General features: G+C 42.6%; 1 protein-coding gene across 1 annotated transcript; it reads right to left on the bottom strand.

The window, feature by feature from the left end:
* Positions 1-625: 625 nt before the first annotated feature.
* LOC129862146 (polypeptide N-acetylgalactosaminyltransferase 18-like) lies at positions 626-77698 on the bottom strand. Its single transcript, XM_055933526.1, has 11 exons — positions 77095-77698; positions 36242-36440; positions 35968-36134; positions 32123-32306; positions 29478-29675; positions 28940-29054; positions 23412-23597; positions 22933-23070; positions 20895-20990; positions 13462-13626; positions 626-1693 (listed from the first exon to the last, which is right to left on the bottom strand). Exons 1-11 carry the CDS (start codon positions 77333-77335, stop codon positions 1544-1546), a joined length of 1839 nt encoding a protein of 612 aa, XP_055789501.1. The 5' UTR covers positions 77336-77698; the 3' UTR covers positions 626-1543.
* Between the last annotated feature and the right edge of the window lie 44198 nt (positions 77699-121896).

Raw genomic sequence — 121896 nt, 5'->3', positions numbered from 1 at the left:
CGTGGGTTCAATGTAATTTTATTGAAACATTGAATCAACCAGTGTGTTCCCAGGGATTTTCAAAATACATAAAGTCCTCTTATTTTACAGCATTTCCCGCACTGAAACAAAAAACGTGCAAAAGTTGCCCCATTAGCCCAAGTTCAGAACGGCTGTTAGTCATAACCCATACAGTGCTGTGAAGCGCAGAGCCAGAGCTCGGACTTCATGTAAAGCATGTTACTTGTCAGCCAGTGTGTTCCAATTAAGGCGTTTATCAGTTCCTAAATCTGCCATTTTCAACCTGTATACAAGTATGAGTGTAAAGGGCTGTGCTGTCCCATAGAAGCACAGTTGTTTTCAGAAATTCCGGTGGTGTATGTGGATGCTGTGCTTCCTACACTGCTTCAACAATTAGTGTAAATTTCCTATGTGACAGATACAAGCATGAACATGATCGGAGTGATGCGTTTTGAGTGCCATCACGTGCATCTTTCATGACCTTTAACTCAATTTCTAGAAGCTAATGAGGACTGACATGTTAAATCGATGAAAACATCTCTCCTGCACTCCTCTTCAGGAACCAAGTCATAATTTAAGAATATATTTCTCTGTAGGACACGCAAGCAGTGTAGTGAAACGGGAGTTAGTTCTACAAAGTACTTTTAATTAGCAACATATGAAAACCAACATGAAAGCATTCATTTCTCACTTGAAATATACAGGACATTAAGTAAATTAAATGAGTGTCCTTATAATGGTAATAACAGTGATAACATAATATGAGGACATTTGTTTCATCATACAGAGGATATTATTACTGGACGTTTCAATCATGCTCCATTATTACCCAGCTGCTACTGTAAACAAGTCCTGTATTTCTCAGGATATGGGGAAAATAATGATTGCATTCCTTGCAAAAGCCAACATTTTTATGCGTTGTGAAAAATAATTATCGTATCAAATAGACTATTAAGGTGTCTTCACAAAAACAAAACTGAGATGGACCATCTTGATTGACTTTCACAAGAGCATAAGGAATGACTCAGGATGGAAAATCAGTCACAGAATATATATTTTTCTCATCAGTATTTTTACTGAAGTTTTTAAAATAAATATCCAGCATATACACTTATAAAAAAAGTGTGTATATTCGCTCAAAATATATTGGCGACAGTTCCTCGAACCCGACCACGTGATCTTATAATAAAATCTGTCTACAAACAAACCTGAGACACAAAAGAAACCAGAATAAGAAAGGTTTTTCAAACACATGCTACACAGTAGCAGAAATTACATCATGTATATTAGAGCCAATGCCAGCCTAAATTCAGCATAACAAAAGACAATCTGACACTTAAATCCCACATACTGTATGAATCCAGGAAATGTTTAATATTGATCAAATTATTATGTCTGAGTCGAAGAGATTGCATACTTATAATTCAATTTTTGCCTTCCTCAATAAATATATATTTTTAAGAAGCAAAGCTTCCGTGTCTGTCAGTCACAGGTCCAGTGTTCACCATGGGCAACTCTTTCCCCTGCAGGACTCAGGATCCCCTCATTGGCGAGTGTAGGTTGACAGTAGGTTGGTGATTGTCCATTTCTGACCAGAGCACTTCTGTATGGCCAGCTGGTAGCCAAACTCAATTTCACTGCTCTCGACTAGCTCCAGGCAATGCTTGGACTTCCTGTTCTCTATGGAGCCTCCCTATAGGACACAGAGCATATTACAATGTTAAATCATGCAGTCATTTCACTGTGCTGAAATGCATTGTGTCCATCGGGGAGCTCCGACTTCCACCGTAATGGCAGGCCTTTGAGGCCATTTCAAATCCATAGGATAGTTAGTTGTACATCTGTAATCATATATCAGTAAAATTAATGCAGATGATGGATCTTCTAATAATGTCAATCTATAGACAGGTTGGTTGTTTAGCAACATAACTGACTAGTGTGCAACTATGGGGCAAAACAGACAGGGTTGCCTTGGACTTAACATGTAAACTATATGTCATGACGTTGGCCTGGGGGTAGGTTTATGACAGTCATAAATACCTCTCCCCCCTTTTTCCTCTCTCTACCCTACTGATGTGACATTTGAAAATCCTTTGGTTAACATAGAGATTCTGGGAACATCAGAAGGTGGGAGGAAATGAACCATATTTTGGTAATCCGACCAGTTGAACATATGCGTTGGTACTTAATGAATATGATGTCAGTTCGGTTGTCATCTGAGACATTCTCATCAATGATAGGATGACATAAACTCTACAGTGGAAAGTCTACACATTAGAGTTATCAGATTCACATGGAATTGTTGGGCAATTTAAATGTTTGAATATAAAATTATTGGTGAAAAGATGAAATGTAATTGTAGCTTCCAAATGAGAGATTTGGGTTTTCATAAGGTCAGGGCTCTGCTCAATCAGTGCCCCGCCCCTGTGAAGAGACATGGGTAATAAAACTATGAAAACACACCCTTCTCCCTCCACTATATAAAGCCTTGACGAAAATGTAACCAACTGTTCCGGGTACATTAGGATGATGATCCGATGTCAGAATGGTTCAGATAATAACTACAGAACGAAGCCAACCTCAGCGTGAGCTTTGGTTGCGAATGCTATGAACTTTGAACTCTTATTCACTACAGAAGTGATACTTCCTAGCCGTTGAGTTAGCAACAGCAGCTGCAAACGTGGGCTAGGAAAGAACAGACAGAGTATCCTGTCTACCACACAACAACGTTACTACAACGTATCCAATTTACCAGCAGAGACATTCTTCAAAGGACAAAGGACTCTGTTGGGCAACACGGCCTTCCATCTACCACCAACCTACCGAAGCGCAGCTCAGAGTACATATTAATTGCATTTTCCTTTTCCAAATGGGCGGTAATTTAGAATGCGTAAGATACTGTATTTACAATAGCATGGCTTCTCCCTTTGTTCCTCAAGTCTTCCCGCTCTTTCACTCAAACCCAGCCCCCTTTTCTTTTGTGTAACCAGCTGTCATATCTGTTCCGTCCGCTAGGGACGTTTTCCTTTATGACGTAATTTGTAATCAAGGTATGATTTATTCTGTGTATATGTAATTCTGTGTGATTAGTTAGGTATTTAGTAAATAAATAATTAAACCCAATTTTGTATTGCTGATTCAACTTGTTAGCCAGGGTTCGTGAAGATAACCAAGAATTTACAACTTTCAGATGAGACTGAAATAAGGTGACGATTAATATTGACTCCTATTGATGTAAAATATTACTAGGTCTTTAAGAGTTTATTCGGAAGATAACAGCTCTATACATATTATTTTGTGGTGCCCCGACTTTCTAGTTAATTACATTTACATGATTTGCTCAATACGGTAATATTAATTACGGAGAAAGGATTTTATAGAATAGCATGTAATATCACTTAACTCTTGATGCTAGGGGGCAGAATTTTTGTTCGGAAAAATAACTTTGATTTCATGAAAATAAATATATATATTATTTTTTTGGCGCTCTGCAATTCAGCGGTTGTTTACGAAAATGATCCCAAGGGATCTGTGCGTCAAGAAGTTAATCTGGCATAGCCAAAGACACAACATATAATTAGTCTCCAATGTTTATTGAAAACAAATGCATTTGCACATTGAGCACTTGTCTCTCAAATACATTGTTACAGTTGTTGGTTAGCTAGCTGACTGGTCCATCCACTTATTCTATTCTACTGAGCCATATACTTTGTTTGTATATTCTTATCTTTTTATTTCTTATTGTTGCATTATCAAGAAGGAACCTGCAAGTAAGCATTTTGTTGTAGTATGTATAACATGTGTATCCCATACATAGACTAATAAAATTTAACTGATCACCAACGAAAATTATATAAAAGCACTAACACCCAGGTTGATGTCTCTGTTGGGTTCTGCTGTTCCTTTGCCACGAACGAACCATCCTGATCTCGAGAGCTTACATTCTGTTTCGCTAGCTGTTCCTCACTCTCGTACATTACTGTAACCAAGTTAGACTCTGCAGGTCACAGTGGATGTGGAGGACAATTTGTCTAAAGTCAATATTGGCTTCATTGTCTCTGCAGGGAAACTGAAGATCTATTATCCTGCCTGGTTGGCCCTGTCCGGGGGTATCATCGGACGGGGCCACAGTGTCTCCCGACCCCTCCTGTCTCAGCCTCCAGTATTTATGCTGCAGTAGTTTGTGTCGGGGGGCTAGGGTCAGTCTGTTATATCTGGAGTATTTCTCCTGTCTTATCCGGTGTCCTGTGTGAATTTAAGAACGCTCTCTCTAATTTTTTCTTTCTTTCTCTCTCTTGGAGGACCTGAGCCCTAGGACCATGCCTCAGGACTACCTGGCCTGATGACTCCTTGCTGTCCCCAGTCCACCTGGCCGTGCTGCTGCTCCAGTTTCAACTGTTCTGCCTGCGGCTATGGAACCCTGACCTGTTCACCGGACGTGCTTCCTGTTCCAGACCTGCTGTTTTCAACTCTCTAGAGACCGCAGGAGCGGTAGAGATACTCTTAATGATCGGCTATGAAAAGCCAACTGACATTTACTCCTGAGGTGCTGACCTGTTGCACCCTCGACAACCACTGGGATTATTATTATTTAACCCTGCTGGTCGTCTATGAACATTTTGAACATCTTGGCCATGTTCTGTTATAATCACCACACGGTACAGCCAGAAGAGGACTGGCCACCCCTCATAGCCTGGTTCTGGCCTTTCTAGGGAGTTTTTCCTAGCCATCGTGCTTCTACACCTTCATTGCTTGCTGTTTGGGGTTTTAGGCTGGGTTTCTGTACAGCACTTTGAGATATCAGCTGATGTAAGAAGGGCTTTATAAATAAATATGAAATTATTCGCTAGGGCGCTATTATTCCTGACATCGTTTGTCCTCTGATGTCTAAGCTTGATCTGCACAGCTGGTTATACACTCGTGTCCCACCACCACCAGCTCGTACATATAACATCCTCCATTTAGGCTGCAAAGGCGTTGGTTTTCTCCTTAACTATATTTAAAAAAATAAAATGTTAAGACACTACGCATATTTTCAATTTTTTTAGGGGGGCCAGTACACCAATAATTCTAGTTAAGGAGAAAACATACTTCTACAAAGGAAATACTTTGTAGAAGCACCTTAGGAGTGATTACAGTCTTTCTGAGTAAGTCTCAAGGAGCTTTCCGCACCTGGATTGTGTAACATTTGCCCATTATTCTTAAAACATTCTTCAAGCTGTGTCAAATTGCTTGACAACCATTTTCAGATCTTGCCATAGATTATCAAGTAGATTTAAATCAAAACTGTAACTCGGCCAAATCGGGAACATTCACCATCTTCTTGGTAAGCAACTCCAGTGTAGATATGGCCTTGAGTTTTAGGTTATTGTCTTGCTGAAAGGTGAATTAATCTCCAAGTGTCTGGTGGAAAGCAGACTAAACCAGGTTTGCCTCTGCTTAGCTCCATTCCTTTTCTTTTTTATCCTGAAAAACACCCCAGTCCTTAACGATTACAAGCATACCAATAACATGATGCAGCCACCACTCTGCTTGAAAATATAAAGAATGGTACTCAGTAATGTGTTGCATTGGATTTTCCCCAAACATAACACTTTGTATTCAGGACAAAAAGTTAATTTCTTTGCCAATTTTTTTGCAGTATTACTTAAGTGCATTGTTGCAAACAGGATGCATGTTTTTGAATATTTTTATTCTGTACAGCAGTGATCACCAGCCACCAGATCAACCAGCCAATCATTACATAAATACTTCCTGCAGGACCTGTTATACATCTGGGGGGGCTCTGAAACTAGAAGTCAGAGAGTTCCATTTTCTCATGTCTGATAATGGTTGTGAGTGACCTTCCTTCATTGCCAGCAGCATACCACCCTGCATACCACTGCTGGCTTGCTTCTGAAGCTAAGCAGGGTTGGTCCTGGTCAGTCCCTGGATGGGAGACCAGATGCTGCTGGAAGTGGTGTTGGAGGGCCAGTAGGAGGCACTCTTTCCTCTGGTCTAAAAAAAAAAAATATCCCAATGCCCCAGGGCAGTGATTGGGGACACTGCCCTGTGTAGGGTGCCGTCTTTCGGATGGGACGTTAAACGGGTGTCCTGACTCTCTGAGGTCATTAAAGATCCCATGGCACTTATCGTAAGAGTAGGGGTGTTAACCCCGGTGTCCTGGCTAAATTCCCAATCTGGCCCTCAAACCATCATGGTCACCTAATAATCCCCAGTTTACAATTGTCTCATTCATCCCCCTCCTCTCCCCTGTAACTATTCCCCAGGTCGTTGCTGCAAATGAGAATGTGTTCTCAGTCAACTTACCTGGTAAAATAAAAATAAAATAAAATAGAGAAAGATAAACAAAAAGGAAAACTATACGGACATCAGCTAGTCATGCGATTTTGTACTGGAACATAGAGGAGTTCAACATGAATTAGCATGTTTGTATAAATAGGTTATAAGAAAAATGTTTTGCAAGTTTTTCTTCTAATGATGATAACGTCAGTTTACGGAAGAACAGAGCAATTAAATGTCTTGTCAAACAAGTTTCTCTTCACTTATTTGTCCTGACAAGTCATTATCCCTTCAAAATAGAGGTTCACCCTTTTAACTTAATTATATTAATGTATTATCTATTCATTCATATATTAATAGCTATGAATTAATCTACTAACGCCTGGATAAGGTGATATTTTTACATTTCTACTTTAGATTTAAGATTTAAAGCTAGTCAAAACAATTATTGTGTTTACTGACTTATTAGTGAACTACTGTTACTGTAAATTGTTATCTAATTTATATCCTAGTTACCTATTTAACGATTGGTAATCTGAACATTGTAGACTATATCATTTCTGAAGAGGTGTCATTTCAGAATGAGGGGAGATGCAGTACTGCTGGTGTTGCTATTCGTCCAAAAATGTTTGTGAACTAACACTCACACTCTAGATCACCTGTACTCCACACACAGAGACACGTACAAAGCGCTCCCTCACCCTCCATTTGGTAAATCCGACCACAACTCTATCTTACAAGCAAAAAAAAAAACTCTCTCCTGCTTACAAGCAAAAATTAAAGCAGGAAGCACCAGTGACTCGGTCTATAAAAAAAATGGTCAGATGAAGCAGATGCTAAACTACAGGACTGTTTTGCTAGCACAGACTGGAATATGTTCCGAGATTCTTCCGATGACATTGAGGAGTAGACCACATCGGTCACTGGCTTTATCAATAAGAGCATTGAGGACGTCGTCCCCACAGTGACTGTATGTACATACCTCAACCAGAAGCCATGGATTACACGCAACAATCGCACTGAGCTAAAGGGTAGACGTCCTCCTGACGCTTTCAAGGTGCGGGACTCTAACCCAGAAGCTTACAAGAAATCCCGCTATGCCCTGCGACGAACCATCAAACAGGCAAAGCGTCAATACAGGGCTAAGATTGAATCATACTACACCGGCTCCGACGCTCGTCGGATGTGGCAGGGCTTGCAAACTATTACAGACTACAAAGGGCAGCACAGCCGCAAGCTTCCCAGTGACACGAGCCTACCAGACGAGCTAAATCACTTCTATGCTCGCTTCGAGGCAAGCAACACTGAGGCATGCATGAGAGCATCAACTGTTCCGGACGACTGTGTGATCACGCTCTCCGTAGCCGACGTGAGTAAGACCTTTAAACAGGTCAACATACACAAGGCTGCGGGGCCAGACGGATTACCAGGACATGTGCTCCGGGCATGTGCTGACCAACTGGCAGGTGTCTTCACTGACATTTTCAACATGTCCCTGATTGAGTCTGTTATACCAACATGCCTCGGGCAGACCACCATAGTCCCTGTGCCCAAGAACACAAAGGCAACCTGCCTAAATGACATTCCGTAGCCATGAAGTGCTTTGAAAGGCTGGTAATGGCTCACATCTACACCATTATCCAAGAAACCCTAGACCCACTCCAATTTGCATACAACCCAAACAGATCCACAGATGATGCCATCTCTATTGCACTCCACACTGCCCTTTCCCACCTGGACAAAAGGAACACCTATGTGAGAATGCTGTTCATTGACTACAGCTCACAGTACCCTCACACACCACAATACCCTCAAAGCTCATCATTAAGCTAAGGAACCTGGGACTAAACACCTCCCTCTGCAACTGGATCCTGGACTTCCTGACAGGCCGCCCCAGGTGGTGAGAGTAGGTAGCAACACATCTGCTACGCTGATCCTCAACACTGGAGCTCCCCAGGGGTGCGTGCTCAGTCCCCTCCTGTACTCCCTGTTCACCCACAACCGCATGGCCAGGCACGACTCCAACACCATCATTAAGTTTGCTGACGACCCAACAGTGGTAGGCCTGATCACTGACAACGACGAGCCAGCCTATAGGGAGGAGGTCAGAGACCTGGCCGGGTGGTGCCAGAATAACAACCTATCCCTCAACGCAACCAAGACCAAGGAGATGATTGTGGACTACAGGAAAAGGAGCACCGAGCACGTCCCCATTCTCATCAACGGGGCTGTAGTGGAGCAGGTTGAGAACTTCAACAACAACAAAACTAGATTGGTCCAAACACACCAAGACAGTCGTGAAGAGGGCACGACAAAGCCTATTCCCCCCCCAGGAAACTTAAACGATTTGAGGATCTCAGGACCCATGCCAAAAGGTTCTACAGCTGCAACATCGAGAGCATCCTGACCGGTTGCATCACTGCCTGGTACGGCAAGGCACTTCAGAGGGTAGTGCGTACAGCCCAGTACATCACTGGGGCAAAGTTGCCTGCCATCCAGGACCTCTAGACAAGGCGGTGTCAGAGGAAGGCCCTAAAAACTGTCAAAGACCCCAGCCATCCCAGTCATAGACTGTTCTCTCTACTACCGCATGGCAAGCGGTACCAGAGTGTCAAGTCTAGGACAAAAAGGCTTCTCAACAGTTTTTACCCCTAATCCATAAGACTCCTGAACAGGTAACCAAATGGTTACCCGGACTATTTGCATTGTGCGCCCCCCCCCCCCAACCCCTCTTTTACGCTGCTACTACTCTCTGTTTATCTTATATGCATAGTCACTTTAACTATACATTCATGTACATACTACCTAAATTGGCCCGACCGACCAGTGTGCTCCCGCACTTTGGCTAACTGGGCTATCTGCATTGTGTCCCACCCACCACCCGCCAACCCCTCTTTTTACGCTTCTGCAACTCTCTGTTCATCATATATGCAGTCACTTTAACCATACCTACATGTACATACTACCTCAATAAGCCTGACTAACAGGTGTCTGTATATAGCCTTGCTACTCTTTTTTCAAATGTCTTTTTACTGTTGTTTTATTTCTTTACTTACCTACACACACACACATATACTTTTTTTCCCGCACCATTGGTTAGAGCCTGTAAGTAAGCATTTCACTGTAAGGTCTACACCTGTTGTATTCAGCGCACGTGACAAATAAACTTTGATTTGATTTGAGTCTTTTTCCCCTTACTAGCCGACTTTGCTGATAGATACTTTATTGAGTAAAAATGTACTTCCTATGACTGATATGTGGTTGTCCCACCTGGCCATCTTAAGATGAAGGCACTAACTTTAACTTTTTAGGGATAGGGCGCAGCATTTTTACTTTGGATGAATAGCATGCCCAAAGTGAACTGCCTCCTACTCTGTCCCAGATGCTAATATATGCATATTATTATTACTATTGGATAGATGTCTTGGCTCCTACAACATGTTCCCTGTGTGTCTCTGGCTGGTCAGGGGCAGGATTTATTTCCTCTACTTCTCCCAGGACCAGCCTCTGGTCATGCTACGGAACAGCACCAGCCCTAAGATGGTCATGGTGAGCCCCAAACCTGCTGTCTGCCATCAGGCTCATCAAAACAGCGAGGAGCCGTGGACATGGAGAGCAGATCATTCAGGTGTCCGTTTCATGGCTCATGTTGCCACTGTAGGCATCTCATAAAAAGGCTGTATTGTCTTTCAGGTGTACCTCATGGCAGAGGTCCCACAGGTGAAAGTTGGTTTTAGCCTAAATTGAGGGGGGATTGGATATATTGGGATTGGGTGTAATCCCTTACAGCAGAGTTCCCACCATGTTGTGGCTGTTGCGTTTAATTTTTATCTTTCAACTTGAATGAGAAAAGACTGATCCGCTGAAGTTCCTTACTGGCATACCAAATAAAGCATATTTTAGCATTGAAAGTAGATTGCTTTGTTGTGATCATTTTAATAGTATACTGTATGTTTTAACTGTCTTTTTTCAATGTGTTATTAGAAGGGTTTCTAAAAATATTACATTGATGATAACGCTGTCATCTGCAAAACATAATGGTTAACAAATGCAAAACAGTTCAATGATTGCATATTGCTGTTATGTCTGAAACAAATGACATTTGATTTATCTCAGCAGTGCAGCTAGTAATTTATGCTGCTACAGACTGCTGTGCCCAGACTAACTATTGAACTCCAATACCAGAAGGCCCTAAATCTAAATTCCTTAGATAATGAATTTAATTTGATTCCTAATTAATCTGTTCACTCTGATATGAATGAATTATTGCAGAGACTGTTTATCCTGCACATGTCAACTCCTCCACATGATTGGGTATTCGTTTTGTGTGTGCATAAGATCTGTGTTTGCTCCTCCACAGTGTGCTCAGGAGTGTGCTCTTTCCTTGGTCCCAGGGGAGAGGGTCTGAGATGGACTTTACCTCTGGCAACAAACCAACTCTGCTCTCCTCTCCATACAACACTCTCCTTCAATCTCCTGAGTGGGCCAAACCCAAATATTGATTTGCTATCCTAAGTAGAAACTGAAATTCATCTGGCTTTGAAGGTTGTGAGGTCTATGTGACCTGCGCTCCGATTCAGGAACCAGGGAGCCTATGAACTTGGAATTGTCACACTGTGTACCATCTACTGCTAGTCTGAAAGTAGAATCATAAATTACAGGCACCAATACTGTCTACATACTGTTTTTCATTAAATAGCTATTTATTTTAAGGTACAATAGAAGGTGGGATTTGTTTTTCTTCAATGTATCATTCGCAATTCCTTCCACTGGCTCTGTCACAGTAGGTAGCCAATGTTCACAAATGGAAAATATAGGAAACTTAATGCATCTTTAGATGGCAGTATTATAAATCAGTATGAGCTCTCAGCAGAGAGCATTTGATATGAAGATAAAAACAACACATTCTTCTGAAAACATTGTTTTTTGAACCGTCTGTGTAGGGTAGACGGAGGCTGGAGTAGCTGTGGTAGTAAATTATGTATTTTTCTGATAAGGCTGTCAAAGTTAATGCGTTAATTACAGTTAACTATAAAAAAATGTAACGGAGTCAATTTAGTATCGCATTTATTACATCCATTTTTCACCCACAAATCAGGGTTTCCTCACAGACACTTTAAGTGCAACACAACGCGCTCTGCTGTTGGTCGGCAAGTCATTTTGTTTACCCTGTTTATCCTGTTCCCAGAAACAGCCCAAATCTACAAAGAGTCTGGTAGACTGAAAAGTCTAACTTTGTTAGCCAATACAGAAAGAACAGGATAAACACCCAGCACATAGGCATTGCCTTAATCGACTTAATATATTTATGTGTGTATGTATGTGTATAGATATGTATATATTTATGTGTGTATGCATGTATATATGTGTATATATGTATATATTTATGTGTGTATGTATATATGTGTATATATACACATATGTGTGTATATATTTCCCTCATTAAAATGCAAATCAATTTATAACATTTTTGACATTAGTTTTTCAGGATTTTTTGTTGTTATTCTGTCTCTCACTGTTCAAATAAACCTACCATTAAAATTATAGACTGATCATTTCTTCGTCAGTGGGCAAACATACAAAATCAGCAGGGGATCAAATACTTTTCCCCCCTCACTGTATGTATGTATGTATGTATGTATGTATGTATGTATGTATGTATGTATGTATGTATGTATGTATGTATGTATGTATGTATGTATGTATACACACACACACATTGCTCGTCCTAATGTTTCTATACATCTTAATGCCATTATTTTACTTTTAGATGTTTTTATAGTTTTGTATTACTGCACTGTTGGAGCTAGGAACACAAGCATTTCGCTACACCCGCAATAACATAAGCGACCAATACAATTTGAATTGTTTGATTTAGCATGTGAGACCTGGTTTAGCTCACCCTGACAAAACAGCTCACATATTCCCTGCTGCCTGTCCCACCTCCCTAGGGGCACCTTCCCGGTAATATTCACTCCACCCTCTCTCCTGAATTAAGCATGTGTTTACAGCAAGCACTTTTCTTTGCTTGGTTATACGCTGTGATGAGTATTTGCAAGAGGTGATTGTGTTTAACATTTTTGTAATTCACTTTTTATTGGGGATTTCAAGTGGTGTCTGTGAAGGGGAAAATAAAAATTTACCAATAAAATAAGAAGCTTATAAAAATCGATGTGGGATCTCAGATTTATACTGCATTGTCCCTCCTAAACTCTTCCCTCAGGGTCAAACAGAGTTCAATATTTCAAAAGATCACTTATCAATAATTCAAAGCCCCTTATTGGCCGCTTCAGAGACCTCCCCTCTTCACATGGAGGCAGAAAGGACCTCTGGCTTCAAACACAGCTAAAGTTTCTGCTGGATTTTAAAGCAGGAGTCCTTGTGCCCTCCCAAGAGGCAGCCCCACAGCTTTTGATCAAACAGCCACCGACTGTAATTACTTTAGAATGGTAGTCCACTACGGTGACATAGGTATTTCATGGAATGATAGGTTGAATACTAACCAACCACTTTCCATTCTTCAGTAACTATTACTTAAGATTTCTAAATTTGAAGTTTAATGACACACCCATTTATCCAGATTTTAATTCCACCATCACTCATTCTTAATTTCTTCATTTTTAGTCTTTGACTAAACTTTCCTTTTCAACTATTAAAAATGAAGAAGCCCTTATTTGAACCTTGAGAAACACCTAATGGTGATGCTCTCAAAAATATAAAAAGGACAAAGAAGTACGTTTCACATGTACTTTTTTGACAGCAGGGTGACATTAGGCCTAATTAGGGTGAGATTTAATGCCATCGTCTGCAGTGAGAAGACGCAAAATCATTAGGCGATGTTCATTGTTCTCCACGGAGAGGATCTAACGTCTTTAATGAGACAGGGTCCAATGTTCCACTATGGCTTTTCATATGGTGCGGATGCTTTTTTTGTGACACTCCGTAATGTGAAACAAGGCCACTTGAGTGCGGGCTGGTGAACCACACTCTCAACCCACTAACAGAACCACTCTTCACATCTGCTCCTCTTCTTCAAATGATCAACAGCCCAGTGCAGTGCCTTATTAGCCTGGTTCATCTACCACATTTGTGACTTTGTTTGTGACTAACTCATTACCCATCTGAACTACTGTACAGTGAATCTACATTCTCATGAGAGAAGACAGGAGTAGCCTTTACCTGAGTAAACTGCCAGGCGAGTTTCATGCGCTTGGCTGTGGCGTAGCTGCACTCCAGGAGCCGCGGCCGACTGTTCACATCCACCAGGCACTTGTTGTCGTCGTCGTCGATGGTGGGGCTCAGGACCCCCAGGTGTAGCTGCTGCGTGTTCGTGTAGTACACGTTCTAGAGAAGTACCAGATGAGTGTCAAGCAAAAAGAACGATTAGTAACAAGGAACAGAAATGCCATGCATCTGACTGGAGGCACTGAATGCAAGCATCAGGGAGGTAATTGGGTGGAATGATGTTTGTCTTTCGCAAACAAGACATTTAGAAAATCAATTATCCAAACGTAAAGCAATATTGAGCCTTTAAGCTGTGATCCTGTACCCTGCAGACGGGGGACACAGTGATAATAGTGGTTATTAAACATGAGTTTGTCTATTGATTGACATTCCATTCCAACTGAACTCTTAATGGTGTTGCCTCTCCATTCAGAGATGGTGACAGAATCTCATTAGTCTCAATCCCTGTGAAGAGAGGACTCTGTCCTTCATTACCTGCCAGGTCCTTTGACAGGTCCTAATTGTAGGTATTGCAATAAAGACACAGCTTGAAGTGTTTACACACCTTAAAAAAACATTGTCAAAACAGCAAATATAAGAAGGGAATTCGTAACAAGAATACATGCATTAAATGGACATTTTTCCATTACAAATAGTTCTTCCACTTTGGTATTTATTAGGATCCCCAATGGTCTCTGCAGCAGCTACTCTTCCTGGGGTCCACATGAAACATTTTATTTTATTGCTAGCTTGAATTACCTGGGGTGGCAGAGAGTTCCATATAGTCAAATAAAATCAAATTGTATTGGTCACATGCACATGGTTAGCAGATGTTATTGCGAGTGTAGCGAAATTCTTGTGCTTCTAGTTCCGACAGTGCAGCAATATCTAACATGTAGTCATGGCTCCATTTAATACTGTGCATTTCCCAGCTTCTGTTCTGGACCTGGGGACTGTGAAGAGACCTCTGGTTGCATGTCTTGTGTTGTACCAAAGAGTGTTCGAACTGTGTGCCAAATGCTTGAACAGACACTTTGGTACCCTCAACACCTCACACAAAGACTCAACTCAACTTTGAGCCAGGATAGATTGACATGCATGTTACTGACACTGCCCACCATGTACATACAGTGGGGAGAACAAGTATTTGATAACCTGCAAAATCGGCAGTGTTTCCTACTTACAAAGCATGTAGAGGTCTGTAATTTTTATCATAGGTACACTTCAACTGTGAGAGACGGGGGGAAAAAAATCCAGAAAATCACATTGTATGATTTTTAAGTAATTCATTAGCATTTTATTGCATGACATTAGTATTTGATACATCAGAAAAGCAGAACTTAATATTTGGTACAGAAACCTTTGTTTGCAATTACAGAGATCATATGTTTCCTGTAGTTCTTGACCAGGTTTGCAGCAGGGATTTTGGCCCACTCCTCCATACAGACCTTCAGGTTTCGGGGCTGTCGCTGGGCAATACGGACTTTCAGCTCCCTCCAAAGATTTTCTATTGGGTTCAGGTCTGGAGACTGGCTAGGCCACTCCAGGACCTTGAGATGCTTCTTACGGAGCCACTCCTTAATTGCCCTGGCTGTGTGTTTCGGGTCGTTGTCATGCTGGAAGACCCAGCCACGACCCATCTTCAATGCTCTTACTGAGGGAAGGAGGTTGTTGGCCAAGATCTCGCGATACATGGCCCCATCCATCCTCCCCTCAATACGGTGCAGTCGTCTTGTCCCTTTTGCAGAAAAGCATCCCCAAAGAATGATGTTTCCACCTCCATGCTTCACGGTTGGGATGGTGTTCTTGGGGTTGTACTCATCCGTCTTCTTCCTCCAAACACGGCGAGTAGAGTTTAGACCAAAAAGTTATTTTTTATCTCATCAGATCACATGACCTTCTCCCATTCCTCCTCTGGATCATCCAGATGGTCATTGGCAAACTTTAGACGGGTCTGGACATACGCTGGCTTGAGCAGGGGGACCTTGCATGCGCTGCAGGATTTTAATCCATGACGGCGTAGTGTGTTACTAATGGTTTTCTTTGAGACTGTGGTCCCAGCTCTCTTCAGGTCATTGACCAGGTCCTGCCATGTAGTTCTGGGCTGATCCCTCACCTTCCTCATGATCATTGATGCCCCACGAGGTGAGATCTTGCATGGCGCCCCAGACCGAGGGTGATTGACCGTCATCTTGAACTTCTTCCATTTTCTAATAATTGCGCCAACAGTTGTTGCCTTCTCACCAAGCTGCTTGCCTATTGTCCTGTAGCCCATCCCAACCTTGTGCAGGTCTACAATTTTATCCCTGATGTCCTTACACAGCTCTCTGTTCTTGGCCATTGTGGAGAGGTTGGAGTCTGTTTGATTGAGTGTGTGGACAGGTGTCTATTATACAGGTAACGAGTTCAAACAGGTGCAGTTAATACAGGTAATGAGTGGAGAACAGGAGGGCTTCTTAAAGAAAAACTAACAGGTCTGTGAGAGCCGGAATTCTTACTGGTTGGTAGGCGATCAAATACTTATGTCATGCAATAAAATGCAAATGAATTACTTAAAAATCATACAATGTGATTTTCTGGATTTTTGTTTTAGATTCCGTCTCTCACAGTTGAAGTGTACCTATGATAAAAATTACAGACCTCTCATGCTTTGTAAGTAGGAAAACCTGCAAAATCGGCAGTGTATCAAATACTTGTTCTCCCCACTGTACATGTGTGATATGTGCTGCTTTGTTCTGGACCAACTGCAATTTACCTATGTCCCTCTTTCTCGCACATGACCACACAGCTGAACAGTAGTCCAGGTGCAACAAAACTAGGGTCTGTAGGACCTGTCTGGTCGAATGAGATGTCAAGAAGGCAGAGCAACGCCCTATCACAAAAATACCTTTTCCCATTTTAGCAACCATTAAGTGTATATGTTTTGACCATGACAGCTTGCTATCTAGGGTTACACCCAGCAGTTTAGTCTCCTCAACTTGCTCAATCGCCCCGTTACACAGACACATAGGCTTTATTCAAGGTCGGTGGAAGGTCATTAGTAAAAACAGAAAACAATAATGGCCTTAGCCGGCTGCCCTGCTGTACACCACACAACTGAATTTGCATGATAGGCTTCCATTAATGAAAACCCTCTGTTCTATTAGATAGGTAACTCTAAATCCATAGTATGGCAGATGATGCAAATACATAACTGAAGTTTTCAGCAATAGGTTATGATCAAGGACATCAAAAGCAGAACTGAAGTCTAACAGAACAGCTCCCACAATCTTCCTACTATCAATTTCTTTCAGCCAATCATCAGTCATTTGTGTCAGTACCAGGCCAGTTAAAAACAAATTCTTATTTTCAATGATGGCCTAGGAACAGAGGGTTAACTGCCATGTTCAGAACGACAGATTTTTACTTTGTCAGCTCAGGGATTCGATCTTGCAATTTTTCAGTTACTAGTCCAACGCTCTAACCACTAGGCTACCTGCCGCCCCATGTTTAGTGCCCTTCCTTATAAGCATGCTGAAGGTCTGGTAATTTGTTTTCTGTTAAATAACTTTGCATTTCATCAAACACCATTCCAAATTTTTTTTTGCTAAGCACTTGTAACAGGATGATTGTTCGGCTGTTTGAACCATTAAAGGGTACTCTGCTTTTCTTGGGCAGTGGAATGACCTTTGCCTCCCTCCATGTATGAAGGGCACATGGTCTTCCAGGCTTAAATTGAAGATGTGGCACAATTTATTCCTCTACCAGACTCATCAATTTATCATCCAGGTTGTCGATACCAGGTGGTTTGTCCTTGTTTATGGATTGCAAAACATTTTTATAATCACCTCTTCCCCACCAACTTTGTGGTACTCAAAACCAAAGTGATTGTCTTTCATTATTTGGTCCATTATACATGAATATGAACGCTCAGCATGATGTTTGCATGTCATGCTTTAGTTTGCTAATCATGTCAACAAAAAAGTTATTAAAGTAGTTGGCAATATCAAAGGGTTTTGTTATGAACAAGCCATCTGCCTCAATGAAGGATGGAGCCAGACTTTGCTTTTTTGCCTAGAATTTCATTTAAAGTACTCCTGAGCCTTTTACTATCATTCTTTATATAAGTTATCTTTGTCCCATAGTATAGTTTCTTCGTTTAGTTTAGTTACGCGATTTCTTCCATTGACTGTATGTTTGCTAGTCTGCTGTGTTGTCAGACCTATTTGCTATTCCCTTTGCCTCATCCTCTCAGCCATACAGTTTTTCAATTCATCATCTATCTATGGGGATTTGGCAGTTCTAACAGTCAGTTTCTTGATCCGCGTATGCCTATCAGTCAACAGAAGAAGCAGTTTCATAAATGCTTCAAGTGCAGCATCAGGATGTTCCTCATTACACACATCTGACCAACCAACATTTTTTACATATTCGACATAGGAATCATTGCAAAACCTCGTATGATCGTTTATACAGAATTTTAGGTCCAGTCTTTCAATCTCTCATGGCTCAAAGTGGAAGAGAGATTGACTTCATCACTACTTGTTTTGTAAGAAGTGTTGACAAGCTGAATACACCGAGCTGTCTGTTTAAACGACTAGCACACAGCTTGGACACCCATGTATACCCCACAAGACATGCCACCAGAGGTCTCTTAACAATCCCCAAGTTCAGAACAGACTATGGGAGGAGCACAGTACTACATAGAGCCATGACTAAATGAAACTCTATTCCACATCAGGTAACTGATGCAAGCAGTAAAATCGTATACAAAAGAAATCTGGTAAAAATACACCTTATGGAACAGCGGGGACTGTGAGACACACACAAAGGTACAGACACATGCATACGCACACAAGAGCTAGCACACACACACGTACATTGTAATATTGTTGAATGGTGGTATTATACATTTTGTATTGTAGATATGTAGAGGTGTAATAATGTTATGATGTACTGTTTTATCTTTTGTTTTCTCTTTTGTTTTCTATGTAATGTAAGTACCTTAATGTGATTGGACCCCAGGAAGCGTAGCTGCTGCCTTTGCAACAGCTAAATGGGGATCACTAAGAAATACATTTCCCCAGAGTCAAATTAACTCGTGAATAGCGTTTTCATGTGTCTGTGTCCAGTATGAAGGAAGTTAGAGGTAGTTTTGTGAGCCAATGCTAACTAGCTTTAGCGCAATGACTGGAAGTCTACAGGTATATCCTAGCATGCTACACCCATAGACTTCCAGTCATTGTGCTAATGCTAAATCCTGAAGTATCACTTTAAAGATGAATGAAAAATATTTCTACGTTTTTAAACTGAGCCGTGTGGAACAAAGCTCTCTGAACGAGGAATAGAAAGAGAGTATGTCTGAACCACCGACGTACTCATTGCGAGAAGAGCCTTCATCCCGATGAGGATTTGTACATAACACAGCCAACATTTATTAATCCCTCTTCAATGAGCTCTGCAAGGACTTCATAGCAAATTGAAACCCTCTATCTTTCGCCTGCTGATGCAGTCGCTTTCTGTTCATTTGCTATGCAAGGAAGACATGCGGTCTCTACTGTAATCAGAACCAACTCCTACATACTTCATTATAAACACAAATTTCACAAATAATAGATACCATATCGTTGATGTCTGATGAAAACCTTGTAATTCAATATTTTTTTACATTTATTAAAACCACTAACTCCCCTCAATGTACTCTGTACATTTCATAATTGTATGTTCATTAATGGGAAAATATATATATATTTTTTATATATTTCCTGAAAAGTTTATTAAGGTGATAAGAGATGTTCATCAGACAGTGACGATATCATGTAAAGGTAATTAGCAGAAGTAATGTAAAGTAACTTTCAACAGGTATGACTGAGACGACTGAAAACAACCACCTTTGGTACTACAGTATAGAGCAAACCAGTAAAGATAGAATAACCAATTTAATACACTTTTTTCCTGTACGAAGGTATCCCTTCCGCTCTCTGCAGTAACATGTAGAGGGCTCTTTGATAAGATCCTTTGATAAGCAATATGGATCCCTAAAGTGTTCTCACCAGTGGTGGAAAAAGTACCCAATTGTCATACTTTAGTTAAAGTATAGATCCTTAAGTAAAAGTGAAAGTAAATTTTCTTGTTTTTAAAATGTACAGACAGCCAGGGGCAGACTTCAACACTTAGACATAATTTGCAAATGATGCATTTGTGTAGTGAGTCCACCAGATCAGAGGCAGTAGGGATGATCACGTGTTCTCTTGATAAGTACGTGAATTGGACCATTTTCCTGTCCTGCTAAGCATTCCAATGTAACAAGTACTTTTGGGTGTCAGTACTTCACGCCACTGCTCCACACACACACACAAACACACGTTCAGTGCCAGTTGGAGCTTCATCTCCATACAGTCTAGAGGGTCTGGTCTCCTAGGTAAGACCAGTTCTAATGAGGAACACTGGGAGATGTACAAATGAGGATCCCTGCTGAGAGGGGAGAATCTCCTGGTGGCATGGCAGCCCATCTGTTCCCACAAGAAACACCCTTCTACCTCCTCAATAATAAACAGGCCATCACTATCTAATTAGTTCCTGGTCCCTGACATTCACCACCATTCCCCTCCATACCCAGATTATACTCTGATAGAGTTTGTATAGGCCTACACACTCCATCGTAGTACAGATGCAGAGGACATGTACTGCTATTTGGCTTGGCTTCAGCCTGCATACCCAATGTAAAACATTATCTTATCTCAGTTTGTATTCTACAGTAAATCCTGTAGAGTTACTGTCTAGAACTAAACTGCACTTTGGACCAAGCAGCTTAACAATTGATAATCTCATATCTTGGGTTTCAGCAAAAATGTATAAAAAGTTATGCATAATAAGTACATTTTCTTACATGAGCTAAATGTCTCAGGGATAAAATGAACATTTATTGTGACAGTGAGAGAGAAAAGTGTTCACGCAGCAGTTCGGAGAGATCCAGTAGCTGGGTATGACCCAGAGAGAAGCCAAAGGATTAACATTTCAGGCACCAATCGATCATATTGACTTCTGACAACAGAGATGCAGTACTAGACTGTCTTGTTGCAATTATAAATTATTCAATGTGAATATGTAGACGGACAAACAAAATTGTTCTTTTTTGCTGTAAAATCCAGCACATTACAAAGTAGTAAAAAGGGACAAGTAGTATAAAAGCACTAGGCATTTAGAAACATTAATACCTTTTCCAAAAGCTTTAATATTGAACAACAGACAAGGAAATAAGGATGAATAGCCTGAGTCATAGTTAGAGCAAGGATCTTATTTTAAGTGGGGGAAAGACCTAGTAATTCAGTAATTGCTGTGGCATATACGTTAGGACCAGGACAAAATTGGTAGTGACCTTACAGATGGAGGGGTCAGAGGGCACTCACCTGTGGCGTCATCCCATGACAGATGTACAGGATGGGGATGTTGTCCGAGTCAGGCCCCTGGTCTAGACACAGGTCACTCCTCAGAGCGTTCTTCAACTGGAGGAGACAGAGGAGGAAAACCAAGGCTGTTTCAACCACATAACCATGAGGCAGGGATGGAGACGGATTAAGGATGCAGAAGTTATCGCTCTCCATGCGATAACGGACAATCTGTTTCGGAAAAGCACTTAAGCTGTGCCTTCTTCTGTCTGGCCAACGACAACGGTTAATTAGTCTGTTAATGATAGAATGACACAGCACACAAGTGGTCTGTGGAACGAAGAGTTTGACAAATGGAAGCACTTTAGGCTAAATACAGAGAACACAATAGTTGAAACAATTGTTTTTCATTATCCTCACATCAACAAGGGAAGAAATGTGTTTTGCAACTAAATAAAGGGGATGCCATTAGTCCTGCGGAATCAGTTTGACAACAAATTGAGTCACATTTTAGAGCTACAGCTACAAAAATAAATAAAAATCGCACTTTTTAATATGATATTGTGTAATACATGTTATTGTTATGATAATATCACTCAACAATGCACTAATATTCAGTTCAGCTTAAAGATAACTATCATTGGTCAAATATGTATTCTTCAAATGTGTTTCAAGAAGTTATTTTGATAGCAATGCCTTCATAATCATATTCACAGCTTGACTCCCACACATGCTGAGTAGTGTCATGATCCCACATCAAAAATTTCTAACACAGTTGCGATGTGCTCATCAAACAACCAAGCAAAGCACTAGAGGGTTCGTCACGTTATTTTTGGACCCTTTTATTACTCATGTTTAAATACAACTGACCTTCAACCTTTCATTGCTTCAGTGGAGGTATGTCCTCAAGCTGTGGCTTGAAATGTACTCCTATGACAGTAATGTTCTTGCTAAGATATTTCAAAAGACTGTTTCAGCATGAACAGTATGTGGGTTGTTCCACCAATTCGGTGCCTTTTGAGAAGTGTAAATTTGTCCAAAAAAATTTAGATTTCACCTAATTTTAACATTCTGTCATGAAAAGGATATGTTCGACTTCATGAAAAAAACACGTTTTCCCATCAAGAGTTTAAAATACAAAAAATGACTACAGTAAGTGCCTATTAAGTGACAAATAAAGTAACAGGGTTGACGATTTCATCTTAAATCAGCTACAAATCCCCTCGAAACAGGGGGAATGAAAGCTTGTTTTGTGGAACAGGGAGTGGCAATTGAATGCAAGTGAACAATTTTTTTTCAATTGCTAATACATTTCTAGCCTGTCTATCTATGGGATACAGGGTTGACGTGTTATATGCTTGACCCGCTCAGTTTTCCACCACAAAACACACTCGAATATGGCCAAGAGTATAACCAGCTTACCTCCTTCTACACTATGATTTGACTATTAGATGTTCAATGTTTCTTTTGAAAAAAGTATTTAAAAAATAAGTTTCACCATATTAAAAAGAGAGGTTCTAGTAACAGGGTTGACCTTAAAACGAGGGACAGACGTAGATTAAACACTAATCACATGAAATAAATAATAATCTCCAGAAATGACTTTGTCAAAGGAACAAAATAACTAGGGCTTTACAATGATGGTGAAACTTGGAGACATTTTGGGGTTAAGTGGGTTGAAATCTTCCTAGAAGTGACAGTGTTGCTGAATTTCGGCACTTTAGCAAGCCGTTTCATAAAAATAAAACAAATCTGATTTATTGAATTCTCCATGTGGTCTATATTAAAAAGAGCACTTCATTTAACAGGCTTTAAAATTCAGTATTGGTGCCCAATTTCTACTTAAAATATCAAAGGGACACAAAAGGCACTCTTTTCGTGAAACGACTCATGCACGTTCTTACCTCACATTACCAGCACAATATAGCATGACTTTCTATGATGAGTGACATTGTCATACGAGGTGATATGCTGCACATGTAGGGTACAGCCATCTTGTGCTATTTTGGAAAAGAAACAAAGAGAAGGCTGAGACGTACAGATATCATAACATACTCACCACTCCATAGGCAACTGTGTCACTGTAGGTTCTCATCTCAGAGTAGATGTTGGCCAAGAACCAGCTGAAAGATTTACACTGCAGTCTGTTTCTCAAAGCCTTCCTCTCCGAGAGGTCCCCAATGTCAATCCCTGAGTTCTAGAAATAGACACACCAACACATGGATAACACAGGTGGGTGGTGGCAGCTTAATTGGGGAGGACGGTTCATAGTAATGACTGGAACAGATAAATGGAACAGTATCAAACAGGTGTTTGATACCGTTCTATTCACTCCATTCCAGCCATTATCATGAGCCAGCCTCCCCTCACGAGCTTCCTGTGATGGATACCCACATGTCATAACCTATCATTAAATAAAACATTTATGGAATCCAAGTTTAGACTGAATTGACTAGGGCCTGGATTATTTTCTGCTCAGGTCACATGGTCAGGAGGGTTAGATAATGACCCACTCTATATGGAGGCTGTGGTCTTCACCTGTGGGGGAACGTTCCAGGCCATGTAAACATGGTTCTTGTATTCGTCCATCCACACCTCGGCCACCCTAAGTGCATTCCGCCGCACATGAGCAGTCAGGTCTTGAGTGTAGGGCTTGTGAGCACGCTCGATATGCGCTATCCGAGAACAGGGCAAAACCTCCACACTGCCCCCACATTGCCATACCTGGAGTTACATACAGAAAAAAGGCCAAATAACATATTTCAAAAGAGGTAGGAAGTTGAGTATAGCCTTGGAAGTGTACAGAGCTCAGTAGTGAACACAGGGTTAGATGTAAGGAAGTCAGCGTTAGTAAATTATCTGTCATATAAAGACTGTCTGCCACATCTCACACAAACTTTTGGACTACTGTAGAGCTACCACGTCTCCAAACAGCTTTTACGAATCACCATATTTTGTAAAGGGACTTACTGTAAAGGGTTATGAGGAGCTATTATTTAGCATATAATGTAGCATATCAGCCTGTGTGTATGAGAGAGAGAAAGTCAAAGAGAGTGAGAGATAGAGTGTGCGAGAGTCTTCTTTTATCCTCCAATATACTCCTGCTGGGTAGAGCCCCAAGAGCTCTTCCTTTACTTTCTCTCAGAGGAAAATCCTTCTCATGGGGATTATACGGAGCATGTGCCTACTATTTTGGACTGGAGACAACTGTATCGCCAGACAACAATACACCTGGCTGTACGTGGGTGAGGAAGGTATAAGGAAGTGTCCAGGACTAGAAATATCAGTTATTATGAGTGCTGAATTGTTTCACCCACATGTTCATTGTCATAAACTAAACACACAACTGGGTCAGGAACTCAAAGGAAAAGTTTTCTAATTGAGAATCTGATGGGGGCTAACAAATGAGTTGTAAATCGCAATTTATTCAGAAAATGACTGCCTGCTGAGATAAGATTCTAAAGTAATCTAATGGGAAAAATCAGCAGCAAATATACAGTGGGAAAACAGACATAATGATGATAGACCTATAAATAAAGTCTTTATTAAAGCATAACATGTGGTTATGGGGAACCAGGGACGAAGCATTGGTAGAAAAACAGACAAATCCCATTACTGATGATTCCCCTTGTTTTGGCAGCCCTAAATAGAACTATTCACTACGGGAGATGTTATGCCCTGTGGAAAGAAGTGTAATTCCGGATTCCGTTAACAAAATGCCTCATTTACATTGACAACAACACTGATTATCCATGACTTGAGTTTCTGTTATCTGCAAAGATAGAGGGGATTACATATGCACTCGCACACATAGCCTGTTAGGACAGGCTATGCTTTTTCTGTACTGTACTAAAAATAAACTCCAGCACCCTGATAATCGTGATTCTCCACAGATTCAATGGATCTTTATACCAACATCTGTCTCAATAGGGTTATACACTACATGGCTAAAAGTATGTGGACACTTGTTCGTCGAACATCTCATTCCGAAATCATGGGCATTAATATGGAGTTGGTCCCCCTTTGCTACTATAAACAGCCTCCACTCTTCTGGGAAGTCTTTCCACAAGATGTTGGAACATTGCTGCGGAGACTTGCCTTCATTCAGCCACAATAGCATTAGTGAGGTCGGCCACTGATGTCGGGCGATTAGGCTCGCAGTCGGCCGATTCATCCTAAAAGTGTTCGATGGGGTTGATGTCAGGGCTCTGTGCAGGCCAGTCAAGTTCTTCCACACCAATCTCAACAAACCATTTCTGTATGGACCTCACTTTGTGCACGGGGGAATTGTCATGCTGAAACATGAAAGGGCCTTCCCCAAACTGTTGCCACAAAGTTCGAAGCACAGAATTGTCTAGAAAGTCATTGTATGCTGTAGTGTTAAGATTTCCCTTCACTGGAACTAAGGGGCCTAGTCCAAAACATGAAAAACAGCCCCAGACCATTATTTCTCCTCCACCAAACTTTACAGTTGGCATTATGTATTCGGGCAGGTAGTGTTCTCCTGACATCCTTGAAACCTAGATTAGTCTGTCGGACTGCCAGATGGTGAAGCGTGATTCATCACTCCAGAGAACGCATTTCTACTGCTCCAGAGTCCAATGGTGGCAAGCTATACACCACTCCAGCCGACACTTGGCATTGCGCATAGTGATCTTAGGCTGCGGGCGGCTGCTCGGCCATGGAAACCCATTTCATGAAGCTCCCAACGAGCAGTTTTGTGCTGACGTTACTTCGAGAGCAGAATATGTGAGCAGAACGGATCTGGAGCGGAGCAAGGAGCGTGCCCAATTTGACTGGAGCGAGATTCACAAAGGCTGGAGCATCGGCCTTCTCGCCCGCTCCAATTTCTCTTCAGTAGCACTCACTTCACGAGCTCAGGGCATCCTGCCCCAGCATGCATTTGTAGTATACCTGTGTGCTGCTATAGCCCCCTGATTTAGCTACTGTCAAAGTTCGCTAAATATTTTCATAAAGAAACTGATTAAAACACACAGGTGCTAAATCAAGGGGACTTATAAAGATGAGGTCCAAGAGTAAGAGAGGGAGTGTGTTGTCCACAACTAAAGAAGCATTGCGGAATTTGAAAATAATCATATCCCAAAAGCATGCTAAAAGAAAGGAACAAGGTTGGTCATTAACTAAGTGTGTCATTATAGCAAAGAATTATAAACAAAAAATCTGATCTCTTAAACGTTTCGTTCATTTTCGTACAATTATCTATACAATGGGCCATAATTGATTTTAGCCCAATAGGCCTGGCATATTCCCACATTCAAAGAGCATTCCGTTTTGATTGGGTTATTTTGCCTAAAAACCTTCAGGCCTAGCTATATATAAAAAATGAAATACAAAAAACTGTCAAGAGAGTGGCCAAAAGGGTGTTTATCATCCCCAGTGGCTTTGCAAGCGTGGAGAGGATATTATCCACTTCTGGCCTGCTCTCCAGGCACCATCACATGAGCCAGAAGCCACAGACTGGCCAGACTCGTGTTTCTAAAGATTTATTTAAAAAAATTTTTTTTAAAGGCACCAAGTAATTTTTTGTTTAATGTGTATTTAATTCTAAGTAAGTCACAGCCTATATGCGCAATTTATAGACCATAAAGATTTAATACAACTAAATGTTATTTAAATACTGAGCGCTTTATGTCCACACCAGCCTATTGTGTTGCACTCACAAATGCTTCACAATGCTATAGCCTTCAAATAATTGAAATAATATCACCTAAATAATTAATTTTCATTCCTTCTCAGGCTCCCTGTCTGGCTCCTAGCCTATTTAAAGTGTTTATATGCTGTTAAATATGACATATAGGCTATTTGAAATTATGTTTGCTTCTTACATTCACCTTTTCATGTTTATTCAAATACTTTTAATTAAAATCCATATGGTTTGGTTTCAATACTTAAAAAACAATTGGTAGGTTCAGGTAGTCACAAAAATAGATGGGTGTTGGTTAAATTGTGATTTGAATGAATGGAGCGAATTTGGAGCGGCAGTTGTTTTTCATGTGAGCACGGAGCAGTTTTTAGCAGCACAGTATGAAAGCACATGGAGCGATGACCGATGAGTGGGATTTCCAACGGCTCAACTCCACTCAGGTGCTCTGTTCCAGAGGCAGTTTGGAATGGTAGTGAGTATTACAACCGAGGACAGATGATTTTCAGCACTCGGTGGTCCCATTCTGTGAGCGTCTATCATAGACCATAACGGTCTACCACTTCGCAGCTGAGACATTGCTGCTCTTAGACGTTTCCACGTCACAATAACAGCACTTACATTTGACCAGGGCAGATATGTGATGAACATACTTGTTGGAAAGGTGGCATCCTATGACAGTGCCAGGTTGAAAGTCACTGAGCTCTTCAGTACGGGCCATTCTACTGCCAATGTTTGTCTGGAGATTGCATGGCTGTGCTCAATTTTAAACGCCGGTCAGCCTAATCCACTAATTTGAAGGGATATCCACATACTTTTGACCATGTAGTGTATGGACAGTCCTTGAACTTTTGCCATATTTCCACACAATAAGAATTTCCCATTTAGCCAGCAGGTTAGAGTTTTTTGTCCTGAATCTTGTTCTGGAGGCAGCTCTGCAGAATGGTCACTAGCTGGCACAACCACAAAGTCATAAAATGTCATTTTAAACCTAACCCTAACCACACTGCTAAACCAAATGCCTAACCTTAAATTAAGACCAAAAACCTATTTTTTGTTTACATATATTTTTACAATACAGACAATTTAGAATTTGCAACTGGCCCATCTAAAATCGCTCGGTTCTGCCTCCAGGACCAGACCCATCCCAATAAACATCAACCTCCACTTGCCAGATCCATAAAGCAATACAGTTGCTAGAGAGCACATTTCTCCCTTCAGAAGGATGAAGTTAGCCATTAGAGAAGCTACTGTAAGATGCAGTCTAGGGAGTGACAGCTGGAACCACAGCTGCTCTGACCAATTATTATAACACCCGGTCTTCAGAGTGAAGGACGGGATTTACTCCTACCAAAGAGTTGGCTGTTCCCTTCCCTTCTGATACTGCAGCACCACAAAGCTGCAAGGGAAAGGATGCACAAATATCTACACAGGACCCACCATAGAAATAGAATGAATATAACAGGATTCCCCATTCAAGTCAATGATGGAATAATGGGTGGACTGGCAGCCATTTTGAGGGTGCCCATGCCAAGAAGTAAAAGCAGGAAGTGTACCATTCAATCTGTGCTGTGATTTGTTGAGTCAACTCAACTGACATTAGAAAAACTACATTCCTTCAGTTAGCATCATTTAAATAAACCAGTGGAAGGTGGTGGAAGGAGCTATAGGAGGACGGGCTCATTGTAATGGCTGGAATGGAATACATGGAACAGAGTCAAACGTGGTTTCCATATATGTGATGTGTTTGATACCGTTCCATTTATTCCATTCCAGCCAGTACAATGAGCCCGCCTCCTACATCTCCTCCCACCAGCCTCCACTGGAATAAACATTCTACATTACCATGGCAATCCAGCATCAGTAATAGAACATTCCAAATAACCATGGAAATTGTTGTATCACACTACCAGGCAGCCATTGCGAGTGTCCGCATGAGTTTACCAATCAAATTGCCAGGTTTGAGCCTGCAAGCCCGTTCTATTCTATGTGCAGTGTGCATGCATGTCCCGTAGTAATTAGGGTTCGTCTAAGTGTTTTTTTGATATACTTTCAGATCTATGGCTATATGCAAGTGTGCAAGTCGCTGAGCTGGTCGAGTTTCAGCACACCATGGGGGAAGGTGGGGGTTCCTGACACACTGCAGCTCCTCCCATGGCCCATCTGGAGGAGTGCTGAGCTGACTGGTTGTATCTGCCAGCAACAGACAGTAGTGCAGCAGTGGATTATTACACACACTAATGAGTTTAAGAGTCCTCAAATCCTAACTAGAAATCTGGGCATGTACGTAACTGAGACTTTTGTGTAAATTACTCATTGATGTCAATGGGGGACCGATCTCAAGTTAGGATTTGGCCCTATTTAAACATATTATTGAGCTGATTATAATTTGGACTCCACTCACCCTGATGCCAAGCTCCACATTCTCTCCACCATAGACCTCCATTCCCTCATCCAATAGACCAATCTTCTCAAAGTACTTCCTGTCCACCACAAAACAGCCAATTAGAGCTGGGCTCCTGGTACAAAGATGGCAAAAGAGAGAGAAACAGTCGTTTATGCGCTTTAGTTCTATGAACTACTTCCTAGTACTTGCTAATTTATTTGTAACACTAAGTGCTCAGCTGAAGATTATGCACATTTGATTTCATGATAAACATTTGTTTTCAATAATAAACCTACAAAGTTGTTGGCCTATTCCTTTTTATCTGTCAAGAATAAGCATGATTTTCTGTATCATGTTACTAAGTAACAGCTGTCTAAAAACAAAGAGCTTTCATCTACATCAAACTGATGCAACAGGTTCACACACATAGTTCTTACATTGTTCTGTTATCAAAATCAAAGACTGAACAACATGTGGATTTCTCAATGCCAACAGAAACAGTGCCAGTGAAATAGCAGAAGATAAGTTGATTGTTAAAGTCTTAGCTGACAGCAACCTGATAGGGGCGGTGGTGTTGTGCTGGGTCCACCAGGTTTTGGGTGGATTCAGGTAGCGACACCACAGCTCCCAGTCAAAGCCCTGAGCAGACAGTGGATACTCCTCGATCTCAAACGTGTCATACTTGATGTTGTCAAACGACGGTGAGATGATGCGCGTTCTGTCCTCCTTGATCCTGAGCAGGATGGGCTCGGCCCTGTTGGGAAGACACAAGGCATGGTGGGACGTTCTGAAGCTTTGAGATACATTGTGTCTTTTTCCTATGAAACTGATATGAGGGAGAACACCTTTCACCATACATTTTTCATCACTTCCCTAACATCACAGGAAAGATGGGGGGGAAACAGTGGGAATGTGGGTCTTTCATCCTGCCCACTGATTGTTAATGGCTCCTTATGAGTTCTTGTCCTATGGCTATAGGTTACAGTATTCCACGCCACACACATAATATGAGATGTGTTGATTTGGTGGGTGAAACAAATGAGGTTGGATAAAGCGTATTACCATGTACAGTGCATTTGGAAAGTATTCAGACCCAATCTACATACAATACCCCACAATGACAAAACAAAAACAGGTTTAGAAATGTTTGCAAATGTATAAAATATAAAAAAAGGAAATATCACATTTACATAAGTATTCAGACCCTTTACTCAGTACTTTGTTGAAGCACCTTTGGCAGCAATTACAGCCTCAAGTCTTCTTGGATATGACGCTACAAGCTTGGCACACCTGTATTTGGGGAGTTTCTCCCATTATTCTCTGCAGATCCTCTCAAGCTCTTTCAAGTTGGATGGGGAGCGTTACTGCATAGCTATTTTCAGGTCTCTCCAGAAATGTTCGCTCGGGTTCAAGTCCGGGCTCTGGCTGGGCAACTCAAGGACATTCAGAGACTTGTTTCCGAAGCCACTCCTGCGTTGTCTTGACTGTTTGCTTAGGGTCGTTGTCCTTTTGGAAGGTGAACCTTCACCACAGTCTGAGGTTCTGAGCGGTCTGGAGTAAGTTTTCATAAATGATCTCTCTGTGGGCGTCCCGAGTGGCACAGTGGTCTAAGGCACTGCATCGCAGAGCTAGCTGTGCCACTAAAGATCCACATCTTAACACATTTATATATACAGTGTACAAAATATTAAGGACACCTGCTCTTTCCATGACAGACTGACCAGGTGAATCCAGGTGAAAGCTAGGATCCTGTATTGATGTACTGTAACTTGTTAAATCCACTCCAAATCAGTGTAGATGAAGGGGAGGAGACAGGTTAAATAAGGATTTTTAAGCACAATTGATTGTGCATGTGAGCCATTCAGAGGGTGAAGGGGAAGACAAAATATTTAAGTGCCAGTGAATGGGTTTTGGTAGTAGGTGCCAGGCGCACCGGTTTGTGTCAAGAACTGCAATGCTACTGGGTTTTTCACACGCAGCAGTTTCCCGTGTGTATCAAGAATGGTCCTCCACCCAAAGGACATCCTGCCAACTTGACACAACTTTGGGAAGCATTGGAGTCAACATGGGCCAGCATCCCTGTGGAACGCTTTCGACACGTTGTAGAGTCCATGCCTCGACGAACTGAGGCTGTTCTGAGGGCAAAAGAGGGGGATTCAACTCAATATTAGGAAGGTGTCCTTAATGTTTTGTACACTCAGTGTAGTTCTCCTCACTAAAAGGTAACTTGAAGTCTTGTTCATGGGAGTTTGAGTTTTCAATTTTAGACTAGATAGAACACATCAAGATAGACAGAAAATCTGTTGTCGACTGGCACTAGACAACATGTCCACAGCTCCTGATGATTGTAATGTACAGTAGCAGAGAGAGGTGCTAAATATAGCAGTCAGTCGCCCTCTGTCATTTAAAATAACAGACATTATTCAATCAATCATTAAAAATAACCATGTTAGATCTCCACAGGGCTTGCATATGTGTGTAATTACATTTGGAAAAGGAAGGATCATCAGCACACACACAAATAGCATCAAAGTTGTTTTTTGTACAAAAGGCCTCAGATCAATGTTAATATGAACAGCCAACCTGTAATTATATCAACATGTTTCTGTGCATAAAAGACAAGCTGAGAGCTTCATGTACTCTGCTTTTCAAGCACTGGCATCGCATTGAGGCAAATTACTTCATTGGTCAAAGACATTAAATCTGGTAGCTCTGAGAAGTGAGGAGACCTGTGTGTTCTGAGATCTGTGCCAAAGCATCTCAGGAGTAAGTGGGGTTATTTTGAATTGAGCCCAGGCTCTTCAGAGATATGTGCGTCGGTCAGGCTGTCAAGCTGTGGAGAGAATGATTAACAGGCACATCAACTCTGTCAGACAACAGGAAGCCCTGATACACTCGGTTGCCATGGACAACACATCTCATATCTCAACTCCAGTCAGCAGCACAACAACCCTTTGAGCCCTAATGCCTTTAAGAGCTGAGGGCAGTCACATATTATATTATTCTGACTGAAAACCCTCTACCTCATCTACCAACCTAGCTCTTTTAGGTAATAGCTTATGGAATAGCTCTTAGGTAATGACTGAGAAAATGCAGCACATATCAATTCTACCGCACTTACATCAAATATCATCAATAGGCACAAGGTTTTTAGCTGTTGGACAGATGGGCACATACACATATGGCATCCCAGTCCCTTACCATCCGATGTTGAACTCCACGTGGGCATCGAACAGGGCCACGACGGGGGCGCTAGCGGCCCTCCACCCACTAACCCGGGAACGGATCAGTCCCTCCTGCTTGTCGTGACGGACCAGTTTGATGAAGTCTGGCCGCTGGGAGTTGGTCTCCTTCACAAAGTGTTGAAGGTTCTCCTTCAGCTCAGCTATAGAAACAGTCGTATATGGATTAGAGGTCGACCGATTAATCGGACTGGCCGATTAATTAGGGATGATTTCAAGATTTCATGACAATCGGAAATCGGTAATTTTGGATGCCGATTTAGCCGTTTTTTTTTTTTTTTACACCTTTATTTAACTTGGCAAGTCAGTTAAGAACACATTCTTATTTTCAATGACGGCCTAGGAACGGTGGGTTAATTGCCTTGTTCAGGGGCAGAACGACAGAGTTTTACCTTGTCAGCTCAGGGATTCAATCTTTGCAACCTTACGGTTAACTAGTCCAACGCTCTAACCACCTGTCTCACGAAGAGCCCGCCTGTTATGCGAATGCAGTAAGAAGCCAAGGTAAGTTGCTAGCTAGCAGTAAACTTATCTTATAAAAAACAATCAATCAATCATAATCACTAATTATAACTACACATGGTTGATGATATTACTAGTCTATCTAGCGTATCCTGCGTTGCATATAATCGATGCAGTGCGCATTCGCGAAAAAGGACTGTCGTTGCCCCAACGTGTACCTAACCATAAACATCAATGCCTTTCTTAAAATCAATACACAGAAGTATATATTTTTAAACCTGCATATTTAGCTAAAAGAAATCCAGGTTAGCAGGGAATATTAACCAGGTGAAATTGTGTCACTTCTCTTGCGTTCATTGCACGCAGAGTCAGGGTATATGCAACAGTTTGGGCCGCCTGGCTCATTGCGAACTAATTTGCCAGAATTTTACGTAATTATGACATAACATTGAAGGTTGTGCAATGTAACAGCAATATTTAGACTGATGGATGCCACCCGTTAGATAAAATACGGAACGGTTCCGTATTTCACTGAAATAATAAATGTTTTGTTTTTGAGATGATAGGTCATTAATATGGTCGAATTCGGAAACTAAGACTCGTATTTCTGTGTGTTATTATGTTATAATTAAGTCTATGATTTGATAGAGCAGTCTGACTGAGCGATGGTGGGAACCAGCAGGCTCGTAAGCACTCATTCAAACAGCACTTTCCTGCGTTTTGCCAGCAGCTCTGCCGTTTATGAATTCAAGCCTGTCAACTCCCGAGATTAGGCTGGTGTAACCGATGTGAAATGGCTAGCTAGTTAGCGGGGTGCGCGCTAATAGCGTTTCAAACGTCACTCGCTCTGAGACTTGGAGTAGTTGTTCCCCTTGCTCTGCATGAGTAACGCTGCTTCGCGGGTGGCTGTTGTCGATGTGTTCCTGGTTCGAGCCCAGGTAGCGGCGAGGAGAGGGATGGAAGCTATACTGTTACACTGGCAATACTAAAGTGCCTATATGTCACAGCCGTCAACAGAAGTAGACCAAGGTGCAGCGTAGTGAGCGTACATATTCCTTTATTTATATGACGCCGACAAAAACAAACAATCCAAAACAACCGTGAAGCTAAAGGGCTATATGCCACAAACAAAGTTAACCTCCCACAAAGACAGGTGGGAAAAAGGGCTACCTAAGTATGGTTCTCAATCAGAGACAACGATAGACAGCTGTCCCTGATTGAGAACCCTACCTGGCCAAAACATAGAAATACAAATAATAGAACTAAAGAACATAGAATACCCACCCCAAATCACACCCTGACCAAACCAAATAGAGACATAAAAAGGATCTCTAAGGTCAGGGCGTGACACTATAAGAACATCCAATAGTCAAAGGTATATGAAATACAAATCTTATAGAGAGAAATAGCCCTATAATTCCTATAATAACTACAACCTAAAACTTCTTACCTGGGAATATTGAAGACTCATGTTAAAAGGATCCACCAGCTTTCATATGTTCTCATGTTCTGAGCAAGGAACTTAAACGTTAGCTTTCTTACATGGAACATATTGCACTTTTACTTTCTTCTCCAACACTTTGCTTTTGCATTTTTAAACCAAATTGAACATGTTTCATTATTTATTTGAGGCTAAATTGATTTTATTGATGTATTATATTAAGTTAAAATAAGTGTTCCTTCAGTATTGTTGTAATTGTCATTATTACAAATAAATAAATAAATAAAATAAAAATCGGACGATTAATCGGTATCGGCTTTTTTGGTCATCCAATAATCTGTATCGGCGTTGAAAAATCATAACCGGTCGACCTCTAATATGGATTTGTATAAGCATCACAGAGTCTGTATGACCTTTACAAGGAAGTGACATTGCAGCATGAACCCCTGGGAAGCTTTGAAACAGTGTGTAGAAATTTCTCATTATGTCTTATAAAAGCCTACACCTGTGAAATCTGCTGAAGGTATGTACAGTGTAGACTACCTAGGACCATCAACTAAACACGCATTTGAAATGTGCTTTACAGTCCGAAGTGCCATCTATTACACGGAGTAAAGGGTAATTCAAAGGAATAATATTGGGGTTGTGAAAAGTCCTCTGGAAATATCCTATTATTGATGTCTATCAGCAGCCCTCAACATCGTCTGGTTGAGGGAAGTCCATTCTGCTTTCCCACAAGCGCCATCTGCCACCTGTTTGTTTAATTTGTTAGGTGGTCATGGCAGTGGTTTACCATGGCAACGAGAGGGAGTGATTGGGTCATTAAGGGCGAGGATCAGACATCACGGTCCGTTTTCAATCCAGCAGTGTTGGGGAGTAAGCTGAGACACTTTAGGGGACAATAGCTTTCAGACATGTTATGTATAGCAGTATTCATCATACAACCATGAACTGATTAGGATTAACCAAGTTATATACAGCGATAGTTAGTGGTGAAAATACAGTAATTTAACTAATTTAGAAATTAAGAGTACAAATAAGAGGACTAAGGTCGATTAGATTAATTGGATTGTCATGGGAATTAACCCCAGCTGACCTTATGAGGAACCCCACTAAGGATGGGTAGCTGTTAGCCAGACTGAAACTGTACAGAACGGGAAGTGTCTCATTGTTCAAAGTGAGCCAACTGCCAATGAATTAATTAGAATATCAACGGCCACAAAGGAACATTTTATAGCTTCATTTCCACTCTCAGTAATACTGAGAGCCCTCTGGGCTACGGTTCCGTTTTCCAATTCATTTGCATTACGGATGCTCCTCTCTTTTTAATCTAATGATTCAATGTTTATAGCCTGAAATAGGAGGCCTTAATAAAAATATTAATTCAAAAGAGGCAGCCTGTTTTTTTCTTTATCCCTCTGCCGGACTCGTTTGACCCTCATTTGTCACCATAATATGATACATGTTCAGTCAAGTATGCAGCTCAAACACCTTGATCAGTCTAGGTAAAACAGAGCCTTTAAATCTTCTCACTTCCCTCTGGCTCTATAGCTGATCAGTATGCAGGTCTGTCCTGCTGAAATAACTAGGATAACAAATAAGTTAATTGGGAGCTGTGTGAAAGTAATCCATTAAATTGGCAAGCAACACCAGCAATTTTGTTTTTGATATTGTAAATGTGTATAGGGGTAGATACATTTTTTAAGAACATTAAAGAGAAAATTCTGATGTACTCTTCGTCCTCAAGCATGTCAAGTGTGAATTGATCTATGTATGATGATGTAAATACATAGTGTGTAGGCATGCATTTATGCTTGCTAGTAAGCAGCCTGAATGGCTTCCTGTATGCAATGCAGTTTGTATATTTTGTAGGCTACATTTGGTAAGAATATAGGAGTTACCATTGTTGCTGTTGTCATCAACCAGGATGATCTCCTTGAGGAGGTGGGAGGGAGTTCTGTTCATGGCTGTGTGGATGGAGCGCAGGATGACCGACAGGGCCTCGTTCACAAAGATAAAGATGATACTGACTTGGGGGAGATTGGAGGGGTACGACATGTTTCTGCACCTGAGGAGAAACCGCAAACAGACAAGATATGAAAAAACAACTTGTATAAATATTTGTTTTAAATGGATGATAAAAAAGAACCAACAGAAAGGTCAAAGGTCACTGACCCATCAGGTCTGAGGTCTGGGATGGGTCTGGTCAGAGAGAGGCGGTCACTGAGGTAGCCATTGTAGCCGTAGTACTGGAACTTCTTCAGCGCCACCCGGCGACTCTCAGGACCAAGGTCATGACCCCAGCGGACGAACAGGGAGGAGTCTGACAGGGACTCCCCTGCTTTTTCTTCACTGTCCTTATCCTTTTGGGGCACTTCAGTAGGAGAGAAGAGGAGGAGATAAAATGTGTGGCTGGGCAATAGAAAGAATATTATTTACATTCATGACGTTGCCGCATACTTCACATAGCTTACATTAAAGAGATTTATACCAGGTGGTGAAAAGTCATTGTATTCAGCATTATAAACAGGCACACTTCCGGGAAAACATTAGCATTTGAAATGATCCATCATGTGAAACGCTGCTATGTGTTACTGAGGCCTCAAACTAAATGATAATACACATGCATATTTCAACTTTTCTGGTCGTCTACTGAAGCAGCAATACCAAACAGGTTAGTCCTACTATATCACATTGTCTGGACAATAGGATAATCTTTTTCACTCAACACCAGTATTGTGAGCTAAAAGAACGCAACCCAGTGGAAAGTTACTGAGGTATTTACAGCGAGTGATGAAATGACTTCACAAAGCACAGCAAGTGATGAAGGGCTCGGCGCAGGTAATTACTGAATGCTAATTATCGGCCGAGGTTATTTAATTATAGCCACTACATTGCACTCTCTCTCAGTACTAAGTCATTCATCTCTGCCACGACTGGGACCCCAACATTTGCTACTCTGAGGGCACAACTATATCTGAGGAGGATGTTGACATGAAGGGTTCAGTACGCAGGGTCTCCTGACAGCACAATAATACTCTGATTAAATATACACTATTTGACCAAAAGTATATGGACATCTGCTCGTCAAACATCTCGTTCCAAAATCATGGGCATAAATATGGGGTTGGTCCCCCCTTTGCTTCTATAACAGCCTCCACTCTTCTGGTAAGGCTTTCCAATAGATGTTGGAGCATTGCTGCGGAGACCTGCCTTCAATCAGCCACAATAGCATTAGTGAGGTTGGCCACTGATGTTGGGCGATTAGTCTCACAGTCGGCATTCCAATTCATCCCAAAAGGTGTTTGATAGGGTTGAGGTTACGGCTCTATGCAGGCCAGTCAAGTTCTCCCACACCAATCTCGAAAAAAACAATTCTGAATGGACCTCGCTTTGTGCATGGGGGAATTGTCATGCTGAAACAGGAGCGAGCCTCCCCAAACTTCTGCCACAAAGTTGGAAGCACAGAATCGTCTAGAATGTCATTGTATGCTGTAGCATTAAGAATTTCCAAGCTGTTTAAAGGCACAGTCAACTCAGTTAATGTAAACTTCTGACCCACTGGAATTGTGTTACAGTGAATTATAAGTGAAATAATCTGTCAATTAACAATTGTTGGAAAAATGACTTGTCATGCAAAGTAGATGTCCTAACCAACTTGCCAACACTATAGTTTGTGAACAAGAAATTTGTGGAGTGGTTGAAAAACTAGTTTTAATGACTCCAACCTAAGTGTATGTAAACTTCCGACATGAAATCAGTCAAAATAAGACATGGTTTCAAGAACAAGATGAAATTAGATGAAACGAGGCACTTACGATTCCCCACATGGCAGTTTCTTGTCGTTGTTGCTAGCTATCTGAAGTATTTTTCTCCAAACTGTCAACAACAGTATAGTATCCCTATGGGAAATGGACAATATTACGTAGTTTTCAAAGCTCAATGAAGGAGATGTGTGCATTCCGCCTGTTGAGTAACTGTATTAATGTATTAAATTATATTTCATACAATCTGCAAAATCTATGAGATGAAATAATTCTACACAATCCTATTTCCAGTAAATTATTGTAAATATGTAAAGCTGAGAACAGGTAATTGCTTCTTCCACACACTGGCTCTGATGTATGGCTTGTAATTTTCAGCTTGGTAATGGCATTCACAGTGTAGTTGGAGAAAAATATATTGAAAAAATAAAAATAAAAATTGTTCAGTGTCTTTTTCTCACCTCAAATTCATGAGCAGCCGTAAGAGCCGGGTAAATGTTTACCCTGTGCTCTAGGCAGGCTGTATAGTTCTGTATGTAACATATTTGGCCTGGCTCAGGCCCCCAACACACCTCTGAGCCATAGTGGACCTCTGTGGTTAATCATGTGGAAAAGAGGTGAGCCGTGCAGGCATTTATGAAGGCTTCAATGGACAGTAGTGTTTTGGACTGGAAAAAGTAGCCACATGGGAATGGAACACTTTGCTGTTGTCTTGATGCCAAAAGCTACCAATTACACAAGTAGTGCATGAGTTTGAAGTAATTTACAGTCATGAAGTTAACATAGTCAAATCAAATGTTATTTGTCACATGCGCCTTATACAACAGGTGTAGTCGACCTTAGTGAAATGCTTACTTACAAGCCCTTAACCAACAATGCAGTTAAGAAAAATGATAAATAAAAAAGTAACAAATAATTAAAAAGCAGCAGTAAAATAACAATAGCGAGGCTATATACAGGGGGTACTGGTACAGAGTCAGTTTGCGGGGGCAAAAAAGTTGAGGTAATATGTACATGTAGGTAGAGTTATTGAAGTGACTATGCATAGATAATAAACAGAGAGTAGCAGCGGCGTAAAAGGGGGGGGGGGGGGCAATGCAAATAGTCTGGGTAGCCATTTGATTATATGTTCAGGAGTCTTATGGCTTGGTGGTAGAAGCTGTTCAGAAGCCTCTTGGGCCTAGACATGGCGCTCCGGGACCACTTGCCGTGCGGTAGCAAATAGAACAGTCTATGACTAGGGTGGCTAGAGTCCTGGACAATTTTAGGGCCTTCCTCTGACACCGCCTGGTATAGAGGTTCTGGATTGCAGGAAGCTTTGCCCCAGTGATGTACTGGGCCGTACGCACTACCCACTGTAGTGCCTTAAGGTCGGAGGCCGAGCAGTTGCCATACCAGGCAGTGATGCAGCCAGTCAGGATGCTCTTGATGGTGCAGCTGTAGAACATTTTGAGGATCTGAGGACCCATGCCAAATCTTTACAGTCTCCTGATGGGGAATAGGTTTTGTCGTGCCCTCTTCACGACAGTATTGGTGTGCTTGGACCATGATAGTTTATTGGTGATGTTGACACCAAGGAACTTGAAACTCCACTACAGCCCTGTCGATGAGAATGGGTGCATACTCGGTCCTCCTTTTTCTGTAGTCCACAATCATCTCCTTTGTCTTGATCACGTTGAGGGAGAGGTTGTTGTCCTGGCACCACACGGCCAGGTCTCTGACCTCCTCCCCATAGCCTGTCTCGTCCAGGATCCAGTTGTAGAGGGGTTGTTAAGTCCCAGGGTCCTTAGCTTAGTGATGAGCTTTGAGGGCACTATGGTGTTGAATGCTGAGCTGTAGTCAACGAATAGCATTTTCACATAGGTGTTCCTTTTGTCCAGGTGTGAAAGGGCAGTGTGGAGTGCAAGATAAATTGCACAATCTGTGGATCTGTTGGGGCGGTATGCAAATTGCAGTAGGTCTAGGGTTTCTGGGATAATGATGTTGATGTGAGCCATGACCAGCCCTTCAAAGTACTTCATGGCTACAAACCTGAGTGCTACTGGTCGGTAGTCATTTAGGCAGGTTACCTTAGTGTTCTTGGGCACAGGGACTACGGTGGTCTGCTTGAAACATGTTGGTATTACAGACTCTGACAGGGAGAGGTTGAAAATGTCAGTGAAGACACTTGCCAGTTGGTCAGCGCATGCTCAGAGTACACATCCTGGTAATCCGTCTGGCCCTGGGGCCTTGTAAGATTTTTAAACAGGTCAACATTCACATCGGCTGCAGAGAGCGTGATCACACAGTCGTCTGGAACAGCTGATGCTCTTATTCATGTTTCAGTGTTCCTTGCCTCGAAGCGAGCATAGAATTAATTTAGCTCGTCTGTTAGGCTTGTGTCACAGGGCAGCTCGCGGCTGTGCTTCCCTTTGTAGTCTGTAATAGTTTGCAAGCCCTGCCACATCCGACGAGCGTCCGACCCAGTGTAGTACGATTCGAGCTTAGTCCTGTGTTGACGCTTTGAATGTTTGATGGTTCGTCGGAGGGCATTGGGGATTTCCTATAACGTTCTGGGTTAGAGTCCCGCTCCTTGAAAGCGGCAACTCTACCCTTTAGCTCAGTGTGGATGTTGCCTGTAATCCATGGCTTCTGGTTGGGGTATGTACGTACAGTCACTGTGGGGGTGACGTCATCGATGCACTGTCGTGTCTTTGGCATCATTAAAAGTGGAGACTTGTTTTATCAAATCAATTCTCTAATTATTATTACGTGATTAAACGAATCATGTAAATGTAATTAACTAGTCGGGGCACCAAGGAAAATCTTCAGATTACAAAGTTATAATTTTCCTAATATAACTCTTCGGATATTTTAATATCTGATAAATGACTCTTCTTATTAATGAATGATTCTTTACCTCACGTTAGTCTCATTCCAAACGTCGCAAATTGTTGGTTATCTGCACGAACCCAGCCTTTACTATGAATCATACATACACCAATTGGCTTAATTATTTATTTACTAACTGAATAATCACAGAAATGCATACACAAACAGTAGATATGGTTACAAGGAAATGATAGGGGAGGTTCCCTAGTGGGCTAAGCCGATATGATGGCTTGGTGGACAAAAGGAAGTGGGGGGGTGGACTGAGAACATGCGGGAAAGACAAAAAGGAATCACTACACAGTTGATAATTATATTAATTGAAATGCTAATCCTTTGCACATGAACGCTCACTCCTTCGGGAATAATTGCAATCAATATATATTGACGCCCAGTGTGTCGTCATGATTTCTGTTGGAATCCGGTCCGTCTACGAAGAGTTCGTTCAACAGCGTCTCTCCCTCTGCTTCCCTGAAGATCAAAATATTTTGTGGTTAGAATGGATACTTCAGAGTACCATTCAGAAATGTTGTCATAGAATAGATGTTGTTTCGGCGGTTGTCGGTCTTCACATCCCAGGTTGACATAATTTCTAGCTGCAGACTAGTAATTAGTATCGAAGATTTGCTCTTATTCTATAGGGATTGATAGTCTCGCGCTTGCCATATAGTGTGTGTAAAAGGATGGCCCCTAAGCCATAAAGAGACTCATCACAAGCCAACTTCACTGGCAGTTCAGGGTCATAATGCATCAGTACCTTTTCAGAAGTGATGAGACGTTTTGTGTGTGTGTGTGTGTGTATATATATATATATATACTGTGATTGAAGAAGAATTGTTCAGAGATTAAGTTATTAAAGCTGTAAGAGCTCCTGAGTGGCGCAGCGGTCTAAGGCCTCCCGGGTGGGGCAGTGGTCTAGGGCACTGCATCGCAGTGCTAGCTGCGCCACCAGAGTCTCTGGGTTCACGCCCAGGCTGGGCTGGGTTCGCGCCCAGGCTCTGTCGCAGCCGGCCGCAACCGGGAGGTCCGTGGGGCGACGCACAATTGACATAGCGTCGTCCGGGTTAGGGAGGGTTTGGCCGGTAGGGATATCCTTGTCTCAGTATGTAATAACATGTATCCACTCTACTGTAAGTCGCTCTGGATAAGAGCGTCTGCTAAATGACTAAAATGTAAATGTAAATGTAAATGTCTCAGAGTTTAGCCATTTCCAGCCATGTAGCCAATGTTCCACGTGGTATGGTTAGGAATTCAATAACTATTCGCAATCACAGCTCACGCTGTGGGTTTGCTTAGTCTAAACTCAAACCTGTGCCCTCTTGGTGTCCATCGAGGTACGCTTGGTCTGAAGTGGATTTTCTAAGGAGGGGGTTTTATTCGTAACAATAGAAAAGGAGGTTCTATGATGCCAGATCATGTCTGCTCACGGGGGCGGGCCAATGACTCAGTTCAACTTAAAAGGGAATACAATTCTCTCACATTAAAGGTTTAACATCACGTTACATCATTTCACAAATAGTTGAATCTTTACTCATTCATTTTATACAATAATTAGATGCAAACCCCATAATTGAGAAGTGTACACATTCAGAGATATAGTTATGTGTTTCCTGTCCTCTCTGAGGTCACCAAATGAAACACACTCGTCAGTCACGTTCTGACCTTAGTTCCTTTGTTTTGTCTTTTGTTTTAGTATGGTCAGGGCGTGAGTTGGGTGGGTTGTCTGTTAGTTTTTCTATTTCTGTGTTTGGCCTGATATGGTTCTCAAATCAGAGGCAGCTGTCAATCGTTGCCCCTGATTGGGAACCATATTTAGGTAGCCTGTTTTCTGTTGGGTTTTGTGGGTGGTTATTTTCAGTCTTTGTGTGTCTGTCCCAGACAGAACTGTTTACGGTTTTCCTTTTCGTTTCACTTTGTTAGTTTGTATTTTGTCGTATTTCATTCTTATTAAAAGTCATTATGGATACGTACTACGCTGCGCATTGATGAGGAGTAGTAGGAAGGATCGGAAGACCAGAGGAGGAAGAAGAAAGCCGTTACAGTCATACCCATACCTTAAGTGTCCACGGACCATTCCCACGTTCTCACAAGTGGACATTTTGTATCAAATCCCCATTTTGGGGATTCAGGAGTTTGCCATTTGAAATCCTTTGTTCTCTCTATGTGTCTCTTTCTGCATGGCCAGGGGGAGAGAATCTCTGCCAGGAATTTACGACCTGAGATAACAGAATGTGAGTGAGTGAGTGAGTGAGAGAGAGAGATGCCACGATCTATACACAGAAAAGGCCACGTCATAACAGCACATATTGATGAAGCCAATCCCGGAACATATTCCTTCTGTGCTAGCAAAACAGTCCTGTAGCTTAGCATCTGAGTCATGTGACCATTTTTTTATTGACAAAGTCACTGGAGCTTCCTGCTTTAGTTTTTGATTGTAAGCAGGAACCAGGAGGATAGAATTATGGTCAGATTTACAAAATGGAGGGCGAGGGAGAGCTTTGTACGCATCTCTGTGTGTGGAGTAAATGTGGTCTAGAGTTTTTTTCCCCCCCTGGTTGCACATTTAACATGCTGGTAGAAATCAGGTAAAACGGATTTAAGTTTTCCTGCATTAAAGTCCCCGGCCACTAGGAACTGTGAGTTTGTTTGCTTATGGCCGTATACAGCTCATTGAGTGCGGTCCTAGTGCCAGCATCGGTTTGTGGTGGTAAATGGACAGCTATGAAGAATATAGATGAAAACTCTCTTGGTCAATAGAGTATCAAATTTTTTTATTTTACATTTATTTTGGGCAAAGTCAACAGCGCAAAGGTCAAGAAGGTAGAGACAACAATACATCATGCAAAGCAGCCACAACCGTCAGTAAGAGTGTCTATGATTGGGTCTTTGAATGAAGAGATTGAGATAAAACTGTCCAGTTTGAGTGTTTGTTGCAGCTCGTTCCAGTCGCTAGCTGCAGCGAACTGAAAGGAGCAGCGACCCAGGGATGTGTGTGCTTTGGAGACCTTTAACAGAATGTGACTGGCAGAACGGGTGTTGTATGTGGAGAATGAGGGCTGCAGTAGATATCTCAGATAGGGGGGGGCCTAAGAGAGTTTTTATAAATAAGCATCAACCAGCGGGTCTTGAGACGGGTATACAGAGATGACCAGTTTACAGCGGAGTATAGAGTGCAGTGATGTGTCCTATAAGGAGCATTGGTGGCAAATCTGATGGCCGAATGGTAAAGAGCACCCTTACCTGCCGATCTATAAATTATGTCTCCGTAATCTAGCATGGTCATCTGAATCAGGGTTAGTTTGGCAGCTAGGGTGAAAGATGAGCGATTACGATAGAGGAAACCAAGTCTAGATTTAACTTTAGCCTGCAGCTTTGGTATGTGCTGAGAGAAGGAGAATGTACTGTCTAGCCATACTCCCAAGTACTTGTACGAGGTGACTACCTCAAGCTCTAAACCCTCAGAGGTAGTAATAACACCTGTGGGAAGAGGGGCATTCTTCTTACCAAACCACATGACCTTTGTTTTGGAGGTGTTCAGAACAAGGTTAAGGGTAGCGAAAGCTTGTTGGACACTAAGAAAGCTTTGTTGTAGAGCATTTAACGCAAGATCCGGGGAGGGGCCAGCTGAGTAGAAGACTATCATCTGCATATAAAATGGATGAGAGAGCTTCCTACTGCCTGAGCTATGTTGTTGATGTAAATTGAAAAGAACGTGGGGCCTAGGATTGAGCCTTGGGGTACTCCCTTGGTGACAGGCAGTGGCTGAGACAGCAGATTTTCAGACTTTATACACTGCACTCTTTGAGAAAGGTAGTTAGCAAACCAGGCTTATGACAAGCTGTAGACCACACTACCTCAGGCGAGCAAAACCTCAATACTTTCTTAGATAATAGGCACCAGCTGCTGTTTACAAATATACATAGACCGCCACCCTTTGTCTTGCCAGAGGCTGCTGTTCCATCCTGCCGATACAGTGTGTAACCCACCAGCTGTGTTATTCATGTCGTTGTTCAGCCACGACTCGGTAAAACATAAGATATTACAGTTTTTAATGTCCCGTTGATAGGATATACGCGCTTGTAGATTACCCACTTTATTATCCAGCGATTGTACATTAGCCAATAGTAACGATGGCAAAGGCAGATTAGCCACTCGTCGCCAGATCCTTACAAGGCACCCCGATCTCCTTCCGCGATATCGCAGTCTTTTTCTCCTCTGAATGACGGGGATGATGGCCTCGTTGTCACGGTTGCTCTCCTCCTCTTCGTCTGAAGAGGAGGAGTAGGGATTGGACCAAAACGCAGCGTGCTGTGAATACATGATGAATTTATTTAAAAAAGACGAACACGAAGAACACTTGGAAAACTACAAAACAATAAACGATGTGAACAAACCTGAACTAGAGAACATAACGTACTAACAGGAACGAACACATACACGAACGAAAACGAAACAGTCCCGTGTGGTGCGACACACAGACACAGGAACAATCACCCACCAACAAACAGTGAGAACAGCCTACCTTAATATGGTTCTCAGAGGAAACGTCAAACACCTGCCCCTAATTGAGAACCATATCAGGCAACACATTTAACCCCACATAGAAACACACAAACTACCCACCCAGCTCACGTCCTGACCAACGAAACAAAGTTAAACAATGGAAAATAAGGTCAGGAACGTGACACGTCGTCGTGTGTATTGAGTAAATCCCTCTCGTTCGACTCAATTCTTTGTCCAGTTCAAGGTGGGTAATCGCTGTTCTGATGTCCAGAAGATCTTTTCGGTCATAAGAGACGGTAGCAGCAACATTATGTACAAAATAAATTACAGACAATGCAAAAAAAACAGCACGTTTGATTAAGAGCCCATAAAAACGGCAGCCATCCCCTCTGGCGCCATTACATTTATGGGGGTATAGGTTGTCTGAGGCCTTCTACGCATGTGTCTTACAGTCATGGCTTGGGGGGTATTTATTCTCCCTCAACCTGTACAGTACCCCTACCCCCTTAGATCACTGAGAGCCTAGTGTACTTGATAGGGTAGGGGAGGTGGTTGGGGTTTGTGAGCGCCAAGGTACAGCCCAAAAAAGTATGTCACTCTGTCACCAGTGAGAGCAACTGCCACCAAACACTGATGTCATCATGGGAAACGGCAGGCTGAAGTGACCTTGCTGAGAACATGCTGGCTTGTTTTCAATGTCTGCTCAGCTGGAGTAGGACAATATAGATACCCTCACAGTCTATAGAGCTTCATCACAAAAAGAGTGGCGATGATGAACAGGAATATTATCAGCATTGGTAGAATTTATAGCTACATCATCATGAACCTCAAATTTTAAAACCATTTTGTTTTGTTATCCATTCATGAGAACACAGCAAAAGAACTTAGTTATCATCAGATGGTCAAATTTTGTGCACAATTGACAAGCATGGATTCATCTTTTTACGTATGGTTTTCTAACGTATGGTAATATCTTGATCCAGTAGCCAGCACAAGAAAACTACGTCATGCAGATGGTCACATTAGTGGCCAGAAAACTGCAGAGGTTGTGAGTTCTTGGTTGGTCATTTTAAGAGGTCACTCTCCCATTAGAATGCAACATTGGCTGACATGCCCTCCAGACTCCTCTGTTTGTGTGTGTGTGTGTTCAGAGAGGAGAGGTGACAGAAGTGTGTAGGATACAACACAGTGTGGAAGGATGTGGTCATCTATAGGGCAGGGACCATACATGTATCGCAATATTTTTCCATGTCAAAAAGGAAAACACGAAGCAGTCCAAACTCTTTGGACCTTTAAAAACCTGCTGTTTCTAAAAATATTCTGTGCTAACTGCTAAAAACTAACTGGGAAATGTTTAAATGTTTTAAACCATTTCCTTTTTTATATTTGTATTTTCAGTGTCATGTTTAACTCAGGTATTTTCATTAGGGGAGCAATGTTAAAACATTAGACAACTTTTATGGACTGTTGCAGTAATGAGAATTTTGTAGAAATTGTGGTAAAATACATAATAGCTGATTTAAAAAACATGATAAAATAGATAAATACAAATGCTAATCTCAGTGATCCAAGAGGAAATTCTGTGGAAAATGACACTTGCGATTTTGTTGGTCAAACGTCCGTTGTGAGAATGACCCAGTTGCACACTACAGTAACTAAACAAGTTTAGCTGGCTAGCTAGCATCGTTAACTGTGTGGTGAAGTACATCCATTTAAATTAAGTTAAATAGCTCAGTGATTAAATCAGATGCACTACCAGATCACCTTCGTTTTGTTACCAAATGCGAAGCCGTCTCCAAAATCTGCAAGGTGTCTCTACAGTAATAAACCTAGCTGCCAAAAGGAATGTGCTTGTTGGCCAATGTGATACAAAATGCTGCAAAGGAATATGAAAACATGCAAACTACAATTCAGGTCATAATTATATTAGTGCTAATAGCAAGTGAAATTAGTTAATCCTTCAATTTTGCACTTCTGTATTTAGTAGTAACATTTTGTCCTCTATTAATATTGTAGTTACCTATATGCCATTTTAAAGCTACCCATCCCAGCCCCCCTCTACTCTGCATAGCCACAGAAGTTAAACCACGGCCAGATAGATGCAGGCAATTCCACAGTAACAGCGTGATGCTGAGACTCAGATTTTTCACTTTAAAATGTCAAACCTAAACCAATGACTGCAAAGTAAAACAAACCATACAACTCTATGCACTAGGACTACTTATTTCCACAGAAAATTTTACAAAAACACATTTACTTGAAGAAAAGTGCAGATGAACAATTTAGACAAAGTTTGCAAGTAAATGTGTTTTTAGATATAACCTATATTACAGTATACACATTCTGTTGTTACAGGAACACTTGCGTTATTATTTGGAGAATACAAGCTAACTAGTAATTTTGTACTCCATAAACATCAATAGTGTAATATCTGCATGAAGTAAATAATAAGGAACATGCATTGAATACATATCACATGAAGGGTATACATTGTAACATGTTTATTGATAGGCAATGCCTCTGGTACAGAGTCTGATTCATGATTTGACCAAGTAACAGCCTTATCCTAACCCGCTCATCAAAGACAAGTGTGCAAGAAGTTGGACTATTGTATTATTATCTAGCTATAAAAATATTTGTCCACATTCCAGATAGTGTCCATCACTGATTCAGGCAATAGTTGCTTTTCTTGGCTCCCTACAAAAGGTTTTGGGGCCAACTGTAATATTGGTTGTCTAGTGGCCAGCTAGTGGGGATACTTGTAAACATTGCAGCTAGGTCGTTCCAGCTGTTGTTTCGTTAGCTAGCCAGGTACCTGCTGTAGATGGCTTCAAGTACAGTAGCTAGCTAGCTAGTATTAATGCTAAACTCTGTATTCATCCTTGATCATTTGATTATGTTGCAGAAGAGGGAGAACGAGATTGGATGGTCCTCTGCCTAGTCGTTAGCTGTGCCCCATAGCTATTAGCGAAGCTACCCTGATCCAGGGGTGTATTTATTACACGATTGTTACAAAACGTTGTGGGTTGCAAAACGTTTTGCAACAGAAACCGTTTTGCAATTAAAACAGAGTTTATTGGACAAATTCAGGTAGGTCCCTCCCCGTTCCGTTCGGTTTTCTCTTGTTTGATTCTTAAAAGATAAATGTTTTCCATTGCAAGACGTAATGAATACATCCCTGGCTTTTTGGTTTGTTTACAAATCGTGGAGTGTAGGCTGCCAGGGATCATATGGGCTGTGCACACGGAGGAAGATTGAGATGTGCACGGCAGATTAATCAATAATAAGGAGAAATACATTGTTTTTTTGAGTTTGGAAACTAAACAAGCATTTCCGCACTAGGACAAGAATTAAGTCAAAATAGTGGCAGCAAATTCCTCTGGTTGGGTCCTCTAAGGCTTCGTAGAGTGTCTCCCAGCAGGCTTTGCACTTTAAAGCAAACACTCCCACTCAAATGAGAGGATTTAAAGGAAAGTTCTCAGAGCTCTGAAAATTCTCTCTCGCCAAGGCCTTTGTTTTATCTGTTTGTGTACAGAACTTCAAAATCACAGAGAAAGTTCCCTCTTGTACAATAATTATTGTGGCCCAGTGGTGTTGAAGTGCTGCTGTTCTTGCAGCCTTGTGCCTCAGCTCCGAAATTATTCATTTCATCATAATTGGAACAGATGGTCTTCCCACCTATTTTCTCAAGTGTGAATAATGATGAACCATTTGCAGTACACCTCGAAAGTATAAGGTTCTCACCTAGGAAAGCAAGTGAAACTCATTCAAGTGTTAAGCCATTATTTTTTAAATAATAAGCTATTGTTATTTTCAACTATCAGACACCATTTGTAGCTCATCCTGATGTGCTCACATGGTGTGACAGCCTACTGCATCTGTCCAAATGGGCATCGTATTTCACTCTGTTCATCTGTCCTAAATCCCCCTCTGTGGGGTATGGATCACCTCCCTCTGGAGTCAGGACACCATCATTATCCATCATGTCTGAGGATTACCCACAAGGCCTGTCAGGAGGCTCTCGCACACACACCACACACACACACACACCATTCCACACATGTAATTTGACAAGCAGGAAACATGACTGGCTACTGACTCATAATTTAGCTCAACAACTAAAGCCTTGAGTATACTAGCTACATCCTGAAATCAATATTATGCACTTCAAATAGATATTTCTTCCTGCATGTTCATACTGCTTGATTGAAACATAAGATACGATTTATGAGCTAATCAAGTTACAGCATTGCTGATACAATTTAATTTCTCTTATAAAAGAGATCAGGAAAATGTAATTGCTCAGAGAGTGACTTCCTGGAAGCTGTGGTAGAGCGAGACAGTACTACTGTGCTGCAATTATCTGACTTATAATACGAACAATACATTCTCTCAGTCATGACTTTGAACATTTAAGTTCATTGTAACAATCTTCCCCTTAGTATGATTTATCTTCATTGTCCAATTCTGGTAATTCTGTTTATTTTGAAGCATTATTGTATATAATCTGGACCTTAGGTGTTACCTGGATAAGGGGGTACCATATGTCTAAGGCAGGAGTGTCAAACTTATTTTTCCCCACAGGCCGCATCCGGTCTTCACCGGTTCGGAGTACCGCACTCAAAATTGATTATATTTCCTTGCCCCAAAAAATCTCTATCCGTCGCTTTTGGAATTTCCGATGCTCCCTGACTTTCTAGCTTTTGTTTCGATGACTGTTAGCAAACTGGATATAGTGAGAAGACTAGAAATTACTGTTAGCTAGATGAATATAGCAAAAAGACTAGACATGTAGTTCCATTATCATTTCTCCACAGTTTCGATTTGGGTTAAGTAATTTCAAAAAGTACATATATTTTTTGTACTCAAACCACTTGCGGGCCGGATTGAATGGGCCATACGTGGTTTGACACATGGTCCAAGGTATTCTGGGTCATAATTAAGAATTGTTACTAGTTCTGTACAAACGTCCTTCAAAACACGAAAATTATTCAAAATGATCTTGATGATATAGACCTGACTGCAGAGATGAATCTGCTGTGAAATATCAAGAGACAAATCAAGTTGAGAGGTCTTATAAAACACTAGGACTAATTAATGCATGTCATCACATGACCTTTCATTACGGTCATTCTGATAGTCTCTGTCTATGCAAACCTTTATCCCTTCGATTATATATTCATCTGAGTGTTGTGGAGTTTGAATATTCAGTGAAACAGATTTAAATGTTTTCCTGAGAACAAGACATTTGCAGTAAAACTTCTGCTCACAATATGCTTGACTTCTGCTCCTAATCAGGAAAATAGGGCACAAGTTTAGGAAACATATGGCCCCTGAGCGAGAGGAAAACCGTCAGAGAGGAAAACCATCAAGTATTCACAAGACCAATCTTGTGATTGGAGAGCAATGTGAGTAAAGTGCTACGCTGATGCCTTTGTTCAAACCACTCCTAGTCAAAGTTGCACCTGCTCGCATCTCCTATTGTACAATTACAACCACTGCATTTAACACAGCCAAGTGAGCTAGAAACAATCATATTTTAATAGTAAATATTTTAATAATGGACTTAGTTTGGCTTGGTTTGAAAGGTAGTGTCTGAATTTTATTTCAAATGAAATAAACATTCATTACATTACACAACCAGCCAGTATACCTAAATTAAGATTATGTTTTTCTTTAGACTTCAAGGTAGGTAGCCTAATGGTTAAAGCGTAACTGAACAGTTGCTAGTAACTGAACAGTTACTAGTTTTAAGCCCCGAGCCGACAAGGTGAAAAATCTGTCGATGTGCCCTTGAACAAGGCACTTAACCCTAAATGCTCCAGGCTCGCCGTTAATAAATGGCAGACCATGGCTGTGACCCCACTCTGAGGGTCTCAGGGGCTGTTGGGATATGCAAAAAAACATATTTCAAATCACAAATGTATATAATACACATGTATACATCGTCCTAAAATAGGACAAATGAGAAATAATATTATTATTTAAGTGTTATCGTGTGTTGTAGAGTTTGCATAATTTCCCCCCTTTACAGGTCCAGTTCCCCATATCTCAGACAGTGTGAATGAAATTAATCATAATCATAAATGTGCTTCCTCCCACTAAAACAGACAGCGTCTCTCAAGGCACCATGGGCATGAAGGTAAACCGCTTGAAAGAAGAAAAAGGCCTCGCTCAAGTCCCATCCGTAACACCTGGGACAAAGGTTGACTGGGGGAATAGTAAGAGCACTAAGAACTTTTGTTAGTGAATACGTCATGAATACCAGGGCTACACAAGCTCCATGTTGAGTTTATGGGCATGCAGCACAGTATGGATGGTATGTTTACCCTTGTAATGTAATGACACTAAGGTCAAAACCACTGCAATGATATTAAATCATTTAATAATATGACAACCTGAGGGAAGCCAGTCGACGGAAACGGAAAACGTGCCCTGACAGACTAAATACAACATTTGCACATATTCGCCCTGCCACCTCCCTGCCAGAGAGGCTTATGGGAACAGACAGCCCACTCACATATCCTGGGAAATATATTTTATTCATTTCTTGCATACGCACATTTACTGAAGCCCTCACAGGGGACGAGGGCCCTTCACTGAGAGGCTGGGATGTGCTGTCATATGCTGGCCTGGATGACTATGCACAGGAGATTCAGACCAATGGCTGAATGGGATGTGCCCAGTTCTGGCTGACCATGTCCCTGACCAGCCAGGGGAGGCGTGGCAGAGTGCCACCTCTCTGGGACGGGAGGGCAGTTGTAATTCTCTGTGCCCTCTAAGCCCTACAATTACCAATCTGTTTACCATGCATGTATGGAAGCATTTACATAAATGGACACCAGGAATTCAAAACGTACCACAAGAGGTTATTAGCTACTTTAAAACAATCTCTTTAAAAAAGGTGGTTGTTGCAGATGTTGGCCTACTACTGCTGTTTACTTTGCACATCTATATCGTTTCGTTGAGTCCTTTACCTTTAAGAGCTAATACTCCCAGAGAGTGTCCTCCTCATCCCGGTCACAGATGCGTGTCACCCTGGAGTGTCTGCTCTGCAGATCCCTCAGTACCAGTCTGGTTAGATGTGTAGGATTCTAATCTGACAGTGAGGAGAGAGAGCCACGTCCAATCAGCTCAGTCACCAGGAGTTATGCAAGTGTCTGCCTGCTGTCCCTGACCTCTGGGTGGTGCCACCCACAGCAGTGGGCGGGATCACGTCCCAGCCATCACTTTCAGTAACCTCGTTAAAGAGACAAATCGGGGACAGCTGACAGACTGGTGGAAATCTGCCTTGCACCATTACCTACTGTTGGGACAGCTTTAGTTAAGTGTTCGGAGGAAAACAAGGTTATATTTTGAACCTTTCCCAAATCCCCTACACAATACAAAAGCCTAGAAATAATGCAGGTGTGTAGTGTAAGGGTTTTATTTATATATACACAATTTGAAGGCCAGAGCAGTTGATCACATCGTCCCTTGAGTTCTTGACCTCAATAGTCCTAATGTTTGCAAGCTGTTTGAGATCCATAAACTACAGTGGAATATTCAGGAGGTTCCTGAAACCCAGGAAGATCGGATGTGCGGGTGCCACTTATCAAAATGCAAAACCCCCACACGTCAAAAAGAAACGGAAACACTTCTGAACTTCACACTAGTGAGCGTGCTCCAGTGAGGTGATGTGTCACTACAGTCCCTGGTTTGAATCCAGGGACTGTATCACATCCGGACGTGATTGGGACTCCCAATGTGCGGAGCACAATTGCCCCAGCGTCGTCCTGGTTTGGCCGGGGTAGGCCGTCATCGTAAATAATTTGTTCTTAACTGACTTGCCTAGTTAAATAAAGGTTAAAAATCCTCAAAAGCTCCCATTCCATCCATCATCTGCAAAGTTTAAATTATATAGTGTCACGCTAACTCCACCTAGCCCACAGCATGAGGTATCTGGCAAAACTCATGGGCACTCCAACACTCTCAGAGACATACTCAGATGCCCACCACTGCTTCTATGCCCAGTCATGCCCCAGGACAGTTGGCACAGCATGTCAGTGGATCATCAGTGGATCAATATGGGGCTTAGGGTGATTAAATCAGATTAGTACATATGGCTGCATCAGTAGGTTACTGGAAAATAATCAAATCACAAACCTGGTGGTTTACTTCGGCGGATGTCTGTGGCAGTTGCGGCCACTGATTGGCTGAATACTTGAGGCACGAGGTGGTTGGAGTTGTCAACAAAGCAGCATGACAGAAATATGATGCCAAGTTTTTGAACTACAGGTAGTTTCTTTGAGAAGATACACTACACGACCAAAAGTATGTGGACACCTGCTTGTCGAACATCTCATTCCAAAATCATTGGCATTAATATGGAGTTGGTCCCCCCTTTGCTGCTATAACAGCCTCCACTCTTCTGGAAAGGATCTTCATTTGATATTGGAACATTGCTGTAGGGACTTGCTTCCATTCAGCCACAAGAGCATTAGTGAGGTCAGGCACTGATGTTGGGCGATTAGGCAGGCGGCGTTCCAATTCATCCCAACAGTGTTAGATGGGGTTGAGGTCAGGGCTCCATAACCACTCCACAAACCATTTCTGTATGGACATCGCTTTATGCATGGGGAATTGTCATGCTGAAATAGGAAAGGGCCTTCCCACCAGTTAAATAAAGGTTAAGCAAAAAAATTAATAATAATAACCCCCAAACTGTTGCCACGAAGTTGGAAGCGCAAAATCGTCTAGAATGTTATTGCTGTAGCGTTGAGATTTCCCTTCACTGGAACTAAGGGGCCTAGCCCAAACCATGGAAAAAAGCCCCAGACTCGAACTTTACACCACTTCAGCCAACGCTTGGCATTGCACATGGTGATCTTAGGCTTGTGTGCGGCTGCTCGGGCATGGATACCCATTTCATAAAGCTCCCAATGAACAGGTCTTGTCCTGAGACAGTTTGAAACTCGGTAGTGAGTGCTGCAACCGAGGACAGACGATTTTTACACGCTACGCGCTTCAGCACTAGGCGGTCTCGTTCTGTGAGCATGTGTGGCCCTACCACTTCGCGGCTGAGCAGTTGTTGCTCCTAGACGTTTCCATTTCACAATAACAGCCCTTACAGTTGACCGGGTCAGCTCAAGCAGGGCAGAAATTTGACAAACTGACTTGTTGAAAAGATGGCATCCTATGACGGTGCCATGTTGAAAGTCACTGAGCTCTTCAGTATGGGCCATTCTACTGACAAATGTTTGTTCTATGGAGATTGCATGGCTGTGCTCTCAATTTTATACACCTGTCAGGAACGGGTGTGGCTGAAATAGCCAAAGTCACTGATTTGAAGGGGTGTTCACATGCTTGTGTGTGTGTGTGTGTGTGTGTGTGTATGTATATATATATATATAGCGCGATCTGTGCATTTTGAACAACAGCATATATACACCTATTTCACATTTGCATGTCAAAAACCAAATGACCACTGCTACACATGCTGCCACTGTTTTGATCAGATTAATCGAATCATCAAATCTAATTTTATTGGTCACATACACCTGGTTAGCAGATGTTAATGCGAGTGTAGCGAAATGCTTGTGCTTCTAGTTCCGACAATGCAGTAATATCTAACAAGTAATCTAACAAATTCACAACAACTACCTTATACACACACAAGTGTAAAGGAATGAATAACAATATGTACATATAAATATATGGATGAGCAATGGCCGTACGGCATAGGCAAGATGCAGTAGATGGTATAGAATACAGTATATACACATATGAGATGAGTAATGTAGGATATGTAAACATTATTAAAACGGCGTTACTCAAAGTGACTAGTGATACGTTTATTAAGTCAATTTATTAAAGTAGCCAGAGATTGGAGTCTGTATGTTGGCAACAGCCTCTGTATGTTAGTGATGGCTGTTTAACTGATGGCCTTGAGATAGAAGCTGTTTTTCAGTCTCTCGGTCCCAGCGTTGATGCACCTGTACTGACCTCGTCTTCTGGATGATAGCGGGGTGAACGGGCAGTGGCTTGGGTGGTTGTTGTCCTTGATGATCTTTATGGCCTTCCTGTGGCATCGGGTGGTGTAGGTGTCCTGGAGGGCAGGTCGTTTGCCCCCGGTGATGCGTTGTGCAGACCTCACTACCCTCTGGAGAGCCTTGCGGTTGAGGGCGGTGCAGTTGCCGTACTAAGCGGTGATACAGTCCGACAGGATGCTCTTGATTGTGCATCTAAAAGTATGTGAGTGTTTTAGGTGACAAGCCACATTTTTTCAGCCTCCTGAGGTTGAAGAGGCGCTGTTGCGCCTTAAAATTTAAAATCAAATGTCACATTTTGCTGCCTTAAAATTTTATATAAAAAAGGTTGACATTTGTTTGCCCCCCCCTACAGATCTACACAACCTACTCCACATTTTCAAAGTGAAAGAAAGTTATAGAACATTTTCCAAATAAAAAAAATGTAAGCTGAAATATCATAATTGGATAAGTCTCCACCCCTGAGTTAATACTTTGTGGAAGCACGTTTGGCACCCATCACAGCTGTGAATCATTCTTGTTAAGATTCTACCAACTTTGCACCTTTTAGGGCAACATATATCCATCATTTTTGTCAAAATTGCTCAGGCTCAGTGAATTTGGTTGGGGATCATTGATGGACAGAGAAACTTTGTATTTTCAAGTATTGTGGTGCTAGCAACATGTTACGGGTATGCTTGTCGTCGGCAGGGACTGGTGAGTTTGTCAGGATCCAAATAAATATGAAAAGTGCAAATCCCAAACCCTGAAATAAAGTTGTATTTTTCAGCAAGACAATGTATGCCAAAGACTTACCAGAGTGGGTTTCCAAGAGAAGTTAAAAGTTCCTGAGTAGTCTAGTCTGTCTTAACTGAATTTTGCTGTCCATGAATGACTCCCAACCAAATGTACTGAGCCTTATCAATTTTGACAAAAATGATGCATATACAGTGTGTGTACAAAACATTAGGAACTGCTCTTTCCATGACATAGCTTTCACTTGGGTTCACCTGGTCAGTCTATGATCCCTTATTGATGTCACCTGTTAAATCCACTTCAAAATCTGTGTAGATGAAGGGGAGGAGACAGGCTAAATAAGGTTTTTTAAGCCTTGAGACGTGTGCCATTCAGAGGGTGAAGACAAAATATTTATGTGCCTTTGAACGGGGTATGGTAGTAGGTGCCAGGGCACACCAGTTTGAGTGTGTCAAGAACATGCTTCTACATCTGCATTGCTTGCTGTTTGGGGTTTTAGGCTGGGTGTCTGTATAAGCACTTAGTGACATCTGCTGATGTAAAAAGGACTTATAAATACATTTGATTGATTGAAGAACTGCAACGCTGCTGTGTTTTTCATGCTCAACAGTTTCCCGTGTGTATTAAGAATGGTGTCAACATGCTTCCCACATTCGACACCTTGTAGAGTCCATGCCCCAACGAATTCAAGCTGAGTGCAAAATCTCCGCACACTTCCCGTTTCTTCAAGGCAGCAAAATGTGAAAAAAGTTCAAGGGGGTGTGTACTTTCTATGCATTTTCTTGTAGTTAGAGGAATCTTTTCCTAAACAGGGTAAAGGCTGATTCAAGACACTCCAGGGACAAATACAATTCTGCAGCAATTCAAAACATGTCACAGGCAATTATTTTTTAATTTGTAGAGGGCAAATAGGGTCTCTTGAAGGCGTCGCCAGAATTTTATTTGATTCCAGTAAGACAAATTAAATTAGCATACATTTTTACTCATTATCTTGTCCAAATACACTGTATGCATTCATGGGAGTAGTACACAGCATAGAATACAGTATTCTGGATGTTGCTCCTAAGGCGCGCTATCACTATTGTATACATAGAGTAGTGATAGTGCCTTTGGGATTCTCTCGGTAGGAAATCAAACCGTACAATCTTGTGATGCTATGAGCCATGTCTCATTGGAAGCTATTGGAAAACAAAACATGTCTGAAAATGTAACGGTAATGAAAAAATAATCCTTCTTTGGCTATTAACCTATAGTAGGCATCTCGTTCTCTCTGTGCTATATCCTGTGTAGAACAGAGTAGCTCTCGAACTCATCTATTCACCTACGGCTCTACTAACCTGGTTCCATTTCCATCCGTTACAGAAAAATAAGCTGTCAAAGCTACCTCGTAATATATTGCAATGTGTTCTCAGGGCAATTCGTATTATTCTGTATGTAAATCTGTGACCCTCCATTTAGTATGACATATTACGTTACATTATTAATGGAATAGCAGTCGTACAAAATCAGACGAATTATAGGATGTATAGTGTCATACATCTAACCCAGTCGTACAATAGCATATTAATTGGATGATGTAACTGATTATACATATTGGAGGATGTATAGTGTCATACATTTAACCCAGTCGTACAATAGCATATTAATTGGATGATGTAACTGATCATACATATTGGAGGATGTATAGTATTATACATCTTTCTCTGAAACAAGGTTGCTTGTTGCGCCGTTACAACAAAGGAGAATTATGGGGAGAATTTATACTACCATTCAAAAGTTTGGGGTCACTTAGAAATGTCCTTGTTTCTAAAAGAAAAACACATTTTTGTCCATCAAATTGATCAGAACTACAGTGTAGGCATTGTTAATGTTGTAAACGACTATTGTAGCTGGAAACGGCTGATTTTTAATGGAATATCTACATAGGCATACAGAGGCCCATTATCAGCAACCATCAATCCTGTGTTCCAACGGCATGTTGTGTTAGCTAATCCAAGTTTATCATTTTAAAAGGCTAATTGATCATTAGAAAACCCCTTTTGAAATTACGTTAGCACAGCTGAAAACGATTGTACTGATTAAAGAAGCAATAAACTGGCATTCTGTAGACTAGTTGAGTATCTGGAGCATCAGTATTTGAGGGTTCGATTACAGGCTCAAAATGTCTAGAGACAAAGAACTTTCAAATGAAACTCGTCAGCCTATTCTTGTTCTGAGAAATGAAACCTATTCCATGCGAGAAATTGCCAAGAAACTGAAGATCTCGTACAACACTGTACTACTCCCTTCACAGAACAGTGCAAACTGGCTCTAACCAGAAGAGGAGTGGGAGGCCCCGGTGCACAACTGACCAAGAGGACAAGTACATTTGAGTGTCTAGTTTGAGAAACAGACGCCTCACAAGTCCTCAACTGGCAGCATCTTTAAATCGTACCCGCAAAACACCAGTGTCAACGTCAACAGTAAAGAGGTGACTCCGGGATTCTGGCCTACTAGGCAGAGTTCCTCTGTCCAGTGTGTTTTCTTTTGCCCATCTTAATCTTTTCTTTTTATTGGCCAGTCTGAGATATGGCTTTTTCTTTGCAACTTTGCCTAGAAGGCCAGCATCCCGGAGTCGCCTCTTCACCGTTGACGTTAAGACTGGTGTGGGCGAGAGTAGGTAGGCATGTGGGTGTGTGCATGTTTGTTTAGTCGTTTGCTTTGTTCCTCTCGACTTTATCCTGGTATGTACGCTGCTACTTATCCCTGATGAGTCTTAGAGATGAGAACTCTCCCACTTCTCACTGGTTTATCTAGCACTCCACACAGGCTCTCTCTGTTTGCCTAATTAATCTGGAGTTACATCCCATTGATTGCTTCTAATTACAAGGTTAATACTATAATCCAGGAGAGAATATGGTCATTATTATTGCCCCGTGCTGCTTGGGCTTCATCTGTGAACCATATATAATAGCAGTTTCACCCTTACAATCTGTGGTAGTAGTCATGACAGCTGGAGGAGCCTGACGGTGTGTTCATGAGACTCAGGTGATTCATCTGCCTTTCTCAGAATAAGTGGATTTTTCTTTTCATACACAGAAATTACTATTTTTCAACCATGCTGAACTTGACTAATGGTGGGATGCTGGGTGAGCCAAAACAGACCTCTCCCCCTCCTATTGTCAAAGTGCTTACTGTCACAGCTTGACAGTCACAGGCTGGTTTGTCTGAGCTCAGAAGAGACCTGACATACAGGAACAAGTACGAAGAACCATACAACATTGCTCATGTCAAATGGAAGGCACAATTGACCACCTAAGATCAATGAACTAACTAATCAATTAAGTAAAATCTTTACAGACGGATATTCACAAGTAAAACAATAATACCATTCAAAGAAACCATGAACTATACACAATGTCAGTTTGTTTGGCAGATCTAACATCATAATCTACTAATTCCACACAGCACAGTCTGCCACAGCAGTGACATTGGAGCCCAACCCCCAAGGAGAGGCTAAGAACAAGGAAAGGTTGTCATCATCAAGGAGCTGCCATGGGTCAATAGATCATCTGACCATCCAGTCCCCATGGTACTCATTCACACTCTGGGCATGTGGCTTTGAACTCTCCCTCTAGACAGCCTCTCATTGACCACAGTTAACTTCCCTAGAATGCAAGTTCCAGCCAGTTATCTGCTTTTTTGCAATTACTTTTCTGTAGAACAAATTTTCTCTGAAACATTTTAAAATGTAGTATTTTGGTATACTGGCAGTATAAAAATAAGTAATCCTCTGCTTGCCCTATCGGTCAGAGAATCTAATTTATAGAATTTTGCTTTGCATTTTATGTTTATGTTTTATGTTGCCAGTGAATAAGCAAATAATTCCTCTGGTGTCCCTGGGTAGTTTGTGGGCATAGAAAAATACCTGATTGCGAATGGAAAATGAGAAACTATTTCATTTAGCAGCGAGAGAGACTGCTATTATCATAGTCTGTTTTACAGAATGACTTCTCAGAAAACGCTCCATATATTTGGACAAAACAATCACCTACTGTCTCTGGCTGTGAAACATCAAGTAAAATTGTGTTTTTTTTAACTATGGGGATTAATGTCAATAATCAGTGCAGTGCAGTGCAGTACAGATGGGTGGACAGGCAGATTTATCCAGTACACTGCAAAGAGAAAAGCCTTAGCTTCAGCTACAGAGCTAGAGAGAGCATGTGAGAGCTTAGAGCAGAAGCATAACACCCATTAAAAACCTCCTCCTGGTTCATTTGCCATTCACGGTTAGAATATAATAAAACCATGGGGAGTTACTAGCACTAACAACTAAAAACAGCTTCAATGGAATCAAATGGTTCACGACCTAGTTCTCTTTCAAATCAAGCAACATTCACAGCTGACAGGCTGGGGGCATCTATAGCAAAGCCTCCCTTGCTGCGCACATCTGCATCTCACGGCCAGATTACCCCAACATAATCTACTGTGAAATCCATCTAGTCAAAAATGACACGTGTTTTATGATCTTTTGATTGTGCATATTCAGCAGTATATCCAGCTGTGAGAAAGCCTAATTTGATCACTGACCTCTCAAGGAGAACGGAATTTTTATGTACACACCAATGGAGGAAATTAACAGTTCCCTTATAACCTTTACTTCTCAAATCCCATCACAAGGGATTTCATATTTGTAATGAGAGAAAAACTTTGCTAGAAACAAGATTGAACTTCACATTTCTCCTAGCTGTTTGTAATCACTAGATTCAGTCGGATCGGTGTCAACCTTAATGTGGAGGGATGCACTCGCATCATAATCTATATAATCATAGACCAATCAAGCGAGATTAATAGGGAGCGGCCTTGATATCCCACTCTTCCTTTGTCTTTCCTGTTGCCTACAAGTGGAAAACATAGCGTATCATCTGGTCTCACATTCTAATAAACCCCCTCTCCTCATTAACAGCTGGGAATGAGGTAATCTAAGTCCCAGCTCAATAGGAAATACAGATCTATCTATTCATGGGCAATACCACACCAGAAGGAGCGGAAAATAATTTTGGCATCTCAGATTGTTCTGGTAATTCTCACATAGAAACTTAAAAAGGGAGGAACAATGTTTGAAATGTTTTTTACATTTGTATCAAACTATGAGACAATCACGACCTATACATAGATTTGTGATCCACCTATGATCTGTGAAACTTAAATGATACAGAAGACATCTTGGTATCATTATACTCCTTAGTGTGCTATAAAATATGGAATAAGTATGCCATAAAATCTACAAGTATATCAAATGGGCTATCTGCTAATTCTGAAGGTATGATACATTTTATGAGCACCACCAACACAGTGAATGGCAAAATGGAATCAAAGGGAGCATCCTCTGCTTGTGACTTGCTGAATGTGCAATCCTAAAGGACTTCTATATACATGTATAAAAATGGGTCATATCATTAAAAGTACCAAATAAAATGCTATTTGTCACATGCGCATTAGTGAAATTCCTACTTACAAGCCCTTAACCAGTTAAGAAAAATACCTAAAAAAATAAATAAAAGAAACAATTCAAGAGCAGCAGTAAAATAAAAATAGCGAGGCTATATACAGGGGGTTCCGGTACAGAGTCAATGTGCGGGGGCACCAGTTAGTCGAGGTAAAATGTACACGTAGGTAGAGTTATTAAAGTGACTATGCATAGATGATAAACAGAAAGCAGCAGCGTAAGGGGGTGGGGGGTGGGGGGGCAATGCAAATAGTCTAGGTAGCCATTTGATTAGATCCTCAGGAGTCTCATGGTTTGGGGGTAGGACCTTTTTAGAAGCCTCTTGGACCTAGACTTGGGGCTCCGGTACCGCTCGTCTGTGACTATGGTGGCTGGAGTCCTGGACACTTTAGGGCCTTCCTCTGACACCACCTGGTATAGGAGGTCCTGGACGGCAGGCAGCTTTGCCCCAGTGATGTACTGGGCCGTACGCACTGCCCTCTGTAGTGCCTTGCGGTCGGAGGCCGAGCAGCTGCCATAGCAGGCAGTGATGCAACCAGTCAGGATGCTCGATGGTGCAGCTGTAGAACCTTTTGAAGATCTGAGGACCCATGCCAAATCTTTTCAGTCTCCTGAGGGGGAATTGGTTTTGTCGTGCCCTCTTCACGACTGTCTTGGTGTGCTCCACTACAGCCCCGTCGATGAGAATGGGGGCATAAATCGGTCCTCCTTTTCCTGTAGTCCACAATCATCTCCTTTGTCTTGATCACGTTGAGGTAGCGGTTGTTGTCCTGGCACCACACGGCCAGGTCTCTGACCTCCTCCCTATAGGCTGTCTCGTCGTTGACACAACAGGCCTACCACTGTTGTGTCATCAGCAAACATACTGATGGTGTTGGAGTCGTGCCTTGCCGTGCAGTCGTGAGTGAACAGGGAGTACAGGAGGGGACTTACGCATTATCTGTGGTTCTGTTAGGGCGGTATGCAAATTGGAGTGGGTCTAAGGTTTTTGGGATAAAAGGTGTTAATGTGAGCCAGGCAGGTTACCTTAGTGTTCTTGGGCACAGGGACTATGGTGGTGTGCTTGAAACATGTTGGTATTACAGACTCAGACAGGGAGAGTGTCAGTGAAGACACTTGCCAGTTGGTCAGCATATGCTTGAAGTACACGTCCTGGTAATCCGTCTGGCCCTGGGGCCTTGTAAGATTTTTAAACAGGTCAACATACACATCGGCAACGGAGAGCGTGATCACACAGTCGTCCGGAACAGCTTGTGTTCTCATGAATGTTTCAGTGTTACTTGCCTCGAAGTGGGCATAGAAGTAATTTAGCTCGTCTGGTAGGCTTGTGTCACTGGGCAGCTCGCGGCTGTGCTTCCCTTTGTAGTCTAATAGTTTGCAAGCCCTGTCACATCAGACGAGCGTCGGAGCCGGTGTAGTACGATTCATTTTTAGTCCTGTGTTGACGCTTTGCCTGTTTGATGGTTCCTATGAGGGCATAGCAGGATTTCCTATAACGTTCTGGGTTAGAGTCCTGCTCCTTGAAAGCGGCAGCTCTACCCTTTAGCTCAGTGTGGATGTTGCCTGTAATCCTTGGCTTCTGGTTGGGGTATGTACGTACATTCACTGTGGACAACGTCATCGATGCACTTATTGATGAAGCCAGTAACTGATGTGATGTACTCCTCAATGCCATCGGAAGAATCCCGGAACCTATTCCAGTCTGTGCTAGCAAAACAGTCCTATAACTTATCTGCTTCATCTAACCACTTTTTTTTTTTTATTGACCCGAGTCACTGGTGCTTCCGGATTTAGTTGTTTGTTTGTAAGCAGGAATCAGGAAGATTGAAACCTGACCATAATTCTCTTTGTGGTGGTGAAAGGACAGCCACGAAGAATATAAACTCAGCAAATAAAGAAACGTCCTCTCATTGTCAACTGCGTTTATTTTCAGCAAACATAACGTGTAAATATTTGTATGAACATAACAAGATTCAACAACTGAGACAAACTGAACAAGTTACACAGACATGTGACTAACAGAAATTCAATAATGTGTCCCTGAACAAAGGGGGGGGGGGGGGGGAGGCACCAACTGCATTAAGTACTGCAGTCCTCCTTATGGACTGCACCAGATTTTCCAGTCCTTGCTCTGAAATTTTACCCCACTCTTTCACCAAGGCACCTGCAAGTTCCCGGACATTTCTGGGGGGAATGGCCCTCTGATCCAACAGGTCCCAGACGTGCTCAATGGGATTGAGATCCGGGCTCTTTGCTGGCCAAGACAGAACCCTGACATTCCTGTCTTGCAGGAAACCACACACAGAACGAGCAATATGGCTGGTGGCATTGTCATGCTGGAGGGTCATGTCAGGATGAGTCTGCTGGAAGGGTACCACATGAGGGTACAGGGTAGAGATTGCCTGCAATAACAACAAGCTCAGTCTGATGATGCTGTGACACACCGCCCCAGACCATGACGGACGCTTCACCTCCAAATCGATCCCGCTCCAGAGTACAGGACTCGACGATAAATGCGAATCCGACCATCACCCCTGGTGAGCCAAAACCGTGACTCGTCAGTGAAGAGCACTTTTTGCCAGTCCTGTCTGGTCCAGCGACGGTTGGTTTGTGCCCATAGGCGACGTTGTTGCCGGTGATGTCTGGTAAGGACCTGCCTTACCACAGGCCTACAAGCCCTCAGTCCAGCCTCTCAGCCTATTGCGGACAGTCTGAGCACTGATGGAGGGATTGTGCGTTCCTGGTGTAACTCGGGCAGCTGTTGTTGCCATCCTGTACTTGTCCCACAGGTGTGATGTTCGGATGTACCGATCCTGTGCGGGTGTTGTTACACGTCACTGCGAGGACGATCAGCTGTCCGTCCTGTCTCCCTGTAGCTCTGTCTTAAGCGTCTCACAGTATGGACATTGCAATTTATTGCCCTGGCCACATCTGCAGTCCTCATGCCTCCTTGCATCATGCCTAAGGCACGTTCACACAGATGAGCAGGAACACTGGGCAACTTTCTTTTGGTGTTTTTCCAGAGTCAGTAGAAAGGCCTCTTTAGTGTCCAAAGTTTTCATAACTGTGACCTTAATTGCCTACCGTCTGAAAGCGGTTAGTGTGTTAACGACCGTTCCACAGGTGCATGTTCATTAATTGTTTATGGTTCATCGAACAAGCATTGGAAACAGTGTTAAAACCCTTTACAAGGAAGATCTTTGAAGTTATTTGGATTTTTAGGAATTATCTTTAAAAGACAGGGTCCTGAAAAAAGGGACGTTTCTTAGAGAGTTTAGATAAACTCTCTTGGTAGATAGAGCATCTCATGATATGCTGTAGACCACACTACCTCAGGCGAGTAAAACCTAGAGACTTCCTTAGATATCGTGAACCAGCTGTTGTTTACAAATATACATAAACCACCACCCCTTGTCTTACCAGAGGCTGCTGTTCTATTCTCCCGATACAGTGTATAACCCGCCAGCTGTAGTTCGTCCACTTTATTATCTCGCGATTGCCATTGATACTATTGGCCAACGTACAAAGGCAGATTACACACTCGTCGCCGGATCTTTACAAGGTACCCCGATCTCCTTCCGCGATATCTCTGTCTCTTTCTCCTGCGAATGACAGAGTTAAGGGCCTTGTAGGGTGTCTGGAGTAAATCCTTCTCGTCTGACTCAATTCTTTATCCAGTTCAAGGTGAGTAATCGCTGTCCTGATGTCCAGAAGCTCTTTTTGGTCATAAGAGACGGTAGCAGCAAAATTATGTACAAAATAAGTTGCAAACAATGCAAAAAAAAACTAAATAGCACAGTTGGTTAAGAGCCTATATAATGACAGCCATCCCCTCCGGCGCCATCTATCAACAGAGAGCCCATTCTGGAAATTGTGTTCAAACAAAAAATAAACAAAATCAAAAAAGGGTAGTTGAGATATTAATATGTTGAATAAATGAATGTGAAATGTTATTTAAAAATCTACACACTTCATATTTTAGAGCAGCACACTATAAGGAGTATAATGACACCAAGATGTTGTCTATCATGCACGGTTCACAGATCATAGGGTCTAACAGGAGGCATGTATACAATGCATTTCGATAAGTATTCAGACCCCTTGACTTTCATTTTGTTACGTTACAGCCTATTTCTAAAACGGACAATACCTTCGACCTCATGGCTTGTTTTTTGCTCTGACATGCACTGTCAACTGTGGGACCTTTATATAGACTGGGGTGTGCCTTTACAAATCATGTCCAATCAATTCAAGTCAGGTGGACTCCAATCAAGTTGTACAAACATCTCAAAGATGATCAATGGAAACAGAGGATGCACCTGAGCTCAATTTCGGGTCTCATAGCAAAGGGTCTGAATACTTAGGTAAATAAGGTATTTGTGTTTTAAAAACCTTGTTTTCGCTTTGTCATTATGGGTTATTGTGTGTAGGTAGCTAAGGTTTTTATTTAATACATTTTAGAATAAGGCTGTAACGTAACAAAATATGGAAAAAGTCACGGGGTCTGAATACTTTCCGAATGCACTGTAGGTCTAAAAAGGGCCTAAAATTGACAATTTGTAAACAGCATGTTAAAACATCCTTCCTTTCTCACAAAGTTACTATGTGAGAATTACCAGAACAATCTGAGATATGTTTTTATTTGAAACAACAACAAGAGATGGCAGAGGCTTGGATACTTTTGAAGATGGCAGAGAATCACTTAGGTTTTTCCACAATAGTTCATTTCAAGGTGGACTATCCCTGTTGACTGTAGTGAGTTTCATGCACCCCAAGCTTAGTGTCTACATGGCTTCACCCCGGTGGGTGCAACATGTTTTTGCGGAGGGGTTTACCAAGAAGTTTACACCTGGGGAGCGCAAGAAGTGACCTGACTGACTTGTTTCCCTCCTGGATCTGACCATCATTTCCCCCTGTTCAACCCTTCAACTGGACCTCAGTCGGAAGAGACGTGTACAGCACGGGTGAGGAAGGTGCGCATGAACAGTGAATCGGACACAGGATGTGACCTGTTGGACTTAAACCTGCTTCTGTGGATGACTGAAAGATCTTCCAGCCAGAACGGTCAATAGGCTAACTAAAATGCTTTGTTTTAAGAGCGTCTGAGATTCTTGCTGTAATGATAAGCGCTACACAAATTAAATCTAAATATTTTCTGCTCCCGCTTGTGCGATATCGCCCTCACATGTGACACACAGACAAACAGTCAGCAAATGTGTGAAGCTCTCAATACATCAGAAAAGGGTTTTGATAGAACTTTGTCAGGATCGATAAATAATACCAAATTATTTTCACAGCACTGATATAAAATGGTACTTATTTTCTTTTGAAAAATGCTCCCTGTACAGCCAAATCAAGACCTTTTAAAACATCTGATTGAAGAAAATGACATTGTCATTCAAAACATATGCCTTCTATTTCAAGTACCACAGCATTCCCTTTCTACAGATTCCATCTCCTTTGTGATTAGGACTTCTTTTCAGTTTCCAATAAAAGGCTCCAGGAGAAAGAAATTATGTGAAAGGGTGTTGCGTGTCATCTTAAAGCAACCATACAAATGCATTGAAAAACAAGGCAAAGTAGCAAAGATCTTCCTCAGGCACATTAAAATTACACAAGTCAAGCAAAAGCGACATAATGAGCTGACCCAAAATAAATTACTTGCACTGCAGCCCACTTGAAAGTGGTGAATGTAAAAAGCCCTGATAAGATTGTCATAGTATTCCAACACCATGCTGATCCCTTCTAGGAGTAGGAGTGAGGAAATGGAATGAAAAAGAATACGTCATTTCTGCTCGATGCAGCATTATTCTCCCTGAAGACACACAACAAAAGATCAGCTGCTTTCTTGTTGCCGCCACCCCCCCCCCTCCCTTTTCCTCAGTCACTTTTACCTACAGTTTATAATACTCAATCTCCCATTTCATTTTGAAGCCTTCACTACTGTTGTACTGAATCCACGGGCAACTAAAATGTTGGTGAGAGATGGTCATATTCTAGATAGTTCATTCTGGGCATATTGCGGTAGCAATTGAATGGAATGTTTGCAAGTGGGACTTGAAACCTGAGGAATAATGTGTGCTGCAAGAGCGAGTCATCAGTGTGGTAACTATGGCCAGAGCGTTTCCAGGGCGACCTCTGTGAAATCTGGACCAACAGAGTGAATTGAACTAAGATCAGTTTATGTCAGACTCAATAAGGGAGGATGTGCAGGTAATTGAAATGTCCTTGTCCGCTTCAAGCCCGAGTGGCGCAGCGGTCTAAGGCACTGCATCTCAGTGTTAGAGGTGTCACTACAGACCCTGGTTCAATCCCTGGCTGTATCACAACCGGATGTGATCGGGAGTCCCATAGGGTGGCGTACAACTGGCACAATCATCCGGGTTAGGGGAGCGTTTGGTCGGGGTAGGCCGTCATTGTAAATAAGAATTTGTTCTTAACTGACTTGCCTCGTTAAATATAAAAAATGAATAAAATAAAAAAGAAAGCACTGCCTCGTCACAGGATACAAACTCGGAGCAGGCTGCGTACTGTGTCATTGTCCTCAGATGACAATGTAATCAGATATTTCAGACAAGCGTGAAAACCGGACTCCCTGCTTTTAATGGATTCTGGGGAAATAAGCCCCTCTCAGGCAGAAGGCACTGACACTTATCTTACAAACAGGGAGGGACCATGCGAAATGTAGATGCCCTGTTCTGTGTGGTCTGGTTTCATAAAAAGTGTGCTTTCGCCTTACGCAATGATTACTTTGTGACAGCTTTCATAAAGTAATCATAAACTTAACATCAACTGTATCCCCAAAAGTATATATCGCACCAAAATGTTTTACTTTGCACTATTACACTAGTAAAAAAACAACTAGTCCTTAGATACAGCACGTATGAAGAAAATATGCACAGTCTGCTCCTGCTGTATGTTCCACAGCAGTGGTATTCAAAGTCGAGTTTGTGACTGCTAGTGGGGTCGTGGGGGGACAAAAAAATGTACACAGTACAGATTATTTTATGGGACAATATACAAAAGTTGAGAAAGATCATTTGAAAAATACAATATGAGAAAATGTATTTACTAATTTTGATAAGAGATGAAAATGCAATGGACTGAAGGTTATTGTTGATGTAAAAATCTAAATGTACCAATTTTAAGGTTGTGTCATTAGATTTGGTGTGGGGTCACAAGAAATTATTGGGTAAAAAAAAATCAGATTTCTTTTTGAATACCACTGTTCTACAGAGTGGTCTGTAAAGTGTGTGAACTGCAAGGCAGGCAGGATGACCTGAGAGAAAGTTGGAACTTTTTATACTTTATTTTTAACACACTATTTTTTTTTACAAACTTGGTGACACATTGCTTAGGTAAAAGTGAGACATGCATACTTTATGCATAAGGAATCCTCCCCCCTACTCTGGAGGAGGTGGGTGTGGAGTGGGTCATAACTCCAAAATGCTCCTGACTATCCTCTATGGAGGGTGAGTCCATTATGAACCTCCCAAGTGGGGGGGGTTCTGGATCAACTGCAGTGGCAGTCCCTGTTATCTTTAATTAAAGATTAGCGTTATAGGTCTAGTGAGGGCCAATCCAGCTGCTGAGAAGACCCTTCTGCATTTTAATCATTTGGCGCGGGCCTCAACGTTCCCTGTGAGCTTGCCTTGGGAACAGGGTTGGGTGGTCTCTAATAGGAAACATTCTTAACCTCCTAATGCAAGACCTGACATTCCTTCTACTGTATACATGAAGCACAAACTGCAGTCATGTACTGAATGTTTAATGAACAGGCACTCACACAGACACACGAGAGCCAGCACACCCTATAGTCCACTGCAAAGATGTGAAACTCCATGGCATCTCTCGTTTTATCATAAAGGGCGAAATTGGACATAGACGTACACATTTTTTGGGAGAATTAGGCTATAGGCATTAAAGGTCTTTTAAGGTCCACAGTTTGTCAAGTGATCTCCTCAGCTCCCTGTATGCTAACAGATATCATTGACAACATAAACAGACCCATTCCCAGGAATGTAACATGGCACCAGCTACAGGGGTGCATCTATGGGAGTACTTGCCAAATGCTCCAAGTGCTAAATTTACTCATCAGCTCACCACCAGCATTTGAGTCACTCTGCACTCTGATCTCCAGTGTGAAGTGCACTACACTAGTTCCTAGCTATTTGTATATGTCCATCATGTTGTATTAGTGTAAACTATTAATCCTCTTTTAGCATGGTGTTTAAAGCATTGCTTCTCCTCTAACTGTACTTGGACAGGACAATATCAAATACTTTGAATTTAACACAATGTGGTTAAGATTGATAATCACATTACATGGAAGAGTTTTGATTACATTTTATAGTAGGTCACCTAAATTTAAACACATTTTCGGGATGGAAAAACGCTTTCAGTGTAAACTTTAAAACGACTAAAACCAGATAAAGTATGTAGAAAAGATAATGGACCTACACATTTAAAAAGATAATCTTTGAGAAATAACAAATCACCCAATTAAAAGCTAGACAGTGAGGGAGAATTACATTTTTTTTAAACTATGAATTTAGCAGGTATAGAATTTGTTAATATGTTTGAGCACTAGCCATGGCAAAATGCATTGAATTGCATGAAATTTGCTTTAAAACAGCAAAAATGTCTCTCAGCTCCATGGAGAAATTTGAAGAATTGCAGGAAATTGGCTTAAAAATGCAACAATTTCTCTACACCGCCAAGATGAGGTCCTATACAATTCTTTAAAATTCAGCCGCACAGACCGCACTCCATGCCATGCCCACCACCTAAGCCCAGTTTTGATCCAGAAAAACCCTGAGTACATTATTTCCTGAATTATAGTTGCCCCGGTATAGTATGCATTGGTTAAAACTCAATGTTAAATTTAAATCTCCCTGCATCATCTGTAAGCCAATTTGACACCAATGTATATGAAAATGTGCAAATCAATGTGGAGGTACGCAACACACTCCCCTCGTCATGATCCGTCCAGACGTTAACGAGAACCACTATTCCAGACTTTTTGACAGGGTCGTAAACATTAGGGTGGTCAGAATTATTTTGGCCCAAACCTCTCAAAATCTAGACGTCGGATTAAACGAGGCTACAGCGTCCATAAGGTGACCATTAGACTTAGATCCATGTGGACTGAATAAGCTTGTAGGTACAACATATTTGATTAAAATTCACCATTTCCCAGTCTCACGTGCACATTTCTGCCCAGTAAAAAAACAAACATGTGCTACCTTTTTGTAGCATTTCTGACAATGTTAACATCTTTCAGCCAAATCTCAGAGTTCTAACACCACATGCAACTCGGTTGCTGCGCAACAGTAGCAGCTAGCTAGTAGAAGGCTAGCTTACACCAGTTGGATGAGAAGCAAAGTGTTGTCACGATACCAGAATTTTGACTTTGATACCAGGTTAAGTATCGCAATACTCGATACCATCACAATACTCGATACCATCACAATACTCGATACCATCACAATACTCGATACCAACATGATACCAGGGCAAAATAAGAAGGCATATTAGCCAAAGTCACAGAATGGCATTTGATCCAGACAGATAAGCTACTGCTCTGTTCTATGGTTGGGCATCTTCTTCAATATCATTACATTTCTATATTTTTTTTACATACATTTTTCCAACAGCCATGTATGCATTAATGAATCAATTATACAAACAATTTGACTTTGTTTTTACCAAACTAACTACATAATGGTAATAATTTATTTGAAAGGTAAATCTCTATTGATATAGTGGATAAATCAAGACGTAACATAGGCCTAACCACAATACAGGTGAATGCATATTCAATCGGTGTGCGCATGCATTGCATTATTTTGCTTGTTTTAGCTGATTTCACGGAGCTACAAATGTCAAACAATCCATTTCCCTTCGATTTGGGACTTATTTTACTGATCAACAAAATAAAAATGTGCGCTCTCATTCACGAGGCAGTCAGTTCATGGAGGCAATTGAAGAGAGACCAAATAAGTGAATGAATAAAGTTTTTGAAGGCAATCAGCTTTGAAATCAGCACATTTTACATTATGGTTTATAACAAACAAAGTACTAGGGTAGTGAATTGATGTTAGCTTTATCTGTCAGCTAGCAAGGAAAGTTTGCCTACAAAGCTGGAAGCTACCAGTATCTTCATCCACTGTAAAGTCTATGGACATTGTTTTGCAAACAGCAATTAACAGTTTTAATATTTCTACATGCAGTGTCACATTATTAAAGTGTTTTAACTTCACTGCATCATGAGTGGAGAGCTAACATGATGCATCCCAGACTCCCAGTGCAGGATAGCAATGAGTAAGTGGAGGGGTCGGCTGAGCTAATAGACAGGCTTGATCCGTGAGACACATTTGACAGATGTGCCGAAAGTAACACATTCTAGTACTAAACCATCTTCATGTTCTAGTATCGAAAAAGTAAAGAAGCGTTGGTATACCGTGCAACACTAGAAGCAAAAGGTAGGTAACTAGCTAGCTAGAGTTGCACCCCTTCTGAAAAAACCTACACTCGATCCCTCCGATGTCAACAACTACAGACCAGTATCCCTTCTTTCTTTTCTCTCCAAAACTCTTGAACGTGCCGTCCTTGGCCAGCTCTCCTGCTATCTCTCTCAGAATGACCTTCTTGATCCAAATCAGTCAGGTTTCAAGACTAGTCATTCAACTGAGACTGCTCTTCTCTGTGTCACGGAGGCGCTCCGCACTGCTAAAGCTAACTCTCTCTCCTCTGCTCTCATCCTTCTAGACCTATCGGCTGCCTTTGATACTGTGAACCATCAGATCCTCCTCTCCACCCTCTCCGAGTTGGGCATCTCCGGCGCGGCCCACGCTTGGATTGCGTCCTACCTGACAGGTTGCTCCTACCAGGTGGCGTGGCGAGAATCTGTCTCCTCACCACGTGCTCTCACCACTGGTGTCCCCCAGGGCTCTGTTCTAGGCCCTCTCCTATTCTCGCTATACACCAAGTCACTTGGCTCTGTCATAACCTCACATGGTCTCTCCTCTCATTGCTATGCAGACGACACACAATTAATCTTCTCCTTTCCCCCTTCTGATAACAAGGTGGCGAATCGCATCTCTGCATATCTGGCAGACATATCAGTGTGGATGACGGATCACCACCTCAAGCTGAACCTCGGCAAGACAGAGCTGCTCTTCCTCCCGGGGAAGGACTGCCCGTTCCATGATCTCGCCATCACGGTTGACAACTCCATTGTGTCCTCCTCCCAGAGCGCTAAGAACCTTGGCGTGATCCTGGACAACACCCTGTCGTTCTCAACTAACATCAAGGCGGTGGCCCGTTCCTGTAGGTTCATGCTCTACAACATCCGCAGAGTACGACCCTGCCTCACACAGGAAGCGGCGCAGGTCCTAATCCAGGCACTTGTCATCTCCCGTCTGGATTACTGCAACTCGCTGTTGGCTGGGCTCCCTGCCTGTGCCATTAAACCCCTACAACTCATCCAGAACGCCGCAGCCCGTCTGGTGTTCAACCTTCCCAAGTTCTCTCACGTCACCCCGCTCCTCCGCTCTCTCCACTGGCTTCCAGTTGAAGCTCGCATCCGCTACAAGACCATGGTGCTTGCCTACGGAGCTGTGAGGGGAACGGCACCTCAGTACCTTCAGGCTCTGATCAGGCCCTACACCCAAACAAGGGCACTGCGTTCATCCACCTCTGGCCTGCTCGCCTCTCTACCACTGAGAAAGTACAGTTCCCGCTCAGTCCAGTCAAAACTGTTCGCTGCTCTGGCACCCCAATGGTGGAACAAACTCCCTCACGACGCCAGGACAGCGGAGTCAATCACCACCTTCCGGAGACACCTGAAACCCCACCTCTTTAAGGAATACCTAGGATAGGATAAAGCAATCCTTCTGACCCCCCCCCCCCCCCATTAAAAGATTTAGATGCACTATTGTAAAGTGGCTGTTCCACTGGATGTCATAAGGTGAATGCACCAATTTGTAAGTCGCTCTGGATAAGAGCGTCTGCTAAATGACTTAAATGTAAATGTAAATGTAAATAGCTAGTTAGATACACCAAATTTCGGTAGGTTTGGGAAAACTGCCACGTTGCTAATTTATAATACACGCACACCAGAACAGACACTTCGCGGTTAGAAGATCCAGCACAAATTCTAGCCCTTACCGTATGCATTAATTCAGTACGCTCGCTCCCTCTGTCAATTACATTTTCTTCTTGTCATTAGAACACAAGTTACTTTCAATGTGTTACCAAAAACCTGAATTTTCCATCGACAAGCATAAAGTAGCAGGGTTGCGGATTGCACACAAGCATACAGGTAAAACAACATAATGATCATTGCTTGCGAGACCTGTGCACAGTCAAAAGAAAATGTCATGCTTGGTAACTTGGTTAGCTATGTGATAAATTAAACCGTTTAACCCATCAACTGTTTTAGACTTTACATTTCTTACCAAGCAAGAGAAAAACGTTCCACCAGTACTGAGTTAATAAACAAAAACATTTTTGCAACAAACGCATGCTCTCATCACCAGACTGTCCATTTAAGTAGTGTCAAGTTGACGTATCTATAACAGGGGTCATAGCGTAACGGTTAGCGTCACCGCCCTGGGTTCGCCTACTGAAGTGGATATTTCGACCATTCTATTTCGTATTTTTATTTTACACCACCCTCCCTTTCCCAACACACAGGCGCAGCAGTTGTGTGCTTATTTTCATTAATTAGGTGTCTCTTAAAAGAGCCTTTGGGTTTGTTGGGCATTGTCAAGTGGCAAGAAACAGGGAGTGTGACGTGTACTAGTGCAAACGGTAGAGAGACCAGCTCTCAAACTCTCAAGAAAGACGTTGTTGCCCTCATCCGTCACATTCATGCCATCCTTACGGTACAAATGCATGCCATAAGTTGTATAGGTTGTAAACATTTCTCCTTTTCAGGGGCCTCTATCATTTGAGAAATTTGTCAAGCTGCCCCATGTGGCACTGACAAGCGACTTACGCTTATTCATATGCACACATTACTTCGCACACTATCAGTAGCACTTATGCGCGGGCTGTTCCAAATCTGTGAGTAATCCCATCTGTTTTCATATTTATACTGCCTTTACAAAATGTGGGGATGTGTGCTCTTTTACTGGAGTTGGACAGCCGTGTACAGCATTACTAAGAGCATTGGTAGCTGAAGGATTTAAAGCAACTATCCAATGTCAGATTTGTAAATATGTATTCTTGAAAAAGTGTTTTGTACTAGTCTAATGACTTTGTATTTTAAATGTTTTTCTCAGCAGTTTGTCATTTGTCACAGTGTTTGTACCAGGAGTTACCAAATATGCTATTGACAGCCACAGGATTATGCAGACTTTTTTGTTCAAGCCCAGCGCTACCACATCTGATTCTACTACTCAGCTGTTAATCAAGACCTTGGAAGGTAGAATCAGGTATTGTAAAACTGGGCTTGAACAAGAAAGCCTGCATAACCCTGCAGCTCTTCAAGAGCAATTGTGGCCATCCCTGAATTGTATGTAAAACATTTACTATATGAGATGAATGATTGTAAATGTTATCTTTTGTAATAACTCACTATTGTTTACAGGTAATGTAGTACTAGGTCTTTCTTCAATAAACTACAAAAGTACATTTTCATGTAAATAATTAGTGAAACAATTATTTAGAGTATATTCCAGCAGCTCTCTCGATTGTTTCTTTCTCTTGTTAAGAGATCAGGGGAGGGAAAAAATCCAGTTTACTCCATATTGTCTTCCCTCAGATCAGCTGTTGACATTAAATAAATACTAATAACTATTATTTCTGTTGCCATTATTAATTATTTTTCACCCAATTTCATGATCTCCAATTGGTTGTTACAGTCTTGTCCCATCGCTGCAACTGCCATACAGACTCGGGAGAGGCGAAGGTCGAGAGCCATGCGTCCTCCAAAACACGACCCTGCCAAACCACACAAACCGCACTGCTTCTTAACACACTGCCCGCTTAACCTGGAAGCCAGCCGCACCAATGTGTTGGAGGAAACACCGTACAACTGTCCGGGTTAGTGGAGGGTTTGGCCAGGGGGGGGCTTTACTTGGCTCATCACGCCCTAGTTACTCCTTGTGGCAAGCCAGGCGCCTGTAGGCTGATTTCGGTCGTCAGTTGAACAGGGTTTCCTCCGACACATTGGTGCAGCTGGTGTTAAGAAGTCCGGCTTTGTGGGTCATGTTTCGGAGGACGCATGACTCTACCTTCGCCTCTGCCGTGCCCGTTGGGGAGGTGCAGCAATGAGACAAGATCGTAATCACGAAATTGGGGGAAAAAAGGGAGGAAAAATGACAAACAAATATTACCAAGTTCTCATAATAACTTTGCTTTACAGAGAGTAGGCCACTGAGACAGACAGTAATGTGGCGCTCAGTGGTGAGGCTGAGGCAGACTGCAATGCATGCAGGAGGAAGCAGAGTAAACAGAGAGAGAGGAAGCAAGCACAGAGAGAGGTTAGTACAGTGGTTCCCAAACTTGGAGTCGGGGCACCATGTGGGGTCCCCTGAGAAAATATGTACTAATCTTATCAAACAAGTTAGGAACTTTAAAAAAGAAGCCATGTTTCAATATGAACATCTCCACATGGCCTATATTCCCTATAAGCCTACATTAAAATGCAATCAATAAGGTTCTAAAAATCACCAATGCTACATGTAAATGTGAATTATTTCTCATATTTCCCCTCTTTCAGTGGGGTAAAGTACTTAAGTAAAAAAAACGTTAAAGTACTACTTAAGTATTTTGGGGGGGGATATCTGTACTTTACTATTTATATTTTTCGACAACTTTTACTTCATTACATGCCTAAAGAAAATAATCTACTTTTTACTCCATACATTTTCCCTGACACCCAAAAGTAATAATTTCCTTTGGAATGTTTAGCAGGACAGGAAAATGGTCCAATTCACCACTTATCAAGAGAACATCCCTGGCAGACTCACTAAACACAAATGCTTAGTTTGTAAATGATGCCGGAGTGTGTTCCTGGCTATCCATACATAAGTAAAACAATTATGCTGTCTGGTTTGCTTAATATAAGGAATTAGAAATTATTACATTTTTACTTTTGATACTTAAGTATATTTAAAACCAAATAGTTTTCGTTTTTTCTCAAACACTTTTTTTCCTGGGTGACTTTTACTCAAGTATGACAATTTAGTCCTGTGTTTGTAGAACGACTCAGGTGAATGAACCTACATCAACAAAGGTGATGATGGCTAGGGTCATTTCTTGTTTTTGCTGTTGTCCAAATAACATTTAAAAGTTGTTTTATTGTATAGAAATGCAGTAAATGAGCTTCAACTAAACATATATATCATTAGTAGTAGTAGTAGTAGTAGTAGTACCCCCCACCCTTTTGGACCTCAGTAAAACTCAAAGCCTGGTTATGGCTGTGTGTTATAATTTAACCTTTGTTTTTTGGAAATTATTTATCGCTGATATGAAATATACGTTCCTTGTGTTTCCAAAACCTTACCGCAAGAGATGCATGTTAACATTTCGTCTAGAACAAGCGTCGGGGCTTTTAACAAAACTCCCCCTGACAAAATATACTATCGTCCATATGCGCTAAAGGTTGTTCGTGTCTATGAATAGGCTAACCTTGGATATGTTGGTTGACCACATTTTCCAGTCGGTCCAGTCGCTCTATAATCTTCAGAGTTTCTCCCTTGTTGTCATCTTCAAACTTCCTCTCCAGTTCGGGCTCTGGGACTTTGGTGTTCACATTGGCCACATAATTAGTGATCCAGCCGACGTAGAGAAGACAGACAATATTGGTCATGCCACTCAAAATAACGCATGTCGACACCAAAGTTTTGGTTCTTCTAGAGCAGACCATCATCGCGACATCCCTCCATTCGGTCCAGTGCGCATACAACCACAATATAAAATGCTTACAAAACTCAATGACAAAACGGTAGTTTCAGTGCAGGATTATAACATTGCAGCAAAGCGCTAAAGCCTTCCAGTTGCTGAGACTGACAGCAACGCTAACGCAGAAACGTAAATTAGTAGATGCAATGTTCAATACTGCATGTACTGGGCACCACCTGAAAGCCGCTGCTACAAATTAATCTGAGCCACAGTGCAGGCGGCCAATGAAATCCTCTGGAAATGTACACTGCATATCCGATCATTACACAATCCAATTGGAGCGTGGGACGCGTGTTCTCCACAATTCTCTCGTCCTTCAAATAGGGGAAGGTGCCGTGAGCTTTATAGATCCCCCGAGTCAAGCACATTGACCCGTTGGAATTCCATTGAAGTGAGGAACAGGTGTGTGTGTCTGTCTGTCTGGTGTGTGGGTAAAGATAATGTCTCAATACCGTAATAATACAATTTCATCAATAATTGACTGCGATTTTTGTAACGGTTCTTATCTATCTCATCGTCAATAAGATGGGACATTATGATGTATTACTTTTTGAGGCCACACGAGGCCTCCTTTTATAGACCTTATTGGTACCCAAGTAATTAGTAATCTAACATCAGTCCCCCCTTCACATCCAGTAAGCATACTGAATAGACCTTCACAGAGTATTAAGACTGTCACAATTTTGATTTGATTTATTGGGATCCCCATTAGCCGACACCAATGGCGACAGCTAGTCTTACTGGGGTTCGACACATAACGAAAAATACATTATGGACCAAATTCTTTATAATTTACACTACCGTTCAAAAGTTTGGGGTCACATAGAAATGTCCTTGTTTTCGAAAGAAAAGCACATTTTTTTGTCCATTAAAATAACATCAAATTGATCAGAAATACAGTGTAGACATTGTTAATGTTGTAAATGACTATTGTAGCTGGAAACGGCAGATTTTTTTATGGAATATCTACATAGGCGTAGAGAGGCCCATTATCAGCAACCATCACTCCTGTGTTCCAATGGCACGTTGTGTTAGCTAATCCAAGTTTATCATTTTAAAAGGCTAACTGATCATTAGAAAACCCTTTTGCAACTATGTTAAATCAAATCAAATCAAATGTATTTGTCACATACACATGGTTAGCAGATGTTAATGCAAGTGTAGCGAAATGCTTGTGCCTCTAGTTCCGACCATGCAGTAATATCTAACAAGTAATATAACCTAACAATTTCACAACAACTACCTTATACACACAAGTGTAAAGGAATGAATACGAATATGTACATAAAGATATATAAATGAGTGATGGCCGAACGGCATAGGCAAGATGCAGTAGATGGTATAGAGTACAGTATATACATATGAGATGAGTAATGTAGGGGATGAGAACATATAAAGCGGCATTGTTTAAAGTGGCTAGTGATACATTACATCAAGATGGCAAGATGCAGTAGATGGTATAGAGTACAGTATATACATATGAGATGAGTAATGTAGGGTATGAAAACATATAAAGCGGCATTGTTTAAAGTGGCTACTGATACATTACATCAAGATGGCAAGATGCAGTAGATTGTATAGCGTACAGTATATACATATGAGATAAGTAATGTAGGGTATGAGAACATTATATAAAGTGGCATTGTTTAAAGTGGCTAGTGATTCATTTAATTACATCAAGATGGCAAGATGCAGTAGATGGTATAGCGTACAGTATATACATATGAGATGAGTAATGTAGGGTATGTAAACATTATATAATATAAAGTGGCTAGTGATAAATTGATTACATACATTTTTCCATTATTAAAGTGGCTGGAGTTGAGTCAGTATGTTGGCAGCAGCCACTCAATGTTAGTGATGGCTGTTTAACAGTCTGATGGCCTTGAGATAGAAGCTGTTTTTCAGTCTCTCGGTCCCCGCTTTGATGCACCTGTACTGACCTCGCCTTCTGGATAATAGCGGAGTGAACAGGCAGTGGCTCGGGTGATTGTTGTCCTTGATGATCTTTTTGGCCTTCCTGTGACATCGGGTGGTGTAGGTGTCCTGGAGGGCAGGTAGTTTGCACCCGGTGATGCGTTGTGCAGACCTCACTACCCTCTGGAGAGCCTTCCGGTTGTGGGCGGAGCAGCTGCCGTACCAGGCGGTGATACAGCCCGACAGGATGCTCTCGATTGTGCATCTGTAAAAATTTGTGAGTGTTTTTGATGTCAAGCCAAATTTCTTCAACCTCCTGAGGTTGAAGAGGCGCTGCAGCGCCTTCTTCACCACGCTGTCTGTGTGAGTGGACCATTTCAGTTTGTCCATGATGTGTACGCCGAGGAACTTAAAACTCTCCACCCTCTCAACTACTGTCCCGTCAATGTAGATAGGGGGCTGCTCCCTCTGCTGTTTCCTGAAGTCCACGATCATCTCCTTTGTTTTGTTGACATTGAGTGTGAGGTTATTTTCCTGACACCACACTCTGAGGGCCCTCACTTCCTCCCTGTAGGCCGTCTCGTCGTTGTTGGTAATCAAGCCTACCACTGTAGTGTCGTCTGCAAACTTGATGATTGAGTTGGAGGCGTGCATGGCCACGCAGTTGTGGGTGAACAGGGAGTACAGGAGAGGGCTTAGAACGCACCCTTGTGGGGACCCAGTGTTGAGGATCAGCGGGTGGAGATGTTGTTACCTACCCTCACCCGTCAGGAAGTCCAGGACCCAGTTGCACAGGGTGGGGTCGAGACCCAGGGTCTCGAGCTTAATGACGAGTTTGGAGGGTACTATGGTGTTAAATGCTGAGCTGTAATCGATGAACATAATTCTTACATAGGTATTCCTCTTGTCCAGATGGGTTAGGGCAGTGTGCAGTGTGATGGCGATTGCGTCGCCTGTGGACCTTTTGGGGCGGTAAGCAAATTGGAGTGGGTCTAGGGTATTAGGTAGGGTGGAGGTGATATTGTCCTTGACTAGTCTCTCAAAGCATGATGACGGAAGTGAGTGCTACAGGGCGGTAGTCATTTAGCTCAGTTACCTTAGTTTTCTTGGGAATAGGAACAATGGCAGCCCTCTTGAAGCATGTGGGTACAGCAGACTGGGATAAGGCTTGATTGAATATGTCTGTAAACACACCAGCCAGCTGGTCTGCACATGCTCTGAGGATGCGGCCGGGGATGCCATCTGGGCCTGCAGCCTTGCGAGGGTTAACACGTTTAAATGTTTTACTCATGTTGGCTACAGTGAAGGAGAGCCCGCAGGTTTTGGTAGCGGGCCGTGTCAGTGGCACTGTATTGTCCTCAAAGCGAGCAAAAAAGTTGTTTAGTCTGTCTGGGAGCAAGGCATCTTGATCCGCGACGGGGCTGGTTTTTCTTTTGTAGTCCGTGATTGACTGTAGACCCTGCCACACACCTCTCGTGTCTGAGCCGCTGAATTGCAACTCCACTTTGTCTCTGTACTGACGTTTAGCTTGTTTGATTGCCTTGCGGAGGGAATAGCTACACTGTTTGTTTTCGGTCATGTTTCCGTTCACCTTGCCCTGATTAAAAGCAGTGGTTCGCACGTTCAGTTTTACGCGAATGCTGCCAGCTAGTACAGCTGAAAACTGTTGTCCTGATTAAAGAAGCAATTAAACTGGCCTTCTTTAGACTAGTTGAGTATCTGGAGCATCAGAATTTGTGGGTTCGATTACAGGCTCAAAATGTCCAGAAACAAAGTACTTTCTAATGAAACTCGTCAGTCTATTCTTGTTGTGAGAAATTGAAGATCTGTGTACTACTCCCTTCACAGAACAGTGCAAACTGGCTCTAACCAGAATAGAAAGAGAAGCTAAGGCCAGCGTCCCGGAGTCGCATCTTCACTGTTGACGTTGAGACTGGTGTTTTGCGGGTACTATTTAATGAAGCTGCTAGTTGCGGACTTGTGAGGTGTCTCTTTCTCAAACTAGACACTCAAATGTACTTGTCCTCTTGCTCAGTTGTGCACCGGGGCCCCCCACTCCTCTTTCTATTCTGGTTAGGGCCAGTTTGTGCTGTTCTGTGAAAGGAGTATGTCACATGTGCTCCCTCTCCAGCCTCTAGGTCACCAGGCTTCTCATTATGGCGCACACCTGTTACCATCATTACGTACACCTGCGCGTCATCAGACTCACCTGGTCTCTATCACTTCCCTGGTTACCTTCCCTATATATGCCTCTCCCTTTGGTTCCTTCCCCAGGCATTATTGTTTCTGGTCTGTGCGTTCATGGTCGACCGATTATGATTTTTCAACTCCGATACCGATACCGATTATTGGAGGACCAAAAAAAGCCAAAACCGATTAATCGGACGATTTTTATTTATTTATTTGTAATAATGACAATTAGAACAATACTGAATGAACACTTATTTTAACTTAATATAATACATCAATAAAAATCAATTTAGCCTCAAATAAATAATGAAACATGTTCAATTTGGTTAAAATAATGCAAAAACAAAGTGTTGGAGAAGAAAGTAAAAGTGCAATATGTGCCATGTAAAAAAGCTAACGTTTAAGTTCCTTGCTCAGAACATGAGAACATATGAAAGCTGGTGGTTCCTTTAAACATGAGACTTCAATAGTCAAAGGTATATGGAATACATAGAGAAATAGTCCTATAAATACTATATTAACTACAACCTAAAACCTCTTACCTTGGAATATTGAAGTCTCATGTTAAAAGGAACCACCAGCTTTCATATGTTCTGAGCAAAGAACTTAAACGTTAGCTTTGACCTAAGGCTAAGGCACCCTCGAAACAGCGTTACCCATCGCTCCACAAAAGCCGCGGCCCATGCAGAGCAAGGGGAACAACTACTCCAAGTCTCAGAGCGAGTGATGTTTGAAATGCTATTAGCGCTCAGTCCACGAACTAGCTAGCCATTTCACATCGGTTACACCAGCCTAATCTCGGGAGTTGGTAGGCTTGAAGTCATAAAGAGCGCAATGCTTGAAGCTGAGTGAAGAGCTGCTGGCAAAACGCACGAAAGCGCTGTTTGAATGAATGCTTACAAGCCTGCTGCTGCCTACCACCGCTCAGTCAGACTGCTCTATCAAATCATAGACTTAATTAGAACATAATAACACACAGAAATACAAGCCTTAGGTCATTAATATGGTCGAATCCGGAAACTATCATTTCGAAAACAAAACATTTATTATTTCAGTGAAATACGGAACCGTTCCGTATTTTATCTAACGGGTGGCATCCATAAGTCTAAATATTCCTGTTACATTGTACCACCTTCAATATGTTGTCATAATTACATACATTTCTGGCAAATTAGTTCGCAATGAGCCAGGCTGCCAAAACTGTTGCATATACCCTGACTCTGCGTGCAATGAACGCAAGAGAAGTGACACAATTTTACCTGGTTAATATTGCCTGCAAACCTGGATTTCTTTTAGCTAAATATGCAGATTTAAAAATATATACTTGTGTGTATTGATTTTAAGAAAGGCATTGATGTTTATGGTTAGGTACACGTTGGAGCAACGACAGTCCTTTTTCCGCGAATGCGCACTGCATCGATTATATGCAACGCAGGACACGCTAGATAACTACACATGGTTGATGATATTACTAGTTTAACTAGTGGTTATGATTGATTGATTGATTGTTTTTTATAAGATAAGTTTAATGCTAGCTAGCAACTTACCTTGGCTTCTTACTGCATTCGCGTAACAGGCAGGCTCCTCGTGGAGTGCAATGAGAGGCAGGTGGTTAGAGCGTTGGACTGGTTAACTGTAAGGTTGCAAGATTGTATCCCCGAGCTGACAAGGTAAAAATCTGTCGTTCTGTCCCTGTTTCTGAGTTTCTGAGTTTGAGTTTCTGAGTCTGAGTTTCAGAAGAAAGGTCATTTCTGGCCATTTTGAGCCTGTAATCGAACCTATAAATGCTGATGCTCCAGATACTCAACTAGTCTAAAGAAGACCAGTTTTATTGCTTCTTTAAATCAGGAAAACAGTTTTCAGCTGTGCTAACATAATTGCAAAAGGGATTTCTAATGATAAACTTTAAAATGATAAACTTGGATTAGCTAACACAATGTGCCATTGGAACACATGAGTGATGGTTGCTGATAATGGGCCTCTGTACGCCTATGTAGATATTCCATAAAAAATCTGCCGTTTCCAGCTACAATAGTAATTTACAACATTAACAATGTCTACACTGTATTTCTGATCAATTTGATGTTATTTTAATGGACAAAAAAAAAGTGCTTTTCTTTCAAAAACAAGGACATTTCTATGTGACCCCAGACTTTTGAACAGTAGTGTACATACATTTAAAAACATTAACATTTAATGTGCGTGTGCATCTATCAGTTACACACACACAAGTAGGTCACATGGGGGAGAGGTGTTGTGCCGTGAGGTGTTGCTACTACCACCTATAAGGGCACAAGGTGAGACTCAAATGCAGACAGAGGAGGCAGATGATTGAGCTCCAATATTTATTATAATAAAAGGGGTAGGCAAAAGGCAGGTCGGGTACAGGCGAGAGTTCATAAACCAGGTCAGAGTCCAAACAGTACAACGCGATAGGCAGGCTCGAGGTCAGGACAGGCAGAGTGGTCAGGCAGGCAGGCTCAGAGTCAGGACAGGCAAGGGTCAAAACCAGGAGGGCAGCAAAAGAGAGACTGGGAAAAGCAGGAGCTGAGACACACAAACACTGGTTGACTTGACAAACAAGACGGACTGGCACAGAGACAGGAAACACAGGGATAAATACACCAGGGATAATAAGCGACAGCTGGAGGGGGTGGAGACAAGCACAAGGACAGGTGAAACAGATCAGGGCGTGACACCACCACTATAGTGAATAGCTTACCACCACTATACAGAATAGCTTACCACCACTATACAGAATAGCCTACCACCACTTTACAGAATAGCCTACCACCACTTTACAGAATAGCCTACCACCACTTTACAGAATAGCCTACCACCACTTTACAGAATAGCCTACCACCACTTTACAGAATAGCCTACCATCACTTTACAGAATAGCCTAAAACCACTATACAGAACAGCCTACCACCACTTTACAGAATAGCCTACCACCACTATACAGAATAGCCTAACACCACCATACAGTGAGCTGAGACCTTTAGCCAACAGCAGAGGCAGGTTCAAGGTTCAAGTCATTTCTATGACAGCTGATGAGACAGACATAAGTACCAGGAGCCTCCCCATCAGAGAGCTTGAGCTCTAAAATCAAATCTGAGCAACTGCACAAACAGATGGATTGCACAGATAGTGCCTTTAGGCAGCAGCTTTGATTGTTGTCTTTCATGCAACCGATTCACTAAATTACTTCTTCACCTTTACGTCTCCACCATAAACCTCATTCTCCAAGAGGAGTGCCTGGAAGGATGCAGTTGATGGATGAAAAATGCATGAGCACTGAAATATTAAGCGTTGGTAGGGGGCTCTGCTCAGAACACTGGGCCCATGAAACCAATTGAAACTTTGTCATGACTTTCTCATGGGTCGGAAGTGTGAAATATAGTTAGCATTGGAACAGCATGTCTTGAAACAGCATGGATACTGCGTATTTTATTTCAAGGTTTAAAAAAATCCCTTGTGATAATAAAGTGTAAAAATGAGCAGTTGGCTTAAGCTGCTACAGGCCCATGGGATCTATGCTAAACTTTCCCTCTGAGGGAAAAGATAGAGGGCTGTCATCTATTTTGAGAAAGGAGGGACATTTTAATATATTTTAAGGAGGCAAGATTATGTCAGATGATGTCTAATGCAATACAAAGTCAAGGGTTTGTCTCTTGGCAGAACAGAATGGATTTAACCAAAACAACAATCCACAAGACAGCATCATTGAAGGAACTTAAACGATGTGATTTACTAATAGTATGTGCCCGTACAGTATCTGGGCTCTCTAATTAAGTTCTAGTGTAGAGTAAGTAACTTGCTAGAGTTACACCTCTGTCTAAGGTACCTTGCTCCACTCCATAATTGGGCTCCCAGGTCCCCGGTTCAAATCCAGGCTGCATCACATCCGACCATGATTGGGAGTCCCATAGGGCAGTGCACAATTGGCCCAGCGTCGTCCGGGTTTGGCCGGGGTAGGCTGTCATTGTAAATAAGAATTTCTTCTTAACTGACTTGCCTAGTTAAATACATTTTTAAAAACTTGATAGCAGCCAGAATAGCAATAGCTTTACCTTCTCTATCACTGTGTCTGCCATTACCCTGTATCATCACTATGTTATGAATTAGGATATGTTATGAATTGGGTGTAAACTATTGTGGAATCAACAAAGCTCCAAAATTGAAAATAATCTCTGAGGAAACAAGGTTGACTCATTTCACTCAAATGGATTTAATATCTCCAACCTGCAGGTGCTTACCCGCTGTCAGACAAAATCAGATGATTATGTTGGGTCATGCTCTGCCTTCCTTAAATCAAGCCCTGAGTGAATCAATTGAAAATCCCTCTGTCTTGATACGTGTTTACTCAGAGTGAAGCATCAGCCTGGCACTGCTCAGGAATCTAATCACATAATCAACAAGCATTGATGATATAAACCGACTATAGAAGGTCACTGGTCAGGGATGAGTCAACCAAAAGGCTCCCTCGATGCAATGCCACTCCTATCATCAGAAAATTAATTGAAGCTGCTGAAATGGGCTGCTGTCGACATCATCAGGAAATCATCCTAGCTATGCTACCATTAACACTGTGGAGTAACCAGGGAAAAAGTTGCCCCAAATGTACACAGAAACCATTTGACTCTTGAGCATGAGATTGCCTCATGCAATGTTGGGCATGCAACTTGAAATTAGGCTATTTTATGAGGAAATAAGTAATTGTGTCTTTACCCTTCAGAAGTGCCCTGACCTGCAGTGTTGAAGGATAGAAAATACGTTTAGCCTCCTCCTTTGTATTTCACTGTCACTTCAAGTATATCTTGAGATGAGCCAAGCGGCAATGACAGATGTTACAATGACCTTCGCACTCAAGTAAGGGAACATACAGTATACTGTGAAACCATCATTCAATTTACTGTATGTAGTAATTATGCAGGCCAGTTGTCACAGAGCTCATGAAGCTCACCCAACAACATCCATTGCCCAATCACAAAATAAGCTCTCTTTCAAACTCAAGTTATTCTGTCTTTGAAATGAAATGTCTCTATTGAAACATTGGGGCTTCATGATAATATATAGAGTATAATTATTTACTGAGCAGCAATTAATTTGATTCCAATACAATCTTTGTCATTTTCAATGTCTGCACTTCAGATTGAATAAAAACATTTATGAAGTCTCTTGGAATGCAAAACCAATCTTATCAAAAGTGATGACAGATTAACTTTGTAAAATTGCAAGCCTTTCTAAAAAGTACTCCATAATTTCAGTCAAACTGTACTGTGCCTTTGCCAAAGCAATAATCAGTTGAAAGTAAAGTGACCTGTCAGGAACCTAATGAAATGAAGAGCTCTGATTTGTATGAAGCTGACTGCTGTGGTTCTACCATACAGTTGAGTAAGTAAATTCCTTCGAACACCATTCAATCATTATTGAAATATAATTAATTGCAGAAGGTAAAGGCTTACTTCTTCTTGACATCCACCCACACTCCCTGAGAAGGAAAAGATCAGGGCATCTACATTTCGCATGGTCCCTCCCTGTTTGTAAGATAAGTGTCAGTGCCTTCTGCCTGAGAGGGGCTTATTTCCCCAGAATCCATTAAAAGCAGGGAGTCCGGTTTTCACGCTTGTCTGAAATGTCTGATTACATTGTCATCTGAGGGGAATGACACATTAGTGTGGCAGCCTGCTCTGAATTTGGCTCCTGTGTCGAGGCAGTGCTTTCCTAAAATGGGCGAGGATATTTCACAATTACCAGCACAGCCTCATTTAATTAACCTGATTGTCCCAAAGTGATCCCAGTGTAATTCACTCTGTTGGGCCAGGTCCTCTGGAGGAAATTGAAAATGCCCAGGGAATTCCAGAGCCATGGTAACTGGAAGTAGAGGTTGGCCATGCTCTTACAGTTTAACAGCACGTGACCTATTCAGATTAGTGTCCCCCTCTTCCATCAAGCCTTTTATGTGACTGGCATATAAAATGCTTTTAAGAGGTAGGAGTTTGCCCATCACAACCACAGGTCTAAGCCATATCCATTGGCTGTTAATACTCCATACAATTGTCCTCAAAGTGCCCCATCATTCTTTTATTGTGTTGATTTCCCTATGGTTGGAACAGCTTACCCACAACATCACTGCCTCACTATGCTCACAATGCAGTTCAGTGTCCTTACTTACCCCTCTGGATTTATTTCACAGGGCCTACGCAATTAAAACAAACATTTCACAAGAAATGTGATGCATTGTACTAGATTTAGCTAAATAGCTAGTTAACATATCCAGTCCCTAAACAGGTGAACAAAGGAATGCTCAGGAAGTACTTTCTTATGCAATTCAGGAGCCTAATTCTAGAATAAATTCAGATATTGTATATGATCTACTGATATGCTATCACGGATCTGACACGGATCTGACCCCCCTTTCATTTTATTACATGTTTCCCATTTACATTTTGAGAGCTGCAAAAGAAAATTGGATGATAGATTGCCAATAACTATTCAAGTTATAGAACACAAACCCCAATGAAGCATTGGAGGAAGAAGTATAGTAATTTTGGGAGGGAGCAGAGCAGAGCACTCATGAATGTGCATTTGTGATGCAGCCTGAGTCTAATTAAATATTGGCTATAACCACCAGAGATCTCTCAGTAATGAAAACGCTCAATTTAAATGACATAAGAGAGCAAATATTGTGCCGAAATATTACAGTGATACATAATGTAAGCTTTTCATTTACACATATCTCAGCAAGCAACTAAACAAAGTTTGCCCTGGAACTTGAAGAATCTGAACCACCACTATTCTCCACTGTCTTTCAGGTGTGTAGAGAAGCAGTTCCTCAAACGCTTTTGTGCTGTGACCTGCCTAAAGCTTTTTGGGGTTTTCTTGCGTGACCCACTATGTAAACAAGACACAATCTAGCCAGTCAGCCCTCTGACCTTACACTTGGAAAACACTAGTTTAGATATTTTGGACATGAAATTCACTTCTTTGTCAGTTATTACTAAGTGACCTCTTTAGTTGTCCTGCCAACCACTAAAATGTTTGTATGCAATATTCAGTTGGGTACCTTACCTTTAAAAGGTAAAGCCACCCATGATTGCATTCATGAATTAGGGCTCACTATCTCCCCTTCCCAGACGAAACTGTCTGCAGATTGCTGAGGAAATAGTGTTAAAAGTGAATGCATCACTGTCTCCATGTTAATGAGGTCATTAACGGTTCCTGACGTTTTGTTGATTTCTTTAGTTTTCTCTTTTATTAAAGAGTTATGTTCACTTACCACGCTGCGCCTTGGCCTCCTCATTATGACGAACGTGAGAACAACCCACTAAAAAAAGGACCAAGCAGCATGCTAAAGAGGAGTGGACATTTTGGACCCGGGAGAAAGAGGAGTGGTGAACATCCTGGACCTGAGAGGAAGTAATGGCAGGGGACAAGACCCTGCCATGGAAGCAGGTGAAGATAGCACAGGAGGAACGGCGACGATATGAGGATTCACGGCTGGCACGAAAGCCCAAGAGGCAGCCCCAATATTTTTTTTTGGGGGGGGGGGGGGCATACGAGGAGATTGCACGAGTCAGGTCGGAGACCTGAGCCAACTCCTCGTGCTTACTGTGGGGAGCGTGTTACTAGTCAGGCACCGTGTTATGCGGTGGAGCGCATGATGTCTCCAGTGCGCTACTCTAGCCCGGGGCGCTCTATTCCAGCTCCTCGCATTGGCCGGGCTAGAATGGGCATCCAGCCAGGGAGGAGGGTGCCGGCTCAGCGGTCCTGGTCTCCAGTGTACCTCCTTGGACCAGGATATCCTGCGCCGGCTTTGCGTACTGTGTCTCCGGTGAGTCTGCACAGCCCAGTGCGTCCTGTGCCAGCGTCCTGCACTATAAACATCCAGCCAGGACGGGTTGTGTCAGCTCTACACTCCAGACCTCCAGTACGCCTCCACAGTCCAGTACGTCCTGTGCCAGCTCCCCGCACTCGCCCTGAGGTGTGTGTCACCAGCCCAGTACCACCAGTACTGACACCACGCACCAAGCTTCCAGTGCGCCTCCAGAGTCCAGTACGTCCTGTTCCTCCTCCCCGCACTCGCCCTGAGGTGCGTGTCCTCAGCCCGGTACCACCAGTTCCGGCACCACGCACCAGGCTTCCAGTGCGCCTCCAGGGTCCAGTACGCCCTGTTCCTGCTCCTCGCACTCGCCCTGAGGAGCGTGTCCCCAGCCCGGTACCACCAGTTCCGGCACCACGCACCAGGCCTCCAGTGCGCCTCCAGGGTCCAGTACGCCCTGTACCTGCTCCTCGCATTCGCACTGAGTCCGGCGACAGTACCCAGTCCAGAGCGTCCGGCAACAGTACCCAGTCCAGAGCGTCCGGCGACAGTTCACAGTCCGGAGCCTCCAACGACGGACCACAGTCCGGAACCTCCAACGACGGGCAACAGTCCGGAACCTCCGGCGACGGTCCCCAGCCCGGGATCTCCACAGTCCACAGTCCAAAGCCTCCGCGATGAGCCACGGTTCAGCTCAACAAAGGCGGAGGGACCAGGGTAAAGATGGGGGGCGGCGTCCAGACCAGAGCCGCCACCGAGGTTAGATGCCCTCCCAGACCCTCCCATATAGGTGTAGGTTTGCGGCCGGGGGTCCGCACCTGACCTTAGTTATCTTTGTTTTTCTTTATTATTTGGTTAGGTCAGGGTGTGACAAGGGTGGTTTGTTTAGTTTTTGTATTGTCTAGGGGGTTTTGCTTGTCTAGTTTTTTTTTTAGTCTAGGTGTTTTTATGTCTATGGTTGCCTAGATTGGTTCTCAGAGGCAGCTGTTTATCGTTGTCTCTGATTGGGGACCATATTTAGGTAGCCATATTCCTTGGGTATTTTGTGGGTTGTTATTCTATGTTTAGTTGCCTGTTCTGCACTAGCCATATTGCTTCGTGGTTCGTTTTGTTGTTTTGTTTAGTTCTGTTCAGTGTTCTCTCTTTTATTAAAGAGTTATGTTCGCTTACCACGCTGCGCCTTGGTCTCCTCATTATAACGAACGTGACAATATCTAATTTCATGTTCCAAACCACCCCACCAGTCCAGCCATATCCTGTCAAAGAAGGAAATCCAGATGATTACTGACACAATAAACATTTGCTTGTAGGCTACTCACTGAGTATAAGACAGTCATTTCATACCATTAGGGCATTCATCTTGAGATAACATGACAATTCATGTTCATTTACGCCTTAAGTATTGGTCATTGTAATGTACAGTGTTCAATACTATTGCTGTTAAAGTGTATTTTCATTATATTATAGCGACCTTAACCCAACACCTAGCAACCTCATCAAGGGTTTAGGACCTCTTGGTGTAACAGTTAAGGCGTTGGCTTGGCAGTTATTGGACCTGGGTTTGAATCCCAGTTGGGGCTTCCCCCTGAATTTGTTACACTGGTGTCAGAAGTGGGATGGTGCCTGTGAGGCCATCTGAGTGGCGTGTACACGTAAAGAACTTGGTATAGAGAAGCGTGGGGACACACTCTCCTGAAGAAAGGAGGTAAAGTTGCTACTTTAACCTAACTCCTAGTGACCTCAACAAGTGTTTTGGTCCTCTTGGTATAACGGTTAAGGTGTTGGCTTGACCGTCACTCTACCTGGGTTCGAGTCCCAGGTAGGGCTACCCCCTGATTTGCTGAAATATTGCTAAAATATGACGTGCCCAAAGTAAACTACATTTTACTCAGGCCCAGAAGCAAGGATATGCATATAATTGGTAGCATTGGATAGAAAACTCTTTGAAATTTCTAAAACTGTTAAAATAAAATCTGAGACTATAACAGAATTGATATGGCAGGCAAAAATTTGAAGGAAATCCCCCCCAAAAAACAATTTGAGCTCCCAGGCTCCTATAGGAACCTATTGTTTCTATGTACAGTGGGGAGAACAAGTATTTGATACACTGCCGATTTTGCAGGTTTTCCTACTTACAAAGCATGTAGAGGTCTGTAAATTTTATCATAGGTACACTTCAACTGTGAGAGACGGAATCTTTTAAAAAATCCAGAAAATCACATTGTATGATTTTTAAGTAATTAATTTGCATTTTATTGCATGACAAAAGTATTTGATACATCAGAAAAGCAGAACTTAATATTCCACTAGATGTCAACAGTCTTTATTCAAGGTTTCAGGCTTGTTTTTTGAAAAACGAACAAGTATTTGGAGTTTTTGTGAGAAGAGCACTGGAACAATATCAGTCTTACGGCGGGCGAGGCAGAGGGCACGTGCTTACTAATTTTCCTTTCCTATTGAACATACTACTTTCCGTATGAAATATTATAGTTTATTTACATTTTAGAGTACCTGAGGATTTAATAGAAACGTTGTTTGACTTGTTCGGACGAAGATTGGGACCATACGCCGGGACTGCCTGGGACCATACGTCGGGACTGCCGGGCGTGGTGGCTCCTTGCTGTCCCCAGTCCGCCTGGCCTTGCTGCTGTTCCGGTTTCAGCTGTCCTGCCTGCGGTTATGGAACCGCCACCTGTCCCAGACATGTTGTTTTTCAACTCTTATGAAAAGCCAACTGAAAATTATTCATGATTATTATTTGACCATGCTTGTCACTTATGAACATTTTTGAACATCTTGGCATAGTTCTGTTATAATCTCCACCCGGCACAGCCAGAAGAGGACTGGCCACCCCTAATAGCCTGGTTCCTCTCTAGGTTTCTTCCTAGGTTTTGGCCTTTCTAGGGAGTTTTTCCTAGCCACCGTGCTTCTACACCTCCATTGCTTGCTGTTTGGGGTTTTAGGCTGGGTTTCTGTACAGCACTTCGAGATATTAGCTGATGTACGAAGGGCTATATAAAATACACTTGATTTGATTTGATTTGACCTAAATCCCATCGAGAATCTGTGGAATGACTTGAAGAGTGCAGTCCATGAGCGTCACCATGCAATTTGACTGAGCTTGAACAATTCTGCAAGGAAGAATGAAAAAATATTGCACAGTCTATGTGGGCAAAGTTAGTAGAGACGTATTCAAAGAGACTCATGGCTGTAATTCAAACAAAAGATGGTTCCTCCAAGTGTTAACTCAGGGTTTTCACTTATCCAAATAGGGCATTTTACTGTTTTAATTTGAATACATTTTCAGAGTATTTTATATATTTTTCACTTGGATATTGTGGGTTACTGTGTGTAGAGTGTGCAAAGCTGTCATCAAGGCAAAAGGTTTGAAGAATCTCAAATATAAATATATTTGTTTAACACTTTTTTGGTTACTACAAATTCCATATGTGTTATTTCATAGTTTTGATGTCGTCACTATTATTCTACAATGTAGAAAATAGTTAAAATAAAGAAAAACCCTTGAATCAGTAGGTACTGGTACTGTACATATCGAGGTTGGGTTGGGTTTAATGAGGCAAATTGCTGTCCATACTGCTGTGGTGGTTTTCCGACAAATGTTTTTGTGAATACTTTTAATTATCTGATTATTTTATAATTATTTCATTTAACATCTATCGTTTTAAATCTAGTATATTATATCCAGTTTTTAGTATTTATTTTCGATCCAGCGACGCGAATAGCCACAATACTGGGACCACGAGATTTGTCCCTGGATCCTTTTAGTAGCCTATTTGGCTAGGAAGAAAATTGTCTGAACTGGGTGTTCTGGGTGTTCTCTCCTGATTCTACACAAAGCAGTGAAAACTCCTTTGACTCTATCGCCGACCATAAGGCATTAAATGCATTTTATGTGACATGTTCACACTCATCCCAGTGAAGGACGATTCTGAAAACTTAACCTGCGTCAAATGCCATGAACTAAATGCTGCCAAGAAGAGGATCATTACTTTACTTGAGGAAATTAAACATCTGGATGAGTGTCTGATGTTGAATAAGGACGCCTCACGTTTAACTGCATTTGTTGATGCCTCTTTTCAAAAAGACAACTGTAATGGAACTTTTATGGATGTTGAACATTTCCCCACCTTACGGCCTTCTGAACTTAGCCAAAAGTCAGATACTATCAGCTCTACTGGCGGTCGTGAATGGAGTGTGATTGGATCCAAGAGGAGGAAGAGACCCGTACCCCAGCGGTTCGTTTTTTTCTCGCAGCGTCATGACAATAAACTCTCAAATCATGACATTAAACTCTGATTAAACTCTCAAGAACTCTCACTGTCTCCGCTGTCTTCCCCAGGGCGTACGGACACTGGGTACGCAGATGCTGTAGCTTCGACACTGACGACCACCTCCACTACGGGCTACACTATGGGCTCTTGTGTTCAGGGTGCCAGGTGGTTGGCAACTCCTCCCCCCAATCGGGATCTACTCGGCGGTCTCCCCAGCTGATTTCTGCCACTCCTGTCGCTGATCGGAGATACGGTAGTGGGGGATCCGACCCGCGCTCATCATTGGAAGCTCAATGGTAAGGAATATCTCCTTGCAAGGGATTTGAACCCTATGCTATCCGGGTGCAAAAGTAAAGGATATCACTACGCTACTTCCTGAAGCCAAAAACCAAAATCCACAGACAGATACTGTTATAGTACAGTTGAAGTCGGATGTTTACATACACCTTAGCCAAATACATTTAATCACATGTTTTTTCACAATTCTTGACATTTAATCCTAGTAAAAAGTCCCTGCCTTATGTCAGTTAGGATCACCACTTTATTTTAAGAAAGTGAAATGTCAGAATAATAGTAGAGAGAATGATTTATTTCAGCTTTTATTTCTTTCATCACATTCCCAGTATGTCAGAAGTTTACATACACTCAAATAGTATTTGATAGCATTGCTTTTAAATTGTTTAACTTGGATCAAACGTTTCGGGTAGCCTTTCACAAGCTTCCCACAATAAGTTGGGTGAATTTTGGCCCATTCCTCCTGACAGAGCTGGTTTAACTGAGTCAGGTTTGTAGGCCTCCTTGCTCACACACACTTTTTCAGTTCTGCCCACAAATTCTCTATAGGATTGAGGTCAGGGCTTTGTGATGGCCACTCCAATAACTTGACTTTGTTGCCCTTAAGCCCTTTTGCCACATCATTGGAAGTATGCTTGGGGTCATTGTCCATTTGGAAGACCCATTTGCGACAAAGCTTTAACTTCCTGACTGATGTCTTGAGATGTTGCTTCAATATATCCACATAATTTTCCTCCCTCATGATGCCATCTATTTTGTGAAGTGCACCAGTCCCTCCTGCAGCAAAGCTCCTCCACAACATGATGCTGCCACCCCAATGCTTCACGGTTGGGATGGGGGTTTTCGGCTTGCAAGCCTCCCCCTTTTTCCTCCAACATAACGATGGTCATTCTGGCCAAACAGTTCAATTTTTGTTTCATCAGACCAGAGGACATTTCTCCAAAAAATGTGCTGTTGCAAACCGTAGTCTGGCTTTTAATGGTGGTTTTGGAGCAGTGGCTTCTTCGTGGTTGAGCGGCCTTTCAGGTTATGTCGATATAGGACTCGTTTTACTGTGGATATACACTGCTCAAAAAAATAAAGGGAACACTTAAACAACACAATGTAACTCCAAATCAATCACACTTCTGTGAAATCAAACTGTCCACTTAGGAAGCAACACTGATTGACAATAAATGTCACATGCTGTTGTGCAAATGGAATAGACAAAAGGTGGAAATTATAGGCAATTAGCAAGACACCCCCCCAAAACAGGAGTGATTCTGCAGGTGGTGACCACAGACCACTTCTCAGTTCCTATGCTTCCTGGCTGATGTTTTGGTCACTTTTGAATGCTGGCGGCGCTCTCACTCTAGTGGTAGCATGAGACGGAGTCTACAACCCACACAAGTGGCTCAGGTAGTGCAGTTCATCCAGGATGCCACATCAATGCGAACTGTGGCAAAAAGGTTTGCTGTGTCTGTCAACGTAGTGTCCAGAGCATGGAGGCGCTACCAGGAGACAGGCCAGTACATCAGGAGACGTGGAGGAGGCCGTAGGAGGGCAACAACCCAGCAGCAGGACCGCTACCTCCGCCTTTGTGCAAGGAGGTGCACTGCCAGAGCCCTGCAAAATGACCTCCAGCAGGCCACAAATGTGCATGTGCCTGCTCAAACGGTCAGAAACAGACTCCATGAGGGTGGTATGAGGGCCCGACGTCCACAGGTGGGGGTTGTGCTTACAGCCCAACACCGTGCAGGACGTTTCGCATTTGCCAGAGAACACCAAGATTGGCAAATTCGCCACTGGCGCCCTGTGCTCTTCACAGATGAAAGCAGGTTCACACTGAGCACATGAGCACATGTGACAGACGTGACAGAGTATGGAGACGCCGTGGAGAACGTTCTGCTGCCTGCAACATCCTCCAGCATGACCGGTTTGGCGATGGGTCAGTCATGGTGTGGGGTGGCATTTCTTTGTGGGGCCGCACAGCCCTCCATGTGCTCGCCAGAGGTAGCCTGACTGCCATTAGGTACCGAGATGAGATCCTCAGACCCCTTGTGAGACCATATGCTGACACATGCACATTTGTGGCCTGCTGGAGGTCATTTTGCAGGGCTCTGGCAGTGCACCTCCTTGCACAAAGGCGGAGGTAGCGGTCCTGCTGCTGGGTTGTTGCCCTCCTACAGCCTCCTCCACGTCTCCCGATGTACTGGCCTGTCTCTTGGTAGCGCCTGCATGCTCTGGAAACTACGCTGACAGACACAGCAAACCTTTTTGCCACAGTTCGCATTGATGTGGCATCCTGGATGAACTGCACTACCTGAGCCACTTGTGTGGGTTGTAGACTCCGTCTCATGCTACCACTAGAGTGAGAGCACCGCCAGCATTCAAAAGTGACCAAAACATCAGCCAGGAAGCATAGGAACTGAGAAGTGGTCTGTGGTCACCACCTGCAGAATCACTCCTGTTTTGGGGGGTGTCTTGCTAATTGCCTATAATTTCCACCTTTTGTCTATTCCATTTGCACAACAGCATGTGAAATTTATTGTCAATCAGTGTTGCTTCCTAAGTGGACAGTTTGATTTCACAGAAGTGTGATTGACTTGGAGTTACATTGTGTTGTTTAAGTGTTCCCTTTATTTTTTTGAGCAGTGTAGATACTTTTGTACCTGTTTCCTCCAGCATCTTCACAAGGTTCTTTGCTGTTGTTCTGGGATTGATTTGCACTTTTCGCACCAAGGTACGTTCATCTGTAGGAGACAGAACGCATCTCCTTCCTGAGCGGTATGACGGCTGCGTGGTCCCATTGTCACGCCCTGGCCTTAGTATTCTTTGTTTTCTTTATTATTTTAGTTAGGTCAGGGTGTGACATGGGGAATGTTTGTGTTTTATCAGTTTTGGGTGGTTATATGGTAAAGGGGGTGTTGGGTGCAGTGTATGGGTTTGTGTTGAGTGTATGTGTCTAGCTGTGTCTATGTTGGTGTAGTTGTCTAGGAGAGTCTATGGTTGCCTGAATGGGTTCCCAATTAGAGACAGCTGATTTCTGTTGTCTCTGATTGGGAGCCATATTTAGGGTAGCCATAGGCTTTCGTTTGATGTGGGTAATTGTCTATGTTATACGTTTATAGCCTGTGTGTGCACTACGTTTTATTAGCTTCACGGTCGTTTATTTGTTTTGGTTAGTTCGTAAGTGTTTTTGTTTCGTTTTGCCTTCTTCTAAAATAAAAGAGATGGCTTATTTTCCAAATGCTGCGTTTTGGTCCGTCAATCCTCCACACGATCGTGACAGAATTACCCACCAATACAGGACCAAGCGGCATGTAAAGCGGCAACAGGACCCACCTACACAGGATTCTTGGACATGGGAGGAGATACTGGATGGTAAGGGACCTTGGGCTCAACCGGGAGAATATCGCCTCCCTCGTGAAGAGCTGGAGGCAGCGAAAGCCGAGAGGAGGCGATATGAGGAGGCAGCACGGAAGCAAGGCTGGAGACCCGTGAGTAATACCCAAAAATTTCTTGGGGAGGGGCTCATGGGGAGTGTGGCGAGTCCAGATGGGAGATCTGCGTCAACTTCCAGTGCTACCCGTGAGGACTCTAAGAGGGAACCTGAGCCAGTCGGGCTGATATTGGAGGTGAGCAATGGGAATGATACAGAGACTGTTAAGGATTTATTGGGGAGGTTGGAAGAGAGTGAAATGAGGGAGCTGCTGTGTTGGTGCGTGAGGCACAAGATCCGCCCGACAGAGCGTGTGCGGGATGTGAGGTTACCTGAGTCAGCTCTCCATGCTCGTCCTGATGTGCGTGCTAACCATCTGGGAATGACAGTCCCACGAACCAGGCCTCCTGTACGCCTCCCTAGTCCTGCACCTCCTGTATTAGTCCCACGTACTAACTCTCCTGTGACAGTCCCCAGCCCAGTACAACCAGTGCCTCCTCCACGCACTAGCCCTATGGTGCGTGTCTCCAGCCCTTTACCACCAGTGCCTAAACCACGCACCAAGCCTCCTGTGTGTCCCCAGAGTCCTGTGCGTCCTGTTGCTGCTCCCCGCACTAGCGCTGAGATGCGTGTCCCCAGTCCGGTACCACCAGTTCCGGCACCACGCACTAGGCCTAATGTGCGCTCCCAGGGTCCAGTATGCCCTGTTCCTTCTCCCCGCACTAGCCCTGAGATGCGTGTCCCCAGCCCGGTACCACCAGTTCCGGCACCACGCACTAGGCCTAATGTGCGCTCCCAGGGTCCAGTATGCCCTGTTCCTTCTCCCCGCACTAGGCTTGAAGTGCGTGTCCTCAGTCAGGTGCCTCCAGTTCCGGCACCACGCACCAAACCTACAGTGCGTCTCAGCCAGCCAGAGTCTGCCGTCTGCCCAACGGCGCATGAACTGCCTGTCTGCCATGAGCCTGCAAAGCTGCCCGTCTGCCATGAGCCTACAGAGCCTTCCGCCAGACAGGAGCAGTCTGAGCCATCCGTCTCCCCAGCGCCGTCTGAGCCATCCGTCTCCCCAGCGCCGTCTGAGCCATCCGTCTGTCCCGAGCCATTAGAGCCGCCCGTCTGTCCTGAGCAGCCAGATCCGTCAGCCAGCCATGAGCAGCCAGATCCGTCAGCCAGCCATGAGCAGCCAGATCCGTCAGCCAGCCATGAGCAGCCAGATCCGTCAGCCAGCCATGAGCAGCCAGATCCGTCAGCCAGCCATGAGCAGCCAGATCCGTCAGCCAGCCATGAGCAGCCAGATCCGTCAGCCAGCCATGGGCCGTCCCTCAGTCCGGAGCTGCCGTTCCTCAGTCCGGAGCTGCCGTTCCTCAGTCCGGAGCTGCCGTTCCTCAGTCCGGAGCTGCCCCTTATCCTGGTGCTCTCCCTTATACTGGTGCTCTCCCTTATCCTGGTGCTGCCCCTTACCCTGGTACTGCCCCTTAGTCCGGAGCTGCCCCTTAGTCAGGAGCTGCCCCTTAGTCAGGAGCTGCCCCTTAGTCAGGAGCTGCCCCTTAGTCCGGAGCTGCCCCTTAGTCCGGAGCTGCCCCTTAGTCCGGAACTGCCCCTTAATGCAGTGGGGTTAATGTGGAGGGGGGTCATTTGGAGGAAGCTAAGGAGGCGGTTAGTGACTGTGGTGGGGTGGGGACCACGACCAGTGCCGGAGCCGCCACCGTGGAAGGAAGCCCACCCAGACCCTCCCCTAGACTGTGTGCTGGTGCGCCCGGAGTTCGCACCTTAAGGGGGGGGTTATGTCACGCCCTGGCCTTAGTATTTTTTGTTTTCTTTATTATTTTAGTTAGGTCAGGGTGTGACATGGGGAATGTTTGTGTTTTATCAGTTTTGGGTGGTTATATGGTAAAGGGGGTGTTGGGTGTAGTGTATGGGTTTGTGTTGAGTGTATGTGTCTAGCTGTGTCTATGTTGGTGTAGTTGTCTAGGAGAGTCTATGGTTGCCTGAATGGGTTCCCAATTAGAGACAGCTGATTTCTGTTGTCTCTGATTGGGAGCCATATTTAGGGTAGCCATAGGCTTTCGTTTGATGCGGGTAATTGTCTATGTTATACGTTTGTAGCCTGTGTGCGCACTACGTTTTATTAGCTTCACGGTCGTTTATTTGTTTTGGTTAGTTCGTAAGTGTTTTTGTTTCGTTTTGCCTTCTTCTAAAATAAAAGAGATGGCTTATTTTCCAAATGCTGCGTTTTGGTCCGTCAATCCTCCACACGATCGTGACACCCATGGTGTTTATACTTGCGTACTATTGTTTGTACAGATGAATGTGGTACCTTCAGGCATTTGGAAAGGATGAGCCAGACTTGTGGAGGTCTACAATTGTTTTTCTGAGGACTTGGCTGATTTCGTTTGATGTTTCCATGATGTCAAGCAAAGAGGTACTGAGTTTTAAGGTAATCCTTGAAATACATCCACAGGTACACCTCCAAATGACTCAAATGATGTCAATTAGCCTATCAGAAGCTTCTAAAGCCATTAAATAATTTTCTGGAATGTTCCAAGCTGTTTAAAGGCACAGTCAACTTAGTGTATGTAAACGTCTGACCCACTGGAATTGTGATACAGTGAAATATTCTGTCTGTAAACAATTTTTGCAAAAATGACTTGTGTCATGCACAAAGTAGATGTCCTAACCAACTTGCCAAAACTATAGTTTGTTCACAAGAAATTTGTGGACTGGTTGAAAAACGAGTTTTAATGACTCCAACCTAAGTGTATGTAAACTTCCGACTTCAACTGTACATGTGGGATTTAATGACACTAAGTTGGCCAGGTCTGAACAGTTTAAAAGTGACTTCATGGAACGAATTGTAAAACTGAAATACCTAAACAAGCGTCTCATTATATTGGGTCCCATACGATGAGACGTGGATATGGTAGATTCAGTAGGTTGCTATCACTTCAGGTCTGGCTAAAGAGTTATTGTAACTCTGTCAATGTTGTATTTATTGATAACTTGACACTTTTTGGAAAGAGAAAAGATTCTACAATGAAGACGGAATTCACCCAAACTATCTCGGGGTTTATATCTCAGGGCGGCATTAAATCCCTGAGCTGGCAAAGTAAAAATCTGTCGTTTTGCCCCTGAACAACGCAGTTAACCCACTGTTCCCCGGTAGGCCGTCATTGTAAATAAGAATTTGTTCTTAACTGACTTGCCTAATTAAATAAAGGTTAAATAATTTTAAGGCTGCTCTGAGAGACTGACTGGGATATAACCTGCACTCTACCCAGGTTATCCCAACCACCATCACACATCAAACTGTTTCTGATGTTAAATACTCTAGTCAAGTCAAGGAAATCTACATTATCCCTGTCTTAATTTCAATAGATTTTAAACAGCCACCAAAAAGATGTATCGGGGCAAGCTTTGATAACTTAATTCCTATCCTATGAAATCTCCGGATTTACTTAAAGTTTATAATGACCTGGTTAAGGTAAATATGTACACTCCTGCTGTTTTTAATTCATTTAAAGTCCTGGGTTTGTTTCATTTAAATGTGATAAGTATGATGTCAAAATGGACTTTATCGATATCTGGATGTATGACACGAACACAAAAATTATTGTTTTAAATGAGACTTGGTTAAATGATTCGATCATGGATAAGGACATTGACATTGTTAATTACAACATTTTCAGATGTTAGGCAGAGAAAAGCTGTAGGGGTAGCGATGTCTGTGAAATCCACTTTTGTAGCATCGTGTGCTCTTTATATCACTATACCCCAGAAATGTGAAATCCTGGTTTTAGATGTGACCATGATCCAAAACGTGCATGTATTTGTTACTGGAGTGTACAGGCCTCCTGCTGCTTTACTTGATGCAATTAGTATCATAGCTGAGCATTTAAAACCTTTTCTAACATCTGAACTGGTGGTCTTAGGTGTCAGCCAGTCTAAGTTAAAGTCACCTATCTCAGACAATTTTAAGAACATTTGTCTTGATCTTAATCTAACCCAGCTAATCACAAAACCCACTTGGTTAAATGTGAAAAATTTAGATAGATCCACATTATTAGATTTAATTCTCACAAAGACATGTCTTTTGGTGTGTTTGTAAGTGACCTTAGTGATAATTGTCCTGTTATTAGAGATACTAGACAGCATAATTCTGAGCCCCGTATTATTAGGAAGAGACATTTTAAAAACCTTTCTACCCAAGCGTTTATGCATGACTTGTACTTTTCTGAACTTTTCTCCATCAAGCCTTTCTCATCTATTATTATATCACTGGCAGATAATCACGCTCCTTTTAAACGCTATATATAGTCCTCTTGCTCAGTTGTGCACCGGGGCCTCCCACTCCTCTTTCTATTCTGGTTAGAGCCAGTTTGTGCTGTTTTGTGAAGGGAGTAGTACACAGCATTGTACAACATCTTCAGTTTCTTGGCAATTTCTCGCATGGAATAGCCTTCATTTCTCAGAACAAGAATAGACTGACAAGTTTCTGTCACGTTCCTGACCTGTTTTCTGTTAGTTTTGTATGTGTTAGTTGGTCAGGACGTGAGTTTGGGTGGGCAGTCTATGTTTTCTGTTTCTATGTTTGTTTAAGGGTTGCCTGGTATGGCTCTCAATTAGAGGCAGGTGTTTGGCGTTTCCTCTAATTGAGAGTCATATTAAGGTAGGTTGTTTCACATGGTTTGTGGTGGGTGGTTGTCTCCTGTGTCTGTGTATGTCGTTGCGCCACATGGGACTGTTTCGGTTTTGTTTGTTCGTTTGTTTTATGTAGGCAGTTTTCGTGTTCATGCGTTCTTCATGTTTCATGTGAGTTCGTCGTTCAGGTCTGTCTACATCGTTTATTTGTTTTTGTAACTTCAAGTGTTTGTTCGTGTTTTCTGTTTTGTTTATTAAACATCATGTCTAAGTATCACGCTGCGTCTTGGTTCAATCCATGCTCCTCCTCTTCGGATGAAGAGGAAGAGGAGAGCCGTTACAGAACCACCCACCATTCCAGAACCAAACAGCATGAGTTCGAGCAGTGGAGATGGGAGGACGTGTTAAATGGAAAAGGTTGCTACACATGGGAGGAGATCCGAGCTGGACGAGATCGCCTTCCATGGGAACAGCTGGAGGCGATTAGGAGAGCGGAGGCAACGGGAGAGAGAGACCGGATTTATGAAGGTATGCGGCTAGCACGGAAGCCCGTGAAGAAACCCCAAAAATTTCTTGGAGTTTCTTCACGGGCTATGCACACGTACAGGAGACACTACTAAGAGGTAGTGGGCCAAGGGCAGGTAGGAGACCTGCGCCCACTTCCCAGGCTAACCGTGGAGAGCGGGAGTACGGGCAGACGCCGTGTTACGCAGTAGAGCGCACGGTGTCTCCTGTACATGTGCATAGCCCAGTGCGGGTTATTCCACCTCCCCGCACTGGTAGGGCTAGATTGGGCATTGAGCCAGGTGCCATGATGCCGGCTCAACGCGTCTGGTCTCCAGTGCGTCTCCTCGGGCCGGCATACATGGCACCAGCCTTACGCATGGTGTCCCCGGTTCGCCTACATAGCCCGGTGCGGGTTATTCCACCTCCCCGCACTGGTCGGCCGACGGGGAGCATTCAACCAGGTAAGGTTGGGCAGGCTCAATGCTCAAGGGAGCCAGTACGCTTGTCCGGTATTTCTGGAGCTACCTCCCCGCCCCAGCCCAGTACCACCAGTGCCTACACCACGCACCAGGCTTCCAGTGCGTTTTCAGAGCCCTGTTCCTCCTCCACGCGCTCTTCCTATGGTGCGTGTCTCCAGCCCAGTGCCTCCAGTTCCGGCACCACGCACTAAGCCACCTGTGCGTCTCCAGAGCCCTGTACACACTGTTCCTTCTCCCCGTACTCGTCCTGATGTGCGTACCCTCAGCCCGGTGCCACCAGTGCCGGTACCACGCACCAGGCAAATAGTACGCTTTGAGAGTCCAGTGTGCCCTGTCCCTGCTTCCCGCACTAGCATGAAGGTGCGTGTCCTTAGCCCTGTGCCTCCAGTTCCGGCACCACGCACCAGATCTACAGTGCGTCTCATCCGGCCAGAGCCATCCGTCTCACCAGCGCCATCTGAGCCATCCGTCTCACCAGCGCCATCTGAGCCATCCGTCTGCCCAGTGCCGTCTGAGCCATCCGTCTGCCCAGTGCCGTCTGAGCCATCCGTCTGCCCAGTGCCGTCTGAGCCATCCGTCTGCCCAGTGCCGTCTGAGTCATCCGTCTGCCCAGTGCCGTCTGAGCCGCCCGTCTGTCCCGAGCCGTCAGAGCCGTTAGTCAGTCAGGAGCCGCTAGAGCCATTCGTCAGTCAGGATCTGCCAGAGCCGCCATCCAGACAGGATCTGCCAGAGCCGCCAACCAGACAGGATCTGCCAGAGCCGCCAACCAGACAGGATCTGCCAGAGCCGCCAACCAGACAGGATCTGCCAGAGCCGCCAACCAGACAGGATCTGCCAGAGCCGCCAACCAGACAGGATCTGCCAGAGCCGCCAACCAGACAGGATCTGCCAGAGCCGCCAACCAGACAGGATCTGCCAGAGCCGCCAACCAGACAGGATCTGCCAGAGCCGCCAACCAGACAGGATCTGCCAGAGCCGTCAGCCAGCCATGAGCGTCCAGAGCCGTCAGCTAGTCATGAGCGTCCAGAGCTGCCATGTATCCAGAACTGCCCCTCAGTCCAGAGCTGTCTCTCTGTCCGGAGCTGCCCTTTAGTCCGGAGTTGCCCCTCTATCCTGAGCTACCTCTCTATCTGGACCTACCTCTCTGTCTTGAGCTATCTCTCTGTATTGAGCTACCTTATCCTGGTGCTGCCCCTTATCTTGAAGTTACCTATTAAGTTAAGTAGGTGTAATAGGAGGGTGGTCATTTTAAGGGGGCGTAAGCTGGGATTGACTATGGTGGGGTGAGGACCTCGCCCAGAGCCTGAGCCACCACCGTGGTCAGACGCCCACCCAGACCCTCCCCTAGACTTTTGGTGGTGCGTTCGGAGTACGCACCTTGAGGGGGGGTTATGTCACGTTCCTGACCTGTTTTCTGTTAGTTTTGTATGTGTTAGTTGGTCAGGACGTGAGTTTGGGTGGGCAGTCTATGTTTTCTGTTTCTATGTTTGTTTAAGGGTTGCCTGGTATGGCTCTCAATTAGAGGCAGGTGTTTGGCGTTTCCTCTAATTGAGAGTCATATTAAGGTAGGTTGTTTCACATGGTTTGTGGTGGGTGGTTGTCTCCTGTGTCTGTGTATGTCGTTGCGCCACATGGGACTGTTTCGGTTTTGTTTGTTCGTTCGTTTTATGTAGGCAGTTTTCGTGTTCATGCGTTGTTCATGTTTCATGTGAGTTTGTCGTTCAGGTCTGTCTACATCGTTTATTTGTTTTTGTAACTTCAAGTGTTTGTTCGTGTTTTGTTTATTAAACATCATGTCTAAGTATCACGCTGCGTCTTGGTTCAATCCATGCTCCTCCTCTTCGGATGAAGAGGAAGAGGAGAACCGTTACAGTTTCAGAAGAAAGTTCATTGTTTCTGGCCATTTTGACCCTGTAATCGAACCCACAAATGCTGATGCTCCAGATACTCAACTAGTCTAAAGAAGGCCAGTTTTATTGCTTCTTAAATCAGCACAACAGTTTTCAGCTGTGCTAACATAATTGCAAAATGGTTTTCTAATGATCAATTAGCCTTTTAAAATGTTTATTTTATTTATTTTTGTTTCACCTCTATTTAACCAGGTAGGCCAGTTGAGAACAAGTTTTCATTTACAACTGCGACCTGGCCAAGATAAAGCAAAGCAGTGCAACAAAAACCACAACACAGACAATTACTTGACAATTATATTGAGTGGTATCCAATTGGTATCATGGCACCGGAGAAGATGGCGGAAGTTTTACGTGCTCCTAACCAACTGTGTTTTTGTTAATTTTTTTGCGTTGTTTGTAACTTTTTAAAAACTTTTTCTGTACATAATGTTGCTGCTACCGTCTCTTATGATCCCAAATAACTTCTGGACATCAGAACAGCGATTACTCACCAAGAACTGGAAGAAGCTTTTTTTTCCTTTAAAGAGTGTGGTAGAAAAATTACATATTTATCTGATTTGTTTGATATTAATAGTTAGCAATTGATAAGCTGATAAAACCGCACAAACTTTTTGAAGGTTCTACATTTGTTAAACAACAGTTTAATATTTTTACTAAATTAAAGCAACAGGTTAAACTGATAAGATTACCGGAAATGGGCTCTGGGATTGTTTATTTTAGATGGGGTCGGTTCCACTTAATGGAACACGGTATTATCTGATGTGTCTTGAGTAGGATTCTTGCTACCAGTACTGATGGAAGTCCAATACAGTATGTATGTATGTTAATTAAGGGTGACGTAGGAGACACATCTCAAACAACTTTTTAATAGATGCCTGGGATCAAATATCACTGATTCCTTAGCTGAGAAATTGACTACATTTGCGACAGAAAAAAGTATTACATTTAGAGTGGTAACAGGAACAATCTAAGGCAAAACAGCTATTACATATGTTGTTGGACATTGGTCTAGTAACGATACCAGGATAATTTTACATGGTTATGAATGCAGAGACCAATCATATAATACGATATGGGAGTGAATTGTTAGACTCGGTGGCGAGATGCGAGATGTTGTCGTGTTTAAGGGTAGAGCATGTTAAATTAAGTGCACATAAACGTTGGGGTACATTAAAACAAACAATTAATGATTTGAGGGAGTACAGTGGATTTGTCATTATCATGTTTTGTTTGTAGTTAAAACCTTTGGGTTGCTGATTATGATATTGGTATAGTGAATGCTAAAGAAATGGACACTTTCTCTTCCAGGAGAATGGGGGTAGTCATTTTCTCTCTGAAACGTTTCCTGAGGCTATGGTCTTGGAAGAGCAGTAAGTGAAATTCGGGAGTTTTCGGTATCCGGATTCGGTGGTAAAGAGGAGTTAACAAATTAAATAAAGCTTGGCCATTTTTGTTTGTTTTTGCCTTATGGTTTGCCACGCACACACAACTTTCTGGTTACGAATATGGGTTAGTGCCGAGGTATCTTAATGGGGAACACACACATTGAATTTTATATTTTCTAAGTTTTAATTGTACATTATTCTTGTGAATTATTCTGATAAAAACATGTATTGAAGAAACTTACTGTGAACCTGGAAATTGAAATGTATGAAATGTTTTGACAGTTTTTATTAATTAGTCTAATATAGTAAGAGACACTTATTTGAAGGGTTTGAATGACCTCTGACCTTTGTCCTGACATTCTAGTGTGGTTTGATCACCCTCGCTGGTAAGCTGAGAGACATTGGAAGATGATTTGAAGTTCATTTGTAATGATGATAATTACGGAGAAGGTTATAATACGATCGTTGATGGAAGGATGGTCGGACCAAGATGCAGCATGGGGTGGGTTAATCATTTTTATTTATGATAACCGGCACAAAACAAGAAAGAGTAACAAACGAAACGTACAGCTTTGTATGGCTAAAAAAAGCAACAATACAAAATCAAGATTACACAACCACAATGGGGAAAAGGCTGCCTAAATACGATCCCCAATCAGAGACAACGATAGACTGCCTCTGATTGGGAACCATACCAAGCCAACATAAAAATACAAAAACTAGAGTACCCACCCTAGTCACACCCTGACCTAACCAAAATAGAGAATAAAAAGGCTCTCTAAGGTCAGGGTGTGACACTGCCCTTGAATAGGCGGAGGCTGTCTAAAGTCTGTTTTTACTATGAAGTTATGGGTACAAATGGTGAGTCGTGTCAAAATTGGGGAATTACCAGTCTTTTGAGGTTTTTGGATTGAAGTTTACACACCTTGAGTGATATATAGAAATGTACTGAGTGATGTATGAAGGAGTGTATTGTTGCGTTGTTTGTTCTGTTTTGTTTTGATAAATCTCACCAGATTGGGTCTGCTTGATGATCAGGATAATTTCCTGATCCTATCAAATTTTATTAGTCACATGCGGCGAATACAACAGGTGTAGACCTTACAGTGAAATGCTTACGTACGAGCCCCTAACCAACAATGCAGTTAAAAAAATATAGATAAGAATAAGAAATAAAAGTAACAAGTAATTAAAGAGCAGCAGTAAAATAACAATAGCGAGACTATATACAGGGGGGTACGGGTACAGAGTCAATGTGCGGGGGCACCGGTTAGTTGAGGTAATATGTACATGTAGGTAGAGTTATTAAAGTGACTATGCATAGATGATAACAACAGAGAGTAGCAGCAGTGTAAAAGAAGGGGGGGCAATGCAAATAGTCTGGGTAGCCATTTGATTAGGTGTTCAGGAGTAGGGGGTAGAAGGGGGTAGAAGCTGTTCAGAAGCCTCTTGGACCTAGACTTGGCGCTCCGGTACCGCTTGCCATGCAGTAGCAGAGAGAATAGTCTATGACTAGGATGGCTGGAGTCTTTTACAACTTTTAGGGCCTTCCTCTGACACTGCCTGGTATAGAGGTCCTGGATCGCAGGAAGCTTGGCCCCAGTGATGTACTGGGCCATACGCACTACCCTCTGTAGTGCCTTGCGGTCGGAGGCCAAGCAGTTGCCATAGCAGGCAGTGATGCAACCAGTCAGGATGCTCTCAATCGTGCAGCTGTAGAACCTTTTGAGGATCTGAGGACCCATGCCAAATCTTTTCAGTCTCCTGAGGGGGAATAGGTTTTGTCGTGCCCTCTTCACAACTGTCTTGGTGTGCTTGGACCATGTTAATATATTGGTGATGTGGACACAAAGGAACTTGAAGTTCTCAACCTGTTCCACTGCAGCCACGTCGATGAGAATGGGGGCGTGCTCGGTCCTCTTTTTCCTGTAGTCCACAATGTTCTCCTTTTTCTTGATCACGTTGATCAGATCAAAACATCAATTCATTTCAGTGCATCTCTGATTCAGGAAATCCAGACAAGCATTCAAGAAATCCAAACAAATGATTTACTGTATGACAAATTATTACTACTACCAATATTCTTAATGCAAATCTCTAAAGCACGTCAGAGAAAAAAAATCACATTCTGTTGAAACAATTTTTCAAATCAGCTTATACTGAAAGGATCGATGCAGGAGATGAGAAGCAGGTACAGGGAGTGAAGGTTTAATAACTGACGGACATGAAACAGAACAGGAAAAGTGTCTGGACAGGAGCCGAGCCTGATGATCCTGCTGCGGCGTAGAAGCCCTATGGGCTAGCTGAAGCATGACGTGGGATGGGAACCTGCCGAGCCAATCGGAGCAAGGAAACCTCTCGAGCATGCTAGGGCATGACAGCACGATGAGCCAGCTTAGGCAACCCCGGTTCCATCGGCGCCGGAATCCAAGCCAGATATAACCAACAAAACAAAATCCTCAAAAACTCCCTGATGCTTCTTGTAATGGTGTCCACATTCTGAAAGGATTGACGCAGGAGATGAGAAGCAAGTACAGGGAGTGAAGGATTAATAACTGACGGACATGAAACAGAACAGGAACAGTGTCTGGACAGGAACACATAACAATAATTAATGAGGACACAGGGAACACCACCGAGGAACAGACAGATATATACAGGGGCAATCAACCACGAGATGGAGTCCAGGTGATTCCAATGAGCACTGCTGCGTGACAGGTGCTTGTAAAGACGGGTAGCCTGACGCTCCTGAGTGCCAGGGAGGGGGAGGGGGAGCGGGAGCAGGCGTGACCCTTATCACACTGTCAACCTCTAACTATTTTTTTACATTTTTTAAAACATTTTTTAAGATGGAGCCGGAGAAGAAGGCAGACATTTTACGTGCCCCCAACCGATTGTGTTTTTTTGTTTGTTTATTTGCGTTGTTTGTAACTTGTTTTCTTACGTATTTTGTACATAATGTTGCCGCTACTGTCTCTTATGACCGAAAATAACTTCTGGACATCAGGACTGCGATTACTCACCACGGACTGGCAGAATCCTTTTTTTCCTTTAACGAGTCTGACGAGGCCGACGCGAACGATATACTGCTTTCTCGGGAACAGGCCCAGATCCCCGTGATTTGCAAGAAGAGGAGGCGGAGAAAAAGGGTCAGGAGGGCTGTCTGCCTTCTGAGAATTCGTAGGCGATCAAATAAACCCAGGCTTCCTTCCATTCTGCTAGCAAATGTGCAATCTTTGGACAATAAAATAGATGACCTACACGGAAGATTAAACTACTAACGGGACATTCAAAACTGTAATATCTTATGATTCATGGATATGTGGCTGAACGACGACACTATCAACATACAGCTGGCTGGTTATACGCTGTACCGGCAGGATAGAATAGCGGCGTCTGGTAAGACAAGGGGCGGCGGACTATGTATTTTTGTAAATAACAGCTGGTGCACAATATCTAAGGAAGTCTCAAGCTATTGCTTGCCTGAGGTAGAGTATCTCATGATAAACTGTAGACCACACTACCTACTTAGACAGTTTTCATCTGTATTTTTCATAGCTGTTTACATACCACCACAGTTAGAGGCTGGCACTAAGACCGCACTCAATGAGCTGTATTCCACCGTAAGCAAACAGGAAAATTCTTATCCAGAGGTGGTGCTCCTAGTGGCCGGGGATTTTAATACAGGGAAACTTAAATCTGTTTTACCAAATTTCTATCAGCATGTTAAATGTGCAACCAGAGGGAGAAAAACTCTAGACCACCATTACTCAACACACAGAGACACGTACAAAGCTCTACCTCGCCCTCCATTTGGCAAATCTGACCATAATTATATCCTCCTGATTCCTGCTTACAAGCAAAAATTAAAGCAGGAAGCACCAGTGACTCAGACAAATAAAAAAGTGTTCCTCTTAAGCAGCTGCTAAGCTACAGGACTGTTTGGCTAGCACAGACTGGAATATGTTCCGGAAATCTTCCAATGGCATTGAGGATTACACCACATCAGTCATTGGCTTCATCAATAAGTGCATCGATGACGTCATCCCACAGTGACCATACGTACATACCCCAACCAGAAGCCATGGATTACAGGCAACATCCGCACTGAGTTAAAGGCTAGAGCTGCCACTTTCAAGGAGTGGGACTCTAACCTGGAAACTTATAATAAATCCCGCTATACCCTCCGACGAACCATCAAACAGGCAAAGCATCAACACAGGACTAAGATTGAATCGTACTACACCGGATCCGATGCTCGTCGGATGTGGCAGGGCTTGCAAACCATTATAGAATACAAAGGGAAACACAGCCGGGAGCTGCCCAGTGACACAAGCCTACCAGATGAGCTAAACTACCTCTATGCTCGCTTTGAGGCAAATAACACTGAAACATATATGAGAGCACCAGCTGTTACGGATGACTATGTGATCACGCTCTCTGCAGCCGATGTGAGTAAGACCTTTAAACAGTTCAACATTCACAAGGTCGCAGCGGCAGACGTATTACCCGGACGTGTACTGCGAGCATGGGCTGACCAACTGGCAAGTGTCTTCACTGACATTTTCAACCTCTCCCTGTCAGAGTCTGTAATACCAACATGTTTCAAGCAGACCACCGTAGTCCCTGTGCCCAAGAACACTAAGGTAACCTGCCTAAATGACTACCGACCAGTAGCACTCACGTCTGTAGCCATGAAGTACTTTGAAAGGCTGGTCATGGCTCACAGGAACACCATTATTACAGAAACCCACTACCCAGACCCACTCCAATTTGCTTACCGCCCAAATAGCTACATAGATGATGCAATCTCTATTGCACTCCACACGGCCCTTTCCCACCTGAACAAAAGGAACACCTATGTGAGAATGCTATTCATTGACTACAGCTCGGCATTCAACACCATAGTGCCCTCAAAGCTCATCCCTAAGCTAAGGCACTAAACACCTCCCTCTGCAACTTGATCCTGGACTTCCTGACAGGCCGCCCCCAGGTGGTAAGGATAGGTAACAACACATCCACCACACTGATCCTCAACACGGGGGCCCCTCATGGGTGCGTGCTCAGTCCCCTCCTGTACTCCCTGTTTACTCATGACCGCACGGCCAGGCACGACTCCAACAGTGGTAGGCCTGATCACTGACAATGATGAGACAGCCTATAGGGAGGAGGTCAGAGACCTGGCCGTGTGGTGCCAGGACAACAACCTCTCCCTTAACGTATTTGTGGACTACAGGATGATTGTGGACTACGGGAGATGATTGTGGACTACAGGAAAAGGAGGACCAAGCATGCCCCCATTCTCATCGACGGGGCTGTAGTGGAGCACACCAAGACAGTCGTGAAAAGGGCACGACAAAACCTATTGCCCCTCAGGAGTCTGAAAAGATTTGGCATGGGTCCTCAGATCCTCAAAAGGTTCTACAGCTACACCATCGAGAGCATCCTGACTGGTTGCGTCACTGCCTGCTATGGCAACTGCTCGGCCTTCGACCGCAAGGCACTGCAGAGGGTAGTGCGTATGTCCCAGTACATCACTAGGAACAAGCTTCCTGCCATCCAGAACCTCTATACCAGGCAGTGTCAGAGGAAGGCCTTAAAAATTCTCCAGCCACCCTAGTCATAGAATGTTCTCTCTGCTACCGCACAGCAAGCGGTACCGGAGTGCCAAGTCTAGGTCCAAGATACTTCTAAACAGCTTCTATCCCCAAGCCATAAGACTCCTGAACATCTAATCAAATGGCTACCCAGACTATTTGCATTGCCCCACCCCCTCTTTTACGTTGCTGCTACTCTGTGTTATTATCTATGCATAGTAACTTTCATAACTCTACCTACATGTACATAGTACCTCGAATAACCGGTGCCCCCACACATTGACTCTGTATCGGTACCCCGTGTATATAGTCTCGCTATTGTTATTTTACTGCTGCTATTTAATTACTTGTTCCTTTTATTTATTTTTTTAATTCTTTTTAAAAAACTGCATTGTTGGTTAGGGGCTTGTAAGTAAGCATTTCACTGTAAGGTCTACACCTGTTGTATTCGGTGGATGTGACTAATAACATTTGATTTGAGTAATATCCCTAGAATTTGGAAAGCGGCCCATGTGCTTCCTGTACGTAAAGGTGAGGACCTGAGTGATCTAAATAACGATTGCCCCATTTCCAAACCCTCTTGTCTAGCAAAAATCCTGGAATCGTATTCAGAAACTCTCTACAATGGCTTAGATCAGGCTGCTTGTAGCTGGTTTGAGAATCATTTAAAAGACAGAACACAGTGTGTACTTACTGACAGCTTTAAATCAGGATTTCTAGACATAACAAAAAGTGTCCCACAGGGTTTGATTCTTGGTCCAGTTCTTTTCACTATTTATATTAACAGCATTCGTCTATCTGTACAAAACTGTAACTTTCATCTGTACGCAGATGACACTGTTGTATACACTACTGCCCCTAAGGCAGCTCAGGCTCTGTTGACTCTTCAATCTGCTTTAACTACCTTGCAGAAAGCCTTGTTTGACCTGAAGTTGGTAGTAAATGCTGGTTAAGTGGTGCTCCCATTGATCTTGTTCCCGCCTATAAATATCTGGGCATCTAGATTGATGAAAAGCTATCTTTTAAAAAGCTTGTTGACGAGTTAGTCAAGAAATTAAGAATTAAATTGGGCTTCTTCTATAGCAATAGGGCTTGTCTTTCATTAAATAGTAGAAAACAGATAATTCAGTCTACATTCATTCCTGTTATAGATTATGGTGATATCATATACATTAATGCAGCTACCAGTGTTTTGAAGCCCTTGGACACAATTTATCATAGCACAGTTCATTTTATAACATCTGACAGTTTTGACACTCACCACTGCATCCTTTATCATAAAGTTGGTTGGACCTCACTAAAAACACGTAGGCCAGAGGGGTTGGGTTAAATGAGGAAGACACATTTCAGTTGAATATATTCAGTTGGACAACTGACTACAGTAGGTATCCCCCTTTCCCTTTCCTTTCACTTCAATATTCTGTTTTTGTTTATAAAGCCTTACTCAAAAAAACTACCAGTTTACTTAACATCATTGTTGAAATATAGAAACTAGTATTACAACACTAGTTCACAGGGTTGGTTAATGCTGGAGACTCCACATGTATCCACAGAGTTGGGTAAATCTGCATTTTCCTACCAGGCCCCTATCATGTGGAATAATCTCCAAGTAATACCAATACTCCTCAGTGTTTTAATGCTTCTGGTATTTTTGCAAATTACATAAGTGATCACTGTGCTATTGCCTGTGTGAGAGATGATAAAATTCCTAAGAGATCTCCACGTGTTATTACGAAAAGAAACTGGAAGCGGTTTGATATTCAAGGTTTTTTACATGATGTATCTAGCATTGAATGGAATAGAATGGAATTAATCCCTGATGTTAAACTAGTCTTTTCTTACTTCCACAACGCATTCCAGGATGTATGCAATAGGCTTGCCCCTTTTAAAAAATTCTGGATTAAGAGCAGAGAGAACCCTTGGTTTACTAATGTAACGACTCCCACCGAAGGTGGCTCCCCTTCCTGTTCGGGTGGCGCTCGGCGGTCGTCGTCTCCGGCCTACTAGCTGCTACTGACTTTTCCCTCCCCCTCCCTTTTTGTTTAGTGGTTACACCTGTTTGTGGTTAGGGTGATTTGTGGGGCTTTATTACCCAGCAGCCCGGCCTGCTGGGTGTGCGGGATTGTTGTGTGTACAGGTAGTACATTCTTGTGTGTCACGGTTCGTGTACGTTGTGTCTTGTGATTTCGTGTTTCTCACTTTATGTGGTGGAGCATTACTTTTAGAGTAGCGTCGTGTTTTTTACCCGTGTTGGGGATTAAATTGGAACGCTACTCTGAACTCTCTGTCTCCTGCGTCTGACTCCTTCATCCACTACATCCCGGGCATTACAACTAAGGAACTTACAAAAATCATAAGGGAACGAAATGCTATGTGGGCTAAAGCAAGAGCGACTGGTTTGGCAGATGATTGGATGGCTTTTAAACGTCTTTGAAATATGGGTGTGGCTATGATCCGTAAATTGAAAGCAGACCACTATCTGAAATCTACTTCACGAAATTTAAATAATCCATCCAAATGTTGGCAAGTAGTGAAAGGTTTGGAGTGCAGAAAAAATACACAGCTTCCTAAACAATTGTTGATCGACACACAGATTGTAACTGAGAGAACCTCCATTCTGAAAGCTTTGAACCAGCATTTTTTAGATGCAGGCAGTTTATTTGAAAAGGTAAAAGTTATAATTGAGCCCCCTATAAATTTACCTGACACCCCTGTGCACTCCTTTACCAGGTTCTCATTTTCATCCTTCTCTGTTTCAGAAGTGTGTAAAGCCCTGAAAGAGATTGATTTAAAAAAAATCCCCTGGCCCTGATGAACTAGACTCCTGCCTCCTACACCTAGCCGCAGACATCATTGCTCCCCCTTAACATATATTTTTAACCTTACGCTTGATGTTAAGGAAATCCCCAAGTTATGGAAATCTGCTTTTGTACTGCATCTCCTGAAAGGTGGAGATCCCTAACTACTTGACAACTATCGACCCATATCAAAATTGTCTGTACTGTCAAAGGTACTGGAGTCCTTAGTTAGTAGGCAGCTAAAGACCTACTTCCAAGAAAACATCTTTAATGGAATGCAAATCAGGTTTTAGGTGTGGCCACAGCACTGTTTCAGCAATATTGAAGGTTTTTAAATGACATCCACTGTGCTCTTGATAAGAAGTTACATTGTGTGTCTGTTTTTATTGATTTGTCCAAGGCTTTTGACACCGTGGACCATGCTGTGTTAGTGCAAAGGTTAAAATGTTGTGGAATTACTGGTCATGCTCTAGATTGGTTTATAAATTACCTATCAAATCGTGCACAATGTGTAATGGCAGATGGTTGTAAATCTGAGTCCATAGAGGTGTGCTCAGGTGTTCCACAAGGTTCTATTTTGGGCCCACTGTTGTTCATTTTGTATATCAACAACATTGGGGATCTTATTGAAACAGCGGATGTTAATTTTTATGCAGATGATACTGTTCTTTATTCAAGTGGTAGTAGTTTATCTTTAGCTTTTGAAAATGCCCAAAGAGCATTTAACATCATACAACAGAATCTGTATGATTTAAAGCTGATTCTAAATTCAAGTAAAACAAAATGCATGGTATTTTCAAATGCCAGGCATGTTACAAATCATGTCATTGCTACATTGGCTGGACATACTATAGAGCAAGTTAAAGTGTACAAATATTTGAGTGTGTGGGTTGATGATAAGCTGAGCTTCACTGTGCATGTAGAGAACTTGATAAGGAAGCTCAAGCTGAAAATAGGATTGTATTACCGGCATAAGGCTTGTTTTTCTTTTGAGGCCAGGAAGGAGCTGGTACGATGTACATTACTGTCGGTTTTAGAGTTTAGTGATGTTATACACTGCTCAAAAAAATAAAGGGAACACTTAAACAACACAATGTAACTCCAAGTCAATCACACTTCTGTGAAATCAAACTGTCCACTTAGGAAGCAACACTGATTTATGTGGCCTGCTGGAGGTCATTTTGCAGGGCTCTGACAGTGCTACTCCTTGCACAAAGGCGGAGGTAGCGGTCCTGCTGCTGGGTTGTTGCCCTCCTACGGCCTCCTCCACGTCTCCTGATGTACTGGCCTGTCTCCTGGTAGCGCCTCCATGCTCTGGACACTACGCTGACAGACACAGCAAACCTTCTTGCCACAGCTCGCATTGATGTGCCATCCTGGATGAACTGCACTACTTGAGCCACTTGTGTGGGTTGTAGACTCCGTCTCATGCTACCACTAGAGTGAGAGCGCCGCCAGCATTCAAAAGTGACCAAAACATCAGCCAGGAAGCATAGGAACTGAGAAGTGGTCTGTGGTCACCACCTGCAGAATCACTCCTTTATTGGGGGTGTCTTGCTAATTGCCTATAACTTCCACCTTTTGTCTATTCCATTTGCACAACAGCATGTGCAATTTATTGTCAATCAGTGTTGCTTCCTAAGTGGACAGTTGATTTCACAGAAGTGTGATTGACTTGGAGTTACATTGTGTTGTTTAAGTGTTCCCTTTATTTTTTTGAGCAGTGTATATATATGCAGGCCTCAGCCACTACCCTGAGGGCACGTGATTCAGTGTATCATGCAGCCCTCAGGTTCATTACAAATCAAAAATGTCTAACACATCATTGTGATCTCTACAGCGCTGTTGACTGGTCGTCATTGACCTTGCTTAGGCTTAAACACTGGTATACACTGATTTATAAGGCCATATTGGGTAAAATGCCATTTTATCTCTTTTCTTTTTTAGTCAGGTCAGTAAATAAATATTAATTACGGTCTAATTCTAATTTGCTTCTAACAGTACCAACAATTAGAACAGGTCATGGTAGAAATAGTTTTAGTTACTTAGCACCGTGCTCCTGGAATTCTCTCCTGGAATTCTCTCCTAAAATGTGATGATCTAGTTTCGTTGGTGGAGTTTAAATACTTGATCGATGTATACATCATAAAAGAGTGTAATTGTTTTTAGGCCAGCTGTTTTTAGTCAAGATGTTTGTGTTTTTAATGTAATATGTAATTGTTGTACTGTATGTGTGTTTATAGTTTTGTTTAATGTTGTGTTCGTGTATGTAAGTTGTTTTGTCTGAAACGTTGTTCCCCCTGCTGCTATTGGACCAGGTCTCTCTTGGAAAAGAGATATTATCTCAATGAGAAAAAAAACAGTATAAATAAAGGTAAAATATATATATTTTTTAAGGTAACGTTTCATTTGGATGTGTTGTTGTCTCTGGGTAAGTTTATGAGAAAGGCTAGGGATTTTATATTGATCAATGTGTTTGTCTTGTTTGATTGTTTATTGTGTATATAATATTTGCTATTTATTTAATTTTGTTTTTCAAATTGTGTATAATTGTATTTTCTGTATTGTTCCCAGGGCACATTTGCAAATGAGTAAATAAATAAATTAAACATATATACGTACACATCTTTTACAAATATATTTTATTTTATTATTTTCCACTAACCCTACCACCCCTCCCCTAATTGGAGTAAACTAATGAACAACAACACTTAGGCTTCTACCTCCAGCTTATACATACTATTTACATTTTACAGAGACAATCTATTTTACAATAGTTATTTTGTTTGTTTTTACTCCTATCCTTTTCTCCTACCCTCAACCCCTCTCATCTACTTTTGAAGACCATCAAGTAAAAGTTTCACCATCAGTCCACCCATCAAGTCCCACCCTTCCGCTCCATTCAACCGTTCCCATCTAGATCTTAACACCATCCATATTAGATTTCTACTTGCCATATATGTTTCAACTGTCCTGTGATATTTTACAAGTGTTCTGAACCTTTCTATTCTCATAGTTTCTACAGATTGTAAATTAAAGATAAACATTTTTGATAAAAGTATTATTATAATATTTATCGATTGACTATGACTTTTCCAATCACCCAGTAGTGTTATCTGCAGAGTTAGCTCCAGGTAAAAACTGCATAGTTAGTTAAGGGCTTGTAAACATTTCACGGTAAGGTCTACACCTGTTATATTTGGCAAATGTGACAAATAACATTTGATTTGTTTCCCCTGGAAGGAAGCCAATGAATTGGTGTCACAGATAGTTCTGCTTACTGTTATTTCTGGCACTCATATCACCTTAGGGCCCTTTAACCCATGTCTTTCTGGCATACTTATTATTCCCACAATTAAGGTGGCAGTCCACAGATCCCTGTCCACCCACAAACACCGGACAGTACCCTAGCAGCAGGGGAACTAGTGTTTTCATCCATACCTGGCAAATAGATTGTGTTATATTGAGTGTGCCCAGTGTGTCACGATCGTCGTCTTGAAAATGACCGGACCAAGGTGCAGCGTGGTAAGCGTACATTTTTTCTTTATTTATAAATGTCGCCAACAAAACAATAAACAACAAAAACGAACATGAAGTTCCGTAAGGCTATACATGCATTAAATGAAGACAACAACCCACAAAAGAGAAAAGGGAAAAGGCTGCCTAAGTATGATTCCCAATCAGAGACAACGATAGACAGCTGTCCCTGATTGAGAATCATACCCGGCCAAAAACAAAGAACCAGAAAGCATAGACTTTCCCAACCGAGTCACACCCTGACCAAACAAACCTAGAGAATAAAAGGATCTCTACGGTCAGGGCATGACACAGTGCCCTTTCAATCATACCATGAGACTATCTGCCTTGACAGAATCTCCAGCCTACCTAAAGTGCAGTCTGGCTTAGGGAAGCTGCAAACTCCCATCGTGGAGTGTGGAACTGAGGGTGAAATGTAAAATACACAAAAGGTGAATTATTTATGAAGATAAAATATGTTTGTAGTGACACTGGTTGACTTGCAACAGTTAGGCTACGTTTACAAAGGCAGGCCAATTCTGATATTTTTTACACTAAATGAGTTTTGACTAATCACTTCAGATCTTTTCACATCAGATATTTTTCACAGCTGATCTGATTAGTGAAAAAGATCAGAATTGGGCTGACTGTGTAAACAGCGCCATAGAGGCAGATATAGCATGAGAGAGATGAAACCCAGGCTTTGAAGCAACCTCCTTTTGTTTGCAAATGGAGCACAATTATTGCCAAGTGTTGTGAATGAAAGGCAGCTCTTCTAAAATTAGTTATCTAAGCCATGTATGTTTTCAGTGTTTTATCTTCATAGGATAATCAGAAATCAGATACCAAAATAAGTCCTCAGTAAGCCTACAATGGCATAGGCAATGGCCCTGACAAAATTGCCCTGGCAATACACAACACATTTGAAGGCCAAAACCCACACATTTCCAGTCTGATTATTAAATAATCTGCTACATGTTATTCCTAATCATAACATATGGCAACCAATCATTTGTGTGTGTGGTGTGGGTGTGTGTGCATGGCGTGCATGTGCGAGAGCCTCCTGTGACAGGCCTTGTGGGTAATCCTCAGACATGATGGATAATGATGGTGCTCTGACTGCAGAGAGAGGTGATCCATAGCCGTCAGAGAGAGCTTTAGGACAGATGAACAGAGTGAAATGCAATGCCCATTTGGACAGATTAATAAAGCCCTTGATGCTTTCTGATCTCAACAAGATAAGTAATACATTCTACGTAATGATGCCACATCAAAACTTGAGCCATAAGTTTAAAGTCACCTTGGTATTGGCAGGTAGTCTACCGGTTAGAGCATTGGGCCAGTGAACATAAGGTCACTAGTTTCAATCCCTGAGCCAACAAAGTGAAAAATATGTCGATGTGCCCTTGAGCAAGGCACTTAACTGAATTGCTCCAGGGTTGCTATTGATAATGGCTGGCCGTGACCTCACTCTCCGAGGGTGTATCATGGGCAGTTGGGATATGCCAAAAAACACATTTCCAATTCACATGTGTATAATGCTGACTTGTACATGTGTAATATAGGACAAATATTATTATATATTTTTTATTTGTTACCCCTTTTCTCCCTATTTTTGTGGTATCCAAATTGGTTGTTATAATCTTGTCCCATCGCTGCAACTCTCGTACGGACTCGGAAGAGGCAAAGGTCGAGAGCTGTGTGTCCACCGAAACATAACCCAGCCAAACCACACTGTTTCTTGACACAACGCCCGCTTAACCCAGAAGCCAGCCGCACCAATGTGTCAGAGGAAACACCGTACACCTGCCGACTGTGTCAGCGTGCATGGCGCCCAGCCTGGCACAGGAGTCGCTAGTACACCGGCTGCGACAGAGCCTGGACTCAAACCAGGATCTCTAGTGGCACAGCTAGCACTGTGATGCAGTGCCGTAGACCACTGAGCCACTCGGGAGGCAATATAGGACAAATATAAGCACCCACCTTATTATTATTATTACTATCATCATATTGGATGTACATCCTTTAACACTCACAACCCTTTACAGTAAGCATAAGGTGATTCTGTAACGGCAGTCTAAGTCGTCCTCCTCCTCAGACGAGGAGAGGCGAGAAGGATCTGAGGACCAATGTGCAGCGTGGTAATTTTCCATGATTTAATTAACACAAAACAAGACACTATACAAAATGAGAAAACAAACTAACCGTCACAGTCCTAGCTGGTGCAGACAAAACAAAAAGACAGGAAACAACCACCCACAATCCCCAACACAAAACAAGCCACCTATATATGATTCTCAATCAGGGACAACGATTGACAGCTGCCTCTGAGTGAGAACCATATTAGGCTAGACACAGAAACAGACGAACTAGACACACAACATAGAATTCCCACCCAGCTCACATCCTGACCAACACTAAACAAGCAAAACACATAAGAACTCTGGTCAGGACGTTACAGATTCTTTGCTCCCCTAAATTAGATCTATGGTGTTTAAGGTCTGACAGTAATACATCATGATTCCTTGCGTTCACACTACATACAATATTGTTCTCTCTTGTAACGTTAAACGGATTTATCAATGGACATTGCCCATTGGACAATCAGAAGAATCTGTCAAATGTTTTAGGATAAACGGCCAAAGATTCTTGCATCGCAAGTTTCTCTGAATACGTTGGTGCTGTTACATTGGCTTCTTTGTAACATATCAATCTAAAAATCTCTCCCTGTAACTGTAGTCTTCTGAAGGATACATTTCCATATCTTTCATCAACCCCAGCCCCGAATGGAAAGCATGAAACAAAGGATAATGAGAGAAGGCAGAGAGATAGGTGACATGTCAATCACAACACCATCAGCACCTTTCAACTTCAAGACAAAAGAGATCCCATGAGCACCTATTTCCCGGTGTGAATCATTTCTACAAAAACCATGAAATGACATTGGGTGTCTAATTCTTATTCTGTACCTGGTTGCATAGAGAGGTGGAAGAGAAATATCTAACCCTCTGGCTGAAACCCTCTTCCCCCTTTTAGACTCTTAACAAATTGTTTTATTATAATCTACACTTAGTTTACAAAACATTAAGAACACCTTCCCTCCATCCTTTTGCCCTCAGAACAGCCGCAATTTGTCGGGGCATGGACTATACAAGGTGTCGAAAGCGTTCCACAGTGATGCTGGCCCATGTTGACTCCAGTGCTTCCGACAGTTGTGTCAAGTTGGTTGGGTGGTGGACCATTCTTGATATACATGGGAAACTGTTGAGTGTGAAAAACCCAGCAGCATTGCAGTTATTGACACAAACCGGTGTGCCTGGCATCTACTACCATATCCCGTTCAAAGGCACTTAAATCTTTTGTCTTCCCCATTCACCCTCTGAATGGCATACACACAATCCATGTCTCATCAACAGTGATTGAAGTGGATTTAACAAGTGACATCAATAAGGGATCATAGCTTTCACCTGATTTGATTTGGATTCATCCAGTGTTCATAATGTTATGTACACTCAGTGTATATACAAACAGATAAGTAAACAAACCCTGTTATTGCATGTGATACATGCAATCATGATGGGAAACCCATGTTAAAGGCCCAGTGCAGTCAAAAACCTGATCTTCCTGTGTTTTATATAAATCAAATCAAATCAAATTTTATTAGTCACATACACATGGTTAGCAGATGTTAATGCGAGTGTAGCGAAATGCTTGTGCTTCTAGTTCCGACAATGCAGTAATAACCAACAAGTAATCTAACCTA

The sequence above is a fragment of the Salvelinus fontinalis genome, chromosome 9 (genome assembly GCF_029448725.1).
Source record: "Salvelinus fontinalis isolate EN_2023a chromosome 9, ASM2944872v1, whole genome shotgun sequence".
Classification (NCBI taxonomy): Eukaryota; Metazoa; Chordata; class Actinopteri; order Salmoniformes; family Salmonidae; genus Salvelinus; species Salvelinus fontinalis.
The sequence above is the reverse complement of the archived record's forward strand: the minus strand, read 5'-3'. Positions and strand labels throughout refer to the sequence as shown.

What these genes read in the sequence shown, in the direction of transcription:
- LOC129862146 (XM_055933526.1), bottom strand. Translation starts at nt 77,335, where the DNA reads ATGATGGTCTGCTCTAGAAGAACCAAAACTTTGGTGTCGACATGCGTT. An exon ending in CCAGACCTCAGACCTGATGG is followed by an intron (nt 36,135 to 36,241) that starts GTCAGTGACCTT and finishes GTTTCTCCTCAG; the next exon opens with GTGCAGAAACATGTCGTACC. An exon ending in GTCATGGGATGACGCCACAG is followed by an intron (nt 13,627 to 20,894) that starts GTGAGTGCCCTC and finishes GTACTTCTCTAG; the next exon opens with AACGTGTACTACACGAACAC.